This window comes from Convolutriloba macropyga, chromosome 9 (genome assembly GCF_964194025.1).
Source record: "Convolutriloba macropyga chromosome 9, txConMacr16.3, whole genome shotgun sequence".
Classification (NCBI taxonomy): Eukaryota; Metazoa; Xenacoelomorpha; order Acoela; family Convolutidae; genus Convolutriloba; species Convolutriloba macropyga.
In genome coordinates this window covers 64,335,190-64,464,081 of record NC_134476.1, presented here as the reverse complement: position 1 = coordinate 64,464,081, position 128,892 = coordinate 64,335,190, and the positions used below count along the sequence as shown (strand labels likewise).

Below are 128,892 nucleotides of genomic sequence, written 5' to 3'. Positions count from 1 at the left end.
TCACTAACTGATAAGAATAATGACTTCCTTGCTCCAATCAAGTTGAAAAAAAAAACAATATAAGGGTACAATTGATCACGGAAAAAGCAAAATGTGAAATTTTTCTTCGGTTTCATAAGTTGCGACTCCAAAAGCATAGTTAAGAATATGTTGTCTTGTACAATTTAATTGTATTCAACAATCAAATCAAGTGATGGGGAAAGATAATCAACGATACGTCTCAAAAGAGAAAAACCAAGAAAAAAACAGAAATAAAGCGCAAAATCTGAAAATACTGTAAATTTTATAAACAATTTTCTCTTAGAACTAAATAAGTTTCTACAACTGATCTCAACGCAGCTATTAAAAATAACATTTTTTGTTGAGCAGAAACTCAACGCCCAAACTCATTGGAAAATACTTAAAACAAAGGCAAGATTTAAAATTTACAAAAAATGCACTATTGATTGGTTTATATTAGGATTAAATGTGCTATCAAACCTTTACTTATTTTGACTTATTAATATTAAACCTACCACCGACACTAATTAAACAATAACAACTGGCAAATTAATCTGAAGGGCAGGAAAAAACGGAACAATTACACAAAACATTCAAAATCTTAAAAATTGAGCAAAAAAAAATTGTTTAAATTTAGCTTATTTTCTACTAAAGCAAATTTAAACTGATATTAACGAGAATTAATCTCATTATATTTTTACCCGTTTTGTTGATCGGAAATATGCTTGATCTCTGACTCATCGCTTACTAAAACTCTTGCCAAAAGGTTTGCCCAAGTTCAGCAAACTTTTCTGAGATCTTTTTTATTTCAGTTGTCATGACATTCCTCATTTTTGATGACACATTTTGATAGACGAAAAGGCACAAAAGTATACAATCTTCTTCCTCTATCAAACATTTCAAGGCTTTCTGCGCACGTACTCTTGATTGCGCTTTCAATGCTTTTAATACCAAAAACATCATGTTTGCCGCTAATTGCTAAAGACTCTCTTTGCAAAGAGTGTAAAGAGTGTACGAAAAGGTGTATTTTTTAAATTTTACTCTCACACTCTTTTCATTGCTATTTAAGATTGGAATTGGTTTTGCACCCTTATTCTTGCTTAATACTGCTGGAATACGGGTGGAGGCCAGGGTGATCAACCTTGTATGTGTCTTTTTCAGCATTCACCTTAACTCAGCAACAATTTCAATGCTCCATTGTAGCCAAATTTAACTCTTCACTGGTTGATAAATCTTGTATAGTTCTTCGAAAATGATCCAGTGGAAATACATCGCAGCTCAATATTTAATTTTGAATTTTGGCGTGTAGAAAATCTTGAACCTAATGTTCTGGCCGATTGCAACTTGAAGTGTTTCTATGAGCGTTGACATAAAATCTAAACCAAAACCAACTAAACCGAAATTACAGAAAACCTAATTGATTTTTTATTAGGCAGAAGTTTCGCATTTTACTAAATATAGATTGAAAAGTCAAATAGCTGGTTTGAACGTACGCATAATACGGTAATTAACAAAAATTGGTTTTTGAGCTTCACATTAAATCATTTTTAAGGAAAATGAGAACTATATGTAGACTAATTGAATGTAAAAAGATGTGAAAAGTAGTGAAATATAAACCGTGGACCAATGTGACAAATTATTGACACATTTGTTCATGACTTGATCAAGCTGGCCAAAAAACGGCATATTTAAGTTTTCTGGAGTGATGAAGCTCCTTTCAAAAATTTGGGTGAATTTTTTTCCTTCTACCTTGTTGTGCTCCACAGTCTGGGATTTTGGATAACTGGAACATGGGGTTGAAAAATGCAACCAATTGATATTGATTGGATTGATGGAAACAATTAAGAAACACATAAGAACAAAGAAAGAACAACTTATGAACCGTCTCGGAACCATGTATGAAACATTTTGAATAGAGTATTAACCAGAAATGAACCATGTGAATCATGTATAAACCATTTAAGAGCAACGTATTAACCATACAACATCCATTTCCGAGACTTGTGTGAACCCTGTATGAATCTTGTATGAACGATGTGTGGACCGTGAATAAACCATAAAAGTATCAATTATGAATCATATAATAACCATGAAAAACCTGTATAAATTATGCATGAGCCATGCAATAATTTCGTAAGTATCCTATAGGGACCATGTAAGAATCATGTACGAAGTTTGTAAGATCTTTGTATGAACTATGCAAAACCTTTTCAGAAGCAAGTTTGAGCCGGATATTAACCACGTATGAAAGGGATAAGAACCATGTTTAAATCACGTATAAACTATGTTTGAATGATGTAAGAGCCATGTAAAGACCATGCAAGAGCCATGTATGAACCCTCTAAGAAACATGAATGCACCACGCGAGAACCCATTATGAATTATGAATATTGTAAGAGCCATGTATTAACTATGTAGGAACACTCTATGAACCCTGTACGATCATCGTTTGAACCATATTCGATTAATTTGAGAACATTGTTTGATCCATATGAGAACCCTGTAAAAACCCTCTACGAACCATGCATAAATAATGTAATAAACCTGTGAAGACTATGTAAGAAACATGATTGAACAATTTACGAAACATGTATGAAAGAAACATGAACGAAAAACGTGAGAACCATCGATTAACTTTGTAGGAACCGTGTATGAACCATTAAGAACCAAGTAAGAGCCGTATATGAAATTTGTAAGAATCTTGTAAAACCCTGTATGAACCATGTGTGGACCGTATAAGAATAATATAAGAACATTGTATGGAGCATGTAGAAATCATGTACAAACCATGTGAGAACAATTTATGATCATAATTGATACCAAGCTGCCACAAAAGGTTTATATCGCGAAATGCTGAGACTGCTACATAAGCATTGTATGAGTGTTGAAGGGTCTCAGAAACGTACATACTGTTTTTCTTGGAAACCAGGTAAAAATCATGTATAAATATTTTGGCAACCAAAAAGCAATCGTATAGGAGTTTTTTGATGATCTGTATGGAACCATATATGGTTGTTAGATATTTCTCCCAAGAATGTCAACCCAGGTCTATTCTGAATGTCAGCTTCTGGTTTTTGCTGACATTGACAAACGGTAAAAAACAATCTAATCAGACATAGCGTGAGAGATTCTAATGGAGGAGGCTGAAAGCTTCACCTTTATCTACTGCAAAAACAAATTCTCGGAAAATATACAATTTTTTTCAACCAATTAAAATTGAATAAAATTGAGTAAAATTAGTTCAAAAGCTCTGAATGTGGCAATTTTGATTGATTTGAATTCAATTTGTATTATAGTATGTGTAGCAGTCAATTATTTTCAATTTATTGTAATTACTGGATGTGCTTTTCCTGGATTTTCTTAATTTATGGGATGCATATCACCGAATAAATAATATTTGAAATACCTGTTCAATGATTCACGGTGTAATATTCTGACAGATGATGTGACAGATTAAAGTTCAGACTTCAAATTTACGCGAGTTCGCAGTCTCTCTCAAAAACTGAAGATAGACAATGTTGATTTGATTTGAAAAGATAAAGTCTCAAGAAGCGTAATCCAGAGACGTTCCATTGAGACGTTTTATCAATAAAATTTTTATTTGAAATTTAATTATCCATGATAAAAAATATTTGCACGTAAAATACTTATTTAACCATTCATCTCACATATTTTTTGTTTATTGGACCATTTTGAAGTTGTCTGTTATTTTCTTTATTTTGGTTTTAAGATTTACTGGACTTCACTTTGATTTTTTGAGGCAAAATTTGCTGACGTTATTAGGCATTAATTTTTAATTAAGATCTTTTTGTTCAAAAAGACTTTTCAAAATCAAAGTGTAACTAATTTATAAATTTAGATCTTGGTTTTTTTCTTTCTAAGCAGGATAACTTGCATACCGGCAGGGTTGTGACATTGCCAATCAGAGCCATTATTAAAATCGTTTTAATTAACTGCAATTGTTTTTTCTTCGCATGTGCTCTGTGTCAGAAAAATTTCACAATCAATGGGACTTCTTTTTTTAAAACCAAATAACTTTAAATTAAACACTAGAACCAAAAATAATTAACTTGGTTAACAAAACGGTGATTGTCAATACAACAGATCGACAGTTTATGAACCTCATTTCGTCGGCATTTTTTTATTTTTCACATGTAAAATGTATGTTTTTATTCTCCCCACTTTGGTTAGGTAAGAATAAAAAATACTAGAACTGCACATTGAGAAGTCTCCCGTTTGTGGCAATCGTTTTGGCGACTTATCATTAAAGGACCAATCTCGACTCTTCTGATTCTGAATTTGTTAAATCTGGCCATAAAGAGCGTGTCAAAATCATTGAGGCAGACCCCTTGATCATACTGCAACAGTACTGGATCAACCGTCTCCCCTCCGAGCACTCGAGCACCCAAAAAGCAAAATAGTCTACTATGGAACCCGTGCCAGCAACATTTCCGCTGATCCCCGAATAGCGGTGATTGACAAGGATTGCATTAGTTTACAGAAAGCTACAGACAACCCCTGCGCTTGGAAGGAACGATTGTCACTTAACACAGCCAACCGCTTGAGTGTTTTCTTGAAGGTTGCCGATATCCCGCCAAGGACTTCAATTGCAAGGGGAACAAATGTGATTCCCATCTTTGCGCAGTTATCGTCGTGGAGACAATATTTTCTTTCATCTGCTGCATCAAGTGCGTATCCTGCCTTTGTAGCCGCATTAATGAGAGAGTTGGATTGCAGCGACGAAGTAACAGTTACATTAAATGCAGCAGGTTTTCCCGCTTTCCAAGTAGGGACAAAGATGTCTCCAGGGCGTGACTGGCTTTCTGGAATTAGGTTCTTTTTTTTCCACTACTCGTGAGAGATTCGCAGATGAGCAAGCAGACACTAATTTATCTCGAATACGTTCATGTCTTGCAATTGCGTCTCCTCGACCATGACACGCAATGGCATGATCCCCATAGATGTCAAGAACTACTGCTTTACAGAACGGGCACTTCCTTTCGGCGTCGTAGACAGGGACACCGAACCTGTACTTTGCACTAATTCTAAACTCATTTGGTGCCATATGAAGCCCAAGAGCTGGAAGGGGGGAGCAGACAACTAAGCTCCAGCACGTCGGACAGACAATGAGAGAAGTCGGGCGGATTCTCTCTCACAAGCTAGATTCTCTTTGAGAACATGAAATTTTTCATTATCAAGAGAATGCTGAATCGTCTTTTGTGAGAGGTTTGAAATGTCCAGTTGTGCTATACTGGAATAAAGATCCTGAAAAACTTGGCAGTTTTTTGGGCTCTCACCGGTTATTTTGGAAACAAGATCTTCAGAGGAGAGAACAGAACCAACGTATGATGCTTTATACTGGTCTTGGCATTGGCGAACACCCAAACCTGAAAGGGTTATGGGTAGGGTTGCTTGAGTCCAGGATTCTGCTGGAAGAACAGTTCCAAGGATATTCTCAAGTTTTTCGCGCTGTTGGGCATCAATTTCTTTTAGGGATTTTATAACTGGACGTGTGGGCGTTTGACAACGCAAAGAATACACCATTTTGGGGGACCCAATACAGTGGCGTAGGATACGTAGGACGCACTGAGGGTCATCAATATAGTCCAACTTTTCGAAAAGTACCCCTATTTTCCCTATCCTTTCGTTAAGTTTCATGCAGACAAACTCTGGGGTTCCTAACGCAGCTTCAAAAAACTGATTTTCTTGGTGTTTTAGTATTGATTGACATAGACTGAAGTTTATCAAAAACGATCGGTTAGGAGCCTTCCCGCACAATTTTTTCTTCCAAACCTTTTCCAATTATTGCGAATTGTAAATTCCAAATTTGAGAATATAGGAGCTAGCTTTTGTTTGAAAAACCAAATTATCATTAAGCAATGAAATTGCTTAATGATAATTCTTAATGAAGAAAGATCGTGATTTTGTTACTTCGAATCTTACTTTTTGACGTTGACTCCTTGTCCTCAGATTTTCAGACGCAGAGTGCGGTTTCAATAAAGTCAATGTATTGATCTATCTAAACAGACAATTATTTGAAACACATTTTTGATCTCAAAGACCAGCGAGGCGAGTAAAAACAGTTTACTGTTTAAAAGTTCGAAATAACGGACCTTGCTGCAATCATCGCTAAATCAAAAGTAACTTCTATAAACAGACATTATTAAGTAAGCTAGTTAGTCAGAACAAACCGGGCCAATTAATCGGAGTATTGGTATTTTGAACAAAAAGGATGAAATAACATGTGGATGAAAAAAAGGATGTTGCCATTTTTTCTATTCTTTCTTCAAGCGGAAATAACGAAATGAAACAAAAATGAGAATTATATTACAATTCTATTATAATCGACGGTAGAGTAGATTTTTTGGTTTTTGATCAAAAATCCTTTTGTTAATTGAAAAATGCGTTCAAACAAAAATCAATGATTTTCAGGACATATGATTAACCACTCTAAGAAGGTTTCTAATTCTTTTCACCCCTATTCAATAAACCGACTATCTTTTAACCCCGACTTATTCACCACGTTATCATTTAACCCCTCTATCATTTCATCCTGCCAATTAGCAGTCGACATTAACAGCATGTTTTGTCATAATTAAGTGGATAAATTAATCCCACGTTCGGTTGTGATAGTTTCATATCAAATCCCACGCGACGCTGAGGAATGGGCATGGCCAGTGAGGCTTGGCCAAACGATTGTACTGCTAATTTGATGATCTTTATTTTATAGAAAGATTAAAATCGGGGTGAAATAAAACATAGAGGGGTTAATTGATATAGGGGTGAATAAATCAGGGTCAAATGATAAGGAGTTAAATAAATAGGGGTAAAAAAGCTGGACACCGGCTCAAGTTGAGCTTGCCGAAAAAATGAGCCAAATCAGACGAAAATGGACGGTTTGGTGACCAGCACAAAGTTCGTTGATTGAAAAAAAGCCTCATTGAGCGCGGATACTTTTTGTAAATTATAATTTCAGCAATAACCATTGCCCCAAACACACTCCACATACTTGTATAGACCATTTTATTTTCCCCAGTGTTATACTTGATTACTATTGTGTTAGTCAATCGAGTCGCGAATGCTTATCAAACCACTGAGCTAGGGCAATTGCGTCGCGATTGCCAATTATCTTTAAGCTATTTCAATCCTCAACTTTGAATCGGTTATTCGCTGCGCGAATGGCTCTTCCTCAATTGAGCAGGCGTATTTGAAAGGCGATTTACTAAATTTAAATTGAAACTGAATTATAGCGATGCAAATTGGAGAATGACAAAAGAAATTAGTAAATTGAAATTGAAAAGGAATGGAAAACTTGAACCAAATACGGTGATGGGTATTCTGAGGATAATATCCATCCCGTATGACATTTCCCCCTGTTGGAGAAAAATTAGTAGATAAAATCAGAAAATTAATACTTATTCACCGGTTATATACATAAAAGAAAATTTAATAATAAATAAAACATAGAGTTCAAATGGTTTTGAGTTTTAATCTGAGTCAGATTGTGCTTGAGTTTCAGCTTCTAAGACCGTCATCTCTTTCGGTAGGTTCGGGTTATGGTCAGTAGTCCACTTCTCATTGGGATTCCTTGGTGACACTTCCCCAATAAATTTTGTGTCCAATACGGGAATATCAGCCGAATATCCGTCCGTATTTTGTATTTTCTCAACAATTGATGTTGTAGACTTTTTTGGTTTCTTTAAAGTCCTTTTGCTTCTCCGCACTGATGACGTATCCGAGTCCGATGTATTGCTCACCGTCTTTTGTATTTTTCCTGTACGTTCCCTACGAAATATCGATGTTGGCTGTTGTGGTGAAGCCAGTTGTGACGCGGATGGTCCAGCTGTATTGGGATTGTTTGTCGGGTCTGCGAGTGGCACAAGCGGGCTAAAGTGAAGGATTTGTGTTAAATCCGGTCGATTTGTAAAGGCGTCATCATGCTCTGGGTTTCGTTTTGGAATCCTAATTTTAAGTGCTCGTGCCACATTACTCGTCGTTGAAATGCAAGATCTACCCGATAAAATAACACTGACATCGTCAGCTGGTTTTTTTCGCTTAATTTTCATACTTCCTAAGTCTTTTCGGATAAGATCTCTCCTATTGTTTGTAATTTTTCGTTCGAGCTTTTTCTCAGAAATTTTCTCTGGTCTACGTTTAATATATTGGCCCAACTCCGTACCTCGCTTGTTTTTCGTTCCCGATTTCGCAATGTCGGAGTTTCTTACGCGCACTTCTTGTCGGTTTGGTTCTTTGATAACGCTTGTAATTGTATTTATCTTCCCAACTGTACTAGCAGGGGCAAGAACTTCATACAAACCATCTAGGTTCTTTTTTGGCGTTGGCTCTCATGGATTTTGCGCACAATTTTCACCTGGACACTACGTTCGCTACACAGAATTGGTCGTGCTAGCCCTTCCGACCACATGAGCCGCAATTCGTCATCCTTCATTTTTCTTGCTCTTTTTGTGCTTGACTGTTCGCTGCACAAAATACTTTTTCAATTTCAGTATCGGAACATAAGGCCGTGTCTGCCCACTGCTCTTCTGTCAGGAATCTGCCAGGAAGTGTATCATCATCTAAATAATGTTGAATTATATTATTATAATTTAAATTTTGTTTATTCGATTTAGTGGTGATGTTTGAAATGGTGGTGATATTTGAAATAGTGGTATTACTTTCTGTACAAAATGTTTCAAACTTTTTCCCCGTAAAACATCTAGCTTGATCTAATCTTAGAGTTCTGTGTACCCCGTGATTTTGTATGTAGTTATTTAGAAATTTAATTACATTTGTGCCAGAAGCATTATTTACTATTTCAGCTGTAGGGTAATTTGAATATATATCCACGCTTGTAATAAAATACTGCTTTTTACCTTTTTCGTTAAGTATTGTGCCACCAAAATCTGTTTGGATTTCGTCATTTGGTTCAATACATTTTGGTAAAGGTGTCCATTTGCAGTGCGAATCACTGATTTTAAGTTCTTATCAATTTCCGTGCAAGCTTTGCAATCACTGGCTTTTGCCAGTTTATCCCGATTGGACACCAAATATTTTGTGCTAGCGAGAGCATAGCAAAGCTCCCAGGGTGCGTTGAATGGATATCTTCTAATACCACGTCCTTGATTGCTTTCGGTATTGCAATCCGTGCGTCCAGACGAATGCACACATGTTTCACACTAAGTTCCCACCAGTAGGAAAAAATATATGGGCTAATTTCCTGCAATCTGTCCGGGTCATCTCTGAGCACACAGTTGCCGACTTCTTTCAAAATAACATTTTTCCCGGTGACTATTGCTAGTAATTTTTTTACTGAAGACTTTATTGAGGGTATCGGTGCAACGCAAGTCCTCTACTGCATCGAGTAGACTACCAGAAGGGGTTGTTTCCGTGTTGGAAGGAGTATTTGTTGCCGGCATTGAGGGTGTGGTGTCTGAGAAGGTGACTCGGGCCCTCGTCGGGGTAGCTTTATTTGTCTCTTTGATCCTGACATTTTAGTGATTGAATTGATGGAGATGTTCTGATTGGACTTTATTCTGAGTGAGTTTTGGGCAAAACGCGAGTTATGTGTCTGTGGGCTGTATTTATACTCAGGAATTTTTACATTCGCGCTTAATTCGACATAATTGTGTTAATACCAATTATGGGATCTATTGGGTTTACTTGTTCAAATTGTTCACATTCTTTATTGTCTAACTTTTGCAATGCTTTTGCAGTAAATTTGTAATGGAATGTGAATTTTGTGCTGTAGGATTCTTTAGTACAAACTGTGAGTTTGCAATTTTAGAAGGCATTTGCGACGCAAATGGTGTAGTTAAATACGGATTAACTGTTGAATTTGAGAGTGTTAATTGCGGCGCGAATGGTAATAGCTTTCTACAATGTAGTGATTGTGATGCAACTGGTTTAGTATTAAATTGCGGAATATAATTTAATGATGTAGGCATTTGCGGTGCAATTGACTGATTTGAATGATAAGAGGGTAAATGTACCTTTAATATGCCACTAAGTTTTTGTGTAGTGTTTTGTTTATTTTGAATTAGATGTTTCATTGAATCACGAATTTTAGATATTGTTGCTACTACGAAATCTTCGTCATATGTCGAAAATTTTCTAGTTTCTGCGATTGGGTTTCTGCATATGTAATCTACCAGACCCATTTTTGCTCCCGGCATGTGTTCAATTGTGAAGTTGTATGGAAGTAATCTGTCAATCCATCTGGAAAGTCGACTATTGTAAGATTTATTCGAATTGTGTTCTTTTAATATGGATAGTAGTGCACGATGATCTGTTTTGACAGTGAAGTTTTTTCCATACAGATCATATGTAAAGTAGTCAATGGACCAAACTATCCCCAATAATTAAATTCTTTAACACTGTAACGTTCTTCTGTTGGATTTAGAAATTGCGACGCGAATGTTATTGGTTTCCAACCTTCAGGTGTGTTTTGTTCAAGAGCTGCTCCCAACCCAGAACGTGATGCATCACAATTAAGTCAACGTCTAATTTCGGATTATAGTGACTATTTTCCGTGCTGGCAGCAATTCTCACCTTTATTAAGTTGAAATGTTTATTATGTTCTTCTGTCTAAATAAATTTTGTGGATTTTTTGAGAAGTGGTCAAAGTGGATGACATAGTTGTGCTAGGTGTGGTATCATTTTACCAATGTAAGGTACTGACCCGAGGAAGGATCGTAAACGTTTTGATGTTGATGGTGCTGGTATTGCTAATATTGCTGCAGTTTTATTTTCAAGTGGTGAGATGCCAGTTTGGATAAATTTGTACCCTTGCCATTCAATTTCCGTTTTGGCGAAATGACATTTTTGAAGATTAATTCTCAATTTGTCTTCATCTAAGTTTTTTAAACACTTTGTGACATATGCTAAATGGTCGGTTTCAGAACCTGTGCTAACTATTATTATATCATCTAGGAAACAATAGGTTTTTTGTAGAACTATCAGTGTATAGTCCATTGCTTTTTGCCGGCATGTCAGCAAGACCGTAAAATCCTGTTTTATATCTATAAGTGCCAGTAGATTATCCACAAATAAAACTAAAATTACAGTGTTTCGCAGTATCTTTGTGCAATTGTAATTGACTATAGTCATTTTGGAGATCTAATGTGGAGAAATTTGCTTGTTGACCGTTTTGAGTGTTTGTAAGGTGTTTTGAGATTTTGTCTACTAACAAGTCAATGTTAGGCATTTGGTATTTATTTTTGTGTATGGCTTTGTTTAATACTTTAGAGTCTAATCCTAATTTGACAGATTGGTCTTTCTTAACTGCAATCACGATTGGAGATATGAAATGTTCGTCTGAACAGCTACATAATTTTTCGAAATGGCCTTCATTCTGTAGACGTTCTAATTCTGCTGTAACCCTAGGTTTTAGATTATTGGGAACGCGTCGACCTTTTTGGAGCTTTGCTGTAAATTTTTGATGATATTCTGATTTCTCTACATGTGTCTTTGAGAGGCCAATTCTTGAAAATAAATGAGGAAATTGTGCCGCGATTGTCTCTTTAATCTTACATGTAGAATTATTAATTTTATTAACACTTTTACCATTCTCTGGTTGTTGCTGTTGGACAATTGCAAGACCAAGACTGTTGAAAAGATCTCTCCCGATGAAAATTTTGTGACCATCCTCCACAATTGTTAGGTGGGCATCATTGCATGTTCAGTTATTGTATGTCACCGTTTTCTCTAGATTTCCAAGGACTTTGATTGGCTCGTTTGAGAAACATTTTAATTTCCTCCTCTCTTTTGTAGTGATCCATTTTGCAGATGGTGTAGTTCGAAATATTCGGTTCGCTAGCGTCTTTGTGATGAGACTAACTACACTTCCAGGGTCAATCATTGCATTTGCTTGTACTTCTCCAAATGGAACTTTTGCATTTAAGGGTTCCAGTTGATGTACCATATCTTAAGAGATGGCTGCCACATAGTTATCAGAGTCGCTATCATAATTGGAGTCATAGACTTGCTCGTATAGCTGTTGATAGCTAGTTATATATTTAACGAATTCTTCATCATCACATTTTTCAGCAGTTTTATCAATTTGATTGACATTTGTTTGTGGAGGTTTAGGCGTCTGTCCTTGTCTTTTTGGTTTTCTGCATTTCCTCACGAAGTGTCCCATTATACCACAATTATTGTTCTTTATGCCATTCGCGGGGCAAATTTGTCGATGGTTGTGGCTCCATCGTTGGCCACAATTTGTACAAACACTCGTGTAATGATAGTTTTGGGGTACAGATGGGTAGCGTGTGAAGTCCTTGCGAGCTGGTTGGTAATTCACGTTGCGATTGCGAGTTTGAAAAGTGTTGACAGCATTGACTGAGTTTGTAGTTAGAGCCAAATGTTTATTTATCTTTTGTTGATTTTGTGCCCTCATTTCCATTTGAATTGCTACTTCAAGTGCTTTAGTAGGTTCAACAGTCTCCTTTAGCAATTCTTTTTGAGTCTCATTATCCATCATGTTAAGTAAGAATGCATCCCGAATAAGAGTAATGTCTTCATTTCCTAAACTACAGCTTTCTTCTTGCTCCATTAGACGACCGTAAAAACTTTCAACAGATTCGCCCTTTTGTTGTTTAGACGAAAAGAAGACAAACTGGTCATACGTGACGTTTCTAATTTTAGTGAAAGATTCCTCCATTGTTCGCCAGAGTTCTTTGAATGGTTCGTTCTCAATTTGAAAAGGGGGGTTTTTACTTTCAAAAATATGACGTCCTTCAGTTCCAAAACTTAAATATTGTAATGATACTGACTTTTGTTCGCAAATTCCTCACGGCTTATCTCCACACAAAATGCCAACTTCATTGGTCTTTTTACATCTATTTTGCCAATTTAACTTGAGTCGCTGATTGCGAACTTTGCGGTCCCTTTCCGTTGCTCTTGTATGGTTCTCCACTGGTTCTTAGTATGTCGGTTCGGGTGGGTATGTGACAGTAGCCGGTGGCTCTTTCAGCAAGAGATCGAGTTGAATCCCTTCTTTTGCCAGCAAGGCTAGCTTCCACTTTTGTGTCCACTTGTTCCACGTCAGAGGCAGAGGTGGGGTAGCAGTTGGTTTCTCCCAAAATGCGTCAACGTGAAGAGGCGTCTTTTTGAATTCAGCTGCTGACTGCGCCATGTTATACTTGATTACTATTGTGTTAGTCAATCGAGTCGCGAATGCTTATCAAACCACTGAGCTAGGGCCATTGCGTCGCGATTGCCAATTATCTTTAGGCTATTTTAATCCTCAATTTTGAATCGGTTAATCGCGGCGCGAATGGCTCAATCTCAATTGAGCAGGCGTATTTGAAAAGCGATTTACTAAAGCTAAATTGAAACTGAATTATATCGATGCAAATTGGAGAATGACAAATGAAATTTTTAAATTGAAATTGAAAAGGAAATAACTTTATTACACGAGTTAATCACGAAACAGTAAGGACTTAACAAAATGTTTACAGTGTGAACAGACAGTTTCCTGTCTAAAGTATGAACAGACATTAAAGTGCGTTGAAAACATGATGAATAGAAATCAACTAACTAGATTAAAGTAGTTGCCCTTCAAATGGAAAACATGAACTAAATACGGTGATGGGTATTCTGAGGATAATATCCATCCCGCATGACACCCCGCTTGCGTTTACTGCATAATTGTTATTTGGAACTGTCTCAGAAACATCAATACTAATTGTAAAATTTCCCTTTATTAAACTAACTTCCATTCTTTAGGCTGCATTGCGCTTACGCAGAGGGCAATCAAATAAAGTTTATCAAATAGAGTTTTGACACTTACCTATTTAATAAATTTATCACAACAATTAGGCTTTTAAATGATAAAATCAGAAGGAGGTATTTACAAATGCTAATTACACATTACAAGAGTAGCTTAACCGAATTAGTACTGCAGGTTGAATAAAAAGAAAGTTTGAATAGTTTTCAGTTTGCTCAGGAGCTTCAAGCGATGATCCGTTTAAAACACTTGCAGCAAATCGTAGAATTTCAACTCTCATGTGGACAAATATCTCACGCCAGTTTGTCAATTGTAATATATTTCTTGCTGCAGTTAATTTGTCGCAATCATAACTAAGTGCTCAGATGTTCCGAATTTGTTTTTACAGAAGCTGCAAATGAGCGAATCAGAGAAATTACTCAACCATCTTACTTGTTTGTCAACAAGACAGTTGAACGCTAGTCGATCCAACAAATTTTGCCGTTGAGGTAAGAAGTTGTTTATTTTCCAAATATCTCTGCAAAAGCCGGTTAAATCTTCCATTGAACAATTGTATCTAATGGCAGCTTTGCGTAAACAATTTTAAAAAATACTTGGGAAAAAATTTTAGTGATTACTTACCAGTGGATTTCTCTAGTTTTCATGTGATTGTGTATTCTGAGCGAGGACTTTTTGTTGTGTTTGAATAAAAGTGGAACCTTCTTGTTCTGGACAACTAAAGAATTAAAGAATTAATTAACAGGGATAGATCTTTCGAAAAGGTGATCGGGTTCTCGTCGGATGAAACAATTTCATCAGAAATTTTTGCAGAAACAGTTTTTGAAATGAAATGTGGAAGTGAGATCCCGGCTCTAGCTGATGACTGGGATAAGACATAAATTCTAATTTCCATTTTCTTACCAGCTTTCAAAACGCTGCTAATGAGATTCTGCATAATTCCCAAACTTTTCATGTTCGAGTCTGAATGTCGCGCATAGTAGAGGAATTTAGGAAGGATGAAAGTTTCTATAATCTTTTTCTTGGCTTTCAGTGTTTTTGCTCGAGAAATAAAACGACTAGAGATGGCTATTTGTGTTTTCAAGAGACCAAGAAGTTTAGGCGGATATGTGTCAGCGTGGAGTACTATACCAAGAAAAAGGAATATTGTTAGTAGATAGGATTTCGCTTTTTTTGACATTAATTTCCATTTGGGTTCGATCCAAAAAATCTTTCACAGTATCAAAGAGCACTTGACCAAATCGGTTCGCTGTGCCCAATTTTTTTAATTTATCCCAAATTATGGCTCAAGTGGAGCATGCCCACAAAAAATGAGCCAAATCGGACTAAAATTGACGATTTGGTGACCAATACAAAGTTCGGTGATCGAAAAAGTTAAGCCTCATCGAGCGCGGATACTTTTTGTAAATGACAATTTCAGCAATAAGCATTGCTCCAAACACACCCCATATAATTGTAAAGGCCATTCTAATAGTTGCCCTGCTTGCATATACTGTATTTTTGATATTTGGAACTGTCTCGGAAACATCAAAACTAATTGTATAATTTCCCTTTATTAAACTAACTTTTAAGTTAGTGCAAATCGCTCAGTTCCATTCTTTAGGCCGCACTCCGCTAACGCAGAGTGCATTCAAATAAATTTTATCAAATAGAGTTGATACTTACCTGTTTAATAAGTTTATTACAACAATTAGGCTAAAAGCAATTCGCCACTGATTTTCCCAATTACCGGCCTTAACCCACTGAAGTCATGCTTCCGGTTCAATGTCCGGTTATACAGGTTCCTTGTACCCAATTCATCTGTGCTTTGTTTTGCGGCCGTTCCACTGTATTGTGGATGGTTGGAAGCAGCGCGTTTGTCATAATACAGTGTATGGCTACGAATTGCATAAATTATAACACAACCGTGGCTAAAATTGCATGTATTAAGTGACTATTTTGCAAACCGCAAGGCGGCGAGTTAAAGTGATCCTCTTTATGAATATAAGACTACAATACAATACTGTTGTATATAAATTCGCTCCCACTTACATAAATGCCTACGACCATACCATGTTGAATGCACCGGTTCTCGTCCGATCACCGAAGTCAAGCAAGATTGGGCCTGGTTAGTACTTGGATGGGTGACCGCTTGGGAACACCAGGTGTTGTAGGCTTTTTTTGAGTATTCAAACCTCATAGAATAACTATATTTGATATCTACACATTTTAGAGCCTCCAAAAGCCTCGGTGATCGAAAAAGTTAAGCCTCATCGAGCGCGGATACTTTTTGTAAATGACAATTTCAGCAAAAACCATTGCTCCAAACACACCCCATATACTTGTAAAGGCCATTCTAATAGTTCCCCTGCGTGCGTATACTGTATATTTGTTATTTGGAACTGTCTCGGAAACATCAATACTAATTGTATAATTTCCCTTTATTAAACTAACTTTTAAGTTAGTGCAAATCGCTCAGTTCCATTCTTTAGGCTGCACTCCGCTAACGCAGAGTGCATTCAAACAAATCTTATCAAATGGAGTTGATACTTACCTATTTAATAAGTTTATCACAACAATTAGGCTAAAAGCAATTCGCCACTGATTTTCCCAATTACCCGCCTAAACCCACTGAAGTCATGCTTCCGGTTCAATGTCCGGTTATACAGGTTCCCCGTACCCAATCCATCTGTGCTTTGTTTTGATGCCGTTCCACTGTATTGTGGATGGTTGGAAGCAAAAAGTTTGCGCTGTAGGTTTTTTACCTGTAGGCTTTTTGTTTTGAGTATTCAAACCTCATAGAATAATTATATTCGATATCTACACATTTTAGAGCCTCCAAAAGCCTCGGTGATCGAAAAAGTTAAGCCTCATCGAGCGCGGATACTTTTTTGGAAATCGGTAAAAACTTGACCAAAACGGTTCGCTGTTCCCAATTTTTTTATTTTATCCCCGACTATAGCTCAAGTGGAGCATGCCCACAAAAAATGAGCCAAATCTGACTAAAATTGACGATTTGGTGACCAATACAAAGTTCGGTGATCAAAAAAGTTAAGCCTCATCGAGCGCGGATGCTTTTGTAAATGACAATTTCAGCAATAATCATTGCTCCAACCACACCATATATACTTGTAAAGGCCATTCTAATAGTTCCCCTGCTTGCGTATACTGTATAGTTGATATTTGGAACTGTCTCGGAAACATCAATACTAATTGTATAATTTCCCTTTATTAAACTAACTTTTAATAAGGGATCATCTTTTAAGTTAGTGCAAATCTTTTCAATTAGTGCAAATCGCTCAGTTCCATTCTTTAGGCTGCACTCCGCTAACGCAGAGTGCATTCAAATAAAATTTCTTAAATAGAGTTGATACTTACCTATTTAATAAGTTTATCACAACAATCAGGCTAAAAGCAATTCGCCACTGATTTTCCCAATTACCGGCCTAAACCCACTGAAGTCATGCTTCCGGTTCAATGTCCGGTTATACAGGTTCCTCGTACCCAATTCATCTGTGCTTTGTTTTGCGGCCGTTCCATTGTATTGTAGATGGTTGGAAGCAAAAAGTTTGCGCGTTTGTCATAATACACTGTATGGCAACGAATTGCATAAGTTATAACACAACCGTGGCTAAAATTGAAAAATAGTTCGCTGTGCCCAATTTTTTTATTTGATCCCAAACTATGGCTCAATTAGAGTATGCCCACTAAAAAAGAGCCAATTCGGACTAAAATTGACGATTTGGTGACCAATAAAAATACGGTGATCGAAAAAGTTAAGCCTCATCGAGCGCGGATACTTTTTGTAAATGACAATTTCAGCAATAACCATTGCTCCAAACACACCCCATATACTTGTAAAGGCCATTCTAATAGTTCCCCTGCTTGCGTATACTGTATATTTGATATTTGGAACTGTCTCGGAAACATCAATACTAATTGTATAAATTCCCTTTATTAAACTAACTTTTAAGTTAGTGCAAATCGCTCAGTTCCATTCTTTAGGCTGCACTCCGCTAACGCAGAGTGCATTCAAATAAAACTTATCAAATAGAGTTGATACTTACCTATTTAATAAGTTTATCACAACAATTAGGCTAAAAGCAATTCGTCACTGATTTTCACAATTACCGGCCTAAACCCACTGAAGTCATGCTTCCGGTTCAATGTCCGGTTATACAGGTTCCCCGTACCCAATTCATCTGTGCTTTGTTTTGCTGCCGTTCCACTGTATTGTGGATGGTTGGAAGCAAAAAGTTTGCGCGTTTGTCATAATACACTGTTTGGCTACGAATTGCATAAATTATAACACAACCGTGGCTAAAATTGCATGTATTAAGTGACTATTTTGCAAACCCCAAGGCGGCCAGTTAAAGTAATCCTATATATGAATATAAGACTACAATACAATACTGTTGTATATAAATTCGCTCCCGCTCACGCAAATGCCTACGACCATACCATGTTGAATGCACCGGTTCTCGTCCGATCACCGAAGTTAAGCAACATTGGGCCTGGTTAGTACTTGGATGGGTGACCGCTTGGGAACACCAGGTGTTGTAGGCTTTTTGTTTTGAGTATTCAAACCTCATAGAATACTTTTATTCGATATCTACAATTTTTAGAGCCTCAAAAAGCCTCGGTGATCGAAAAAGTTAAGCCTCATCGAGCGCGGATACTTTTTTGGAAATCGGTGAAAACTTGTCCAAAATGGTTCGCTGTGCCAGATTTTTTTGTTTTATCCCAAACTATGGCTCAAGTGGAGCATGCCCTTAAAAAATGAGCCAATTCCGACAGAAATTGACGATTTGGCGACCAAAACAAAGTTCGGTGATCGAAAAAGTTAAGCCTCATCGAGCGCGGATACTTTTTTGGAAATCGGTAAAAACTTGTACAAAATGGTTCGCTGTGCCAGATTTTTTTGTTTTATCCCAAACTATGGCTCAAGTGGAGCATGCCCACAACAAATGAGCCAATTCGGACTAAAATTGACGATTTGGTGACCAAAATAAAGTTCGGTGATCGAAAAAGTTGAGCCTCATCGAGCGCGGCTACTTTTTTGGAAATCGGAAAAAACTTGTCCACAAAAAATGAGCCAATTCGGACAGAAATTGACGATTTGGTGACCAATACAAAGTTCGGTGATCGAAAAAGTTAAGCCTCATCGAGCGCGGTTTTTTTAAGAAATCGGTAAAAACTTGTCTAAAATGGTTCGCGGTGCCAGATTTTTTTGTTTTATACCAAACTATGGCTCAAGTGGAGCATGCCCACAAAAATGAGCCAAATCGGACTAAAATTGACGATTTGGCGACCAAAACAAAGTTCGGTGATCGAAAAAGTTAAGCCTCATCGAGCGCGGATACTTTTTTGGAAATCGGTAAAAACTTGTACAAAATGGTTCGCTGTGCCAGATTTTTTTGTTTTATCCCAAACTATGGCTCAAGTGGAGCATGCCCACAACAAATGAGCCAATTCGGACTAAAATTGACGATTTGGTGACCAAAATAAAGTTCGGTGATCGAAAAAGTTAAGCCTCATCGAGCGCGGATACTTTTTTGGAAATCGGTAAAAACTTGTCCACAAAAAATGAGCCAATTCGGACAGAAATTGACGATTTGGTGACCAATACAAAGTTCGGTGATCGAAAAAGTTAAGCCTCATCGAGCGCGGTTTTTTTAAGAAATCGGTAAAAACTTGTCCAAAATGGTTCGCGGTGCCAGATTTTTTGTTTAATCCCAAACTATGGCTCAAGTGGAGCATGCCCACAACAAATGAGCCAATTCGAACTAAAATTGACGATTTGGTGACCAAAATAAAGTTCGGTGATCGAAAAAGTTAAGCCTCATCGAGCGCGGATACTTTTTTGGAAATCGGTAAAAACTTGTCAAAAATGGTTCGCTGTGCCAGATTTTTTTGTTTTATACCAAACTATGGCTCAAGTGGAGCATGCCCACAAAAATGAGCCAAATCGGACTAAAATTGACGATTTGGTGACCAATACAAAGTTCGGTGATCGAAAAAGTTATGCCTCATCGAGCGCGGTTTTTTTTAAGAAATCGGTGAAAACTTGACCAAAACGGTTCGCTGTGCCCAATTTTTTTATTTTATCCTAAATTATGACTTAAGTGGAGCATACCCACAAAAAATGAGCCAAATCGGACAGAAATTGACGATTTGGTGACCAATACAAAGTTCGCTGATCGAAAAAGTTAAGCCTCATCGAGCGCGGATACTTTTTGTAAATGACAATTTCAGCAATAACCATTGCTCCAACCACACCATATATACTTGTAAACGCCATTCTGATAGTTCCCCTGCTTGCGTATACTGTATATTTGATATTTGGATCTGTCTCGGAAACATCAATACTAATTGTATAATTTCCCTTTATTAAACTAACTTTCAAGTTAGTGCATCGCTCAGTTCCATTCTTTAGGCTGCACTCCGCTAACGCAGAGTGCATTCAAATAAAACTTATCCAATAGAGTTCATACTTACCTATTTAATAAGTTTATCACAACAATTAGGCTAAAAGCAATTCGCCACTGATTTTCCCAATTACCGGCCTAAACCCAATGAAGTCATGCTTTCGGTTCAATGTCCGGTTATACAGGTTCCTCGTACCCAATTCATCTGTTCTTTGTTTTGCGGCCGTTCCACTGTATTGTGGATGGTTGGAAGCAAAAAGTTTGCGCGTTTGTCATAATACACTGTATGGCTACGAATTGCATAAATTATAACACAACCGTGGCCAAAATTGCATGTATTAAGTGACTATTTTGCAAACCGCAAGGCGGCGAGTTAAAGTGATCCTCTATATGAATATAAGACTACAATACAATACTGCTGTATATAAATTCGCTCCCACTTACGCAAATGCCTACGACCATACCATGTTGAATGCACCGGTTCTCGTCCGATCACCGAAGTTAAGCAACATTGGGCCTGGTTAGTACTTGGATGGGTGACCGTTTGGGAACACCAGGTGTTGTAGGCTTTTTGTTTTGAGTATTCAAACCTCATAGAATACTTTTATTCGATATCTACAATTTTTAGAGCCTCAAAAAGCCTCGGTGATCGAAAAAGTTAAGCCTCATCGAGCGCGGATACTTTTTTGGAAATCGGTGAAAACTTGTCCAAAATGGTTCGCTGTGCCAGATTTTTTTGTTTTATCCCAAACTATGGCTCAAGTGGAGCATGCCCTTAAAAAATGAGCCAATTCCGACAGAAATTGACGATTTGGCGACCAAAACAAAGTTCGGTGATCGAAAAAGTTAAGCCTCATCGAGCGCGGATACTTTTTTGGAAATCGGTAAAAACTTGTACAAAATGGTTCGCTGTGCCAGATTTTTTTGTTTTATCCCAAACTATGGCTCAAGTGGAGCATGCCCACAACAAATGAGCCAATTCGGACTAAAATTGACGATTTGGTGACCAAAATAAAGTTCGGTGATCGAAAAAGTTGAGCCTCATCGAGCGCGGCTACTTTTTTGGAAATCGGAAAAAACTTGTCCACAAAAAATGAGCCAATTCGGACAGAAATTGACGATTTGGTGACCAATACAAAGTTCGGTGATCGAAAAAGTTAAGCCTCATCGAGCGCGGTTTTTTTAAGAAATCGGTAAAAACTTGTCTAAAATGGTTCGCGGTGCCAGATTTTTTTGTTTTATACCAAACTATGGCTCAAGTGGAGCATGCCCACAAAAATGAGCCAAATCGGACTAAAATTGACGATTTGGCGACCAAAACAAAGTTCGGTGATCGAAAAAGTTAAGCCTCATCGAGCGCGGATACTTTTTTGGAAATCGGTAAAAACTTGTACAAAATGGTTCGCTGTGCCAGATTTTTTTGTTTTATCCCAAACTATGGCTCAAGTGGAGCATGCCCACAACAAATGAGCCAATTCGGACTAAAATTGACGATTTGGTGACCAAAATAAAGTTCGGTGATCGAAAAAGTTAAGCCTCATCGAGCGCGGATACTTTTTTGGAAATCGGTAAAAACTTGTCCACAAAAAATGAGCCAATTCGGACAGAAATTGACGATTTGGTGACCAATACAAAGTTCGGTGATCGAAAAAGTTAAGCCTCATCGAGCGCGGTTTTTTTAAGAAATCGGTAAAAACTTGTCCAAAATGGTTCGCGGTGCCAGATTTTTTGTTTAATCCCAAACTATGGCTCAAGTGGAGCATGCCCACAACAAATGAGCCAATTCGAACTAAAATTGACGATTTGGTGACCAAAATAAAGTTCGGTGATCGAAAAAGTTAAGCCTCATCGAGCGCGGATACTTTTTTGGAAATCGGTAAAAACTTGTCAAAAATGGTTCGCTGTGCCAGATTTTTTTGTTTTATACCAAACTATGGCTCAAGTGGAGCATGCCCACAAAAATGAGCCAAATCGGACTAAAATTGACGATTTGGTGACCAATACAAAGTTCGGTGATCGAAAAAGTTATGCCTCATCGAGCGCGGTTTTTTTTAAGAAATCGGTGAAAACTTGACCAAAACGGTTCGCTGTGCCCAATTTTTTTATTTTATCCTAAATTATGACTTAAGTGGAGCATACCCACAAAAAATGAGCCAAATCGGACAGAAATTGACGATTTGGTGACCAATACAAAGTTCGCTGATCGAAAAAGTTAAGCCTCATCGAGCGCGGATACTTTTTGTAAATGACAATTTCAGCAATAACCATTGCTCCAACCACACCATATATACTTGTAAACGCCATTCTGATAGTTCCCCTGCTTGCGTATACTGTATATTTGATATTTGGATCTGTCTCGGAAACATCAATACTAATTGTATAATTTCCCTTTATTAAACTAACTTTCAAGTTAGTGCATCGCTCAGTTCCATTCTTTAGGCTGCACTCCGCTAACGCAGAGTGCATTCAAATAAAACTTATCCAATAGAGTTCATACTTACCTATTTAATAAGTTTATCACAACAATTAGGCTAAAAGCAATTCGCCACTGATTTTCCCAATTACCGGCCTAAACCCAATGAAGTCATGCTTTCGGTTCAATGTCCGGTTATACAGGTTCCTCGTACCCAATTCATCTGTGCTTTGTTTTGCGGCCGTTCCACTGTATTGTGGATGGTTGGAAGCAAAAAGTTTGCGCGTTTGTCATAATACACTGTATGGCTACGAATTGCATAAATTATAACACAACCGTGGCCAAAATTGCATGTATTAAGTGACTATTTTGCAAACCGCAAGGCGGCGAGTTAAAGTGATCCTCTATATGAATATAAGACTACAATACAATACTGCTGTATATAAATTCGCTCCCACTTACGCAAATGCCTACGACCATACCATGTTGAATGCACCGGTTCTCGTCCGATCACCGAAGTTAAGCAACATTGGGCCTGGTTAGTACTTGGATGGGTGACCGCTTGAGAACACCAGGTGTTGTAGGCTTTTTGTTTTGAGTATTCAAACCTCATAGAATACTTTTATTCGATATTTACACTTATTAGAGCCTCAAAAAGCCTCGGTGATCGAAAAAGTTAAGCCTCATCGAGCGCGGATACGTTTTTGGAAATCGGTAAAACTTGTCCAAAATGGTTCGCTGTGCCAGATTTTTTTGTTTTATCATAAATTATGGCTCAAGTGGAGCATGCCCACAAAAAATGAGCCAAATCGGACTAAAATTGACGATTTAGTGACCAATACAATGTTCGGTGATCGAAAAAGTTAAGCCTCATCGAGCGCGGATACTTTTTGTAAATGACAATTTCAGCAATAACCATTGCTCCAAACACACCCCATATACTTGTAAAGGACATTCTAATAGTTCCCCTGCTTGCGTATACTGTATATTTGATATTTGGAACTGTCTCGGAAACATCAAAACTAATTGTAAATTTTCCCTTTATTAAACTAACTTTTAAGTTAGTGCAAATCGCTCAGTTCCATTCTTTAGGCTGCACTCCGCTAACGCAGAGTGCATTCAAATAAATTTATCAAATAGAGTTGGTAGTTACCTTTTTAATAAGTTTATCACAAAAATTAGGCTACAAGCAATTCGCCACTGATTTTCCCAATTACCGGCCTAAACCCACTGAAGTCATGCTTCCGGTTCAATGTCCGGTTATACAGGTTCCTCGTACCCAATTCATCTTTGCTTTGTTTTGCGGCCGTTCCACTGTATTGTGGATGGTTGGAAGCAAAAAGTTTGCGCGTTTGACACAATACACTGTATGGCTACGAATTGCATAAATTATAACACAACCGTGGCTAAAATTGCATGTATTAAGTGACTATTTTGCAAACCGCAAGGCGGCGAGTTAAAGTGATCCTCTATATGAATATAAGACTACAATACAAAACTGTTGTGTATAAATTCGCTCCCACTTACGCAAATGCCTTCGACCATACCAAGTTGAATGCACCGGTTCTCGTCCGATCACCGAAGTTAGGCAACATTGGGCCTGGTTAGTACTTGGATGGGTGACCGCTTGTGAACACCAGGTGTTGTAGGCTTTTTGTTTGAGTATTCAAACCTCATAGAATAACTATATTTGATATCTACACATTTTAGAGCCTCCAAAAGCCTCGGTGATCGAAAAAGTTAAGCCTCATCGAGCGCGGATACTTTTTTGGAAATGGGTAAAACCTTGTCCAAAATGGTTCGCTGCGCCAGATTTTTTTGTTTTATCCCAAACTGTGGCTCATGTGGAGCATGCCCACAAAAAATGAGCCAATTCGGACAGAAATTGACGATTTGGTGACCAAAACAAAGTTCGGTGATCGAAAAAGTTAAGCCTCATCGAGCGCGGATACTTTTTTGGAAATGGGTAAAAACTTGTCCAAAATGGTTCACTGTGCCAGATTTTTTTGTTTTATCCCAAACTATGGCTCAAGTGGAGCATGCCCACAAAAATGAGCCAATTCGGACTAAAATTGACGATTTGGTGACCAAAACAATGTTCGGTGATCGAAAAAGTTAAGCCTCATCGAGCGCCGATACTTTTTTGGAAATCGGTAAAAACTTGACCAAAACGGTTCGCTGTGCCCAATTTTGTTTATTTTATCCCAAACTATGGCTCAAGTGGAGCATGTCCACAAAAAATGAGTCAATTGGGACTAAAATTGACGATTTGGTGACCAAAACAAAGTTCGGTGATCGAAAAAGTTAAGCCTCATCGAGCGCGGATACTTTTTTTTGGAAATTGGTAAGAACTTGACCAAAACGGTTCGCTGTGCCCAATTTTTTTTGTTTTATCCCAAAATATGGCTCAAGTGGAGCACACCCACAAAAAATGAGCCAAATTGGACTAAAATTGACGATTTGGTGACCAATACAAAGTTCGGTGATCGGAAAGGTTAAGCCTCATCGAGCGCGGATACTTTTTTGGAAAGCGGTAAGAACTTGACCAAAACGGTTCGCTGTGCCCAATTTTTTTTGTTTTATCCCAAAATATGGCTCAAGTGGAGCATGCCAACAAAAAATGAGCCAAATCGGACTAAAATTAACGATTTGGTGACCAATAAAAAGTTCGGTGATCGAAAAAGTTAAGCCTCATCGAGCGCGGATACTTTTTGTAAATGACAATTTCAGCAATAACCATTGCTCCAAACACACCCCATATACTTGTAAAGGCCATTCTAATAGTTCCCCTGCTTGCGTATACTGTATATTTGATATTTGGAACTGTCTCGGAAACATCAATACTAATTGTATAATTTCCCTTTATTAAACTAACTTTTAAGTTAGTGCATCGCTCAGTTCCATTCTTTAGGCTGCACTCCGCTAACGCAGAGTGCATTCAAATAAAACTTATCCAATAGAGTTGATACTTACCTATTTAATAAGTTTATCACAACAATTAGGCTAAAAGCAATTCGTCACTGATTTTCACAATTACCGGCCTAAACCCACTGAAGTCATGCTTCCGGTTCAATGTCCGGTTATACAGGTTCCTCGTACCCAATTCATCTGTGCTTTGTTTTACGGCCGTTCCACTGTATTGTGGATGGTTGGAAGCAAAAATTTTGCGCGTTTGTCATAATACACTGTATGGCTACGAATTGCATAAATTATAACACAACCGTGGCTAAAATTGCACGTATTAAGTGACTATTTTGCAAAATGCAAGGCGGCGAGTTAAAGTGATCCTCTATATGAATATAAGACTACAATACAATACTGTTGTATATAAATTCGCTCCCACTTACGCAAATGCCTACGACCATACCATGTTGAATGCACCGGTTCTCGTCCGATCACCGAAGTTAAGCAACATTGGGCCTGTTTAGTACTTGGATGGGTGACCGCTTGGGAACACCGGGTGTTGTAGACTTTTTCTTTTGAGTATTCCAATCTCATAGAATACTTTTATTCGATATTTACACTTCTTAGAGCCTCAAAAAGCCTCGGTGATCGAAAAAGTTAAGCCTCATCGAGCGCGGATACTTTTTTGGAAATCGGTGAAAACTTGTCCAAAATGGTTCGCTGTGCCAGATTTTTTTGTTTTATCCCAGACTATGGCTCAAGTGGAGCATGCCCACAAAAAATGAGCCAAATCGGACTAAAATTAACGATTTGGTGACCAATAAAAAGTTCGGTGATCGAAAAAGTTAAGCCTCATCGAGCGCGGATACTTTTTGTAAATGACAATTTCAGCAATAACCATTGCTCCAAACACACCCCATATACTTGTAAAGGCCATTCTAATAGTTCCCCTGCTTGCGTATACTGTATATTTGATATTTGGAACTGTCTCGGAAACATCAATACTAATTGTATAATTTCCCTTTATTAAACTAACTTTTAAGTTAGTGCATCGCTCAGTTCCATTCTTTAGGCTGCACTCCGCTAACGCAGAGTGCATTCAAATAAAACTTATCCAATAGAGTTGATACTTACCTATTTAATAAGTTTATCACAACAATTAGGCTAAAAGCAATTCGTCACTGATTTTCACAATTACCGGCCTAAACCCACTGAAGTCATGCTTCCGGTTCAATGTCCGGTTATACAGGTTCCTCGTACCCAATTCATCTGTGCTTTGTTTTACGGCCGTTCCACTGTATTGTGGATGGTTGGAAGCAAAAAATTTGCGCGTTTGTCATAATACACTGTATGGCTACGAATTGCATAAATTATAACACAACCGTGGCTAAAATTGCACGTATTAAGTGACTATTTTGCAAAATGCAAGGCGGCGAGTTAAAGTGATCCTCTATATGAATATAAGACTACAATACAATACTGTTGTATATAAATTCGCTCCCACTTACGCAAATGCCTACGACCATACCATGTTGAATGCACCGGTTCTCGTCCGATCACCGAAGTTAAGCAACATTGGGCCTGTTTAGTACTTGGATGGGTGACCGCTTGGGAACACCGGGTGTTGTAGACTTTTTCTTTTGAGTATTCCAATCTCATAGAATACTTTTATTCGATATTTACACTTCTTAGAGCCTCAAAAAGCCTCGGCGATCGAAAAAGTTAAGCCTCATCGAGCGCGGATACTTTTTTGGAAATCGGTGAAAACTTGTCCAAAATGGTTCGCTGTGCCAGATTTTTTTGTTTTATCCCAGACTATGGCTCAAGTGGAGCATGCCCACAAAAAATGAGCCAGTTCGGACTAAAATTGACGATTTGGTGACCAAAACAATGTTCGGTGATCGAAAAAGTTACGCCTCATCGAGCGCGGATACTTTTTTGGAAATCGGTAAAAACTTGACCGAAACGGTTCGCTGTGCCCATTTTTTTCTGTTTTATCCCAAAATATGGCTCAAGTGGAGCGTGCCCACAAAAATGAGCCAAATCGGACTAAAATTGACGATTTGGTGACCAATACAAAGTTCGGTGATCGAAAAAGTTAAGCCTCATCGAGCGCAGATACTTTTTGTAAATGACAATTTCAGCAATAACCATTGCTCCAAACACACCCCATATACTTGTAAAGACCATTCTAATAGTTCCCCTGCTTGCGTATACTGTATATTTGATATTTGGAACTGTCTCGGAAACATCAATAATAATTGTATAATTTCCCTTTATTAAACTAACTTTTAAGTTAGTGCAAATCGCTCAGTTCCATTCTTTAGGCTGCACTCCGCTAACGCAGAGTGCATTCAAATAAATTTATCAAATATAGTTGGTAGTTACCTTTTTAATAAGTTTATCACAACAATTAGGCTAAAAGCAATTCGCCACAGATTTTCCCAATTACCGGCCTAAACCCACTGAAGTCATGCTTCCGGTTCAGTGTCCGGTTATACAGGTTCCTCGTACCCAATTCATCTGTGCTTTGTATTGCGGCCGTTCCACTGTATTGTGAATGGTTGGAAGCAAAAAGTTTGTGCGTTTGTCGTAATACACTGTATGGCTACGAATTGCATAAATTATAACACAACCGTGGCTAAAATTGCATGTATTAAGTGACTATTTTGCAAACCGCAAGGTGGCGAGTTAAAGTGATCCTCTATATGAATATAAGACTACAATACAATACTGTTGTGTATAAATTCGCTCCCACTTACGCAAATGCCTACGACCATACCATGTTGAATGCACCGGCTCTCGTCCGATCACCGAAGTTAAGCAACATTGGGCCTGGTTAGTACTTGGATGGGTGACCGCTTGGGAACACCAGGTGTTGTAGGCTATTTCTTTTGAGTATTCAAACCTCATAGAATACTTTTATTCGATATTTACACTTTTTAGAGCCTCAAAAAGCCTCGGTGATCGAAAAAGTTAAGCCTCATCGAGCGCGGATACTTTTTTGGAAATCGGTAAAAACTTGTCCAAAATGGTTCGCTGTGCCAGATTTTTTTATTTTATCCTAAACTATGGCTCAAGTGGAGCATGCCCTTAAAAAATGAGCCAATTCCGACAGAAATTGACGATTTGGCGACCAAAACAAAGTTCGGTGATCGAAAAAGTTAAGCCTCATCGAGCGCGGATACTTTTTTGGAAATCGGTAGAAACTTGTACAAAATGGTTCGCTGTGCCAGATTTTTTTATTTTATCCTAAACTATGGCTCAAGTGGAGCATGCCCTTAAAAAATGAGCCAAATCGGACTAAAATTGACGATTTGGTGACCAATACAAAGTTCGGTGATCGAAAAAGTTAAGCCTCATCGAGCGCAGATACTTTTTGTAAATGACAATTTCAGCAATAACCATTGCTCCAAACACACCCCATATACTTGTAAAGACCATTCTAATAGTTCCCCTGCCCTGCTTGCGTATACTGTATATTTGATATTTGGAACTGTCTCGGAAACATCAATAATAATTGTATAATTTCCCTTTATTAAACTAACTTTTAAGTTAGTGCAAATCGCTCAGTTCCATTCTTTAGGCTGCACTCCGCTAACGCAGAGTGCATTCAAATAAATTTATCAAATAGAGTTGGTAGTTACCTTTTTAATAAGTTTATCACAACAATTAGGCTAAAAGCAATTCGCCACAGATTTTCCCAATTACCGGCCTAAACCCACTGAAGTCATGCTTCCGGTTCAATGTCCGGTTATACAGGTTCCTCGTACCCAATTCATCTGTGCTTTGTATTGCGGCCGTTCCACTGTATTGTGAATGGTTGGAAGCAAAAAGTTTGCGCGTTTGTCATAATACACTGTATGGCTACGAATTGCATAAATTATAACACAACCGTGGCTAAAATTGCATGTATTAAGTGACTATTTTGCAAACCGCAAGGTGGCGAGTTAAAGTGATCCTCTATATGAATATAAGACTACAAAACCATACTGTTGTATATAAATTCGCTCCCACTTACGCAAATGCCTACGACCATACCATGTTGAATGCACCGGTTCCCGTCCGATCACCGAAGTTAAGCAACATTGGGCCTGGTTAGTACTTGGATGGGTGACCGCTTGGGAACACCATGTGTTGTAGGCTTTTTCTTTTGAGTATTCAAACCTCATAGGATACTTTTATTCGATATTTACACTTTTTAGAGCCTCAAAAAGCCTCGGTGATCGAAAAAGTTAAGCCTCATCGAGCGCGGATACTTTTTTGGAAATCGGTGAAAACTTGTCCAGAATGGTTCGCTGTGCCAGATTTTTTTGTTTAATCCCACATTATGGCTCAAGTGGAGCATGCCCACAAAAAATGAGCTAATTCGGACAGAAATTGACGAATTGGTGACCAAAAGAAAGTTCGGTGATCGAAAAAGTTAAGCCTCATCGAGCGCGGATACTTTTTGTAAATGACAATTTCGGCAATAACCATTGCTCCAAACACACACCATATACTTGTAAAGGCCATTCTTATAGTTCCCCTGCTTGCGTATACTGTATATTTGATATTTGGAACTGTCTCGGAAACATCAATACTAATTGTATAATTTCCCTTTATTAAACTAACTTTTACGTTAGTGCAAATCGCTCAGTTCCATTCTTTAGGCTGCACTCCGCTAACGCAGAGTGCATTTAAATAAAACTTATCAAATAGAATTGATACTTACCTATTTAATAAGTTTATCACAACAATTAGGCTAAAAGCAATTCGCCACTGATTTTCCCAATTACCGGCCTAAACCCACTGAAGTCATGCTTCCGGTTCAATGTCCGGTTATACAGGTTCCCCATACCCAATTCATCTGTGCTTTGTTTTGCTGCCGTTCCACTGTATTGTGGATGGTTGGAAGCAAAAAGTTTGCGCGTTTGTCATAATACACTGTATGGCTACGAATTGCATAAATTATAACACAACCGTGGCTAAAATTGCATGTATTAAGTGACTATTTTGCAAACCGCAAGGCGGCGAGTTAAAGTGATCCTCTATATGAATATAAGACTACAATACAATACTGTTGTATATAAATTCGCTCCCACTTACGCAAATGCCTACGACCATACCATGTTGAATGCACCGGTTCTCGTCCGATCACCGAAGTTAAGCAACATTGGGCCTGGTTAGTACTTGGATGGGTGACCGCTTGGGAACACCATGTGTTGTAGGCTTTTTCTTTTGAGTATTCAAACGTCATAGGATACTTTTATTCGATATTTACACTTTTTAGAGCCTCAAAAAGCCTCGGTGATCGAAAAAGTTAAGCCTCATCGAGCGCGGATACTTTTTTGGAAATCGGTAAAAACTTGTCCAAAGTGGTTCGCTGTGCCAAATTTTTTTTGTTTTCTCCCACATTATGGCCCAAGTGGAGCATGCCCACAAAAAATGAGCTAATTCGGACAGAAATTGACGATTTGGTGACCAAAACAAAGTTCGGTGATCGAAAAATTTAAGCCTCATCGAGCGCGGATACTTTTTGTAAATGACAATTTCAGCAATAACCATTGCTGCAAACACACCCCCTATACCTGTAAAGGCCATTCTAATAGTTCCCCTGCTTGCGTATACTGTATATTTGATATTTGGAACTGTCTCGGAAACATCAATACTAATTGTATAATTTCCCTTTGTTTAACTAACTTTTACGTTAGTGCAAATCGCTAAGTTCCATTCTTTAGGCTGCACTCCGCTAACGCAGAGTGCATTTAAATAAAACTTATCAAATAGAGTTGATACTTACCTATTTAATAAAGTTATCACAACAATTAGGCTAAAAGCAATTCGCCCCCAATTACACAATTTATGTACAACCATTCGTTAAAAGAATTTTAATACATATTAAGAAAGAGTTTCAGTTTAAAAAGAAGTATTGAAGCAGAAAGTTCTCGTTAAAACTGATATTCTGTTCGTGTTGTATTAAAGACTGCTTTTGCATCCGGCGCACTCAGCCATTTCAAGCACCATGGAGGGCTTCTCCTGGCTGAACTTGGCATTTCAAAAAGATAATGGATCGGATTCATGGCTAGCCTCGTAGGGATGGTGTGATCGGCAACTTTCATTATCACAAGGTAAGTAACAAGTACTGTTAATTAATCAAAACAAAAAAAAATTTTCAGGATATTAAATGTTTGATGACGTTGGTGGGACTCGAACCTCATTGTGTGGATGTCAGAATTGTAACCGTTATTAGTGCATTGCACTAAGTTTTGTTCTGTTTTTGGAGGTGTTTGGCATCATAGTTTCATTGTTCTCAGTTTGGAATTGTCTGAAAAGTTGAGACGGAAGAAAGTGCATGTATTAAGTGACTTTTAGGCTAAAAGCAATTCGCCACTGATTTTCCCAATTACCGGCCTAAACCCACTGAAGTCATGCTTCCGGTTCAATGTCCGGTTATACAGGTTCCCCATACCCAATTCATCTGTGCTTTGTTTTGCTGCCGTTCCACTGTATTGTGGATGGCTGGAAGCAAAAAGTTTGCGCGTTTGTCATAATACACTGTATGGCTACGAATTGCATAAATTATAACACAACCGTGGCTAAGATTGCATGTATTAAGTGACTATTTTGCAAACCGCAAGGCGGCGAGTTAAAGTGATCCTCTATATGAATATAAGACTACAATACAATACTGTTGTATATAAATTCGCTCCCACTCACGCAAATGCCTACGACCATACCATGTTGAATGCACCGGTTCTCGTCCGATCACCGAAGTTAAGCAACATTGGGCCTGGTTAGTACTTGGATGGGTGACCGCTTGGGAACACCGGGTGTTGTAGGCTTTTTCTTTTGAGTATTCAAACCTCATAGAATACTTTTATTCAATATTTACACTCTTTAGAGCCTCAAAAAGCCTCGGTGATTGAAAAAGTTAAGCCTCATCGAGCGCGGATACTTTTTTGGAAATCGGTAAAAACTTGTCCAAAACGGTCCGCTGCGCCAGATTTTTTTGTTTTATCCCAAACTGTGGCTCATGTGGAGCATGCCCACAAAAAATGAGCTAATTCGGACAGAAATTGACGATTTGGTGACCAAAACAATGTTCGGTGATCGAAAAAGTTAAGCCTCATCGAGCGCGGATACTTTTTTGGAGATCGGTAAAAACTTGTCCAAAATGGTCCGCTGCGCCAGATTTTTTTGTTTTATCCCAAACTGTGTCTCAAGTGGAGCATGCCCACAAAAAATGAGCTAATTCGGACAGAAATTGACGATTTGGTGACCAAAACAAAGTTCGGTGATCGAAAAAGTTAAGCCTCATCGAGCGCGGATACTTTTTGTAAATGACAATTTCAGCAATAATCATTGCTCCAAACACAACCCATATAATTGTAAAGGCCATTCTAATAGTTCCCCTGCTTGCGTATACTGTATATTTGATATTTGGAACTGTCTCGGAAACATCAATACTAATTGTATAATTTCCCTTTATTAAACTAACTTTTACGTTAGTGCAAATCGCTCAGTTCCATTCTTTAGGCTGCACTCCGCTAACGCAGAGTGCATTTAAATAAAATTTATCAAATAGAGTTGATACTTACCTATTTAATAAGTTTATCACAACAATTAGGCTAAAAGCAATTCGCCACTGATTTTCCCAATTACCGGCCTAAACCCACTGAAGTCATGCTTCCGGTTCAATGTCCGGTTATACAGGTTCCCCATACCCAATTCATCTGTGCTTTGTTTTGCTGCCGTTCCACTGTATTGTGGATGGTTGGAAGCAAAAAGTTTGCGCGTTTGTCATAATACACTCTATGGCTACGAATTGCATAAATTATAACACAACCGTGGCTAAAATTGCATGTATTAAATGACTATTTTGCAAACCGCAAGGCGGCGAGTTAAAGTGATCCTCTATATGAATATAAGACTACAATACAATACTGTTGTATATAAATTCGCTCCCACTTACGCAAATGCCTACGACCATACCATGTTGAATGCACCGGTTCTCGTCCGATCACCGAAGTTAAGCAACATTGGGCCTGGTTAGTACTTGGATGGGTGACCGCTTGGGAACACCATGTGTTGTAGGCTTTTTCTTTTGAGTATTCAAACCTCGTAGAATACTTTTATTCGATATTTACACTTTTTAGAGCCTCAAAAAGCCTCGGTGGTCGAAAAAGTTAAGCCTCATCGACCGCGGATACTTTTTTGGAAATCGGTAAAAATTTGTCCAAAATGATTCGCTGTGCCAGATTTTTTTGTTTTATCCCACATTATGGCTCAAGTGGAGCATGCCCACAAAAAATGAGCTAATTCGGACAGAAATTGACGATTTGGTGACCAAAACGAAGTTCGGTGATCGAAAAATTTAATCCTCATCGAGCGCGGATACTTTTTGTAAATGACAATTTCAGCAATAACCATTGCTCCAAACACACCCCATATACTTGTAAGGCCATTCTAATTGTTCCCCTGCTTGCGTATACTGTATATTTGATATTTGGAACTGTCTCGGAAACATCAATACTAATTGTATAATTTCCCTTTGTTAAACTAACTTTTACGGTAGTGCAAATCGCTCAGTTCCATTCTTTAGGCTGCACTCCGCTAACGCAGAGTGCATTTAAATAAAACTTATCAAATAGAGTTGATACTTACCTGTTTAATAAGTTTATCACAACAATTAGGCTAAAAGCAATTCGCCCCCAATTACACAATTTATGTACAACCATTCGTTAAAAGAATTTTAATACATATTAAGAAAGAGTTTCAGTTTAAAAAGAAGTATTGAAGCAGAAAGTTCTCGTTAAAACTGAGATTCTGTTCTTGTTGTATTAAAGACTTCTTTTGCATCCGGAGCACTCAGCCATTTCAAGCACCATGGAGGGCTTTTACTGGCTGAACTTGGCATTTCAAAAAGATAATGGATCGGATTCATGGCTAGCCTCGTAGGGATGGTGTGATCGGCAACTTTCATTATCACAAGGTAAGTAACAAGTACTGTTAATTAATCAAAACAAAAAAAATAAACAGGATATTAAATGTTTGATGACGTTGGTGTGACTCGAACCTCATTGTGTGGATGTCAGAATTTTAACCGTTATTAGTGCATTGCACTAAGTTTTGTTCTGTTTTTGGAGGTGTTTGGCATCATAGTTTCATTGTTCTCAGTTTGGAATTGTCTGAAAAGTTGAGACGGATGAAAGTGCATGTATTAAGTGACTTTTAGGCTAAAAGCAATTCGCCACTGATTTTCCCAATTACCGGCCTAAACCCACTGAAGTCATGCTTCCGGTTCAATGTCCGGTTATACAGGTTCCCTATACCCAATTCATCTGTGCTTTGTTTTGCTGCCGTTCCACTGTATTGTGGATGGTTGGAAGCAAAAAGTTTGCGCGTTTGTCATAATACACTGTATGGCTACGAATTGCATAAATTATAACACAACCGTGGCTAAAATTGCATGTATTAAGTGACTATTTTGCAAACCGCAAAGCGGCGAGTTAAAGTGATCCTCTATATGAATATAAGACTACAATACAATACTGTTGTATATAAATTCGCTCCCACTCACGCAAATGCCTACGACCATACCATGTTGAATGCACCGGTTCTCGTCCGATCTTCGAAGTTAAGCAACATTGGGCCTGGTTAGTACTTGGATGGGTGACCGCTTGGGAACACCGGGTGTTGTAGGCTTTTTCTTTTGAGTATTCAAACCTCATAGAATACTTTTTTTCGATATTTACACTTTTTAGAGCCTCAAAAAGCCTCGGTGATCGAAAAAGTTAAGCCTCATCGAGCGCGGATACTTTTTTGGAAATTGGTAAAAACTTGTCCAAAATGGTTCGCTGTGCCCAACCTTTTTGTTTTATCCTAAATTATGGCTCAAGTGGAGCATGACCACAAACAATGAGCCAATTCGGACAGAAATTGACGATTTGGTGACCAAAACAAAGTTCGGTGATCGAAAGTTAAGCCTCATCGAGCGCGGTTACTTTTTTGGAAATCGGTAAAAACTTGTCCAAAATGGTTCGCTGTGCCCAATCTTTTTGTTTTATCCTAAATTATGGCTCAAGTGGAGCATGCCCACAAAAAATGAGCCAAATCGGACTAAAATTGACGATTTGGTGACCAATACAAAGTTCGGTGATGGAAAAAGTTAGGCCTCATCGAGCGCGGATACTTTTTGTAAATGACAATTTCAGCAATAACCATTGCTCCAAACACAACCCATATACTTGTAAAGGCCATTCTAACAGTTCCACTGCTTGCGTATACTGTATATTTGATATTTGGAACTGTCTCGGAAACATCAATACTAATTGTATAATTTCCCTTTATTAAACTAACTTTTAAGTTAGTGCAAATCGCTCAGTTGCATTCTTTAGGCTGCAATCCGCTAACGCAGAGTGCATTCAAATAAAACTTATCAAAAAGAGTTGATACTTACCTATTTAATAAGTTTATCACAACAATTAGGCTAAAAGCAATTCGCCACTGATTTTCCCAATTACCGGCCTAAACCCACTGAAGTCATGCTTCCGATTCAATGTCCAGTTATACAGGTTCCCCGTACCCAATTCATCTGTGCTTTGTTTTGCTGCCGTTTCACTGTATTGTGGTTGGTTGGAAGCAAAAAGTTTGCGCGTTTGTCATAATACACTGTATGGCTACGAATTGCATAAATTATAACATAACCGTGGCTAAAATTGCATGTATTAAGTGACTATTTTGCAAACCGCAAGGCGGCCAGTTAGAGTAATCCTATATATGAATATAAGACTACAATACAATACTGTTGTATATAAATTCGCTCCCGCTCACGCAAATGCCTACGACCATACCATGTTGAATGCACCGGTTCTCGTCCGATCACAGAAGTTAAGCAACATTGGGCCTGGTTAGTACTTGGATGGGTGACCGCTTGGGAACACCAGGCGTTGTAGGCTTTTTCTTTTGAGTATTCAAACCTCATAGAATACTTTTATTCGATATTTACACTTTTTAGAGCCTCAAAAAGCCTCGGTGATCGAAAAAGTTAAGCCTCATCGAGCGCGGATACTTTTTTGGAAATCGGTGAAAACTTGTCCAAAATGGTTCGCTGTGCCCAATTTTTTTATTTTATCCCAATCTATGGCTCAAGTGGAGCATGCCCACAAAAAATGAGCCAATTCGGACAGAAATTGACGATTTGGTGACCAAAACAAAGTTCGGTGATCGAAAGTTAAGCCTCATCGAGCGCGGTTACTTTTTTGGAAATCGGTAAAAACTTGTCCAAAATGGTTCGCTGTGCCCATTCTTTTTGTTTTATCCCAAATTACGGCTCAAGTGGAGCATGCCCACAAAAAATGAGCCAATTCGGACTAAAATTGACGATTTGGTGACCAAAACAAAGTGCGGTGATCGAAAAAGTTAAGCCTCATCGAGCGCGGATACTTTTTGTAAATGACAATTTCAGCAATAACCCTTGCTCCAAACACACCCTATATACTTGTAAAGGTCATTCTAATAGTTCCCCTGCTTGCGTATACTGTATATTTGATATTTAGAACTGTCTCGGAAACATCAATACTAATTGTATAATTTCCCTTTATTAAACTAAATTTTACGTTAGTGCAAATCGCTCAGTTCCATTCTTTAGGCTGCACTCCACTAACGCAGAGTGCATTTAAATAAAACTTATCAAATAGAGTTGATACTTACCTATTTAATAAGTTTATCATAACAATTAGGCTAAAAGCAATTCGCCCTATATACACACAATTTATGTACAACCATTCGGTGAAGAAAGTTTATATACATTAAGAAAGAGTTTGAGTTCTTGTTAAAATTGAGTTTTGGAAATTACTGTATAAAAACATTTCTTCAACGTCAGGTGGACTCAGCCATTTCAAGTGCCGTGAAGGACTTCTACTGGCTGATATCGACATTGTACTTGAATTGGTCGTTTGATCTCTTGGCTAGCCTCGTAGGGTATGATGGACGAGTTTCAATTGCTTCAGGTAAGTAATCTCTTATGAAAACTGATCCAAACTAAACAAACAAACAGAAAAAAAACAAAATAAAATAAATTTGCAAGTTAAAATAAGAAAAGAAAGAATCGATGTTCTTTGGTGGGGCTCGAAACACCTTCTGCGCATCTGCTGATCGGTTAGCGCACTGGACCAAACCGTCGTGCTTCACTTCACTTTAATTTTTCTCGGAGTTCATCCAAATAGAATATGTTTTCTGGTTCAAATCAAGTTGTAAAATCTCATCACTTTAAATACAAATAATTTCGTTGTTGTTATTGAAAAGAAAGAGTTCGTTTAAATTGAAGATTTAAACTTCTGCGCATCTGCTGATCGGTTAGTGCACTGGACCAAACCGTCGTGCTTCACTTCACTTTAATTTTTCTCGGAGTTCATCCAAATAGAATATGTTTTCTGGTTCAAATCAAGTTGTAAAATCTCATCACTTTAAATACAAATAATTTCGTTGTTGTTATTGAAAAGAAAGAGTTCGTTTAAATTGAAGATAATAGAATTGAGATCTAAAACAAAACAGTTTTCAACTCCAATTAAAAGAAATAATGATGTGATAAAAAGTGCTGCGCTGACCTAAACCGTAAAACCACTGAAACCAAACCGCGCGTAGCACAAAACTATAATAGTAGACTAACTTGTTGCTTAAATAAATCAGTGGAGTGTTGAGTAAAAAGAACAAAAGGGATGAAAGTTATGGGAGGAAGGCTTTGGTAATCTATTCAGCCCCGATTTTGCTAAGCGAGCGGCTGGCTGAACAGAAGGAGACAAAGGAGCGAAATGGAATAAAAGTGAGTTGTATCTGGCCCCGAATTTACTAAGCGGGCGGCTGGCCACATACTTGTAACATGTCTGATAAGTTTGAGAGACGCATTTGTCAGAAATATAAAATGTAGGATAACATTCGCAAGTTGATACTTCGCGGCTTCGAACTCCTGTCGATTTGACTTGTCAATTTCGTTTTCTCGTATTTCACCGCTGCGCCATTTTGCTCTGCTTTGACACGTAAAGTAAATCTTTTTGAGCTCGCTGTAGGTAACTGACGCTTTAACCGAGATAGAGAATAAATCAAATAGCAAGAGTTGAAGAGAGTTGGACTCGAACCGTAGTTGTTGGTACAGAGCTCTTCCAGTTCAACCCCCCTCACAACCGCGCTGCTGGCTAATGATTTGCTGTTTTTTTTGTTTGCTGGTTATCTATTTCGTATGTTTTTTTTTCTGCCCAGATTTCGAAATGTAGTTTCACCTCCTTTTTTCCCAGTTTTGTCTTCGTATTCCTTTAGATTATTTTCCCAAGTTTTCCATTCCTTTCGATTATTTAGATTATTTTCCTTTAGATTATTTTCCCAAGTTTAGTTTGGATTCCATTATTGATCGTTTGATTTCTTTTTGTAGATAATTTATCTCGGGTCTTAGAGACCTAAAATCTTCGCTGAAAGCACTTTTGAGCTGTCTTCGTTTTCTTCATTTCAGTTTTATCAATTTTCGTGTCTCAATACTGTAAGGGAATTTGTTTTTTATGACATAGGAATTTTCCAGCGATTTATGTATTAATTCAACCAGGCTACTGCTAAACTGATTTAGATCATCCTTTCCCGGATACTGCGCAGGCCAAAGGTTCGATGATCTATAAAATTTTTTTGTGTTTTCTTTAAATATTCTGAGGTCAATTTTAGATTTCAATTCAAACATTTTGCTTGTTTTGAGGTTCAACGTTGTAATTGTGGTTCTATGGTCACTGCCTAGATCCTCTGAGACTTCAAAATTGTTAAAATGCGCAAAAACTGTACTATCGCAAAAGTGCAGATCGAGCATATTCCTGCTTTTTCCGTCAACCGATTGGTATGTGTAGTGACCGTTGTTTAGCAATTTAAAATGGCCTTTTTCAATTAGATTTAAAAGCTTCTCGCCGTTTTCGGAATCATAGGAGCAGTTTCGTTCTTGGTGTGGAGAGTTGAAGTCACCACATACAAAAGCATTTGACATACTTTCTGAGAATATTTTTTCAAGTGGAAGTGGTTTTCCAGGTGAATTGTAAACAGATATTATCCAAAAGTCCCCAAAAAAAGGTAGCGTGATGCATAGTTTCAGAATTTCTACGGTTTTCCCTCGGTAATCGTTTTCTTTTTCAACTGGTTCTACTCGCTTTATGACAATGTTGTTCTTTGTTAAGATAACAGAACCATGATGACCGTTGGCATAAGTTTCTGTTGCAACAATATAATTACTGAGAGGGGTTGTCTTCTGCCATTTTTTCACTTCATTTACGCAAATTATATCTATGTCTGTTTCAGCCGAAAATAAAATCAGATCGTTTATTTTGTTATTTAGACCTCGACAGTTCCATTGCAAAATTTTTAGCTTATCCGTTTTTTTTTGTTTGCTGGTTATCTATTTCGTATGTTTTTTTTTCTGCCCAGATTTCGAAATGTAGTTTCACCTCCTTTTTTCCCAGTTTTGTCTTCGTATTCCTTTAGATTATTTTCCCAAGTTTTCCATTGACTTCAGTCCGACTACCAATCTGTGCTGGAAAACGATTAATGATCTTCAAACTAGGGATACGCTGGGGCTCGATCCTTGTTCTGTCATTCGACAGTATTTTGTTCTTCTATCTACGCCGAACATCCATAGTGCGCCAGTTAATCATCATTTTTTTGTATTGAAGGTGGTCGAGAGTACTTTTGCAAGTGTTTAGCGGGCACTGCCGTTTTTTGTGTATTAGATCTATTACAGATTGTATGTTGTGTTTTATTGCCTGACTAATATACCCATTGGTTAGTTTAATTTGAAGTTCTTTAATCATCGGCTAACGTATATAAGAAAGAGAATGGGAGCAATTACGCTGCCTTGAGGCACTCCGGCTGTCGGGCAGAAGCTGGAACTTACGGTGGAATTTACTTTACGTATACATTCCTTTGTGACAAGAATGAGTTTATCCACTTAATAATTGGGATCTGTAGCTCAATTGAATATAATTTGTGTATCAACCCTAGACGCCATACAGCATCAAACGCTTTTTCAACATCCAAGCACACTAAACCAACCATTTCGGACCACTGAAAAGCTTCACTAACATGCTGAGTGAGTTTGATAAGGTTGTCTGTGGCACAGCGATGTTTCCTGTTTGCGCTCTGAGTTTCGCCAAAAACATTTAGACTTTCGCAGTGTACTAAGACAATGTTTTTTACAACAGTTTCACACACTTTGGCGAGGCAATTTGTAAGACTAATGGGTCGATAATTTTCAGCCTTTGAGCAGTCTTTGTCTTGCTTTGGTATCATTTTTATCTGCGCTTCCTTCCAATTTACTGGAACATACGAGTTGTTAATTGAGCTAGATATTAGGATGCAGACTAGGGCTTTAACATTTCTTGGTAACTCTCTGAGTAGTTTGTAGCAGATTTTATCAGGACCTAGGCATGACTTTCTCGATTCTCTCAAAATTTCATCAAATTCCTTTGTTGTGATCACAACACAAAGCTGCTCGTTGTCTACAACTGTGCCTAGAACCACTTTAGTTTCATTTTCAATTTTCTCGCAGTGTTCAGCAATTGCTGATGAAACTGGTGTGTGATCTTTCATGGTATCCTTTAGCAATTGCTTGAACAGCTCGCTTTTTTCCTGATCGGTGACTGCCTGTGACTCCTTATAGTTTAAATCGGGATAGTCCCTAGTGTTCTGTTTTGACTCGTGATCATTTGTTATTTCTTTTATTGCTCTCCAAAAACCTTTGCTGCCCTTATCGCTTGCACGTTCCAGAATTTTTGCTCTTTTTCTTTCTTCGGATTGTCTTATTGATCGTTTGATTTCTTTTTGTAGATAATTTATCTCGGTTCTTAGAGACCTAAAATCTTCGCTGAAAGCACTTTTGAGCTGTCTTCGTTTTCTTCTTTTCAGTTTTATCAATTTTCGTGTCTCAATACTGTAAGGGAATTTGTTTTTTATGGCATAGGAATTTTCCAGCGATTTATGTATTAATTCAACCAGGCTACTGCTAAACTGATTTAGATCATCCTTTCCCGGATACTGCGCAGGCCAAAGGTTCGATGATCTATAAGATTTTTTTGTGTTTTCTTTAAATATTCTGAGGTCAATTTTAGATTTCAATTCAAACATTTTGCTTATTTTGAGGTTCAACGTTGTAATTGTGGTTCTATGGTTACTGCCTAGATCCTCTGAGACTTCAAAATTGTTAAAATGCGTAAAAACTGTACTATTGCAAAAGTGCAGATCGAACATATTCCTGCTTTTTCCGTCAACCGATTGGTATGTGTAGTGACCGTTGTTTAGCAATTTAAAATGGCCTTTTTCAATTAGATTTAAAAGCTTCTCGCCGTTTTCGGAATCATAGGAGCAGTTTCGTTCTTGGTGTGGAGAGTTGAAGTCACCACATACAAAAGCATTTGACATACTTTCTGAGAATATTTTTTCAAGTGGAAGTGGTTTTCCAGGTGAATTGTAAACAGATATTATCCAAAAGTCCCCAAAAAACGGTAGCGTGATGCATAGTTTCAGAATTTCTACGGTTTTCCCTCGGTAATCGTTTTCTTTTTCAACTGGTTCTACTCGCTTTATGACAATGTTGTTCTTTGTTAAGATAACAGAACCATGATGACTGTTGGCATAAGTTTCTGTTGCAACAATATAATTACTGAGAGGGGTTGTCTTCTGCCATTTTGTCACTTCATTTACGCAAATTATATCTATGTCTGTTTCAGCCGAAAATAAAATCAGATCGTTTATTTTGTTATTTAGACCTCGACAGTTCCATTGCAAAATTTTTAGCTTATCCATTTTGGGTAAAGTTTTGGCTATTTGCTAGGTTGTTAGGCGGCATTGTATTAACAGAGGTGATATTTGCACTTTTAATGCTCTCGTGTATTCTTTGACCATCAATTTTTTCATTGAAGATGCGTGAGGCTCTGTTTGAGACAATGTTTATTATATCACTGTAAGACATGGTATTGAGAACTGTTCGTATTTTACTCAGGACTTCAGCTGCTAAAACACTATTTTTTCGGTTTGTGGCGGGAGTTCAGTGTTATTTTGCGGTTTGAAACTTTTTGCTACGTCAGAGTATTTATTCTCATTTATCTTTCTTGAAACCTCAGTTAGCTTTTGCTGATAGGCCGGACAGCCGCGATAAACTGTCGCATGCGCACCACCACAGTTTAATAGTTTGAACACTTAGCGTTTTCTTTTTGAACAGTGCATTCTTTAACCCTGTGCTCCTGCGAGCAGCGGAGGCATCGAATGGCGTTTCTGCATTCTTTAGCAGAGTGGCCAAATTGTTGGCATTTGAAACATTGCCTTACGTGGGGTGGTTCTCGGCTTGCTTCACATCGGTATAACTGCCAACCTATTTTGACACCATGCTTTTGAGCTGCACAAACATGATTATTGGAATCAGTTATGACTCGAATTAATTTTGTTGGTTGGCCAGTTGCTCGGCTTGTTATTCGTGTAACTTTGCTGACATTCATTGCGTTGTTGTTTAGGAGCTCAGCTTTTATCTCATCTTCACTAATGCTGTGATGCACATTTACAATCACGAAGCTTGGTTTGGTTTTTGGCTAGGGAAGTGTGTTTCTGGCATTCACAGCAGCATTAGGAAAGGCTTGAGTTAGGTTTACGGTCAGCATTAGACATTCTCTAGAAGCGAGGTCCTCAGGTTGAATAAAAAAATCGGTATTGTTCTTCAGCTCTCTTATGTGCTTTATTTTGACCACTGGAAAGTTTGATCTGATTGCTCTCGCAAACTGTATTTGTGATGGCCTTGGATCAATAGAAACAACAATTGGTCTAACGTTGGTGATTGGAATTTGTGCTTGTTTTCTGAACCTTTTTCTTTTACTTCGCACTTCATTAAATTCGCTTTCATCTTGTGTTGTTTCGTCGGCTGTCATTCTGGCTTCAGATAGAAGCCTTTCATTTTGGCTCATTTTAAAACTCAGCCTCAAAGAGGCTCTGACTTTTCGAAAAGTTCTCTAGTAAGATTTTGAAGATGAGGGATAAAACTTAGGAAAAAGTAAAGACTTTTGAGCTTAAGACTTTTGAAGGTGAGAATGAAACTGGAAGATAAAGCAAAATAAAAGTCAGTAATAAGAGGAAAAGTCAGGATTTTAGATCTTAAGCAAGTTAAAAATCTCTTTTAGTGGAAAAGCAACTTTTAGTGAAAAATCTCTTTTTATAAAAGACTCACTCCCAAAGGACTTTCCTGCACAAAGTGGAGTACTTGCTTGTGGCTTTCCTATCACACTTTGAGGTACTGATCCGAAAGTGACATTAATAGCTTTTTAATCATCATGTACAACAATTAGGCTAAAAGCAATTCGCCACTGAATTTCCCAATTACCGGCCTAAACCCACTGAAGTCATGCTTCCGGTTCAATGTCCGGTTATACAGGTTCCCCGTACCCAATTCATCTGTGATTTGTTTTGCTGCCGTTCCACTGTATTGTGGATGGTTGGAAGCAAAAAGTTTGCGCGTTTGTCATAATACACTGTTTGGCTACGAATTGCATAAATTATAACACAACCGTGGCTAAAATTGCATGTATTAAGTGACTATTTTGCAAACCGCAAGGCGGCCAGTTAAAGTAATCCTATATATGAATATAAGACTACAATACAATACTGTTGTATATAAATTCGCTCCCACTTACGCAAATGCCTACGACCATACCATGTTGAATGCACCGGTTCTCGTCCGATCACCGAAGTCAAGCAAGATTGGGCCTGGTTAGTACTTGGATGGGTGACCGCTTGGGAACACCAGGTGTTGTAGGCTTTTTCTTTTGAGTATTCAAACCTCATAGGATACTTTTATTCGATATTTACACTTTTTAGAGCCTCAAAAAGCCTCGGTGATCGAAAAAGTTAAGCCTCATCGAGCGCGGATACTTTTTTGGAAATCGGTAAAAACTTGTCCAAAATGGTTCGCTGTGCCAGATTTTTTTGTTTTATCCCAAACTATGGCTCAAGTGGAGCATGCCCACAGAAAATGTGCCAATTCCGACAGAAATTGACGATTTGGTGACCAAAACAAAGTTCGGTGATCGAAAAAGTTAAGCCTCATCGAGCGCGGATACTTTTTTGGAAATGGGTAAAAACTTGTCCAAAATGGTTCGCTGCGCCAGATTTTTTTGTTTTATCCCAAACTATGGCTCAAGTGGAGCATGCCCACAAAAAATGAGCCAATTTGGACAGAAATTGGCGATTTGGTGAACAAAACAAAGTTCGGTGATCGAAAAAGTTAAGCCTCATCGAGCGCGGAAACTTTTTTGGAAATCGGTGAAAACTTAACCAAAACAGTTCGCTGTGCCCAATTTTTTTAATTTATCCCAAACTATGGCTCAAGTGGAGCATGCCCACAAAAAATGAGCCAATTCGGACTAAAATTGACGATTTGGTGATCAAAACAAAGTTCGGTGATCGAAAAAGTTAAGCCTCATCGAGCGCGGATACTTTTTGTAAATGACAATTTCAGCAATAACCATTGCTCCAAACACACCCCATATAATTGTAAAGGCCATTCTAATAGTTCCCCTGCTTGCGTATACTGTATATTTGATATTTGGAACTGTCTCGGAAACATCAATAATAATTGTATAATTTCCCTTTATTAAACTAACTTTTAAGTTAGTGCAAATCGCTCAGCTCCATTCTTTAGGCTGCACTCCGCTAACACAGAGTGCATTCAAATAAAACTTATCAAATAGAGTTGATACTTACCTATTTAATAAGTTTATCACAACAATTAGGCTACAAGCAATTCGCCACTGATTTTCGCAATTACCGGCCTAAACCCACTGTTGCCCGTACCCAATTCATCTGTGCTTTGTTTTGCTGCCGTTCCACTGTATTGTGGATGGTTGGAAGCAAAAAGTTTGCGCGTTTGTCATAATACACTGTTTGGCTACGAATTGCATAAATTATAACACAACCGTGGCTAAAATTGCATGTATTAAGTGACTATTTTGCAAACCGCAAGGCGGCCAGTTAAAGTAATCCTATATATGAATATAAGACTACAATACAATACTGTTGTATATAAATTCGCTCCCGCTCACGCAAATGCCTACGACCATACCATGTTGAATGCACCGGTTCTCGTCCGATCACCGAAGTTAAGCAACATTGGGCCTGGTTAGTACTTGGATGGGTGACCGCTTGGGAACACCAGGTGTTGTAGGCTTTTTCTTTTGAGTATTCAAACCTCATAGGATACTTTTATTCGATATTTACACTTTTTAGAGCCTCAAAAAGCCTCGGTGATCGAAAAAGTTAAGCCTCATCGAGCGCGGATACTTTTTTGGAAATCGGTAAAAACTTGTCCAAAATGGTTCGCTGTGCCAGATTTTTTTGTTTTATCCCAAACTATGGCTCAAGTGGAGCATGCCCACAGAAAATGAGCCAATTCGGACAAAAATTGACGATTTGGTGACCAAAACAAAGTTTGGTGATCGAAAAAGTTAAGCCTCATCGAGCGCGGATACTTTTTTGGAAATGGGTGAAAACTTGTCCAAATTGTTTCGCTGCGCCAGATTTTTTTGTTTTATCCCAAATTATGGCTCAAGTGGAGCATGCCCACAAAAAATGAGCCAATTCGGACTAAAATTGACGATTTGGTGACCAAAACAAAGTTCGGTGATCGAAAAAGTTAAGCCTCATCGAGCGCGGATACTTTTTTGGAAATTGATTAAAACTTAACCAAAACGGTTTGCTGTGCCCAATTTTTTTATTTTATCCCAAACTATGACTCACGTGGAGCATGCCCACAAAAAATGGGCCAATTCGGACTAAAATTGACGACTTGGTGATCAAAACAATGTTCGGTGATCGAAAAAGTTAAGCCTCATCGAGCGCGGATACTTTTTGTAAATGACAATTTCAGCAATAACCATTGCTCCAAACACACCCCATATACTTGTAAAGGCCATTCTAATAGTTCCCCTGCTTGCGTATACTGTATATTTGATATTTGGAAATGTCTCGGAAACATCAATAATAATTGTATAATTTCCCTTTATTAAACTAACGTTTAAGTTAGTGCAAATCGCTCAGTTCCATTCTTTAGGCTGCACTCCGCTAACGCAGAGTGCATTCAAATAAAACTTATCAAATAGAGTTGATACTTACTTATTTAATAAGTTTATCACAACAATTAGGCTAAAAGCAATTCGCCACTGATTTTCCCAATTACCGGCCTAAACCCACTGAAGTCATGCTTCCGGTTCAATGTCCGGTTATACAGGTTCCCCGTACCCAATTCATCTGTGCTTTGTTTTGATGCCGTTCCACTTTATTGTGGATGGTTGGAAGCAAAAAGTTTGCGCGTTTGTCATAATACACTGTTTGGCTACGAATTGCATAAATTATAACACAACCGTGGCTAAAATTGCATGTATTAGGTGACTATTTTGCAAACCGCAAGGCGGCCAGTTAAAGTAATCCTATATATGAATATAAGACTACAATACAATACTGTTGTATATAAATTCGCTCCCGCTCACGCAAATGCCTACGACCATACCATGTTGAATGCACCGGTTCTCGTCCGATCACCGAAGTTAAGCAACATTGGGCCTGGTTAGTACTTGGATGGATGACCGCTTGGGAACACCAGGTGTTGTAGGCTTTTTCCTTTGAGTATTCAAACCTCATAGAATACTTTTATTCGATATTTACACTTTTTAGAGCCTCAAAAAGCCTCGTTGATCGAAAAAGTTAAGCCTCATCGAGCGCGGATACTTTTTTGGAAATCGGTAAAAACTTGTCCAAAATGGTTCGCTGCGCCAAATTTTTTTGTTTTATCCCAAACTATGGCTCAAGTGGAGCATGCCCACAAAAAATGAGCCAATTCGGACTAAAATTGACGATTTGGTGACCAAAACAAAGTTCGGTGATCGAAAAAGTTAAGCCTCATCGAGCGCGGATACTTTTTTGGAAATTGGTAACAACTTAACCAAAACGGTTCGCTGTGCCCAATTTTTTTTTTTATCCCAAACTATGACTCACGTGGAGCATGCCCACAAAAAATGAGCCAATTCGGACTAAAATTGACGACTTGGTGATCAAAACAATGTTCGGTGATCGAAAAAGTTAAGCCTCATCGAGCGCGGATACTCTTTGTAAATGACAATTTCAGCAATAACCATTGCTCCAAACACACCCCATATACTTGTAAAGGCCATTCTAATAGTTCCCCTGCTTGCATATACTGTATATTTGATATTTGGAAATGTCTCGGAAACATCAATACTAATTGTATAATTTCCCTTTATTAAACTAACGTTTAAGTTAGTGCAAATCGCTCAGTTCCATTCTTTAGGCTGCACTCCGCTAACGCAGAGTGCATTCAAATAAAACTTATCAAATAGAGTTGATACTTACCTATTTAATAAGTTTATCACAACAATTAGGCTAAAAGCAATTCGCCACTGATTTTCCCAATTACCGGCCTAAACCCACTGAAGTCATGCTTCCGGTTCAATGTCCGGTTATACAGGTTCCCCGTACCCAATTCATCTGTGCTTTGTTTTGCTGCCGTTCCACTGTATTGTGGATGGTTGGAAGCAAAAAATTTGCGCGTTTGTCATAATACACTGTTTGGCTACGAATTGCATAAATTATAACACAACCGTGGCTAAAATTGCATGTATTAAGTGACTATTTTGCAAACCGCAAGGCGGCCAGTTAAAGTAATCCTATATATGAATATAAGACTACAATACAATACTGTTGTATATAAATTCGCTCCCGCTCACGCAAATGCCTACGACCATACCATGTTGAATGCACCGGTTCTCGTCCGATCACCGAAGTTAAGCAACATTGGGCCTGGTTAGTACTTGGATGGGTGACCGCTTGGGAACACCAGGTGTTGTAGGCTTTTTTTGAGTATTCAAACCTCATAGAATACTTTTATTCGATATTTACACTTTTTAGAGCCTCAAAAAGCCTCGGTGAGCGAAAAAGTTAAGCCTCGTCGAGCGCGGATACTTTTTTGGAAATCGGTAAAAACTTGTCCAAAATGGTTCGCTGTGCCAGATTTTTTTGTTTTATCCCCAACTATGGCTCAAGTGGAGCATGCCCACAGAAAGTGAGCCAATTCGGACAGAAATTGACGATTTGGTGACCAAAACAAAGTTCGGTGATCGAAAAAGTTAAGCCTCATCGAGCGCGGATACTTTTTTGGAAATCGGTAAAAACTTGACCAAACCGGTTCGCTGTGCCCAATCTTTTACTTTATCCCCAACTATGGCTCAAGTGGAGCATGCCCACAAAAAATGAGCTAATTCGGACTAAAATTGACGGTTTGGTGATCAAAACAAAGTTCGGTGATCGAAAAAGTTAAGCCTCATCGAGCGGGGATACTTTTTGTAAATGACAATTTCAGCAATAACCATTGCTCCAAACACACCCCATATACTTGTAAAGGCCATTCTAATAGTTCCCCTGCTTGCGTATACTGTATATTTGATATTTGGAACTGTCTCGGAAACATCAATACTAATTGTATAAATTCCCTTTATTAAACTAACTTTTAAGTTAGTGCAAATCGCTCAGTTCCATTCTTTAGGCTGCACTCCGCTAACGCAGAGTGCATTCAAATAAAACTTATCAAATAGAGTTGATACTTACCTATTTAATAAGTTTATCAAAACAATTAGGCTTTTAAATAATAAATTCAGATGCTATTTTTACATTTGGTTATTACAAAGTTACAAAGAAGGTAAGTATTGACGAAACGTTACATTTGGTATTTACAAAGAAATTAAAAGGAAATTCACTAGGTTTCATCGTTGAAGCTTTACAAATAGTTACAAAAATAGGCTAAGACACACCAATTAGGCTTTACACAGCAATTAGGCCATTAATTAAAAACTTCCGAAGTAGGTATTTACAAATGCTAATAAGAGAATTGCAAGTCGCTTGAAAGAGACAACATTAGAGATTGAGTAAAAAGTTTAAATAGTTTTTAGTTTGCTCAGGAGTTTCTTGCCATGATCCGTTTAAAACACTTGCAGTAAATCGTAGAGTTTCGACTCTCATATGGACAAATATCTGACGCCAGTTCGTCAATTGTAATATATTTCTTGCTGCAGTTAATTTGTCGCATTCAAAAACTAAGTGTTCAGATGTTTCGAATTTGTTTTCACAGAAACTGCAAAGTGGCGTGTCAGAGAAATTTTTCAGCCATCTGACTTGTTTGTCAACGAGACAGTTGAATGCTAGTCGATACAACAAATTTTGATGTTGAGGTAGGAGCTTGTTTACTTTCCAAATATCTGCACAAAAGCGGGTTAATTCTTCCGTTGAACAATGGTATTTAATGACAGCTTTGCGTAAACAATTTTCAATAAAACTGAAGGGGAAAATTTCATTGATTATGTACCAGTAGATTTCTTTTGTTTTCATGTGATTATGCAACCTGAGCGAGGATTCTCTGTTGTTTTTGATTAGAAGTAGAACATTCTCGTTCTGGACAACTTTGAGCTTTAAAGAGGTTATTAAAATGGATAGTTCTTTCGAAAAGGTGATCGAGTTCTCGTCAGATGAATTTAATTCGTCAAAAAGTTTTGCAGAAACAATTTTTGAGATAATGTGTGGAAGGGAGATCCCGCCTCTAGCTGATGACTGGTATAGGACTTCGCTTCTAATTTCCATTTTCTGACCAGCTTTCAAAAGGTTGTTAACGAGGTTCTGCATTATTCCCAAGCTTTTCATTTTCATGGTCGTGTCTGTGTGTCGAGCATAGTAAAGGAATTTTGGAAGAATGAATGTTTCAATAATATTTTTCTTGGCTTTCAGTGTTTTCGCTCGTGAAATAAAACGACTGTAGATGGCTATTTGTGTTTTCAGGAGACCAAGAAGATTCGGTTGAGATTTGTCAGCGTGGAAAACTATACCAAGGATTTTTGTTGATTGCACAGTTTTATAAAAGGGAATGTTGGTAGTAGATAGGATTTCGCTCTTTTTCACATTAATTTCTAGCTGAGTTTGATCACAAAATTCTTTTACAGTATCAAAGAGCGCTTCAATCGATGATTTATGAACTAGACATGTAATGTCATCAGCATAAGCAACAGTTTTTGCGTTTACGAAACCTTTGATGTGAGTTGAGTTGTCAACAGAACAAAGTAACGGCTCAATAGCAAGAATAAAAAGCATAGCTGATAGAGGACAACCTTGTCCTACTCCACGTTCGAGAACAATTGTCTGTGAGAGGTAGCCATTGATTTCAATAATTGCTTTGGTTTGCTTATATATTGCTTTTATTGCAGATTTCGTAAAATTATCTACACCAATTCTATCGAGAAGAGCGAATATATTATCCCTATCTACTTTGTCAAAAGCTTTCGAGAAGTCTAGATTTACGATACATTTACTGTTATTCAATTGTTTGTGAGCTTTGCGTACCTTAATCAGTGCGATATTAATTTGTCGTTTGTTTAGGTAGGCATGTTGATGTTGACCAATTACGTCTTCGAGGTTTTTGATTAGCCTGTTAGCTAAAATATGCGACAGAATTTTTAAGTCAGTGTTCAGCAGGCTTATGGGTGTGAACTCGTCTACTGTTTTGGGGTTTTCGGTTTTTGGAAGGAGTTTCAATATTGCAATTTGTTGGTTGTCTGGAAGTCTATTGGTGTTCACTACATTGTTGAAAACTTTTTTCAATATGGGAGCCATTTCTCGTTTAAATACTTTATAAAAGTTCGAAGTTTCTGTTGATCCGCTACAAATTTCTACTACAAACGTTTCTTGAATTTCTTCTCCGTCTATAGTTAGATTGCCAAAAGAGTCTTGATCGAGCATTTCTTGTTCCTGGGCGTTGTCAGGATTTGTTTCTTGTGTTTTCAGATGGGTGTTTTTCTGTTCTGTGCGTACATTTTGACGGTTTTGCCTTTCAACTTTATGCATTTCCTTTTGCCATAGAAAGCACCAGTCTTTATGGTGTCCAATATATTGGCGGCTTTTTTCTTCGCAAAAACTACAGCTATGGAGCGCGGGAACATGGAATTTGATTTCTAGGCCATTCCAGTCTTTAAAATCGGCAATTTTGCTCTCATAGGACCATTTTCTTAGCTTTTCCTCTTCGTTAGTATTGTGGACAGTAACACTTAAAATTGCATATCTGTCGAAAATAAAGTCCCCATCAATATTTACTTTCATGCGATTGATTGTCGGGTTGTGCTCTATTCCCTCTGGGAGTTCGATCAATTTAAGAGTTTCGGTATCCGAACAAACGTACGGAAGATTTACAAATTTAATGTTGTATCTTCTGTGGTAGAAATTTCTTTCTTTGTTGAGGATATGCTTGCCCATTGGAAATACAGTTTTGCGCAGCAAATTGAGGCCTCGCGATCTTATCGAGTGATATTGCGTTCTAACAGTTGGAGGGGAAGTAACGCTCAGTGTGTGCAGCGTTTTTTCTCTTATCTGCGCGAATGTTCTGCTAATGGTTATTTGAGATCGTATTTCTTGTGGGAACTCTTTCAGAATCGATTTAGCACACTGAATGTAAGCATCGTTCAAAGACCCTGTGTTTGCAAGCATCGATTTAGTAAAAGGAGGGATAATTTGCATGATTTGAAAGTCATTAGAAGCTGTTACTTTTGAAAGGCCGTTTTGGATTGCAGTGGAATACATGTTTCGATTTTCGCTCACGGTTGGGGCTATTATTGAAGGGAAAGTGTTCTCCCCCATTGGGGAAAACAGCTTAAAAACTCGTAAACGATTGAAAGGGAGCTCTCTAACTTAAACAACTTAAAAAGCTAGAGCTGATGAGGCGTGCATTTAAAAGAACTTTTAAAGAGCGAAGGCTAAGAGCAAAAAGGTAAGAGAAAAAGGTAAGAGAAAAGTCAGGATTTTAAAACTTAAGCAACTTTTAGTGAAAAATCTCTTTTTAAAAAAGACTCACTCCCAAAGGACGTTCCTACACCAAGTGGAGTACTTGCTTGTGGCTTTCCTATCACACTTTGAGGTACTGATCCGAAAGTGACATTAATAGCGTTGTAATCATCATTCACAACATTTAGGCTAAAAGCAATTCGCCACTGATTTTCCCAATTACCGGCCTAAACCCACTGAAGTCATGCTTCCGGTTCAATGTCCGGTTATACAGGTTCCCCGTACCCAATTCATCTGTGCTTTGTTTTGCTGCCGTTCCACTGTATTGTGGATGGTTGGAAGCAAAAGTTTGCGCGTTTGTCATAATACACTGTTTGGCTACGAATTGCATAAATTATAACACAACCGTGGCTAAAATTGCATGTATTAAGTGACTATTTTGCAAACCGCAAGGCGGCCAGTTAAAGTAATCCTATATATGAAAATAAGACTACAATACAATACTGTTGTATATAAATTCGCTCCCGCTCACGCAAATTCCTACGACCATACCATGTTGAATGCACCGGTTCTCGTCCGATCACCGAAGTTAAGCAACATTGGGCCTGGTTAGTACTTGGATGGGTGACCGCTTGGGAACACCAGGTGTTGTAGGCTTTTTCTTTTGAGTATTCAAACCTCATAGAATACTTTTATTCGATATTTACACTCTTTAGAGCCTCAAAAAGCCTCGGTGATCGAAAAAGTTAAGCCTCATCGAGCGCGGATACTTTTTTGGAAATCGGTAAAAACTTGTCCAAAATGGTTCGCTGTGCCAGATTTTGTTTGTTTTATCCCAAACTATGGCTCAAGTGGAGCATGCCTACAGAAAATGAGCCAATTTGGACAGAAATTGACGATTTGGTGACCAAAACAAAGTTCGGTGATCGAAAAAGTTAAGCCTCATCGAGCGCTGATACTTTTTTGGAAATCGGTAAAAACTTGTCCAAAATGGTTCTCTGTGCCAGATTTTTTTGTTTTATCCTAAACTATGGCTCAAGTGGAGCATGCCCACAGAAAATGAGCCAATTCGGACAGAAATTGACGATTTGGTGACCAAAACAATGTTCGGTGATCGAAAAATTAAGCCTCATCGAGCGCGGACACTTTTTTTTGGAAATGGGTAAAAACTTGTCCAAAATGGTTTGCTGTGCCAGATTTTTTTGTTTTATCCAAAACTATGGCTCAAGTGGAGCATGCCGACAAAAAATGAGCCAATTCGGACTAAAATTGACGATTTGGTGACCAAAACAAAGTTCGGTGATCGAAAAAGTTAAGCCTCATCGAGCGCGGATACTTTTTGTAAATGACAATTTCAGCAATAACCCTTGCTCCAAACACACCCTATATACTTGTAAAGGCCATTCTAATAGTTCCCCTGCTTGCGTATACTGTATATTTGATATTTGGAACTGTCTCGGAAACATCAATACTAATTGTATAATTTCCCTTTATTAAACTAACTTTTAAGTTCGTGCAAATCGCTCAGTTCCATTCTTTAGGCTGCACTCCGCTAACGCAGAGTGCATTCGAATAAAACTTATCAAATAGAGTTGATACTTACCTATTTAATAAGTTTATCACAACAATTAGGATAAAAGCAATTCGCCACTGATTTTCCCAATTACCGGCCTAAACCCACTGAAGTCATGCTTCCGGTTCAATGTCCGGTTATACAGGTTCCCCGTACCCAATTCAACTGTGCTTTGTTTTGCTGCCGTTCCACTGTATTGTGGATGATTGGAAGCAAAAAGTTTGCGCGTTTGTCATAATACACTGTTTGGCTACGAATTGCATAAATTATAACACAACCGTGGCTAAAATTGCATGTATTAAGTGACTATTTTGCAAACCGCAAGGCGGCCAGTTAAAGTAATCCTATATATGAATATAAGACTACAATACAATACTGTTGTATATAATTTCGCTCCCGCTCACGCAAATGCCTACGACCATACCATGTTGAATGCACCGGTTCTCGTCCGATCACCGAAGTTAAGCAACATTGGGCCTGGTTAGTACTTGGATGGGTGACCGCTTGGGAACACCAGGTGTTGTAGGCTTTTTCTTTTGAGTATTCAAACCTCATAGAATACTTTTATTCGATATTTACACTCTTTAGAGCCTCAAAAAGCCTCGGTGATCGAAAAAGTTAAGCCTCATCGAGCGCGGATACTTTTTTGGAAATCGGTAAAAACTTGTCCAAAATGGTTCGCTGTGCCAGATTTTGTTTGTTTTATCCCAAACTATGGCTCATGTGGAGCATGCCTACAGAAAATGAGCCAATTTGGACAGAAATTGACGATTTGGTGACCAAAACAAAGTTCGGTGATCGAAAAAGTTAAGCCTCATCGAGCGCTGATACTTTTTTGGAAATCGGTAAAAACTTGTCCAAAATGGTTCTCTGTGCCAGATTTTTTTGTTTTATCCTAAACTATGGCTCAAGTGGAGCATGCCCACAGAAAATGAGCCAATTCGGACAGAAATTGACGATTTGGTGACCAAAACAATGTTCGGTGATCGAAAAATTAAGCCTCATCGAGCGCGGACACTTTTTTTTTGGAAATGGGTAAAAACTTGTCCAAAATGGTTCGCTGTGCCAGATTTTTTTGTTTTATCCAAAACTATGGCTCAAGTGGAGCATGCCGACAAAAAATGAGCCAATTCGGACTAAAATTGACGATTTGGTGACCAAAACAAAGTTCGGTGATCGAAAAAGTTAAGCCTCATCGAGCGCGGATACTTTTTGTAAATGACAATTTCAGCAATAACCCTTGCTCCAAACACACCCTATATACTTGTAAAGGCCATTCTAATAGTTCCCCTGCTTGCGTATACTGTATATTTGATATTTGGAACTGTCTCGGAAACATCAATACTAATTGTATAATTTCCCTTTATTAAACTAACTTTTAAGTTCGTGCAAATCGCTCAGTTCCATTCTTTAGGCTGCACTCCGCTAACGCAGAGTGCATTCGAATAAAACTTATCAAATAGAGTTGATACTTACCTATTTAATAAGTTTATCACAACAATTAGGATAAAAGCAATTCGCCACTGATTTTCCCAATTACCGGCCTAAACCCACTGAAGTCATGCTTCCGGTTCAATGTCCGGTTATACAGGTTCCCCGTACCCAATTCAACTGTGCTTTGTTTTGCTGCCGTTCCACTGTATTGTGGATGGTTGGAAGCAAAAAGTTTGCGCGTTTGTCATAATACACTGTTTGGCTACGAATTGCATAAATTATAACACAACCGTGGCTAAAATTGCATGTATTAAGTGACTATTTTGCAAACCGCAAGGCGGCCAGTTAAAGTAATCCTATATATGAATATAAGACTACAATACAATACTGTTGTATATAATTTCGCTCCCGCTCACGCAAATGCCTACGACCATACCATGTTGAATGCACCGGTTCTCGTCCGATCACCGAAGTTAAGCAACATTGGGCCTGGTTAGTACTTGGATGGGTGACCGCTTGGGAACACCAGGTGTTGTAGGCTTTTTCTTTTGAGTATTCAAACCTCATAGAATACTTTTATTCGATATTTACACTTTTTAGAGCCTCAAAAAGCCTCGGTGATCGAAAAAGTTAAGCCTCATCGAGCGCGGATACTTTTTTGGAAATCGGTAAAAACTTGTCCAAAATGGTTCGCTGTGCCAAATTTTTTTGTTTTATCCCAAACTATGGCTCAAGTGGAGCATGCCGACAAAAAAATGAGCCAATTCGGACTAAAATTGACGATTTGGTGACCAAAACAAAGTTCGGTGATCGAAAAAGTTAAGCCTCATCGAGCGCGGATACTTTTTGTAAATGACAATTTCAGCAATAACCCTTGCTCCAAACACACCTTATATACTTGTAAAGAACATTCTAATAGTTCCCCTGCTTGTGTATACTGTATATTTGATATTTGGAACTGTCTCGGAAACATCAATACTAATTGTATAATTTCCCTTTATTAAACTAACTTTTAAGTTCGTGCAAATCGCTCAGTTCCATTCTTTAGGCTGCACTCCGCTAACGCAGAGTGCATTCGAATAAAACTTATCAAGTAGAGTTGATACTTACCTATTTAATAAGTTTATCACAACAATTAGGATAAAAGCAATTCGCCACTGATTTTCCCAATTACCGGCCTAAACCCACTGAAGTCATGCTTCCGGTTCAATGTCCGGTTATACAGGTTCCCCGTACCCAATTCAACTGTGCTTTGTTTTGCTGCCGTTCCACTGTATTGTGGATGGTTGGAAGCAAAAAGTTTGCGCGTTTGTCATAATACACTGTTTGGCTACGAATTGCATAAATTATAACACAACCGTGGCTAAAATTGCATGTATTAAGTGACTATTTTGCAAACCGCAAGGCGGCCAGTTAAAGTAATCCTATATATGAATATAAGACTACAATACAATACTGTTGTACATAATTTCGCTCCCGCTCACGCAAATGCCTACGACCATACCATGTTGAATGCACCGGTTCTCGTCCGATCACCGAAGTTAAGCAACATTGGGCCTGGTTAGTACTTGGATGGGTGACCGCTTGGGAACACCAGGTGTTGTAGGCTTTTTCTTTTGAGTATTCAAACCTCATAGAATACTTTTATTCGATATTTACACTTTTTAGAGCCTCAAAAAGCCTCGGTGATCGAAAAAGTTAAGCCTCATCGAGCGCGGATACTTTTTTGGAAATCGGTAAAAACTTGTCCAAAATGGTTCGCTGTGCCAAATTTTTTTGTTTTATCCCAAACTATGGCTCAAGTGGAGCATGCCCACAAAAAATGAGCCAATTCGGACAGAAATTGACGATTTGGTGACCAAAACAAAGTTCGGTGATCGAAAAAGTTAAGCCTCATCGAGCGCGGATACTTTTTTGGAAATGGGTAAAAACTTGTCCAAATTGGTTCGCTGCGCCAGATTTTTTTGTTTTATCCCAGACTATGGCTCAAGTGGAGCATGCCCAAAAAAAATGAGCCAATTCGGACAGAAATTGACGATTTGGTGACCAAAACAAAGTTCGGTGATCGAAAAGGTTAAGCCTCATCGAGCGCGGATACTTTTTTGGAAATGGGTAAAAACTTGTCCAAAATGGTTCGCTGCGCCAGATTTTTTTATTTTATCCCAAACTGTGGCTCATGTGGAGCATGCCCACAAAAAATGAGCCAATTCGGACTAAAATTGACGATTTGGTGACCAAAGCAAAGTTCGGTGATCGAAAAAGTTAAGCCTCATCGAGCGCGGATACTTTTTTGGAAATCGGTAAAAACTTGACCAAAACGGTTCGCTGTGCCCAATTTTTTTATTGTATCCCAAACTATGGCTCAAGTGGAGCATGCCCACAAAAAATGAGCCAATTCGGACTAAAATTGACGATTTGGTGATCAAAACAAAGTTCGGTGATCGAAAAAGTTAAGCCTCATCGAGCGCGGATACTTTTTGTAAATGACAATTTTAGCAATAACCATTGCTCCAAACACACCCCATATACTTGTTAAGGCCATTCTAATAGTTTCCCTGCTTGCGTATACTGTATATTTGATATTTGGAACTGTCTCGGAAACATCAATACTAATTGTATAATTTCCCTTTATTAAACTAACTTTTAACTTAGTCAAATCGCTCAGTTCCATTCTTTAGGCTGCACTCCGCTAACGCAGAGTGCATTCAAATAAAACTTATCAAATAGAGTTGATACTTACCTATTTAATAAGTTTATCACAACAATTAGGCTAAAAGCAATTCGGCACTGATTTTCCCAATTACCGGCCTAAACCCACTGAAGTCATGCTTCGGGTTCAATGTCCGGTTATACAGGTTCCCCGTACCCAATTCATCTGTGCTTTGTTTTGCTGCCGTTCCACTGTATTGTGGATGGTTAGAAGCAAAAAGTTTGCGGGTTTGTCATAATACACTGTTTGGCTACGAATTGCATAAATTATAACACAACCGTGGCTAAAATTGCATGTATTAAGTGACTATTTTGCAAACCGCAAGGCGGCCAGTTAAAGTAATCCTATATATGAATATAAGACTACAATACAATACTGTTGTATATAAATTCGCTCCCGCTCACGCAAATGCCTACGACCATACCATGTTGAATGCACCGGTTCTCGTCCGATCACCGAAGTTAAGCAACATTGGGCCTGGTTAGTACTTGGATGGGTGACCGCTTGGGAACACCAGGTGTTGTAGGCTTTTTCTTTTGAGTGTTCAAACCTCATAGAATACTTTTATTCGATATTTACACTTTTTAGAGCCTCAAAAAGCCTCGGTGATCGAAAAAGTTAAGCCTCATCGAGCGCGGATACTTTTTTGGAAATCGGTAAAAACTTGTCCAAAATGGTTCGCTGTGCCAGATTTTTTTGTTTTATCCCAAACTATGGCTCAAGTGGAGCATGCCCACAGAAAATGAGCCAATTCGGACAGAAATTGACGATTTGGTGACCAAAACAAAGTTCGGTGATCGAAAAAGTTAAGCCTCATCGAGCGCGGATGCTTTTTTGGAAATCGGTAAAAACTTGACCAAAACGGTTCGCTGTGCCCAATTTTTTTATTGTATCCCAAACTATGGCTCAAGTGGAGCATGCCCAGAAAAAATGAGCCAATTCGGACTAAAATTGACGATTTGGTGATCAAAACAAAGTTCGGTGATCGAAAAAGTTAAGCCTCATCGAGCGCGGATACTTTTTGTAAATGACAATTTTAGCAATAACCATTGCTCCAAACACACCCCATATACTTGTTAAGGCCATTCTAATAGTTTCCCTGCTTGCGTATACTGTATATTTGATATTTGGAACTGTCTCGGAAACATCAATACTAATTGTATAATTTCCCTTTATTAAACTAACTTTTAACTTAGTCAAATCGCTCAGTTCCATTCTTTAGGCTGCACTCCGCTAACGCAGAGTGCATTCAAATAAAACTTATCAAATAGAGTTGATACTTACCTATTTAATAAGTTTATCACAACAATTAGGCTAAAAGCAATTCGGCACTGATTTTCCCAATTACCGGCCTAAACCCACTGAAGTCATGCTTCGGGTTCAATGTCCGGTTATACAGGTTCCCCGTACCCAATTCATCTGTGCTTTGTTTTGCTGCCGTTCCACTGTATTGTGGATGGTTAGAAGCAAAAAGTTTGCGGGTTTGTCATAATACACTGTTTGGCTACGAATTGCATAAATTATAACACAACCGTGGCTAAAATTGCATGTATTAAGTGACTATTTTGCAAACCGCAAGGCGGCCAGTTAAAGTAATCCTATATATGAATATAAGACTACAATACAATACTGTTGTATATAAATTCGCTCCCGCTCACGCAAATGCCTACGACCATACCATGTTGAATGCACCGGTTCTCGTCCGATCACCGAAGTTAAGCAACATTGGGCCTGGTTAGTACTTGGATGGGTGACCGCTTGGGAACACCAGGTGTTGTAGGCTTTTTCTTTTGAGTGTTCAAACCTCATAGAATACTTTTATTCGATATTTACACTTTTTAGAGCCTCAAAAAGCCTCGGTGATCGAAAAAGTTAAGCCTCATCGAGCGCGGATACTTTTTTGGAAATCGGTAAAAACTTGTCCAAAATGGTTCGCTGTGCCAGATTTTTTTGTTTTATCCCAAACTATGGCTCAAGTGGAGCATGCCCACAGAAAATGAGCCAATTCGGACAGAAATTGACGATTTGGTGACCAAAACAAAGTTCGGTGATCGAAAAAGTTAAGCCTCATCGAGCGCGGATGCTTTTTTGGAAATGGGTAAAAACTTGTCCAAATTGGTTCGCTGCGCCACATTTTTTTGTTTTATCCCAAACTATGGCTCAAGTGGAGCATGCCCACAAAAAATGAGCCAATTTGGACAGAAATTGACGATTTGGTGACCAAAACAAATTTCGGTGATCAAAAAAGTTAAGCCTCATCGAGCGCCGATACTTTTTTGGAAATGGGTAAAAACTTGTCCAAAATGGTTCGCTGCGCCAGATTTTTTTGTTTTATCCCAAACTATGGCTCAAGTGGAGCATGCCCACAAAAAATGAGCCAATTCGGACTAAAATTGACGATTTGGTGACCAAAACAAAGTTCGGTGATCGAAAAAGTTAAGCCTCATCGAGCGCGGATACTTTTTTGGAAATTGGTAAAAACTTGACCAAAACGGTTCGCTGTGCCCAATTTTTTTTATTTTACCCCAAACTATGGCTCAAGTGGAGCATGCCCACAAAAAATGAGCCAATTCGGACAGAAATTGACGATTTCGTGACCAAAACAAAGTTCGGTGATCGAAAAAGTTAAGCCTCATCGAGCGCGGATACTTTTTTGGAAATGGGTAAAAATTTGTCCAAAATGGTTCGCTGCGCCAGATTTTTTTGTTTTATCCCAAACTATGGCTCAAGTGGAGCATGCCCACAAAAAATGAGCCAATTCGGACTAAAATTGACGAATTGGTGACCAAAACAAAGTTCGGTGATCGAAAAAGTTAAGCCTCATCGAGCGCGGATACTTTTTGGAAATCGGTAAAAAATTGACCAAAACGGTTCGCTGTGCCCAATTTTTTTATTTTATCCCAAACTATGGCTCAAGTGAAACATGCCCACAAAAAATGAGCCAATTTGGACTAAAATTGACGATTTGGTGATCAAAACAAAGTTCGGTGATCGAAAAAGTTAAGCCTCATCGAGCGCGGATACTTTTTGTAAATGACAATTTCAGCAAAAACCATTGCTCCAAACACACCCCTTATACTTGTAAAGGCCATTCTAATAGTTCCCCTGCGTGCGTATACTGTATATTTGTTATTTGGAACTGTCTCGGAAACATCAATACTAATTGTATAATTTCCCTTTATTAAACTAACTTTTAACTTAGTGCAAATCGCTCAGTTCCATTCTTTAGGCTGCACTCCGCTAACGCAGAGCGCATTCAAATAAAACTTATCAGATAGAGTTGATACTTACCTATTTAATAAGTTTATCACAACAATTAGGCTAAAAGCAATTCGCCACTGATTTTCCCAATTACCGGCCTAAACCCACTGAAGTCATGCTTCCGGTTCAATATCCGGTTATACAGGTTCCCCGTACCCAATTCATCTGTGCTTCGTTTTGCTGCCGTTCCACTGTATTGTGGATGGTTGGAAGCAAAAAGTTTGCGCGTTTGTCATAATACACTGTTTGGCTACGAATTGCATAAATTATAACACAACCGTGGCTAAAATTGCATGTATTAAGGGACTATTTTGCAAACCGCAAGGCGGCCAGTTAAAGTAATCCTATATATGAATATAAGACTACAATACAATACTGTTGTATATAAATTCGCTCCCGCTCACGCAAATGCCTACGACCATACTATGTTGAATGCACCGGTTCTCGTCCGATCACCGAAGTTAAGCAACATTGGGCCTGGTTAGTACTTGGATGGGTGACCGCTTGGGAACACCAGGTGTTGTAGGCTTTTTCTTTTGAGTATTCAAACCTCATAGAATACTTTTATTTGATATTTACACTTTTTAGAGCCTCAAAAAGCCTCGGTGATCGAAATAGTTAAGCCTCATCGAGCGCGGATACTTTTTTGGAAATCGGTAAAAACTTGTCCAAAATGGTTCGCTGTGCCAGATTTTTTTGTTTTATCCCAAACTATGGCTCAAGTGGAGCATGCCCACAGAAAATGAGCCAATTCGGACAGAAATTGACGATTTGGTGACCAAAACAAAGTTCGATGATCGAAAAAGTTAAGCCTCATCGAGCGCGGATACTTTTTTGGAAATGGGTAAAAACTTGTCCAAAATGGTTCGCTGCGCCAAATTTTTTTGTTTCTATCCCAAACTGTGGCTCAAGTGGAGCATGCCCACAAAAAATGAGCCAATTCGGACTAAAATTGACGATTTGGTGACCAAAACAAAGTTCGGTGATCGAAAAAGTTAAGCCTCATCGAGCGCGGATACTTTTTTGGAAATCGGTAAAAACTTGACCAAAACGGTTCGCTGTGCCCCATTTTTTTATTTTATCCCAAACTATGGCTCAAGTGGAGCATGCCCACAAAAAATGAGCCAATTCGGACTAAAATTGACGATTTGGTGATCAAAACAAAGTTCGGTGATCGAAAAAGTTAAGCCTCATCGAGCGCGGATACTTTTTGTAAATGACAATTTCAGCAATAACCATTGCTCCAAACACACCCCATATACTTGTAAAGGTCATTCTAATAGTTCCCCTGCTTGCGTATACTGTATATTTGATATTTGGAACTGTCTCGGAAACATCAATACTAATTGTATAATTTCCCTTTATTAAACTAACTTTTAAGTTAGTGCCAATCGCTCAGTTCCATTCTTTAGGCTGCACTCCGCTAACGCAGAGTGCATTCAAATAAAACTTATCAAATAGAGTTGATGCTTACCTATTTAATAAGTTCATCACAACAATTAGGCTTTTAAATAATAAATTCAGATGCTATTTTTACATTTGGTTATTACAAAGTTACAAAGAAGGTAAGTATTGAGGAAAATTTCCATTTGGTATTTACAAAGAAGTTAAAAGGAAATTCACTAGGTTTCCTCGTTGAAGCTTTACAAATAGTTACAAAAATAGGCTAAGACACACCAATTAGGCTTTACACAGCAATTAGGCCATTATTTAAAAACTTCCGAAGTAGGTATTTACAAATGCTAATAAGAGAATTGCAAGTCGCTTGAAAGAGACAACATTAGAGATTGAGTAAAAAGTTTAAATAGTTTTTAGTTTGCTCAGGAGTTTCTTGCCATGATCCGTTTAAAACACTTGCAGTAAATCGTAGAGTTTCGACTCTCATATGGACAAATATCTGACGCCAGTTCGTCAATTGTAATATATTTCTTGCAGCAGTTAATTTGTCGCATTCAAAAACTAAGTGTTCAGATGTTTCGAATTTGTTTTCACAGAAACTGCAAAGTGGCGAATCAGAGAAATTTTTCAGCCATCTGACTTGTTTGTCAACGAGACAGTTGAAAGCTAGTCGATACAACAAATTTTGCTGTTGAGGTACGAGCTTGTTTACTTTCCAAATATCTGTACGAAAGCGGGTTAATTCTTCCGGTGAACAATGGTATTTAATGACAGCTTTGCGTAAACGATTTTCAATAAAACTGAAGGGGAAAATTTCATTGATTATGTACCAGTAGATTTCTTTTGTTTTCATGTGATTATGCAACCTGAGCGAGGATTCTCTGTTGTTTTTGATTAGAAGTAGAACATTCTCGTTCTGGACAACTTTGAGCTTTAAAGAGGTTATTAAAATGGATAGTTCTTTCAAAAAGGTGATCGAGTTCTCGTCAGATGAATTTAATTCGTCAAAAAATTTTGCAGAAACAATTTTTGAGATAATGTGTGGAAGGGAGATCCCGCCTCTAGCTGATGACTGGTATAGGACTTCGCTTCTAATTTCCATTTTCTGACCAGCTTTCAAAAGGTTGTTAACGAGGTTCTGCATTATTCCCAAGCTTTTCATGGTCGTGTCTGTGTGTCGAGCATAGTAAAGGAATTTTGGAAGAGTAAATGTTTCAATAATATTTTTCTTGGCTTTCAGTGTTTTCGCTCGTGAAATAAAACGACTGTAGATGGCTATTTGTGTTTTCAGGAGACCAAGAAGATTCGGTTGAGATTTGTCAGCGTGGAAAACTATACCAAGGATTTTTGTTGATTGCACAGTTTTATAAAAGGGAATGTTGGTAGTAGATAGGATTTCGCTCTTTTTCACTTTAATTTCTAGCTGAGTTTGATCACAAAATTCTTTTACAGTATCAAAGAGCGCTTCAATCGATGATTTATGAACTAGACATGTAATGTCATCAGCATAAGCAACAGTTTTTGCGTTTACGAAACCTTTGATGAGAGTTGAGTTGTCAACAGAACAAAGTAACGGCTCAATAGCAAGAATAAAAAGCATAGCTGATAGAGGACAACCTTGTCTTACTCCACGTTCGAGAACAATTGTCTGTGAGAGGTAGCCATTGATTTCAATAATTGCTTTGGTTTGCTTATATATTGCTTTTATTGCAGATTTCGTAAAATTATCTACACCAATTCTATCGAGAAGAGCGAATATATAATCCCTATCTACTTTGTCAAAAGCTTTCGAGAAGTCTAGATTTACGATACATTTACTGTTATTCAATTGTTTGTGAGCTTTGCGTACCTTAATCAGTGCGATATTAATTTGTCGTTTGTTTAGGTAGGCATGTTGATGTTGACCAATTACGTCTTCGAGGTTTTTGATTAGCCTGTTAGCTAAAATATGCGACAGAATTTTTAAGTCAGTGTTCAGCAGGCTTATGGGTCTGAACTCGTCTACTGTTTTGGGGTTTTCGGTTTTTGGAAGGAGTTTCAATATTGCAATTTGTTGGGTGTCTGGAAGTCTATTGGTGTTCACTACATTGTTGAAAACGTTTTTCAATATGGGAGCCATTTCTCGTTTAAATACTTTATAAAAGTTCGAAGTTATACCGTCTGATCCTGGTGAACTATCTGCGTTTAGTTTGTCGATTGCTTTCTTCACTTCGTCTAAGGTGAATTCGTTTTCTGTTGTCATATCAGTTTCTTGCTCCTGCAGTTGATCAAGCAAGCTTTCAAAGGACGATTTCTTTTTACTTTTATACAGTTTTGAGAAATGATTTTCAAATATTTTAATGATCTCTTCTTGATTACTTGTTACACTGTCACCAACTTTCAATGATGTAATACTATTTGTGTTATTTTTAGTTCTCGACCATGATTTGAGATCTCTGGCATTACCAATTTCACAGGATTGCATCAATTTTCTAAAGTGTTTAAAGCTCAATCGTTGTTTGTTGTTCTCGTGCTCGTTGATTTGGGATAGTGTTGCATTGTATCGATTTAAAATGGTTTGGTCTGATTTACCTGGCTGAATTTTTTCTCTTAGTTCCTTTTCTTCACGTAAGCTGCCTTTCATCTTTGAGCTTATCACTCGAGATTTGTTTATCGCTAAAGCTTGGCACACATCTCGTATATGGCACATCAACTCTTCATATTTGTCCTCAATCGGACAAAGATTACCAAATTGTTTCAGTGCTTCTCTGATATAGTTTTTATTTTCTACTAAAACAGTGTCATTCATTTTCCAAAAGCTCTGACCACGTTCTTTTTCTTCAACTTTGTTGCTTAGCTCCAAAAGCATGTGATCCGAGAGGTTATTTCTATGTATTTTCATGATACTGTAATTGAGATCATTAGTAAAAAAGTAATCTATGCGCGAGAAAGATGATGTTCTCTTATCATAATGTGTGAAGTCTTGGACGTCTAGCTCGACTGCTATATCAAGAAGGAGCGCTTTCTCGATGACCGGCTTTAGTTTAGCGAATCGCTTTGTCCTGTCATCTTCACTTCTCAGAGCATTTGAGGTGTTTCTTGGATCATGGCTAAATGCATTGAAATCTCCTGTTAAAACTACGAATCGTCCAGGTTCAATTTTAGTGAGACTTGAGCTTAATTGTTTGAGCTTTGATGTGTAATTGTTTGGATTTAAATAAGTATTGATTAAGACAAGGTTTAAATTTGGAAACGTTATTGCTGAATGATCTCTTGATTGCAATCTTTGTTCGTTGGTATCGATTTCTTCGCTCCAAACTGTTATTAAACCACCACTACAGTTTATTGCCGGCACTAAATGGTAGCTCAATTTAAATTGTTCAAGAATTGCTTCATGTGAGCGAGGTAGAGTGAGAATTTTCGTTTCTTGAACACATAGGAAAAAGAAGGTTCCTCGAGCTAGTTGGTAACACTTTTCAATTATTGAGAAGAATTTTTTCGGGCTCTTAATGCCACAGGAATTCAAGCTGAAAATTTTATGCTCAATCATTTGCTATTGTTATTCAACTCGTTTTTCTTTTTACGCCATTCAGTGTTCAGAAAGCGTCTTGGTATTTCAGTGTTCTGTTGCTTTCGTTGATGGTTTTGAGTTTGTTTGTTGACTGTCCTGTATTGTTTCAAAACAACTCCTTTGAGAGGCTCGACGTTTGATGAATTTAGTCTTTTTGGAGAGTTTGATTTCATAATGTTGTTGCTTTGTTTAATGTTGTTGCTTTGTTCACAACAATTAGGCTAAAAGCAATTCGCCACTGATTTTCCCAATTACCGGCCTAAACCCACTGAAGTCATGCTTCCGGTTCAATGTCCGGTTATACAGGTTCCCCGTACCCAATTCATCTGTGCTTTGTTTTGCTGCCGTTCCACTGTATTGTGGATGGTTGGAAGCAAAAAGTTTGCGCGTTTGTCATAATACACTGTTTGGCTACGAATTGCATAAATTATAACACAACCGTGGCTAAAATTGCATGTATTAAGTGACTATTTTGCAAACCGCAAGGCGGCCAGTTAAAGTAATCCTATATATGAATATAAGACTACAATACAATACTGTTGTATATAAATTCGCTCCCGCTCACGCAAATGCCTACGACCATACCATGTTGAATGCACCGGTTCTCGTCCGATCACCGAAGTTAAGCAACATTGGGCCTGGTTAGTACTTGGATGGGTGACCGCTTGGGAACACCAGGTGTTGTAGGCTTTTTCTTTTGAGTATTCAAACCTCATAGAATACTTTTATTCGATATTTACACTTTTTAGAGCCTCAAAAAGCCTCGGTGATCGAAAAAGTTAAGCCTCATCGAGCGCGGATACTTTTTTGGAAATGGGTAAAAACTTGTCCAAAATGGTTCGCTGTGCCAGATTTTTTTGTTTTATCCCAAATTGTGACTCAAGTGGAGCATGCCCACAAAAAATGAGCCAATTCGGACTAAAATTGACGATTTGGTGACGAAAACAAAATTCGGTGATCGAAAAAGTTAAGCCTCATCGAGCGCGGATACTTTTTTGGAAATCGGTAAAAACTTGACCAAAACGGTTCGCTGTGCCCAATTCTTTTATTTTATCCCAAACTATGGCTCAAGTGGAGCATGCCCACAAAAAATGAGCCAATTCGGACTAAAATTGACGATTTGGTGATCGAAACAAAGTTCGGTGATCGAAAAAGTTAAGCCTCATCGAGCGCGGATACTTTTTGTAAATGACAATTTCAGCAACAACCATTGCTCCAAACACACCCCATATACTTGTAAAGGCCATTCTAATAGTTTCCCTGCTTGCGTATACTGTATATTTGATATTTGGAACTGTCTCGGAAACATCAATACTAAATGTATAATTTCCCTTTATTAAACTAACTTTTAAGTTAGTGCAAATCGCTCAGTTCCACTCTTTAGGCTGCACTCCGCTAACGCAGAGTGCATTCAAATAAAACCTATCAAATAGAGTTGATACTTACCTATTTAATAAGTTTATCACAACAATTAGGCTAAAAGCAATTCGCCACTGATTTTCCCAATTACCGGCCTAAACCCACTGAAGTCATGCTTCCGGTTCAATGTCCGGTTATACAGGTTCCCCGTACCCAATCCATCTGTGCTTTGTTTTGCTGCCGTTCCACTTCCACTGTATTGTGGATGGTTGGAAGCAAAAAGTTTGCGCGTTTGTCATAATACACTGTTTGGCTACGAATTGCATAAATTATAACACAACCGTGGCTAAAATTGCATGTATTAAGTGACTATTTTGCAAACCGCAAGGCGGCCAGTTAAAGTAATCCTATATATGAATATAAGACTACAATACAATACTGTTGTATATAAATTCGCTCCCGCTCACGCAAATGCCTACGAGCATATCATGTTGAATGCACCGGTTCTCGTCCGATCACCGAAGTTAAGCAACATTGGGCCTGGTTAGTACTTGGATGGGTGACCGCTTGGGAACACCAGGTGTTGTAGGCTTTTTCTTTTGAGTATTCAAACCTCATAGAATACTTTTATTCGATATTTACACTTTTTAGAGCCTCAAAAAGCCTCGGTGATCGAAAAAGTTAAGCCTCATCGAGCGCGGATACTTTTTTGGAAATGGGTAAAAACTTGTCCAAAATGGTCCGCTGTGCCAGATTTTTTTTGTTTTATCCCAATCTATGGCTCAAGTGGAGCATGCCCACAAAAAATGAGCCAATTCAGACTAAAATTGACGATTTGGTGACCAAAACAAAGTTCGGTGATCGAAAAAGTTAAGCCTCATCGAGCGCGGATACTTTTTTGGAAATCGGTAAAAACTTGACCAAAACGGTTCGCTGTGCCCAATTTTTTTATTGTATCCCAAATTATGGCTCAAGTGGAGCGTGCCCACAAAAAATGAGCCAATTCAGACTAAAATTGACGATTTGGTGACCAAAACAAAGTTCGGTGATCGAAAAAGTTAAGCCTCATCGAGCGCGGATACTTTTTTGGAAATGGGTAAAAACTTGTCCAAAATGGTTCGCTGTGCCAGATTTTTTTGTTTTATCCCAGTTTATGACTCAAGTGGAGCATGCCCACAAAAAATGAGCCAATTCGGACAAAAATTGACGATTTGGTGACCAAAACAAAGTTCGGTGATCGAAAAAGTTAAGCCTCATCGAGCGCGGATACTTTTTTGGAAATCGGTAAAAACTTGACCAAAACGGTTCGCTGTGCCCAATTCTTTTATTTTATCCCAAACTATTGCTCAAGTGGAGCATGCCCACAAAAAATGAGCCAATTCGGACTAAAATTGACGATTTGGTGATCGAAACAAAGTTCGGTGATCGAAAAAGTTAAGCCTCATCGAGCGCGGATACTTTTTGTAAATGACAATTTCAGCAATAACCATTGCTCCAAACACATCCCATATACTTGTAAAGGCCATTCTAATAGTTCCCCTGCTTGCGTATACTGTATATTTGATATTTGGAACTGTCTCGGAAACATCAATACTAATTGTATAATTTCCCTTTATTAAACTAACTTTTAAGTTAGTGCAAATCGCTCAGTTCCACTCTTTAGGCTGCACTCCGCTAACGCAGAGTGCATTCAAATAAAACTTATCAAATAGAATTGATACTTACCTATTTAATAAGTTTATCACAACAATTAGGCTAAAAGCAATAGCCACTGATTTTCCCAATTACCGGCCTAAACCCACTGAAGTCATGCTTCCGGTTCAATGTCCGGTTATACAGGTTCCCCGTACCCAATCCATCTGTGCTTTGTTTTGCTGCCGTTCCACTGTATTGTGGATGGTTGGAAGCAAAAAGTTTGCGCGTTTGTCATAATACACTGTTTGGCTACGAATTGCATAAATTATAACACAACCGTGGCTAAAATTGCATGTATTAAGTGACTATTTTGCAAACCGCAAGGCGGCCAGTTAAAGTAATCCTATATATGAATATAAGACTACAATACATTACTGTTGTATATAAATTCGCTCCCGCTCACGCAAATGCCTACGACCATACCATGTTGAATGCACCGGTTCTCGTCCGATCACCGAAGTTAAGCAACATTGGGCCTGGTTAGTACTTGGATGGGTGACCGCTTGGGAACACCAGGTGCTGTAGGCTTTTTCTTTTGAGTATTCAAACCTCATAGAATACTTTTATTCGATATTTACACTTTTTAGAGCCTCAAAAAGCCTCGGCGATCGAAAAAGTTAAGCCTCATCGAGCGCGGATACTTTTTTGGAAATGGGTAAAAACTTGTCCAAAATGGTTCGCTGTGCCAGATGTTTTTGTTTTATCCCAAGTTATGACTCAAGTGGAGCATGCCCACAAAAGATGAGCCAATTCGGACTAAAATTGACGATTTGGTGACCAAAACAAAGTTCGGTGATCGAAAAAGTTAAGCCTCATCGAGCGCGGATACTTTTTTGGAAATCGGTAAAAACTTGACCAAAACGGTTCGCTGTGCCCAATTTTTTTATTTTATCCCAAACTATGGCTCAAGTGGAGCGTGCCCACAAAAAATGAGCCAATTCGGACTAAAATTGACGATTTGGTGACCAAAACAAAGTTCGGTGATCGAAAAAAATTAGCCTCATCGAGCGCGGATACTTTTTTGGAAATCGGTGAAAACTTGACCAAAACGGTTCGCTGTGCCCAATTTTTTTATTTTATACCAAACTATGGCTCAAGTGGAGCGTGCCCACAAAAAATGAGCCAATTCGGACTAAAATTGACGATTTGGTGATCAAAACAAAGTTCGGTGATCGAAAAAGTTAAGCCTCATCGAGCGCGGATACTTTTTTGGAAATCGGTAAAAACTTGACCAAAACGGTTCGCTGTGCCCAATTTTTTTATTTTATCCCAAACTATGGCTCAAGTGGAGCGTGCCCACAAAAAATGAGCCAATTCGGACTAAAATTGACGATTTGGTGACCAAAACAAAGTTCGGTGATCGAAAAAGTTAAGCCTCATCGAGCGCGGATACTTTTTTGGAAATCGGTGAAAACTTGACCAAAACGGTTCGCTGTGCCCAATCAAAACAAAGTTCGGTGATCGAAAAAGTTAAGCCTCATCGAGCGCGGATACTTTTTGTAAATGACAATTTCAGCAATAACCATTGCTCCAAACACATCCCATATACTTGTAAAGGCCATTCTAATAGTTCCGCTGCTTGCGTATACTGTATATTTGATATTTGGAACTGTCTCGGAAACATCAATACTAATTGTATAATTTCCCTTTATTAAACTAACTTTTAAGTTAGTGCAAATCGCTCAGTTCCATTCTTTAGGCTGCACTCCGCTAACGCAGAGTGCATTCAAATAAAACTTATCAAATAGAGTTGATACTTACCTATTTAATAAGTTTATCACAACAATTAGGCTAAAAGCAATTCGCCACTGATTTTCCCAATTACCGGCCTAAACCCACTGAAGTCATGCTTCCGGTTCAATGTCCGGTTATACAGGTTCCCCGTACCCAATCCATCTGTGCTTTGTTTTGCTGCCGTTCCACTTCCACTGTATTGTGGATGGTTGGAAGCAAAAAGTTTGCGCGTTTGTCATAATACACTGTTTGGCTACGAATTGCATAAATTATAACACAACCGTGGCTAAAATTGCATGTATTAAGTGACTATTTTGCAAACCGCAAGGCGGCCAGTTAAAGTAATCCTATATATGAATATAAGACTACAATACAATACTGTTGTATATAAATTCGCTCCCGCTCACGCAAATGCCTACGACCATACCATGTTGAATGCACCGGTTCTCGTCCGATCACCGAAGTTAAGCAACATTGGGCCTGGTTAGTACTTGGATGGGTGACCGCTTGGGAACACCAGGTGTTGTAGGCTTTTTCTTTTGAGTATTCAAACCTCATAGAATACTTTTATTCGATATTTACACTTTTTAGAGCCTCAAAAAGCCTCGGTGATCGAAAAAGTTAAGCCTCATCGAGCGCGGATACTTTTTTGGAAATGGGTAAAAACTTGTCCAAAATGGTTCGCTGTGCCAGATTTTTTTGTTTTATCCCAAGTTATGACTCAAGTGGAGCATGCCCACAAAAAATGAGCCAATTCGGACTAAAATTGACGATTTGGTGACCAAAACAAAGTTCGGTGATCGAAAAAGTTAAGCCTCATCGAGCGCGGATACTTTTTTGGAAATCGGTAAAAACTTGACCAAAACGGTTCGCTGTGCCCAATTTTTTTATTTTATCCCAAACTATGGCTCAAGTGGAGCGTGCCCACAAAAAATGAGCCAATTCGGACTAAAATTGACGATTTGGTGACCAAAACAAAGTTCGGTGATCGAAAAAGTTAAGCCTCATCGAGCGCGGATACTTTTTTGGAAATCGGTGAAAACTTGACCAAAACGGTTCGCTGTGCCCAATTTTTTTATTTTATACCAAACTATGGCTCAAGTGGAGCGTGCCCACAAAAAATGAGCCAATTCGGACTAAAATTGACGATTTGGTGATCAAAACAAAGTTCGGTGATCGAAAAAGTTAAGCCTCATCGAGCGCGGATACTTTTTTGGAAATCGGTAAAAACTTGACCAAAACGGTTCGCTGTGCCCAATTTTTTTATTTTATCCCAAACTATGGCTCAAGTGGAGCGTGCCCACAAAAAATGAGCCAATTCGGACTAAAATTGACGATTTGGTGACCAAAACAAAGTTCGGTGATCGAAAAAGTTAAGCCTCATCGAGCGCGGATACTTTTTTGGAAATCGGTGAAAACTTGACCAAAACGGTTCGCTGTGCCCAATCAAAACAAAGTTCGGTGACCGAAAAAGTTAAGCCTCATCGAGCGCGGATACTTTTTGTAAATGACAATTTCAGCAATAACCATTGCTCCAAACACATCCCATATACTTGTAAAGGCCATTCTAATAGTTCCGCTGCTTGCGTATACTGTATATTTGATATTTGGAACTGTCTCGGAAACATCAATACTAATTGTATAATTTCCCTTTATTAAACTAACTTTTAAGTTAGTGCAAATCGCTCAGTTCCATTCTTTAGGCTGCACTCCGCTAACGCAGAGTGCATTCAAATAAAACTTATCAAATAGAATTGATACTTACCTATTTAATAAGTTTATCACAACAATTAGGCTAAAAGCAATTCGCCACTGATTTTCCCAATTACCGGCCTAAACCCACTGAAGTCATGCTTCCGGTTCAATGTCCGGTTATACAGGTTCCCCGTACCCAATCCATCTGTGCTTTGTTTTGCTGCCGTTCCACTGTATTGTGGATGGTTGGAAGCAAAAAGTTTGCGCGTTTGTCATAATACACTGTTTGGCTACGAATTGCATAAATTATAACACAACCGTGGCTAAAATTGCATGTATTAAGTGACTATTTTGCAAACCGCAAGGCGGCCAGTTAAAGTAATCCTATATATGAATATAAGACTACAATACAATACTGTTGTATATAAATTCGCTCCCGCTCACGCAAATGCCTACGACCATACCATGTTGAATGCACCGGTTCTCGTCCGATCACCGAAGTTAAGCAACATTGGGCCTGGTTAGTACTTGGATGGGTGACCGCTTGGGAACACCAGGTGTTGTAGGCTTTTTCTTTTGAGTATTCAAACCTCATAGAATACTTTCATTCGATATTTACACTTTTTAGAGCCTCAAAAAGCCTCGGTGATCGAAAAAGTTAAGCCTCATCGAGCGCGGATACTTTTTTGGAAATCGGTAAAAACTTGACCAAAACGGTTCGCTGTGCCCAATTTTTTTGTTTTATCCCAAACTATGGCTCAAGTGGAGCGTGCCCACAAAAAATGAGCCAATTCGGACTAAAATTGACGATTTGGTGACCAAAACAAAGTTCGGTGATCGAAAAAGTTAAGCCTCATCGAGCGCGGATACTTTTTTGGAAATCGGTGAAAACTTGACCAAAATGGTTCGCTGTGCCCAATTTTTTTATTGTATCCCAAACTATGGCTCAAGTGGAGCGTGCCCACAAAAAATGAGCCAATTCGGACTAAAATTGACGATTTGGTGATCAAAACAAAGTTCGGTGATCGAAAAAGTTAAGCCTCATCGAGCGCGGATACTTTTTGTAAATGACAATTTCAGCAATAACCATTGCTCCAAACACATCCCATATACTTGTAAAGGCCATTCTAATAGTTCCGCTGCTTGCGTATACTGTATATTTGATATTTGGAACTGTCTCGGAAACATCAATACTAATTGTATAATTTCCCTTTATTAAACTAACTTTTAAGTTAGTGCAAATTGCTCAGTTCCATTCTTTAGGCTGCACTCCGCTAACGCAGAGTGCATTCAAATAAAACTTATCAAATAGAGTTGATACTTACCTATTTAATAAGTTTATCACAACAATTAGGCTAAAAGCAATTCGCCACTGATTTTCCCAATTACCGGCCTAAACCCACTGAAGTCATGCTTCCGGTTCAATGTCCGGTTATACAGGTTCCCCGTACCCAATCCATCTGTGCTTTGTTTTGCTGCCGTTCCACTGTATTGTGGATGGTTGGAAGCAAAAAGTTTGCGCGTTTGTCATAATACACTGTTTGGCTACGAATTGCATAAATTATAACACAACCGTGGCTAAAATTGCATGTATTAAGTGACTATTTTGCAAACCGCAAGGCGGCCAGTTAAAGTAATCCTATATATGAATATAAGACTACAATACAATACTGTTGTATATAAATTCGCTCCCGCTCACGCAAATGCCTACGACCATACCATGTTGAATGCACCGGTTCTCGTCCGATCACCGAAGTTAAGCAACATTGGGCCTGGTTAGTACTTGGATGGGTGACCGCTTGGGAACACCAGGTGTTGTAGGCTTTTTCTTTTGAGTATTCAAACCTCATAGAATACTTTTATTTGATATTTACACTTTTTAGAGCCTCAAAAAGCCTCGGTGATCGAAAAAGTTAAGCCTCATCGAGCGCGGTTACTTTTTTGGAAATCGGTAAAAACTTGACCAAAACGGTTCGCTGTGCCCAATTTTTTTATTTTATCCCAAACTATGGCTCAAGTGGAGCGTGCCCACAAAAAATGAGCCAATTCGGATTAAAATTGACGATTTGATGACCAAAACAAAGTTCGGTGATCGAAAAAGTTAAGCCTCATCGAGCGCGGATACTTTTCTGGAAATTGGTGAAAACTTGACCAAAACGGTTCGCTGTGCCCAATTTTTTTATTTTATCCCAAACTATGGATCAAGTGGAGCGTGCCCACAAAAAATGAGCCAATTTGGACTAAAATTGACGATTTGGTGATCAAAACAAAGTTCGGTGATTGAAAAAGTTAAGCCTCATCGAGCGCGGATACTTTTTGTAAATGACAATTTCAGCAATAACCATTGCTCCAAACACATCCCATATACTTGTAAAGGCCATTCTAATAGTTCCGCTGCTTGCGTATACTGTATATTTGATATTTGGAACTGTCTCGGAAACATCAATACTAATTGTATAATTTCCCTTTATTAAACTAACTTTTAAGTTAGTGCAAATTGCTCAGTTCCATTCTTTAGGCTGCACTCCGCTAACGCAGAGTGCATTCAAATAAAACTTATCAAATAGAGTTGATACTTACCTATTTAATAAGTTTATCACAACAATTAGGCTAAAAGCAATTCGCCACTGATTTTCCCAATTACCGGCCTAAACCCACTGAAGTCATGCTTCCGGTTCAATGTCCGGTTATACAGGTTCCCCGTACCCAATTCATCTGTGCTTTGTTTTGCTGCCGTTCCACTGTATTGTGGATGGTTGGAAGCAAAAAGTTTGCGCGTTTGTCATAATACACTGTTTGGCTACGAATTGCATAAATTATAACACAACCGTGGCTAAAATTGCATGTATTAAGTGACTATTTTGCAAACCGCAAGGCGGCCAGTTAAAGTAATCCTATATATGAATATAAGACTACAATACAATACTGTTGTATATAAATTCGCTCCCGCTCACGCAAATGCCTACGACCATACCATGTTGAATGCACCGGTTCTCGTCCGATCACCGAAGTTAAGCAACATTGGGCCTGGTTAGTACTTGGATGGGTGACCGCTTGGGAACACCAGGTGTTGTAGGCTTTTTCTTTTGAGTATTCAAACCTCATAGAATACTTTTATTCGATATTTACACTTTTTAGAGCCTCAAAAAGCCTCGGTGATCGAAAAAGTTAAGCCTCATCGAGCGCGGATACTTTTTTGGAAATCGGTAAAAACTTGACCAAAACGGTTCGCTGTGCCCAATTCTTTTATTTTATCCCAAATTATGGCTCAAGTGGAGCATGCCCACAAAAAATGAGCCAATTCGGACTAAAATTGACGATTTGGTGATCGAAACAAAGTTCGGTGATCGAAAAAGTTAATCCTCATCGAGCGCGGATACTTTTTGTAAATGACAATTTCAGCAATAACCATTGCTCCAAACACACCCCATATACTTGTAAAGGCCATTCTAATAGTTCCCCTGCTTGCGTATACTGTATATTTGATATTTGGAACTGTCTCGGAAACATCAATACTAATTGTATAATTTCCCTTTATTAAACTAACTTTTAACTTAATGCAAATCGCTCAGTTCCATTCTTTAGGCTGCACTCCGCTAACGCAGAGTGCATTCAAATAAAACTTATCAAATAGAGTTGATACTTACCTATTTAATAAGTTTATCACAACAATTAGGCTAAAAGCAATTCGCCACTGATTTTCCCAATTACCGGCCTAAACCCACTGAAGTCATGCTTCCGGTTCAATGTCCGGTTATACAGGTTCCCCGTACCCAATCCATCTGTGCTTTGTTTTGCTGCCGTTCCACTGCATTGTGGATGGTTGGAAGCAAAAAGTTTGCGCGTTTGTCATAATACACTGTTTGGCTACGAATTGCATAAATTATAACACAACCGTGGCTAAAATTGCATGTATTAAGTGACTATTTTGCAAACCGCAAGGCGGCCAGTTAAAGTAATCCTATATATGAATATAAGACTATAATACAATACTGTTGTATATAAATTCGCTCCCGCTCACGCAAATGCCTACGACCATACCATGTTGAATGCACCGGTTCTCGTCCGATCACCGAAGTTAAGCAACATTGGGCCTGGTTAGTACTTGGATGGGTGACCGCTTGGGAACACCAGGTGTTGTAGGCTTTTTCTTTTGAGTATTCAAACCTCATAGAATACTTTTATTCGATATTTACACTTTTTAGAGCCTCAAAAAGCCTCGGTGATCGAAAAAGTTAAGCCTCATCGAGCGCGGATACTTTTTTGGAAATGGGTAAAAACTTGTCCAAAATGGTTCGCTGTGCCAGATTTTTTTGTTTTATCCCAAGTTATGGCTCAAGTGGAGCATGCCCACAAAAAATGAGCCAATTCGGACAGAAATTGACGATTTGGTGACCAAAACAAAGTTCGGTGATCGAAAAAGTTAAGCCTCATCGAGCGCGGATACTTTTTTGGAAATCGGTAAAAACTTGTCCAAAATGGTTCGCTGCGCCAGATTTTTTTGTTTTATCCCAAACTGTGGCTCAAGTGGAGCATGCCCACAAAAAATGAGCCAATTCGGACTAAAATTGACGATTTGGTGACCAAAACAAAGTTCGGTGATCGAAAAAGTTAAGACTCATCGAGCGCGGATACTTTTTTGGAAATCGGTAAAAACTTGTCCAAAATGGTTCGCTGGGCCAGATTTTTTTGTTTTATCCCAAACTGTGGCTCAAGTGGAGCATGCCCACAAAAAATGAGCCAATTCGGACTAAAATTGACGATTTGGTGACCAAAACAAAGTTCGGTGATCGAAAAAGTTAAGCCTCATCGAGCGCGGATACTTTTTTGGAAATGGGTGAAAACTTGTCCAAAATGGTTCGCTGCGCCAGATTTTTTTAATTTATCTCAAACTGTGGCTCAAGTGGAGCATGCCCTCAAAAAATGAGCCAATTCGGACTAAAATTGACGATTTGGTGACCAAAACAAAGTTCGGTGATCGAAAAAGTTAAGCCTCATCGAGCGCGGATACTTTTTTGGAAATGGGTAAAAACTTGTCCAAAATGGTTCGCTGTGCCAGATTTTTTTGTTTTATCCCAAACTATGGCTCAAGTGGAGCATGCCCACAAAATATGAGCCAATTCGGACAGAAATTGACGATTTGGTGACCAAAACAAAGTTCGGTGATCGAAAAAGTTAAGCCTCATCGAGCGCGGATACTTTTTTGGAAATTGGTAAAAACTTGTCCAAAATGGTTCGCTGCGCCAGATTTTTTTGTTGTATCCCAAACTGTGGCTCAAGTGGAGCATGCCCACAAAAAATGAGCCAATTCGGACTAAAATTGACGATTTGGTGACCAAAACAAAGTTCGGTGATCGAAAAAGTTAAGCCTCATCGAGCGCGGATACTTTTTTGGAAATGGGTGAAAACTTGTCCAAAATGGTTCGCTGTGCCAGATTTTTTTGATTTATCCCAAACTATGGCTCAAGTGGAGCATGCCCACAAAAAATGAGCCAATTCGGACAGAAATTGACGATTTGGTGACCAAAACAAAGTTCGGTGATCGAAAAAGTTAAGCCTCATCGAGCGCGGATACTTTTTTTGGAAATTGGTAAAAACTTGTCCAAAATGGTTCGCTGTGCCAGATTTTTTTAATTTATCCCAAACTATGGCTCAAGTGGAGCATGCCCACAAAAAATGAGCCAATTCGGACAGAAATTGACGATTTGGTGACCAAAACAAAGTTCGGTGATCGAAAAAGTTAAGCCTCATCGAGCGCCGATACTTTTTTGGAAATCGGTAAAAACTTGTCCAAAATGGTTCGCTGCGCCAGATTTTTTTGTTTTATCCCAAACTGTGGCTCAAGTGGAGCATGCCCACAAAAAATGAGCCAATTCGGACTAAAATTGACGATTTGGTGACCAAAACAAAGTTCGGTGATCGAAAAAGTTAAGCCTCATCGAGCGCGGATACTTTTTGGAAATGGGTAAAAAACTTGTCCAAAATGGTTCGCTGTGCCAGATTTTTTTGTTTTATCCCAAACTATGGCTCAAGTGGAGCATGCCCACAAAAAATGAGCCAATTCGGACAGAAATTGACGATTTGGTGACCAAAAGAAAGTTCGGTGATCGAAAAAGATAAGCCTCATCGAGCGCGGATACTTTTTTGGAAATCGGTAAAAACTTGTCCAAAATGGTTCGCTGCGCCAGATTTTTTTGTTTTATCCCAAATTGTGGCTCAAGTGGAGCATGCCCACAAAAAATGAGCCAATTCGGACTAAAATTGACGATTTGGTGACCAAAACAAAGTTCGGTGATCGAAAAAGTTAAGCCTCATCGAGCGCGGATACTTTTTTGGAAATCGGTAAAAACTTGACCAAAATGGTTCGCTGCGCCAGATTTTTTTGTTTTATCCCAAACTGTGGCTCAAGTGGAGCATGCCCACAAAAAATGAGCCAATTCGGACTAAAATTGACGATTTGGTGACCAAAAGAAAGTTCGGTGATCGAAAAAGATAAGCCTCATCGAGCGCGGATACTTTTTTGGAAATCGGTAAAAACTTGTCCAAAATGGTTCGCTGCGCCAGATTTTTTTGTTTTATCCCAAATTGTGGCTCAAGTGGAGCATGCCCACAAAAAATGAGCCAATTCGGACTAAAATTGACGATTTGGTGACCAAAACAAAGTTCGGTGATCGAAAAAGTTAAGCCTCATCGAGCGCGGATACTTTTTTGGAAATCGGTAAAAACTTGACCAAAATGGTTCGCTGCGCCAGATTTTTTTGTTTTATCCCAAACTGTGGCTCAAGTGGAGCATGCCCACAAAAAATGAGCCAATTCGGACTAAAATTGACGATTTGGTGACCAAAACAAAGTTCGGTGATCGAAAAAGTTAAGCCTCATCGAGCGCGGATACTTTTTGGAAATGGGTAAAAAACTTGTCCAAAATGGTTCGCTGTGCCAGATTTTTTTGTTTTATCCCAAACTATGGCTCAAGTGGAGCATGCCCACAAAAAATGAGCCAATTCGGACAGAAATTGACGATTTGGTGACCAAAAGAAAGTTCGGTGATCGAAAAAGATAAGCCTCATCGAGCGCGGATACTTTTTTGGAAATCGGTAAAAACTTGTCCAAAATGGTTCGCTGCGCCAGATTTTTTTGTTTTATCCCAAATTGTGGCTCAAGTGGAGCATGCCCACAAAAAATGAGCCAATTCGGACTAAAATTGACGATTTGGTGACCAAAACAAAGTTCGGTGATCGAAAAAGTTAAGCCTCATCGAGCGCGGATACTTTTTTGGAAATCGGTAAAAACTTGACCAAAATGGTTCGCTGCGCCAGATTTTTTTGTTTTATCCCAAACTGTGGCTCAAGTGGAGCATGCCCACAAAAAATGAGCCAATTCGGACTAAAATTGACGATTTGGTGACCAAAAGAAAGTTCGGTGATCGAAAAAGATAAGCCTCATCGAGCGCGGATACTTTTTTGGAAATCGGTAAAAACTTGTCCAAAATGGTTCGCTGCGCCAGATTTTTTTGTTTTATCCCAAATTGTGGCTCAAGTGGAGCATGCCCACAAAAAATGAGCCAATTCGGACTAAAATTGACGATTTGGTGACCAAAACAAAGTTCGGTGATCGAAAAAGTTAAGCCTCATCGAGCGCGGATACTTTTTTGGAAATCGGTAAAAACTTGACCAAAATGGTTCGCTGCGCCAGATTTTTTTGTTTTATCCCAAACTGTGGCTCAAGTGGAGCATGCCCACAAAAAATGAGCCAATTCGGACTAAAATTGACGATTTGGTGACCAAAACAAAGTTCGGTGATCGAAAAAGTTAAGCCTCATCGAGCGCGGATACTTTTTGGAAATGGGTAAAAAACTTGTCCAAAATGGTTCGCTGTGCCAGATTTTTTTGTTTTATCCCAAACTATGGCTCAAGTGGAGCATGCCCACAAAAAATGAGCCAATTCGGACAGAAATTGACGATTTGGTGACCAAAAGAAAGTTCGGTGATCGAAAAAGATAAGCCTCATCGAGCGCGGATACTTTTTTGGAAATCGGTAAAAACTTGTCCAAAATGGTTCGCTGCGCCAGATTTTTTTGTTTTATCCCAAATTGTGGCTCAAGTGGAGCATGCCCACAAAAAATGAGCCAATTCGGACTAAAATTGACGATTTGGTGACCAAAACAAAGTTCGGTGATCGAAAAAGTTAAGCCTCATCGAGCGCGGATACTTTTTGGAAATGGGTAAAAAACTTGTCCAAAATGGTTCGCTGTGCCAGATTTTTTTGTTTTATCCCAAACTATGGCTCAAGTGGAGCATGCCCACAAAAAATGAGCCAATTCGGACAGAAATTGACGATTTGGTGACCAAAAGAAAGTTCGGTGATCGAAAAAGATAAGCCTCATCGAGCGCGGATACTTTTTTGGAAATCGGTAAAAACTTGTCCAAAATGGTTCGCTGCGCCAGATTTTTTTGTTTTATCCCAAATTGTGGCTCAAGTGGAGCATGCCCACAAAAAATGAGCCAATTCGGACTAAAATTGACGATTTGGTGACCAAAACAAAGTTCGGTGATCGAAAAAGTTAAGCCTCATCGAGCGCGGATACTTTTTTGGAAATCGGTAAAAACTTGACCAAAACGGTTCGCTGTGCCCAATTTTTTTATTTTATCCCAAACTATGGCTCAAGTGGAGCGTGCCCACAAAAAATGAGCGAATTCGGACTAAAATTGACGATTTGGTGACCAAAACAAAGTTCGGTGATCGAAAAAGTTAAGCCTCATCGAGCGCGGATACTTTTTTGGAAATCGGTAAAAACTTGTCCAAAATGGTTCGCTGCGCTAGATTTTTTTGTTTTATCCCAAACTGTGGCTCAAGTGGAGCATGCCCACAAAAAATGAGCCAATTCGGACTAAAATTGACGATTTGGTGACCAAAACAAAGTTCGGTGATCGAAAAAGTTAAGCCTCATCGAGCGCGGATACTTTTTTGGAAATGGGTAAAAACTTGTCCAAAATGGTTCGCTGTGCCAGATTTTTTTGTCTTATCCCAAACTACGGCTCAAGTGGAGCATGCCCACAAAAAATGAGCCAATTCGGACAAAAATTGACGATTTGGTGACCAAAACAAAGTTCGGTGATCGAAAAAGTTAAGCCTCATCGAGCGCGGATACTTTTTTGGAAATCGGTAAAAACTTGTCCAAAATGGTTCGCTGCGCCAGATTTTTTTGTTTTATCCCAAACTGTGGCTCAAGTGGAGCATGCCCACAAAAAATGAGCCAATTCGGACTAAAATTGACGGTGATCGAAAAAGTTAAGCCTCATCGAGCGCGGATACTTTTTTGCAAATGGGTAAAAACTTGTCCAAAATGGTTCGCTGTGCCAGATTTTTTTGTTTTATCCCAAACTGTGGCTCAAGTGGAGCATGCCCACAAAAAATGAGCCAATTCGGACTAAAATTGACGATTTGGTGACCAAAACAAAGTTCGGTGATCGAAAAAGTTAAGCCTCATCGAGCGCGGATACTTTTTTGGAAATCGGTAAAAACTTGTCCAAAATGGTTCGCTGCGCCAGATTTTTTTGTTTTATCCCAAACTGTGGCTCAAGTGGAGCATGCCCACAAAAAATGAGCCAATTCGGACTAAAATTGACGGTGATCGAAAAAGTTAAGCCTCATCGAGCGCGGAGACTTTTTTGGAAATGGGTAAAAACTTGTCCAAAATGGTTCGCTGCGCCAGATTTTTTTGTTTTATCCCAAACTGTGGCTCAAGTGGAGCATGCCCACAAAAAATGAGCCAATTCGGACTAAAATTGACGGTGATCGAAAAAGTTAAGCCTCATCGAGCGCGGATACTTTTTCGCAAATGGGTAAAAACTTGTCCAAAATGGTTCGCTGTGCCAGATTTTTTTGTTTTATCCCAAACTGTGGCTCAAGTGGAGCATGCCCACAAAAAATGAGCCAATTCGGACTAAAATTGACGATTTGGTGACCAAAACAAAGTTCGGTGATCGAAAAAGTTAAGCCTCATCGAGCGCGGATACTTTTTTGGAAATCGGTAAAAACTTGTCCAAAATGGTTCGCTGCGCTAGATTTTTTTGTTTTATCCCAAACTGTGGCTCAAGTGGAGCATGCCCACAAAAAATGAGCCAATTCAGACTAAAATTGACGATTTGGTGACCAAAACAAAGTTCGGTGATCGAAAAAGTTAAGCCTCATCGAGCGCGGATACTTTTTTGGAAATGGGTAAAAACTTGTCCAAAATGGTTCGCTGTGCCAGATTTTTTTGTCTTATCCCAAACTACGGCTCAAGTGGAGCATGCCCACAAAAAATGAGCCAATTCGGACAAAAATTGACGATTTGGTGACCAAAACAAAGTTCGGTGATCGAAAAAGTTAAGCCTCATCGAGCGCGGATACTTTTTTGGAAATCGGTAAAAACTTGTCCAAAATGGTTCGCTGCGCCAGATTTTTTTGTTTTATCCCAAACTGTGGCTCAAGTGGAGCATGCCCACAAAAAATGAGCCAATTCGGACTAAAATTGACGGTGATCGAAAAAGTTAAGCCTCATCGAGCGCGGATACTTTTTTGCAAATGGGTAAAAACTTGTCCAAAATGGTTCGCTGTGCCAGATTTTTTTGTTTTATCCCAAACTGTGGCTCAAGTGGAGCATGCCCACAAAAAATGAGCCAATTCGGACTAAAATTGACGATTTGGTGACCAAAACAAAGTTCGGTGATCGAAAAAGTTAAGCCTCATCGAGCGCGGATACTTTTTTGGAAATCGGTAAAAACTTGTCCAAAATGGTTCGCTGCGCCAGATTTTTTTGTTTTATCCCAAACTGTGGCTCAAGTGGAGCATGCCCACAAAAAATGAGCCAATTCGGACTAAAATTGACGGTGATCGAAAAAGTTAAGCCTCATCGAGCGCGGAGACTTTTTTGGAAATGGGTAAAAACTTGTCCAAAATGGTTCGCTGCGCCAGATTTTTTTGTTTTATCCCAAACTGTGGCTCAAGTGGAGCATGCCCACAAAAAATGAGCCAATTCGGACTAAAATTGACGGTGATCGAAAAAGTTAAGCCTCATCGAGCGCGGATACTTTTTCGCAAATGGGTAAAAACTTGTCCAAAATGGTTCGCTGTGCCAGATTTTTTTGTTTTATCCCAAACTGTGGCTCAAGTGGAGCATGCCCACAAAAAATGAGCCAATTCGGACTAAAATTGACGATTTGGTGACCAAAACAAAGTTCGGTGATCGAAAAAGTTAAGCCTCATCGAGCGCGGATACTTTTTTGGAAATCGGTAAAAACTTGTCCAAAATGGTTCGCTGCGCCAGATTTTTTTGTTTTATCCCAAACTGTGGCTCAAGTGGAGCATGCCCACAAAAAATGAGCCAATTCGGACTAAAATTGACGGTGATCGAAAAAGTTAAGCCTCATCGAGCGCGGATACTTTTTTGGAAATGGGTAAAAACTTGTCCAAAATGGTTCGCTCTGCCAGATTTTTTTGTTTTATCCCAAACTGTGGCTCAAGTGGAGCATGCCCACAAAAAATGAGCCAATTCGGACTAAAATTGACGATTTGGTGACCAAAACAAAGTTCGGTGATCGAAAAAGTTAAGCCTCATCGAGCGCGGATACTTTTTTGGAAATCGGTAAAAACTTGTCCAAAATGGTTCGCTGCGCCAGATTTTTTTGTTTTATCCCAAACTGTGGCTCAAGTGGAGCATGCCCACAAAAAATGAGCCAATTCGGACTAAAATTGACGGTGATCGAAAAAGTTAAGCCTCATCGAGCGCGGATACTTTTTTGGAAATGGGTGAAAACTTGTCCAAAATGGTTCGCTGCGCCAGATTTTTTTGTTTTATCCCAAACTGTGGCTCAAGTGGAGCATGCCCACAAAAAATGAGCCAATTCGGACTAAAATTGACGGTGATCGAAAAAGTTAAGCCTCATCGAGCGCGGATACTTTTTTGGAAATGGGTAAAAACTTGTCCAAAATGGTTCGCTGTGCCAGATTTTTTTGTTTTATCCCAAACTGTGGCTCAAGTGGAGCATGCCCACAAAAAATGAGCCAATTCGGACTAAAATTGACGATTTGGTGACCAAAACAAAGTTCGGTGATCGAAAAAGTTAAGCCTCATCGAGCGCGGATACTTTTTTGGAAATCGGTAAAAACTTGACCAAAACGGTTCGCTGCGCCAGATTTTTTTATTTTATCCCAAACTGTGGCTCAAGTGGAGCATGCCCACAAAAAATGAGCCAATTCGGACTAAAATTGACGATTTGGTGACCAAAACAAAGTTCGGTGATCGAAAAAGTTAAGCCTCATCGAGCGCGGATACTTTTTTGGAAATGGGTAAAAACTTGTCCAAAATGGTTCGCTGTGCCAGATTTTTTTGTTTTATCACAAACTGTGGCTCAAGTGGAGCATGCCCACAAAAAATGAGCCAATTCGGACTAAAATTGACGATTTGGTGACCAAAACAAAGTTCGGTGATCGAAAAAGTTAAGCCTCATCGAGCGCGGATACTTTTTTGGAAATCGGTAAAAACTTGACCAAAACGGTTCGCTGTGCCCAATTTTTTTTATTTTATCCCAAACTATGGCTCAAGTGGAGCGTGCCCACAAAAAATGAGCCAATTCGGACTAAAATTGACGATTTGGTGATCAAAACAAAGTTCGGTGATCGAAAAAGTTAAGCCTCATCGAGCGCGGATACTTTTTTGGAAATGGTTAAAAACTTGTCCAAAATGGTTTGCTGTGCCAGATTTTTTTGTTTTATCCCAAACTATGGCTCAAGTGGAGCGTGCCCACAAAAAATGAGCCAATTCGGACTAAAATTGACGATTTGGTGATCAAAACAAAGTTCGGTGATCGAAAAAGTTAAGCCTCATCGAGCGCGGATACTTTTTTGGAAATGGTTAAAAACTTGTCCAAAATGGTTCGCTGTGCCAAATTTTTTTGTTTTATCCCACACTATGGCTCAAGTTGAGCATGCCCACAAAAAATGAGCCAATTCGGACAGAAATTGACGATTTGGTGACCAAAACAAAGTTCGGTGATCGAAAAAGTTAAGCCTCATCGAGCGCGGATACTTTTTTGGAAATCGGTAAAAACTTGTCCAAAATGGTTCGCTGCGCCAGATTTTTTTGTTTTATCCCAAACTGTAAAATTGACGATTTGGTGACCAAAACAAAGTTCGGTGATCGAAAAAGTTAAGCCTCATCGAGCTCGGATACTTTTTTGGAAATAGGTAAAAACTTGTCCAAAATGGTTCGCTGTGCCAGATTTTTTTGTTTTATCCCAAACTGTGGCTCAAGTGGAGCATGCCCACAAAAAATGAGCCAATTCGGACAAAAATTGACGATTTGGTGACCAAAACAAGGTTCGGTGATCGAAAAAGTTAAGCCTCATCGAGCGCGGATACTTTTTTGGAAATCGGTAAAAACTTGTCCAAAATGGTCCGCTGCGCCAGATTTTTTTGTTTTATCCCAAACTGTGGCTCAAGTGGAGCATGCCCACAAAAAATGAGCCAATTCGGACTAAAATTGACGATTTGGTGACCAAAACAAAGTTCGGTGATCGAAAAAGTTAAGCCTCACCGAGCGCGGATACTTTTTTGGAAATGGGTAAAAACTTGTCCAAAATGGTTCGCTGTGCCAGATTTTTTTGTTTTATCCCAAATTGTGGCTCAAGTGGAGCATGCCCACAAAAAATGAGCCAATTCGGACTAAAATTGACGATTTGGTGACCAAAACAAAGTTCGGTGATCGAAAAAGTTAAGCCTCATCGAGCGCGGATACTTTTTTGGAAATGGGTAAAAACTTGTCCAAAATGGTTCGCTGTGCCAGATTTTTTTGTCTTATCCCAAACTGTGGCTCAATTGGAGCATGCCCACAAAAAATGAGCCAATTCGGACTAAAATTGACGATCTGGTGACCAAAACAAAGTTCGGTGATCGAAAAAGTTAAGCCTCATCGAGCGCGGATACTTTTTTGGAAATGGGTAAAAACTTGTCCAAAATGGTTCGCTGTGCCAGATTTTTTTGTTTTATCCCAAACTATGGCTCAAGTGGAGCATGCCCACAAAAAATGAGCCAATTCGGACAGAAATTGACGATTTGGTGACCAAAACAAAGTTCAGTGATCGAAAAAGTTAAGCCTCATCGAGCGCGGATACTTTTTTGGAAATGGGTAAAAACTTGTCCAAAATGGTTCGCTGTGCCAGATTTTTTTGTTTTATCCCAAACTGTGGCTCAAGTGGAGCATGCCCACAAAAAAAATGAGCCAATTCGGACTAAAATTGACGATTTGGTGACCAAAACAAAGTTCGGTGATCGAAAAAGTTAAGCCTCATCGAGCGCGGATACTTTTTTGGAAATTGGTAAAAACTTGTCCAAAATGTTTCGCTGCGCCAGATTTTTTTGTTTTATCCCAAACTGTGGCTCAAGTGGAGCATGCCCACAAAAAATGAGCCAATTCGGACTAAAATTGACGATTTGGTGACCAAAACAAAGTTCGGTGATCGAAAAAGTTAAGCCTCATGGAGCGCGGATACTTTTTTGGAAATGGGTAAAAACTTGTCCAAAATGTTTCGCTGTGCCAGATTTTTTTGTTTGATCCCAAACTGTGGCTCAAGTGGAGCATGCCCACAAAAAATGAGCCAATTCGGACTAAAATTGACGATTTGGTGACCAAAACAAAGTTCGGTGATCGAAAAAGTTAAGCCTCATCGAGCGCGGATACTTTTTTGGAAATGGGTAAAAACTTGTCCAAAATGGTTCGCTGTGCCAGATTTTTTTGTTTTATCCCAAACTGTGGCTCAAGTGGAGCATGCCCACAAAAAATGAGCCAATTCGGACTAAAATTGACGATTTGGTGATCAAAACAAAGTTCGGTGATCGAAAAAGTTAAGCCTCATCGAGCGCGGATACTTTTTTGGAAATGGGTAAAAACTTGTCCAAAATGGTTCGGTGTGCCAGATTTTTTTGTTTTATCCCAAACTATGGCTCAAGTGGAGCATGCCCACAAAAAATGAGCCAATTCGGACAGAAATTGACGATTTGGTGACCAAAACAAAGTTCGGTGATCGAAAAAGTTAAGCCTCATCGAGCGCGGATACTTTTTTGGAAATGGGTAAAAACTTGTCCAAAATGGTTCGCTGTGCCAGATTTTTTTGTTTTATCCCAAACTGTGGCTCAAGTGGAGCATGCCCACAAAAAATGAGCCAATTCGGACTAAAATTGACGATTTGGTGACCAAAACAAAGTTCGGTGATCGAAAAATTAAGCATCATCGAGCGCGGATACTTTTTTGGAAATGGGTAAAAACTTGTCCAAAATGGTTCGCTGTGCCAGATTTTTTTGTTTTATCCCAAACTGCGGCTCAAGTGGAGCATGCCCACAAAAAATGAGCCAATTCGGACTAAAATTGACGATTTAGTGACCAAAACAAAGTTCAGTGATCGAAAAAGTTAAGCCTCATCGAGCGCGGATACTTTTTTGGAAATCGGTAAAAACTTGACCAAAACGGTTCGCTGTGCCCAATTTTTTTATTTTATCCCAAACTATGGCTCAAGTGGAGCATGCCCACAAAAAATGAGCCAATTCGGACTAAAATTGACGATTTGGTGATCAAAACAAAGATCGGTGATCGAAAAAGTTAAGCCTCATCGAGCGCGGATACTTTTTTGGAAATGGGTTAAAACTTGTTCAAAATGGTTCGCTGTGCCAGATTTTTTCGTTTTATCCCAAACTATGGCTCAAGTGGAGCATGCCCACAAAAAATGAGCCAATTCGGACAGAAATTGACGATTTGGTGACCAAAACAAAGTTCGGTGATCGAAAAAGTTAAGCCTCATCGAGCGCGGATTTTTTTTTGGAAATCTGTAAAAACTTGTCCAAAATGGTTCGCTGCGCCAGATTTTTTTGTTTTATCCCAAACTGTGGCTCAAGTGAAGCATGCCCACAAAAAATGAGCCAATTCGGACTAAAATTGACGATTTGGTGACCAAAACAAAGTTCGGTGATCGAAAAAGTTAAGCCTCATCGAGCGCGGATACTTTTTTGGAAATAGGTAAAAACTTGTCCAAAATGGTTCGCTGTGCCAGATTTTTTTGTTTTATCCCAAACTGTGGCTCAAGTGGAGCATGCCCACAAAAAATGAGCCAATTCGGACTAAAATTGACGATTTGGTGACCAAAACAAAGTTCGGTGATCGAAAAATTAAGCATCATCGAGCGCGGATACTTTTTTGGAAATGGGTAAAAACTTGTCCAAAATGGTTCGCTGTGCCAGATTTTTTTGTTTTATCCCAAACTGTGGCTCAAGTGGAGCATGCCCACAAAAAATGAGCCAATTCGGACTAAAATTGACGATTTAGTGACCAAAACAAAGTTCGGTGATCGAAAAAGTTAAGCCTCATCGAGCGCGGATACTTTTTTGGAAATCGGTAAAAACTTGACCAAAACGGTTCGCTGTGCCCAATTTTTTTATTTTATCCCAAACTATGGCTCAAGTGGAGCATGCCCACAAAAAATGAGCCAATTCGGACTAAAATTGACGATTTGGTGATCAAAACAAAGTTCGGTGATCGAAAAAGTTGAGCCTCATCGAGCGCGGATACTTTTTTGGAAATCGGTAAAAACTTGACCAAAACGGTTCGCTGTGCCCAATTTTTTTATTTTATCCCAAATTATGGCTCAAGTGGAGCATGCCCACAAAAAATGAGCCAATTCGGACTAAAATTGACGATTTGGTGATCAAAACAAAGTTCGGTGATCGAAAAAGTTAAGCCTCATCGAGCGCGGATACTTTTTTGGAAATCGGTAAAAACTTGACCAAAACGGTTCGCTGTGCCAGATTTTTTTGTTTTATCCCAAACTGTGGCTCAAGTGGAGCATGCCCACAAAAAATGAGCCAATTCGGACTAAAATTGACGATTTGGTGATCAAAACAAAGTTCGGTGATCGAAAAAGTTAAGCCTCATCGAGCGCGGATACTTTTTTGGAAATGGGTTAAAACTTGTTCAAAATGGTTCGCTGTGCCAGATTTTTTTGTTTTATCCCAAACTATGGCTCAAGTGGAGCATGCCCACAAAAAATGAGCCAATTCGGACAGAAATTGACGATTTGGTGACCAAAACAATGTTCGGTGATCGAAAAGGTTAAGCCTCATCGATCGCGGATTTTTTTTTGGAAATCTGTAAAAACTTGTCCAAAATGGTTCGCTGCGCCAGATTTTTTTGTTTTATCCCAAACTTTGGCTCAAGTGGAGCATGCCCACAAAAAATGAGCCAATTCGGACTAAAATTGACGATTTGGTGACCAAAACAAAGTTCGGTGATCGAAAAAGTTAAGCCTCATCGAGCGCGGATACTTTTTTGGAAATGGGTAAAAACTTGTCCAAAATGGTTCGCTGTGCCAGATTTTTTTGTTTTATCCCAAATTGTGGCTCAAGTGGAGCATGCCCACAAAAAATGAGCCAATTCGGACTAAAATTGACGATTTGGTGACCAAAACAAAGTTCGGTGATCGAAAAATTAAGCATCATCGAGCGCGGATACTTTTTTGGAAATGGGTAAAAACTTGTCCAAAATGGCTCGCTGTGCCAGATTTTTTTGTTTTATCCCAAACTGTGGCTCAAGTGGAGCATGCCCACAAAAAATGAGCCAATTCGGACTAAAATTGACGATTTAGTGACCAAAACAAAGTTCGGTGATCGAAAAAGTTAAGCCTCATCGAGCGCGGATACTTTTTTGGAAATCGGTAAAAACTTGACCAAAACGGTTCGCTGTGCCCAATTTTTTTATTTTATCCCAAACTATGGCTCAAGTGGAGCATGCCCACAAAAATTGAGCCAATTCGGACTAAAATTGACGATTTGGTGATCAAAACAAAGTTCGGTGATCGAAAAAGTTAAGCCTCATCGAGCGCGGATACTTTTTTGGAAATGGGTTAAAACTTGTTCAAAATGGTTCGCTGTGCCAGATTTTTGTGTTTTATCCCAAACTTTGGCTCAAGTGGAGCATGCCCACAAAAAATGAGCCAATTCGGACTAAAATTGACGATTTGGTGACCAAAACAAAGTTCGGTGATCGAAAAAGTTAAGCCTCATCGAGCGCGGATACTTTTTTGGAAATGGGTAAAAACTTGTCCAAAATGGTTCGCTGTGCCAGATGTTTTTGTTTTATCCCAAACTGTGGCTCAAGTGGAGCATGCCCACAAAAAATGAGCCAATTCGGACTAAAATTGACGATTTGGTGACCAAAACAAAGTTCGGTGATCGAAAAAGTTAAGCCTCATCGAGCGCGGATACTTTTTTGGAAATGGGTGAAAAAACTTGTCCAAAATGGTTCGCTGTGCCAGATTTTTTATTTTATCCCAAACTATGGCTCAAGTGGAGCGTGCTCACAAAAACTGAGCCAATTCGGACTAAAATTGACGATTTGGTGATCAAAACAAAGTTCGGTGATCGAAAAAGTTAAGCCTCATCGAGCGCGGATACTTTTTGTAAATGACAATTTCAGCAAAAACCATTGCTCCAAACACACCCCATATACTTGTAAAGGCCATTCTAATAGTTCCCCTGCTTGCGTATACTGTATATTTGATATTTGGAACTGTCTCGGAAACATCAATGCTAATTGTATAATTTCCCTTTATTAAACTAACTTTTAACTTAATGCAAATCGCTCAGTTCCATTCTTTAGGCTGCACTCCGCTAACGCAGAGCGCATTCAAATAAAACTTATCAAATAGAGTTGATACTTACCTATTTAATAAGTTTATCACAACAATTAGGCTGAAAGCAATTCGCCACTGATTTTCCCAATTACCGGCCTAAACCCACTGAAGTCATGCTTCCGGTTCAATGTCCGGTTATACAGGTTCCCCGTACCCAATCTATCTGTGCTTTGTTTTGCTGCCGTTCCACTGTATTGTGGATGGTTGGAAGCAAAAAGTTTGCGCTTTTGTCATAATACACTGTTTGGCTACGAATTGCATAAATTATAACACAACCGTGGCTAAAATTGCATGTATTAAGTGACTATTTTGCAAACCGCAAGGCGGCCAGTTAAAGTAATCCTATATATGAATATAAGACTACAATACAATACTGTTGTATATAAATTCGCTCCCGCTCACGCAAATGCCTACGACCATACCATGTTGAATGCACCGGTTCTCGTCCGATCACCGAAGTTAAGCAACATTGGGCCTGGTTAGTACTTGGATGGGTGACCGCTTGGGAACACCAGGTGTTGTAGGCTTTTTCTTTTGAGTATTCAAACCTCATAGAGTACTTTTATTCGATATTTACACTTTTTAGAGCCTCAAAAAGCCTCGGTGATCGAAAAAGTTAAGCCTCATCGAGCGCGGATACTTTTTTGGAAATGGGTAAAAACTTGTCCAAAATGGTTCGCTGTGCCAGATTTTTTTTTATCCCAAACTATGGCTCAAGTGAAGCATGCCCACAAAAAATGAGCCAATTCGGACTAAAATTGACGATTTGGTGACAAAAACAAAGTTCGGTGATCGAAAAAGTCAAGCCTCATCGAGCGCGGATACTTTTTTGGAAATGGGTAAAAACTTGTCCAAAATGGTTCGCTGTGCCAGATTTTTTTGTTTTATCCCAAACTATGGCTCAAGTGGAGCATGCCCACAAAAAATGAGCCAATTCGGACTAAAATTGACGATTTGGTGATCAAAACAAAGTTCGGTGATCGAAAAAGTTAAGCCGCATCGAGCGCGGATACTTTTTTGGAAATGGGTAAAAACTTGTCCAAAATGGTTCGCTGTGCTAGATTTTTTTGTTTTATCCCAAACTATGGCTCAAGTGGAGCATGCCCACAAAAAAATGAGCCAATTCGGACTAAAATTGACGATTTGGTGACCAAAACAAAGTTCGGTGATCGAAAAAGTTAAGCCTCATCGAGCGCGGATACTTTTTTGGAAATCGGTAAAAACTTGACCAAAACGGTTCGCTGTGCCCAATTTTTTTTATTTTATCCCAAACTATGGCTCAAGTGGAGCATGCCCACAAAAAATGAGCCAATTCGGACTAAAATTGACGATTTGGTGATCAAAACAAAGTTCGGTGATCGAAAAAGTTAAGCCTCATCGAGCGCGGATACTTTTTTGGAAATGGGTAAAAACTTGTTCAAAATGGTTCGCTGTGCCAGATTTTTTCGTTTTATCCCAAACTATGGCTCAAGTGGAGCATGCCCACAAAAAAATGAGCCAATTCGGACTAAAATTGACGATTTGGTGATCAAAACAAAGTTCGGTGATCGAAAAAGTTAAGCCTCATCGAGCGCGGATACTTTTTTGGAAATGGGTAAAAACTTGTCCAAAATGGTTCGCTGTGCCAGATTTTTTTGTTTTATCCCAAACTATGGCTCAAGTGGAGCATGCCCACAAAAAATGAGCCAATTCGGACTAAAATTGACGATTTGGTGACCAAAACAAAGTTCGGTGATCGAAAAAGTTAAGCATCATCGAGCGCGGATACTTTTTTGGAAATGGGTAAAAACTTGTCCAAAATGGTTCGCTGTGCCAGATTTTTTTGTTTTATCCCAAACTGTGGCTCAAGTGGAGCATGCCCACAAAAAATGAGCCAATTCGGACTAAAATTGACGATTTAGTGACCAAAACAAAGTTCGGTGATCGAAAAAGTTAAGCCTCATCGAGCGCGGATACTTTTTTGGAAATCGGTAAAAACTTGACCAAAACGGTTCGCTGTGCCCAATTTTTTTTATTTTATCCCAAACTATGGCTCAAGTGGAGCATGCCCACAAAAAATGAGCCAATTCGGACTAAAATTGACGATTTGGTGATCAAAACAAAGTTCGGTGATCGAAAAAGTTAAGCCTCATCGAGCGCGGATACTTTTTTGGAAATGGGTAAAAACTTGTTCAAAATGGTTCGCTGTGCCAGATTTTTTCGCTGTATCCCAAACTATGGCTCAAGTGGAGCATGCCCACAAAAAATGAGCCAATTCGGACTAAAATTGACGATTTGGTGACCAAAACAAAGTTCGGTGATCGAAAAAGTTAAGCCTCATCGAGCGCGGATACTTTTTTGGAAATGGGTAAAAACTTGTCCAAAATGGTTCGCTGTGCCAGATTTTTTTGTTTTATCCCAAACTGTGGCTCAAGTGGAGCATGCCCACAAAAAATGAGCCAATTCGGACTAAAATTGACGATTTGGTGATCAAAACAAAGTTCGGTGATCGAAAAAGTTAAGCCTCATCGAGCGCGGATACTTTTTTGGAAATGGGTAAAAACTTGTTCAAAATGGTTCGCTGTGCCAGATTTTTTCGTTTTATCCCAAACTATGGCTCAAGTGGAGCATGCCCACAAAAAAATGAGCCAATTCGGACTAAAATTGACGATTTGGTGATCAAAACAAAGTTCGGTGATCGAAAAAGTTAAGCCTCATCGAGCGCGGATACTTTTTTGGAAATGGTAAAAACTTGTCCAAAATGGTTCGCTGTGCCAGATTTTTTTGTTTTATCCCAAACTATGGCTCAAGTGGAGCATGCCCACAAAAAATGAGCCAATTCGGACTAAAATTGACGATTTGGTGACCAAAACAAAGTTCGGTGATCGAAAAAGTTAAGCATCATCGAGCGCGGATACTTTTTTGGAAATGGGTAAAAACTTGTCCAAAATGGTTCGCTGTGCCAGATTTTTTTGTTTTATCCCAAACTGTGGCTCAAGTGGAGCATGCCCACAAAAAATGAGCCAATTCGGACTAAAATTGACGATTTAGTGACCAAAACAAAGTTCGGTGATCGAAAAAGTTAAGCCTCATCGAGCGCGGATACTTTTTTGGAAATCGGTAAAAACTTGACCAAAACGGTTCGCTGTGCCCAATTTTTTTTATTTTATCCCAAACTATGGCTCAAGTGGAGCATGCCCACAAAAAATGAGCCAATTCGGACTAAAATTGACGATTTGGTGATCAAAACAAAGTTCGGTGATCGAAAAAGTTAAGCCTCATCGAGCGCGGATACTTTTTTGGAAATGGGTAAAAACTTGTTCAAAATGGTTCGCTGTGCCAGATTTTTTCGCTGTATCCCAAACTATGGCTCAAGTGGAGCATGCCCACAAAAAATGAGCCAATTCGGACTAAAATTGACGATTTGGTGACCAAAACAATGTTCGGTGATCGAAAAAGTTAAGCCTCATCGAGCGCGGATACTTTTTTGGAAATGGGTAAAAACTTGTCCAAAATGGTTCGCTGTGCCAGATTTTTTTGTTTTATCCCAAACTGTGGCTCAAGTGGAGCATGCCCACAAAAAATGAGCCAATTCGGACTAAAATTGACGATTTGGTGACCAAAACAAAGTTCGGTGATCGAAAAAGTTAAGCCTCATCGAGCGCGGATACTTTTTTGGAAATGGGTAAAAACTTGTCCAAAATGGTTCGCTGTGCCAGATTTTTTTGTTTTATCCCAAACTGTGGCTCAAGTGGAGCATGCCCACAAAAAATGAGCCAATTCGGACTAAAATTGACGATTTGGTGACCAAAACAAAGTTCGGTGATCGAAAAAGTTAAGCCTCATCGAGCGCGGATACTTTTTTGGAAATGGGTGAAAAAACTTGTCCAAAATGGTTCGCTGTGCCAGATTTTTTTATTTTATCCCAAACTATGGCTCAAGTGGAGCGTGCTCACAAAAAATGAGCCAATTCGGACTAAAATTGACGATTTGGTGATCAAAACAAAGTTCGGTGATCGAAAAAGTTAAGCCTCATCGAGCGCGGATACTTTTTGTAAATGACAATTTCAGCAAAAACCATTGCTCCAAACACACCCCATATACTTGTAAAGGCCATTCTAATAGTTCCCCTGCTTGCGTATACTGTATATTTGATATTTGGAACTGTCTCGGAAACATCAATACTAATTGTATAATTTCCCTTTATTAAACTAACTTTTAACTTAATGCAAATCGCTCAGTTCCATTCTTTAGGCTGCACTCCGCTAACGCAGAGCGCATTCGAATAAAACTTATCAAATAGAGTTGATACTTACCTATTTAATAAGTTTATCACAACAATTAGGCTAAAAGCAATTCGCCACTGATTTTCCCAATTACCGGCCTAAACCCACTGAAGTCATGCTTCCGGTTCAATGTCCGGTTATACAGGTTCCCCGTACCCAATCTATCTGTGCTTTGTTTTGCTGCCGTTCCACTGTATTGTGGATGGTTGGAAGCAAAAAGTTTGCGCTTTTGTCATAATACACTGTTTGGCTACGAATTGCATAAATTATAACACAACCGTGGCTAAAATTGCATGTATTAAGTGACTATTTTGCAAACCGCAAGGCGGCCAGTTAAAGTAATCCTATATATGAATATAAGACTACAATACAATACTGTTGTATATAAATTCGCTCCCGCTCACGCAAATGCCTACGACCATACCATGTTGAATGCACCGGTTCTCGTCCGATCACCGAAGTTAAGCAACATTGGGCCTGGTTAGTACTTGGATGGGTGACCGCTTGGGAACACCAGGTGTTGTAGGCTTTTTCTTTTGAGTATTCAAACCTCATAGAGTACTTTTATTCGATATTTACACTTTTTAGAGCCTCAAAAAGCCTCGGTGATCGAAAAAGTTAAGCCTCATCGAGCGCGGATACTTTTTTGGAAATGGGTAAAAACTTGTCCAAAATGGTTCGCTGTGCCAGATTTTTTTTTTATCCCAAACTATGGCTCAAGTGGAGCATGCCCACAAAAAATGAGCCAATTTGGACAGAAATTGACGATTTGGTGACCAAAACAAAGTTCGGTGATCGAAAAAGTTAAGCCTCATCGAGCGCGGATACTTTTTTGGAAATCGGTAAAAACTTGTCCAAAATGGTTCGATGCGCCAGATTTTTTTGTTTTATCCCAAACTGTGGCTCAAGTGGAGCATGCCCACAAAAAAATGAGCCAATTCGGACTAAAATTGACGATTTGGTGACAAAAACAAAGTTCGGTGATCGAAAAAGTTAAGCCTCATCGAGCGCGGATACTTTTTTGGAAATGGGTAAAAACTTGTCCAAAATGGTTCGCTGTGCCAGATTTTTTTGTTTTATACCAAACTATGGCTCAAGTGGAGCATGCCCACAAAAAATGAGCCAATTCGGACTAAAATTGACGATTTGGTGATCAAAACAAAGTTCGGTGATCGAAAAAGTTAAGCCTCATCGAGCGCGGATACTTTTTTGGAAATCGATAAAAACTTGTCCAAAATGGTTCGCTGCGCCAGATTTTTTTGTTTTATCCCAAACTGTGGCTCAAGTGGAGCATGCCCACAAAAAATGAGCCAATTCGGACTAAAATTGACGATTTGGTGACCAAAACAAAGTTCGGTGATCGAAAAAGTTAAGCCTCATCGAGCGCGGACACTTTTTTGGAAATCGGTAAAAACTTGTCCAAAATGGTTCGCTGCGCCAGATTTTTTTGTTTTATCCCAAACTGTGGCTCAGGTGGAGCATGCCCACAAAAAATGAGCCAATTCGGACTAAAATTGACGATTTGGTGACCAAAACAATGTTCGGTGATCAAAAAAGTTAAGCCTCATCGAGCGCGGATACTTTTTTGGAAATGGGTAAAAACTTGTACAAAATGGTTCGTTGTGCCAGATTTTTTTGTTTTATCCCAAACTGTGGCTCAAGTGGAGCATGCCCACAAAAAATGAGCCAATTCGGACTAAAATTGACGATTTGGTGACCAAAACAAAGTTCGGTGATCGAAAAAGTTAAGCCTCATCGAGCGCGGATACTTTTTTGGAAATGGGTAAAAACTTGTCCAAAATGGTTCGCTGTGCCAGATTTTTTTGTTTTATCCCAAACTGTGGCTCAGGTGGAGCATGCCCACAAAAAATGAGCCAATTCGGACTAAAATTGACGATTTGGTGACCAAAACAAAGTTCGGTGATCGAAAAAAAAAGTTAAGCCTCATCGAGCGCGGATACTTTTTTGGAAATCGGTAAAAACTTGTCCAAAATGGTTCGCTGCGCCAGATTTTTTTGTTTTATCCCAAAATGTGGCTCAAGTGGAGCATGCCCACAAAAAAATGAGCCAATTCGGACTAAAATTGACGATTTGGTGACAAAAACAAAGTTCGGTGATCGAAAAAGTTAAGCCTCATCGAGCGCGGATACTTTTTTGGAAATGGGTAAAAACTTGTCCAAAATGGTTCGCTGTGCCAGATTTTTTTGTTTTATCCCAAACTATGGCTCAAGTGGAGCATGCCCACAAAAAATGAGCCAATTCGGACTAAAATTGACGATTTGGTGATCAAAACAAAGTTCGGTGATCGAAAAAGTTAAGCCTCATCGAGCGCGGATACTTTTTTGGAAATCGGTAAAAACTTGTCCAAAATGGTTCGCTGCGCCAGATTTTTTTGTTTTATCCCAAACTGTGGCTCAAGTGGAGCATGCCCACAAAAAATGAGCCAATTCGGACTAAAATTGACGATTTGGTGACCAAAACAAAGTTCGGTGATCGATAAAGTTAAGCCTCATCGAGCGCGGATACTTTTTTGGAAATCGGTAAAAACTTGTCCAAAATGGTTCGCTGCGCCAGATTTTTTTGTTTTATCCCAAACTGTGGCTCAGGTGGAGCATGCCCACAAAAAATGAGCCAATTCGGACTAAAATTGACGATTTGGTGACCAAAACAATGTTCGGTGATCGAAAAAGTTAAGCCTCATCGAGCGCGGATACTTTTTTGGAAATCGGTAAAAACTTGTCCAAAATGGTTCGCTGCGCCAGATTTTTTTGTTTTATCCCAAACTGTGGCTCAGGTGGAGCATGCCCACAAAAAATGAGCCAATTCGGACTAAAATTGACGATTTGGTGACCAAAACAATGTTCGGTGATCAAAAAAGTTAAGCCTCATCGAGCGCGGATACTTTTTTGGAAATGGGTAAAAACTTGTCCAAAATGGTTCGCTGTGCCAGATTTTTTTGTTTTATCCCAAACTGTGGCTCAAGTGGAGCATGCCCACAAAAAATGAGCCAATTCGGACTAAAATTGACGATTTGGTGACCAAAAAAAGTTCGGTGATCGAAAAAGTTAAGCCTCATCGAGCGCGGATACTTTTTTGGAAATCGGTAAAAACTTGTCCAAAATGGTTCGCTGCGCCAGATTTTTTTGTTTTATACCAAACTGTGGCTCAAGTGGAGCATGGAGCATGCCCACAAAAAATGAGCCAATTCGGACTAAAATTGACGATTTGGTGACCAAAACAAAGTTCGGTGATCGAAAAAGTTAAGCCTGATCGAGCGCGGATACTTTTTTGGAAATCGGTAAAAACTTGTCCAAAATGGTTCGCTGCGCCAGATTTTTTTGTTTTATCCCAAACTGTGGCTCAGGTGGAGCATGCCTACAAAAAATGAGCCAATTTGGACTAAAATTGACGATTTGGTGACCAAAACAATGTTCGGTGATCGAAAAAGTTAAGCCTCATCGAGCGCGGATACTTTTTTGGAAATCGGTAAAAACTTGTCCAAAATGGTTCGCTGCGCCAGATTTTTTGTTTTATCCCAAACTGTGGCTCAAGTGGAGCATGCCCACAAAAAATGAGCCAATTCGGACTAAAATTGACGATTTGGTGACCAAAACAAAGTTCGGTGATCGAAAAAGTTAAGACTGATCGAGCGCGGATACTTTTTTGGAAATCGGTAAAAACTTGTCCAAAATGGTTCGCTGCGCCAGATTTTTTTGTTTTATCCCAAACTGTGGCTCAGGTGGAGCATGCCTACAAAAAATGAGCCAATTTGGACTAAAATTGACGATTTGGTGACCAAAACAATGTTCGGTGATCGAAAAAGTTAAGCCTCATCGAGCGCGGATACTTTTTTGGAAATGGGTAAAAACTTGACCAAAATGGTTCGCTGTGCCAGATTTTTTTGTTTTATCCCAAACTGTGGCTCAAGTGGAGCATGCCCACAAAAAATGAGCCAATTCGGACTAAAATTGACGATTTGGTGACCAAAACAAAGTTCGGTGATCGAAAAAGTTAAGCCTGATCGAGCGCGGATACTTTTTTGGAAATGGGTAAAAACTTGTCGAAAATGGTTCGCTGTGCCAGATTTTTTTGTTTTATCCCAAACTGTGGCTCAAGTGGAGCATGCCCACAAAAAATGAGCCAATTCGGACTAAAATTGACAATTTGGTGACCAAAACAAGGTTCGGTGATCGAAAAAGTTAAGCCTCATCGAGCGCGGATACTTTTTTGGAAATTGGTAAAAACTTGTCCAAAATGGTTCGCTGCGCCAGATTTTTTTGTTTTATCCCAAACTGTGGCTCAAGTGGAGCATGCCCACAAAAATTGAGCCAATTCGGACTAAAATTGACGATTTGGTGACCAAAACAAAGTTCAGTGATCGAAAAAGTTAAGCCTCATCGAGCGCGGATACTTTTTTGGAAATGGGTAAAAACTTGTCCAAAATGGTTCGCTGTGCCAGATTTTTTTGGTTTATCCCAAACTATGGCTCAAGTGGAGCATGCCCACAAAAAATGAGCCAATTCGGACAGAAATTGACGATTTGGTGACCAAAACAAAGTTCGGTGATCGAAAAAGTTAAGCCTCATCGAGCGCGGATACTTTTTTGGAAATCGGTAAAAACTTGTCCAAAATGGTTCGCTGCGCCAGATTTTTTTGTTTTATCCCAAACTGTGGCTCAAGTGGAGCATGCCCACAAAAAATGAGCCAATTCGGACTAAAATTGACGATTTGGTGACCAAAACAAAGTTCGGTGATCGAAAAAGTTAAGCCTCATCGAGCGCGGATACTTTTTTGGAAATGGGTAAAAACTTGTCCAAAACGGTTCGCTGTGCCAGATTTTTTTGTTTTATCCCAAACTGTGGCTCAAGTGGAGCATGCCCACAAAAAATGAGCCAATTCGGACTAAAATTGACGATTTGGTGACCAAAACAAAGTTCGGTGATCGAAAAAGTTAAGCCTGATCGAGCGCGGATACTTTTTTGGAAATGGGTAAAAACTTGTCCAAAATGGTTCGCTGTGCCAGATTTTTTTGTTTTATCCCAAACTGTGGCTCAAGTGGAGCATGCCCACAAAAAATGAGCCAATTCGGACTAAAATTGACAATTTGGTGACCAAAACAAGGTTCGGTGATCGAAAAAGTTAAGCCTCATCGAGCGCGGATACTTTTTTGGAAATTGGTAAAACTTGTCCAAAATGGTTCGCTGCGCCAGATTTTTTTGTTTTATCCCAAACTGTGGCTCAAGTGGAGCATGCCCACAAAAATTGAGCCAATTCGGACTAAAATTGACGATTTGGTGACCAAAACAAAGTTCAGTGATCGAAAAAGTTAAGCCTCATCGAGCGCGGATACTTTTTTGGAAATGGGTAAAAACTTGTCCAAAATGGTTCGCTGTGCCAGATTTTTTTGTTTTATCCAAACTATGGCTCAAGTGGAGCATGCCCACAAAAAATGAGCCAATTCGGACAGAAATTGACGATTTGGTGACCAAAACAAAGTTCGGTGATCGAAAAAGTTAAGCCTCATCGAGCGCGGATACTTTTTTGGAAATCGGAAAAAACTTGTCCAAAATGGTTCGCTGCGCCAGATTTTTTTGTTTTATCCCAAACTGTGGCTCAAGTGGAGCATGCCCACAAAAAATGAGCCAATTCGGACTAAAATTGACGATTTGGTGACCAAAACAAAGTTCGGTGATCGAAAAAGTTAAGCCTCATCGAGCGCGGATACTTTTTTGGAAATGGGTGAAAACTTGTCCAAAATGGTTCGCTGTGCCAGATTTTTTTGTTTTATCCCAAACTATGGCTCAAGTGGAGCATGCCCACAAAAAATGAGCCAATTCGGACAGAAATTGACGATTTGGTGACCAAAACAAAGTTCGGTGATCGAAAAAGTTAAGCCTCATCGAGCGCGGATACTTTTTTGGAAATCGGTAAAAACTTGTCCAAAATGGTTCGCTGCGCCAGATTTTTTTGTTTTATCCCAAACTGTGGCTCAAGTGGAGCATGCCCACAAAAAATGAGCCAATTCGGACTAAAATTGACGATTTGGTGACCAAAACAAAGTTCGGTGATCGAAAAAGTTAAGCCTCATCGAGCGCGGATACTTTTTTGGAAATGGGTAAAAACTTGTCCAAAATGGTTCGCTGTGCCAGATTTTTTTGTTTTATCCCAAATGGTGGCTTAAGTGGAGCATGCCCACAACAAATGAGCCAATTCGGACAGAAATTGACGATTTGGTGACCAAAACAAAGTTCGGTGATCGAAAAAGTTAAGCCTCATCGAGCGCGGATACTTTTTTGGAAATCGGTAAAAAATTGTCCAAAATGGTTCGCTGCGCCAGGTTTTTTTGTTTTATCCCAAACTGTGGCTCAAGTGGAGCATGCCCACAAAAAATGAGCCGATTCGAACTAAAATTGCCGATTTGGTGACCAAAACAAAGTTCGGTGATCGAAAAAGTTAAGCCTCATCGAGCGCGGATACTTTTTTGGAAATGGGTAAAAACTTGTCCAAAATGGTTCGCTGTGCCAGATTTTTTTGTTTTATCCAAAACTATGGCTCAAGTGGAGCATGCCCACAAAAAATGTGCCAATTCGGACAAAAATTGACGATTTGGTGACCAAAACAAAGTTCGGTGATCGAAAAAGTTAAGCCTCATCGAGCGCGGATACTTTTTTGGAAATCGGTAAAAACTTGTCCAAAATGGTTCGCTGCGCCAGATTTTTTTGTTTTATCCCAAACTGTGGCTCAAGTGGAGCATGCCCACAAAAAATGAGCCAATTCGGACTAAAATTGACGATTTGGTGACCAAAACAAAGTTCGGTGATCGAAAAAGTTAAGCCTCATCGAGCGCGGATACTTTTTTGGAAATCGGTAAAAACTTGACCAAAACGGTTCGCTGTGCCCAATTTTTTATTTTATCCCAAACTATGGCTCAAGTGGAGCGTGCCCACAAAAAATGAGCCAATTCGGACTAAAATTGACGATTTGGTGATTAAAACAAAGTTCGGTGATCGAAAAAGTTAAGCCTCATCGAGCGCGGATACTTTTTTGGAAATGGGTAAAAACTTGTCCAAAATGGTTCGCTGTGCCAGATTTTTTTGTTTTATCCCAAACTGTGGCTCAAGTGGAGCATGCCCACAAAAAAATGAGCCAATTCGGACTAAAATTGACGATTTGGTGACCAAAACAAGGTTCGGTGATCGAAAAAGTTAAGCCTCATCGAGCGCGGATACTTTTTTGGAAATGGGTAAAAACTTGTCCAAAATGGTTCGCTGCGCCAGATTTTTTTTGTTTTATCCCAAACTGTGGCTCAAGTGGAGCATGCCCACAAAAAATGAGCCAATTCGGACTAATATTGACGATTTGGTGACCAAAACAAAGTTCGGTGATCGAAAAAGTTAAGCCTCATCGAGCGCGGATACTTTTTTGGAAATGGGTAAAAACTTGTCCAAAATGGTTCGCTGTGCCAGATTTTTTTGTTTTATCCCAAACTATGGCTCAAGTGGAGCATGCCCACAAAAAATGAGCCAATTCGGACAGAAATTGACGATTTGGTGACCAAAACAAAGTTCGGTGATCGAAAAAGTTAAGCCTCATCGAGCGCGGATACTTTTTTGGAAATCGGTAAAAACTTGTCCAAAATGGTTCGCTGTGCCAGATTTTTTTGTTTTATCCCAAACTGTGGCTCAAGTGGAGCATGCCCACAAAAAATGAGCCAATTCGGACTAAAATTGACGATTTGGTGACCAAAACAAAGTTCGGTGATCGAAAAAGTTAAGCCTCATCGAGCGCGGATACTTTTTTGGAAATCGGTAAAAACTTGTCCAAAATGGTTCGCTGTGCCAGATTTTTTTGTTTTATCCCAAACTGTGGCTCAAGTGGAGCATGCCCACAAAAAATGAGCCAATTCGGACTAAAATTGACGATTTGGTGATCAAAACAAAGTTCGGTGATCGAAAAAGTTAAGCCTCATCGAGCGCGGATACTTTTTTGGAAATGGGTAAAAACTTGTCCAAAATGGTTCGCTGTGCCAGATTTTTTTGTTTTATCCCAAACTGTGGCTCAAGTGGAGCATGCCCACAAAAAATGAGCCAATTCGGACTAATATTGACAATTTGGTGACCAAAACAAAGTTCGGTGATCGAAAAAGTTAAGCCTCATCGAGCGCGGATACTTTTTTGGAAATGGGTAAAAACTTGTCCAAAATGGTTCGCTGTGCCAGATTTTTTTGTTTTATCCCAAACTATGGCTCAAGTGGAGCATGCCCACAAAAAATGAGCCAATTCGGACAGAAATTGACGGTTTGGTGACCAAAACAAAGTTCGGTGATCGAAAAAGTTAAGCCTCATCGAGCGCGGATACTTTTTTGGAAATCGGTAAAAACTTGTCCAAAATGGTTCGCTGTGCCAGATTTTTTTGTTTTATCCCAAACTGTGGCTCAAGTGGAGCATGCCCACAAAAAATGAGCCAATTCGGACTAAAATTGACGATTTGGTGACCAAAACAAAGTTCGGTGATCGAAAAAGTTAAGCCTCATCGAGCGCGGATACTTTTTTGGAAATCGGTAAAAACTTGTCCAAAATGGTTCGCTGTGCCAGATTTTTTTGTTTTATCCCAAACTGTGGCTCAAGTGGAGCATGCCCACAAAAAATGAGCCAATTCGGACTAAAATTGACGATTTAGTGATCAAAACAAAGTTCGGTGATCAAAAAAGTTAAGCCTCATCGAGCGCGGATACTTTTTTGGAAATCGGTAAAAACTTGACCAAAACGGTTCGCTGTGCCAAATTTTTTTTATTTTATCCCAAACTATGGCTCAAGTGGAGCGTGCCCACAAAAAATGAGCCAATTCGGACTAAAATTGACGATTTGGTGATCAAAACAAAGTTCGGTGATCGAAAAAATTAAGCCTCATCGAGCGCGGATACTTTTTTGGAAATCGGTAAAAACTTGTCCAAAATGGTTCGCTGTGCCAGATTTTTTTGTTTTATCCCAAACTGTGGCTCAAGTGGAGCATGCCCACAAAAAATGAGCCAATTCGGACTAAAATTGACGATTTGGTGACCAAAACAAAGTTCGGTGATCGAAAAAGTTAAGCCTCATCGAGCGCGGATACTTTTTTGGAAATCGGTAAAAACTTGACCAAAACGGTTCGCTGTGCCCAATTTTTTTTATTTTATCCCAAACTACGGCTCAAGTGGAGCGTGCCCACAAAAAATGAGCCAATTCGGACTAAAATTGACGATTTGGTGATCAAAACAAAGTTCGGTGATCGAAAAAGTTAAGCCTCATCGAGCGCGGATACTTTTTTGGAAATCGGTAAAAACTTGTCCAAAATGGTTCGCTGCGCCAGATTTTTTTGTTTTATCCCAAATTGTGGCTCAAGTGGAGCATGCCCACAAAAAATGAGCCAATTCGGACTAAAATTGACGATTTGGTGACCAAAACAAAGTTCGGTGATCGAAAAAGTTAAGCCTCATCGAGCGCGGATACTTTTTTGGAAATGGGTAAAAAATTGTCCAAAATGGTTCGCTGTGCCAGATTTTTTTGTTTTATCCCAAACTATGGCTCAAGTGGAGCATGCCCACAAAAAATGAGCCAATTCGGACAGAAATTGACGATTTGGTGACCAAAACAAAGTTCGGTGATCGAAAAAGTTAAGCCTCATCGAGCGCGGATACTTTTTTGGAAATCGGTAAAAACTTGTCCAAAATGGTTCGCTGTGCCCAATTTTTTTATTTTATCCCAAACTATGGCTCAAGTGGAGCGTGCCCACAAAAAATAAGCCAATTCGGACTAAAATTGACGATTTGGTGATCAGAACAAAGTTCGGTGATCGAAAAAGTTAAGCCTCATCGAGCGCGGATACTTTTTTGGAAATCGGTAAAAACTTGTCCAAAATGGTTCGCTGCGCCAGATTTTTTTGTTTTATCCCAAACTGTGGCTCAAGTGGAGCATGCCCACAAAAAATGAGCCAATTCGGACTAAAATTGACGATTTGGTGACCAAAACAATGTTCGGTGATCGAAAAAGTTAAGCCTCATCGAGCGCGGATACTTTTTTGGAAATGGGTAAAAACTTGTCCAAAATGGTTCGCTGTGCCAGATTTTTTTGTTTTATCCCAAACTGTGGCTCAAGTGGAGCATGCCCACAAAAAATGAGCCAATTCGGACAGAAATTGACGATTTGGTGACCAAAACAAAGTTCGGTGATCGAAAAATTTAAGCCTCATCGAGCGCGGATACTTTTTTGGAAATCGGTAAAAACTTGTCCAAAATGGTTCGCTGCGCCAGATTTTTTTGTTTTATCCCAAACTGTGGCTCAAGTGGAGCATGCCCACAAAAAATGAGCCAATTCGGACTAAAATTGACGATTTGGTGACCAAAACAAAGTTCGGTGATCGAAAAAGTTAAGCCTCATCGAGCGCGGATACTTTTTTGGAAATCGGTAAAAACTTGACCAAAACGGTTCGCTGTGCCCAATTTTTTTATCTTATCCCAAACTATGGCTCAAGTGGAGCGTGCCCACAAAAAATGAGCCAATTCGGACTAAAATTGACGATTTGGTGATCAAAACAAAGTTCGGTGATCGAAAAAGTTAAGCCTCATCGAGCGCGGATACTTTTTGTAAATGACAATTTCAGCAATAACCATTGCTCCAAACACACCCCATATACTTGTAAAGGCCATTCTAATAGTTCCCCTGCTTGCGTATACTGTATATTTGATATTTGGAACTGTCTCGGAAACATCAATACTAATTGTATAATTTCCCTTTATTAAACTAACTTTTAACTTAGTGCAAATCGCTCAGTTCCATTCTTTAGGCTGCACTCCGCTAACGCAGAGTGCATTCAAATAAAAGTTATCAAATAGAGTTGATACTTACCTATTTAATAAGTTTATCACAACAATTAGGCTAATAGCAATTCGCCACTGATTTTCCCAATTACCGGCCTAAACCCACTGAAGTCATGCTTCCGGTTCAATGTCCGGTTATACAGGTTCCCCGTACCCAATCCATCTGTGCTTTGTTTTGCTGCCGTTCCACTGTATTGTGGATGGTTGGAAGCAAAAAGTTTGCGCTTTTGTCATAATAAACTGTTTGGCTACGAATTGCATAAATTATAACACAACCGTGGCTAAAATTGCATGTATTAAGTGACTATTTTGCAAACCGCAAGGCGGCCAGTTAAAGTAATCCTATATATGAATATAAGACTACAATACAATACTGCTGTATATAAATTCGCTCCCGCTCACGCAAATGCCTACGACCATACCATGTTGAATGCACCGGTTCTCGTCCGATCACCGAAGTTAAGCAACATTGGGCCTGGTTAGTACTTGGATGGGTGGCCGCTTGGGAACACCAGGTGTTGTAGGCTTTTTCTTTTGAGTATTTAAACCTCATAGAATACTTTTATTCGATATTTACACTTTTTAGAGCCTCAAAAAGCCTCGGTGATCGAAAAAGTTAAGCCTCATCGAGCGCGGATACTTTTTTGGAAATGGGTAAAAACTTGTCCAAAATGGTTCGCTGTGCCAGATTTTTTTTGTTTTATCCCAAACTATGGCTCAAGTGGAGCATGCCCACAAAAAATGAGCCAATTCGGACAGAAATTGACGATTTGGTGACCAAAACAAAGTTCGGTGATCGAAAAAGTTAAGCCTCATCGAGCGCGGATACTTTTTTGGAAATCGGTAAAAACTTGTCCAAAATGGTTCGCTGCGCCAGATTTTTTTGTTTTATCCCAAACTGTGGCTCAAGTGGAGCATGCCCACAAAAAATGAGCCAATTCGGACTAATATTGACGATTTGGTGACCAAAACAAAGTTCGGTGATCGAAAAAGTTAAGCCTCATCGAGCGCGGATACTTTTTTGGAAATCGGTAAAAACTTGTCCAAAATGGTTCGCTGTGCCAGATTTTTTTGTTTTATCCCAAACTGTGGCTCAAGTGGAGCATGCCCACAATAAATGAGCCATTTCGGACTAAAATTGACGATTTGGTGACCAAAACAAAGTTCGGTGATCGAAAAAGTTAAGCCTCATCGAGCGCGGATACTTTTTTGGAAATCGGTAAAAACTTGACCAAAACGGTTCGCTGTGCCCAATTTTTTTTATTTTATCCCAAACTATGGCTCAAGTGGAGCATGCCCACAAAAAATGAGCCAATTCGGACTAAAATTGACGATTTGGTGACCAAAACAAAGTTCGGTGATCGAAAAAGTTAAGCCTCATCGAGCGCGGATACTTTTTTGGAAATCGGTAAAAACTTGACCAAAACGGTTCGCTGTGCCCAATTTTTTTTATTTTATCCCAAACTATGGCTCAAGTGGAGCGTGCCCACAAAAAATGAGCCAATTCGGACTAAAATTGACGATTTGGTGATCAAAACAAAGTTCGGTGATCGAAAAAGTTAAGCCTCATCGAGCGCGGATACTTTTTTGGAAATCGGTAAAAACTTGTCCAAAATGGTTCGCTGCGCCAGAGTTTTTTGTTTTATCCCAAATTGTGGCTCAAGTGGAGCATGCCCACAAAAAATGAGCCAATTCGGACTAAAATTGACGATTTGGTGACCAAAACAAAAGTTCGGTGATCGAAAAAGTTAAGCCTCATCGAGCGCGGATACTTTTTTGGAAATGGGTAAAAACTTGTCCAAAATGGTTCGCTGTGCCAGATTTTTTTGTTTTATCCCAAACTATGGCTCAAGTGGAGCATGCCCACAAAAAATGAGCCAATTCGGACAGAAATTGACGATTTGGTGACCAAAACAAAGTTCGGTGATCGAAAAAGTTAAGCCTCATCGAGCGCGGATACTTTTTTGGAAATCGGTAAAAACTTGTCCAAAATGGTTCGCTGTGCCCAATTTTTTTATTTTATCCCAAACTATGGCTCAAGTGGAGCGTGCCCACAAAAAATAAGCCAATTCGGACTAAGATTGACGATTTGGTGATCAGAACAAAGTTCGGTGATCGAAAAAGTTAAGCCTCATCGAGCGCGGATACTTTTTTGGAAATCGGTAAAAACTTGTCCAAAATGGTTCGCTGCGCCAGATTTTTTTGTTTTATCCCAAACTGTGGTTCAAGTGGAGCATGCCCACAAAAAATGAGCCAATTCGGACTAAAATTGACGATTTGGTGACCAAAACAAAGTTCGGTGATCGAAAAAGTTAAGCCTAATCGAGCGCGGATACTTTTTTGGAAATGGGTAAAAACTTGTCCAAAATGGTTCGCTGTGCCAGATTTTTTTGTTTTATCCCAAACTATGGCTCAAGTGGAGCATGCCCACAAAAAATGAGCCAATTCGGACAGAAATTGACGATTTGGTGACCAAAACAAAGTTCGGTGATCGAAAAAGTTAAGCCTCATCGAGCGCGGATACTTTTTTGGAAATCGGTAAAAACTTGTCCAAAATGGTTCGCTGCGCCAGATTTTTTTGTTTTATCCCAAACCGTGGCTCAAGTGGAGCATGCCCACAAAAAATGAGCCAATTCGGACTAAAATTGACGATTTGGTGACCAAAACAAAGTTCGGTGATCGAAAAAGTTAAGCCTCATCGAGCGCGGATACTTTTTTGGAAATCGGTAAAAACTTGACCAAAACGGTTCGCTGTGCCCAATTTTTTTATCTTATCCCAAACTATGGCTCAAGTGGAGCGTGCCCACAAAAAATGAGCCAATTCGGACTAAAATTGACGATTTGGTGATCAAAACAAAGTTCGGTGATCGAAAAAGTTAAGCCTCATCGAGCGCGGATACTTTTTGTAAATGACAATTTCAGCAATAACCATTGCTCCAAACACACCCCATATACTTGTAAAGGCCATTCTAATAGTTCCCCTGCTTGCGTATACTGTATATTTGATATTTGGAACTGTCTCGGAAACATCAATACTAATTGTATAATTTCCCTTTATTAAACTAACTTTTAACTTAGTGCAAATCGCTCAGTTCCATTCTTTAGGCTGCACTCCGCTAACGCAGAGTGCATTCAAATAAAACTTATCAAATAGAGTTGATACTTACCTATTTAATAAGTTTATCACAACAATTAGGCTAATAGCAATTCGCCACTGATTTTCCCAATTACCGGCCTAAACCCACTGAAGTCATGCTTCCGGTTCAATGTCCGGTTATACAGGTTCCCCGTACCCAATCCATCTGTGCTTTGTTTTGCTGCCGTTCCACTGTATTGTGGATGGTTGGAAGCAAAAAGTTTGCGCTTTTGTCATAATAAACTGTTTGGCTACGAATTGCATAAATTATAACACAACCGTGGCTAAAATTGCATGTATTAAGTGACTATTTTGCAAACCGCAAAGCGGCCAGTTAAAGTAATCCTATATATGAATATAAGACTACAATACAATACTGCTGTATATAAATTCGCTCCCGCTCACGCAAATGCCTACGACCATACCATGTTGAATGCACCGGTTCTCGTCCGATCACCGAAGTTAAGCAACATTGGGCCTGGTTAGTACTTGGATGGGTGGCCGCTTGGGAACACCAGGTGTTGTAGGCTTTTTCTTTTGAGTATTTAAACCTCATAGAATACTTTTATTTGATATTTACACTTTTTAGAGCCTCAAAAAGCCTCGGTGATCGAAAAAGTTAAGCCTCATCGAGCGCGGATACTTTTTTGGAAATGGGTAAAAACTTGTCCAAAATGGTTCGCTGTGCCAGATTTTTTTTGTTTTATCCCAAACTATGGCTCAAGTGGAGCATGCCCACAAAAAATGAGCCAATTCGGACAGAAATTGACGATTTGGTGACCAAAACAAAGTTCGGTGATCGAAAAAGTTAAGCCTCATCGAGCGCGGATACTTTTTTGGAAATCGGTAAAAACTTGTCCAAAATGGTTCGCTGCGCCAGATTTTTTTGTTTTATCCCAAACTGTGGCTCAAGTTGAGCATGCCCACAAAAAATGAGCCAATTCGGACTAAAATTGACGATTTGGTGACCAAAACAAAGTTCGGTGATCGAAAAAGTTAAGCCTCATCGAGCGCGGATACTTTTTGTAAATGACAATTTCAGCAATAACCAATGCTCCAAACACACCCCATATACTTGTAAAGGCCATTCTGATAGTTCCCCTGCTTGCGTATACTGTATATTTGATATTTGGAGCTGTCTCGGAAACATCAATACTAATTGTAAAATTTCCCTTTATTAAACTAACTTTTAACTTAGTGCAAATCGCTCAGTTCCATTCTTTAGGCTGCACTCCGCTAACGCAGAGTGCATTCAAATAAAACTTATCAAATAGAGTTGATACTTACCTATTTATTAAGTTTATCACAACAATTAGGCTAAAAGCAATTCGCCACTGATTTTCCCAATTACCGGCCTAAACCCACTGAAGTCATGCTTCCGGTTCAATGTCCGGTTATACAGGTTCCCCGTACCCAATCCATCTGTGCTTTGTTTTGCTGCCGTTCCACTGTATTGTGGATGGTTGGAAGCAAAAAGTTTGCGCTTTTGTCATAATACACTGTTTGGCTACGAATTGCATAAATTATAACACAACCGTGGCTAAAATTGCATGTATTAAGTGACTATTTTGCAAACCGCAAGGCGGCCAGTTAAAGTAATCCTATATATGAATATAAGACTACAATACAATACTGTTGTATATAAATTCGCTCCCGCTCACGCAAATGCCTACGACCATACCATGTTGAATGCACCGGTTCTCGTCCGATCACCGAAGTTAAGCAACATTGGGCCTGGTTAGTACTTGGATGGGTGACCGCTTGGGAACACCAGGTGTTGTAGGCTTTTTGTTTTGAGTATTCAAACCTCATAGAATACTTTTATTCGATATTTAAACTTTTTAGAGCCTCAAAAAGCCTCGGTGATCGAAAAAGTTAAGCCTCATCGAGCGCGGATACTTTTTTGGAAATGCGTAAAAACTTGTCAAAAATGGTTCGCTGTGCCAGACTTTTTTGTTTTATCCCAAACTATGGCTCAAGTGAAGCATGCCCACAAAAAATGAGCCAATTCGGACAGAAATTGACGATTTAGTGACCAAAACAAAATTCGGTGATCGAAAAAGTTAAGCCTCATCGAGCGCGGATACTTTTTTGGAAATCGGTAAAAACTTGTCCAAAATGGTTCGCTGCGCCAGATTTTTTTGTTTTATCCCAAACTGTGGCTCAAGTGGAGCATGCCCACAAAAAATGAGCCAATTCGGACTAAAATTGACGATTTGGTGACCAAAACAAAGTTCGGTGATCGAAAAAGTTAAGCCTCTTCGAGCGCGGATACTTTTTTGGAAATCGGTAAAAACTTGACCAAAACGGTTCGCTGTGCCCAATTTTTTTATTTTATCCCAAACTATGGCTCAAGTGGAGCGTGCCCACAAAAAATGAGCCAATTCGGACTAAAATTGACGATTTGGTGATCAAAACAAAGTTCGGTGATCGAAAAAGTTAAGCCTCATCGAGCGCGGTTACTTTTTGTAAATGACAATTTCAGCAATAACCATTGCTCCAAACACACCCCATATACTTGTAAAGGCCATTCTAATAGTTCCCCTGCTTGCGTATACTGTATATTTGATATTTGGAACTGTCTCGGAAACATCAATACTAATTGTATAATTTCCCTTTATTAAACTAACTTTTAACTTAATGCAAATCGCTCAGTTCCATTCTTTAGGCTGCACTCCGCTAACGCAGAGTGCATTCAAATAAAACTTATCAAATAGAGTTGATACTTACCTATTCAATAAGTTTATCACAACAATTAGGCTAAAAGCAATTCGCCACTGATTTTCCCAATTACCGGCCTAAACCCACTGAAGTCATGCTTCAGTGGGTCATGCTTCCAAAAAGATATTTACACTTTTTAGAGCCTCAAAAAGCCTCGGTGATCGAAAAAGTTAAGCCTCATCGAGCGCGGATACTTTTTTGGAAATGGGTAAAAACTTGTCCAAAATGGTTCGCTGTGCCAGATTTTTTTGTTTTATCCCAAACTATTGCTCAAGTGGAGCATGCCCACAAAAAATGAGCCAATTCGGACAGAAATTGACGATTTGGTGACCAAAACAAAGTTCGGTGATCGAAAAAGTTAAGCCTCATCGAGCGCGGATACTTTTTTGGAAATCGGTAAAAACTTGTCCAAAATGGTTCGCTGCGCCAGATTTTTTTGTTTTATCCTAAACTGTGGCTCAAGTGGAGCATGCCCACAAAAAATGAGCCAATTCGGACTAAAATTGACGATTTGGTGACCAAAACAAAGTTCGGTAATCGAAAAAGTTAAGCCTCATCGAGCGCGGATACTTTTTTGGAAATCGGTAAAAACTTGACCAAAACGGTTCGCTGTGCCCAATTTTTTTATTTTATCCCAAACTATGGCTCAAGTGGAGCGTGCCCACAAAAAATGAGCCAATTCGGACTAAAATTGACGATTTGGTGATCAAAACAAAGTTCGGTGATCGAAAAAGTTAAGCCTCATCGAGCGCGGATACTTTTTTGGAAATCGGTAAAAACTTGTCCAAAATGGTTCGCTGCGCCAGATTTTTTTGTTTTATCCTAAACTGTGGCTCAAGTGGAGCATGCCCACAAAAAATGAGCCAATTCGGACTAAAATTGACGATTTGGTGACCAAAACAAAGTTCGGTAATCGAAAAAGTTAAGCCTCATCGAGCGCGGATACTTTTTTGGAAATCGGTAAAAACTTGACCAAAACGGTTCGCTGTGCCCAATTTTTTTATTTTATCCCAAACTATGGCTCAAGTGGAGCGTGCCCACAAAAAATGAGCCAATTCGGACTAAAATTGACGATTTGGTGATCAAAACAAAGTTCGGTGATCGAAAAAGTTAAGCCTCATCGAGCGCGGATACTTTTTGTAAATGACAATTTCAGCAATAACCATTGCTCCAAACACACCCCATATACTTGTAAAGGCCATTCTAATAGTTCCCCTGCTTTCGTATACTGTATATTTGATATTTGGAACTGTCTCGGAAACATCAATACTAATTGTATAATTTCCCTTTATTAAACTAACTTTTAACTTAATGCAAATCGCTCAGTTCCATTCTTTAGGCTGCACTCCGCTAACGCAGAGTGCATTCAAATAAAACTTATCAAATAGAGTTGATACTTACCTATTTAATAAGTTTATCACAACAATTAGGCTAAAAGCAATTCGCCACTGATTTTCCCAATTACCGGCCTAAACCCACTGAAGTCATGCTTCAGTGGGTCATGCTTCCAAAAAGATATTTACACTTTTTAGAGCCTCAAAAAGCCTCGGTGATCGAAAAAGTTAAGCCTCATCGAGCGCGGATACTTTTTTGGAAATGGGTAAAAACTTGTCCAAAATGGTTCGCTGTGCCAGATTTTTTTGTTTTATCCCAAACTATGGCTCAAGTGGAGCATGCCCACAAAAAATGAGCCAATTCGGACAGAAATTGACGATTTGGTGACCAAAACAAAGTTCGGTGATCGAAAAAGTTAAGCCTCATCGAGCGCGGATACTTTTTTGGAAATCGGTAAAAACTTGTCCAAAATGGTTCGCTGCGCCAGATTTTTTTGTTTTATCCTAAACTGTGGCTCAAGTGGAGCATGCCCACAAAAAATGAGCCAATTCGGACTAAAATTGACGATTTGGTGACCAAAACAAAGTTCGGTGATCGAAAAAGTTAAGCCTCATCGAGCGCGGATACTTTTTTGGAAATCGGTAAAAACTTGACCAAACCGGTTCGCTGTGCCCAATTTTTTTATTTTATCCCAAACTATGGCTCAAGTGGAGCGTGCCCACAAAAAATGAGCCAATTCGGACTAAAATTGACGATTTGGTGATCAAAACAAAGTTCGGTGATCGAAAAAGTTAAGCCTCATCGAGCGCGGAAACTTTTTGTAAATGACAATTTCAGCAATAACCATTGCTCCAAACACACCCCATATACTTGTAAAGGCCATTCTAATATTTCCCCTGCTTGCGTATACTGTATATTTGATATTTGGAACTGTCTCGGAAACATCAATACTAATTGTATAATTTCCCTTTATTAAACTAACTTTTAACTTAGTGCAAATCACTCAGTTCCATTCTTTAGGCTGCACTCCGCTAACGCAGAGTGCATTCAAATAAAACTTATCAAATAGAGTTGATACTTACCTATTTAATAAGTTTATCACAACAATTAGGCTAAAAGCAATTCGCCACTGATTTTCCCAATTACCGGCCTAAACCCACTGAAGTCATGCTTCAGTGGGTCATGCTTCCAAAAAGATATTTACACTTTTTAGAGCCTCAAAAAGCCTCGGTGATCGAAAAAGTTAAGCCTCATCGAGCGCGGATACTTTTTTGGAAATGGGTAAAAACTTGTCCAAAATGGTTCGCTGTGCCAGATTTTTTTGTTTTATCCCAAACTATGGCTCAAGTGGAGCATGCCCACAAAAAATGAGCCAATTCGGACAGAAATTGACGATTTGGTGACCAAAACAAAGTTCGGTGATCGAAGAAGTTAAGCCTCATCGAGCGCGGATACTTTTTTGGAAATCGGTAAAAACTTGTCCAAAATGGTTCGCTGCGCCAGATTTTTTTGTTTTATCCCAAACTGTGGCTCAAGTGGAGCATGCCCACAAAAAATGAGCCAATTCGGACTAAAATTGACGATTTGGTGACCAAAACAAAGTTCGGTGATCGAAAAAGTTAAGCCTCATCGAGCGCGGATACTTTTTTGGAAATCGGTAAAAACTTGACCAAAACGGTTCGCTGTGCCCAATTTTTTTATTTTATCCCAAACTATGGCTCAAGTGGAGCGTGCCCACAAAAAATGAGCCAATTCGGACTAAAATTGACGATTTGGTGATCAAAACAAAGTTCGGTGATCGAAAAAGTTAAGCCTCATCGAGCGCGGATACTTTTTGTAAATGACAATTTCAGCAATAACCATTGCTCCAAACACACCCCATATACTTGTAAAGGCCATTCTAATAGTTCCCCTGTTTGCGTATACTGTATATTTGATATTTGGAACTGTCTCGGAAACATCAATACTAATTGTATAATTTCCCTTTATTAAACTAACTTTTAACTTAGTGCAAATCGCTCAGTTCCATTCTTTAGGCTGCACTCCGCTAACGCAGAGTGCATTCAAATAAAACTTATCAAATAGAGTTGATACTTACCTATTTAATAAGTTTATCACAACAATTAGGCTAAAAGCAATTCGCCACTGATTTTCCCAATTACCGGCCTACACCCACTGAAGTCATGCTTCAGTGGGTCATGCTTCCAAAAAGATATTTACACTTTTTAGAGCCTCAAAAAGCCTCGGTGATCGAAAAAGTTAAGCCTCATCGAGCGCGGACACTTTTTTGGAAATGGGTAAAAACTTGTCCAAAATGGTTCGCTGTGCCAGATTTTTTTGTTTTATCCCAAACTCTGGCTCAAGTGGAGCATGCCCACAAAAAATGAGCCAATTCGGACAGAAATTGACGATTTGGTGACCAAAACAAAGTTCGGTGATCGAAAAAGTTAAGCCTCATCGAGCGCGGATACTTTTTTGGAAATCGGTAAAAACTTGTCCAAAATGGTTCGCTGCGCCAGATTTTTTTGTTTTATCCCAAACTGTGGCTCAAGTGGAGCATGCCCACAAAAAATGAGCCAATTCGGACTAAAATTGACGATTTGGTGACCAAAACAAAGTTCGGTGATCGAAAAAGTTAAGCCTCATCGAGCGCGGATACTTTTTTGGAAATCGGTAAAAACTTGACCAAAACGGTTCGCTGTGCCCAATTTTTTTATTTTATCCCAAATTATGGCTCAAGTGGAGAGTGCCCACAAAAAATGAGCCAATTCGGACTAAAATTGACGATTTGGTGATCAAAACAAAGTTCGGTGATCGAAAAAGTTAAGCCTCATCGAGCGCGGATACTTTTTGTAAATGACAATTTCAGCAATAACCATTGCTCCAAACACACCCCATATACTTGTAAAGGCCATTCTAATAGTTCCCCTGCTTGCGTATACTGTATATTTGATATTTGGAACTGTCTCGGAAACATCAATACTAATTGTATAATTTCCCTTTATTAAACTAACTTTTAACTTAGTGCAAATCGCTCAGTTCCATTCTTTAGGCTGCACTCCGCTAACGTAGAGTGCATTCAAATAAAACTTATCAAATAGAGTTGATACTTACCTATTTAATAAGTTTATCACAACAATTAGGCTAAAAGAAATTCGCCACTGATTTTCCCAATTACCGGCCTACACCCACTGAAGTCATGCTTCAGTGGGTCATGCTTCCAAAAAGATATTTACACTTTTTAGAGCCTCAAAAAGCCTCGGTGATCGAAAAAGTTAAGCCTCATCGAGCGCGGACACTTTTTTGGAAATGGGTAAAAACTTGTCCAAAATGGTTCGCTGCGCCAGATTTTTTTGTTTTATCCCAAACTGTGGCTCAAGTGAAGCATGCCCACAAAAAATGAGCCAATTCGGACTAAAATTGACGATTTGGTGACCAAAACAAAGTTCGGTGATCGAAAAAGTTAAGCCTCATCGAGCGCGGATACTTTTTTGGAAATCGGTAAAAACTTGTCCAAAAGGGTTCGCTGCGCCAGATTTTTTTGTTTTATCCCAAACTGTGGCTCAAGTGGAGCATGCCCACAAAAAATGAGCCAATTCGGACTAAAATTGACGATTTGGTGACTAAAACAAAGTTCGGTGATCGAAAAAGTTAAGCCTCATCGAGCGCGGATACTTTTTTGGAAATCGGTAAAAACTTGACCAAAACGGTTCGATGTGCCCAATTTTTTTATTTTATCCCAAATTATGGCTCAAGTGGAGCGTGCGCACAAAAAATGAGCCAATTGGGACTGAAATTGACGATTTGGTGACCAAAACAAAGTTCGGTGATCGAAAAAGTTAAGCCTCATCGAGCGCGGATACTTTTTTGGAAGTCGGTAAAAACTTGTCCAAAATGGTTCGCTGCGCCAGATTTTTTTGTTTTATCCCAAACTGTGGCTCAAGTGGAGCATGCCCACAAAAATGAGCCAATTCGGACTAAAATTGACGATTTGGTGACCAAAACAAAGTTCGGTGATCGAAAAAGTTAAGCCTCATCGAGCGCGGATACTTTTTTGGAAATCGGTAAAAACTTGTCCAAAATGGTTCGCTGCGCCAGATTTTTTTGTTTTATCCCAAACTGTGGCTCAAGTGGAGCATGCCCACAAAAAATGAGCCAATTCGGACTAAAATTGACGATTTGGTGACCAAAACAAAGTTCGGTGATCGAAAAAGTTAAGCCTCATCGAGCGCGGATACTTTTTTGGAAATCGGTAAAAACTTGTCCAAAATGGTTCGATGTGCCCAATTTTTTTATTTTATCCCAAATTATGGCTCAAGTGGAGCGTGCCCACAAAAAATGAGCCAATTCGGACTAAAATTGACGATTTGGTGATCAAAACAAAGTTCGGTGATCGAAAAAGTTAAGCCTCATCGAGCGCGGATACTTTTTGTAAATGACAATTTCAGCAATAACCATTGCTCCAAACACACCCCATATACTTGTAAAGGCCATTCTAATAGTTCCCCTGCTTGCGTATACTGTATATTTGATATTTGGAACTGTCTCGGAAACATCAAAACTAATTGTATAATTTCCCCTTATTAAGCTAACTTTTAAGTTAGTGCAAATCGCTCAGTTCCATTCTTTAGGCTGCACTCCGCTAACGTAGAGTGCATTCAAATAAAACTTATCAAATAGAGTTGATACTTACCTATTTAATAAGTTTATCACAACAATTAGGCTAAAAGAAATTCGCCACTGATTTTCCCAATTACCGGCCTACACCCACTGAAGTCATGCTTCAGTGGGTCATGCTTCCAAAAAGATATTTACACTTTTTAGAGCCTCAAAAAGCCTCGGTGATCGAAAAAGTTAAGCCTCATCGAGCGCGGACACTTTTTTGGAAATGGGTAAAAACTTGTCCAAAATGGTTCGCTGTGCCAGATTTTTTTGTTTTATCCCAAACTATGGCTCAAGTGGAGCATGCCCACAAAAAATGAGCCAATTCGGACAGAAATTGACGATTTGGTGACCAAAACAAAGTTCGGTGATCGAAAAAGTTAAGCCTCATCGAGCGCGGATACTTTTTTGGAAATCGGTAAAAACTTGTCCAAAAGGGTTCGCTGCGCCAGATTTTTTTGTTTTATCCCAAACTGTGGCTCAAGTGGAGCATGCCCACAAAAAATGAGCCAATTCGGACTAAAATTGACGATTTGGTGACTAAAACAAAGTTCGGTGATCGAAAAAGTTAAGCCTCATCGAGCGCGGATACTTTTTTGGAAATCGGTAAAAACTTGACCAAAACAGTTCGATGTGCCCAATTTTTTTATTTTATCCCAAATTATGGCTCAAGTGGAGCGTGCCCACAAAAAATGAGCCAATTCGGACTAAAATTGACGATTTGGTGATCAAAACAAAGTTCGGTGATCGAAAAAGTTAAGCCTCATCGAGCGCGGATACTTTTTGTAAATGACAATTTCAGCAATAACCATTGCTCCAAACACACCCCATATACTTGTAAAGGCCATTCTAATAGTTCCCCTGCTTGCGTATACTGTATATTTGATATTTGGAACTGTCTCGGAAACATCAAAACTAATTGTATAATTTCCCCTTATTAAGCTAACTTTTAAGTTAGTGCAAATCGCTCAGTTCCATTCTTTAGGCTGCACTCCGCTAACGTAGAGTGCATTCAAATAAAACTTATCAAATAGAGTTGATACTTACCTATTTAATAAGTTTATCACAACAATTAGGCTAAAAGAAATTCGCCACTGATTTTCCCAATTACCGGCCTACACCCACTGAAGTCATGCTTCAGTGGGTCATGCTTCCAAAAAGATATTTACACTTTTTAGAGCCTCAAAAAGCCTCGGTGATCGAAAAAGTTAAGCCTCATCGAGCGCGGACACTTTTTTGGAAATGGGTAAAAACTTGTCCAAAATGGTTCGCTGTGCCAGATTTTTTTGTTTTATCCCAAACTATGGCTCAAGTGGAGCATGCCCACAAAAAATGAGCCAATTCGGACAGAAATTGACGATTTGGTGACCAAAACAAAGTTCGGTGATCGAAAAAGTTAAGCCTCATCGAGCGCGGATACTTTTTTGGAAATCGGTAAAAACTTGTCCAAAATGGTTCGCTGCGCCAGATTTTTTTGTTTTATCCCAAACTGTCGCTCAAGTGGAGCATGCCCACAAAAAATGAGCCAATTCGGACTAAAATTGACGATTTGGTGATCAAAACAAAGTTCGGTGATCGAAAAAGTTAAGCCTCATCGAGCGCGGATACTTTTTGTAAATGACAATTTCAGCAATAACCATTGCTCCAAACACACCCCATATACTTGTAAAGGCCATTCTAATAGTTCCCCTGCTTGCGTATACTGTATATTTGATATTTGGAACTGTCTCGGAAACATCAAAACTAATTGTATAATTTCCCCTTATTAAGCTAACTTTTAAGTTAGTGCAAATCGCTCAGTTCCATTCTTTAGGCTGCACTCCGCTAACGTAGAGTGCATTCAAATAAAACTTATCAAATAGAGTTGATACTTACCTATTTAATAAGTTTATCACAACAATTAGGCTAAAAGAAATTCGCCACTGATTTTCCCAATTACCGGCCTACACCCACTGAAGTCATGCTTCAGTGGGTCATGCTTCCAAAAAGATATTTACACTTTTTAGAGCCTCAAAAAGCCTCGGTGATCGAAAAAGTTAAGCCTCATCGAGCGCGGACACTTTTTTGGAAATGGGTAAAAACTTGTCCAAAATGGTTCGCTGTGCCAGATTTTTTTGTTTTATCCCAAACTATGGCTCAAGTGGAGCATGCCCACAAAAAATGAGCCAATTCGGACAGAAATTGACGATTTGGTGACCAAAACAAAGTTCGGTGATCGAAAAAGTTAAGCCTCATCGAGCGCGGATACTTTTTTGGAAATCGGTAAAAACTTGTCCAAAATGGTTCGCTGCGCCAGATTTTTTTGTTTTATCCCAAACTGTCGCTCAAGTGGAGCATGCCCACAAAAAATGAGCCAATTCGGACTAAAATTGACGATTTGGTGATCAAAACAAAGTTCGGTGATCGAAAAAGTTAAGCCTCATCGAGCGCGGATACTTTTTGTAAATGACAATTTCAGCAATAACCATTGCTCCAAACACACCCCATATACTTGTAAAGGCCATTCTAATAGTTCCCCTGCTTGCGTATACTGTATATTTGATATTTGGAACTGTCTCGGAAACATCAAAACTAATTGTATAATTTCCCCTTATTAAGCTAACTTTTAAGTTAGTGCAAATCGCTCAGTTCCATTCTTTAGGCTGCACTCCGCTAACGTAGAGTGCATTCAAATAAAACTTATCAAATAGAGTTGATACTTACCTATTTAATAAGTTTATCACAACAATTAGGCTAAAAGAAATTCGCCACTGATTTTCCCAATTACCGGCCTACACCCACTGAAGTCATGCTTCAGTGGGTCATGCTTCCAAAAAGATATTTACACTTTTTAGAGCCTCAAAAAGCCTCGGTGATCGAAAAAGTTAAGCCTCATCGAGCGCGGACACTTTTTTGGAAATGGGTAAAAACTTGTCCAAAATGGTTCGCTGTGCCAGATTTTTTTGTTTTATCCCAAACTATGGCTCAAGTGGAGCATGCCCACAAAAAATGAGCCAATTCGGACAGAAATTGACGATTTGGTGACCAAAACAAAGTTCGGTGATCGAAAAAGTTAAGCCTCATCGAGCGCGGATACTTTTTTGGAAATCGGTAAAAACTTGTCCAAAATGGTTCGCTGCGCCAGATTTTTTTGTTTTATCCCAAACTGTCGCTCAAGTGGAGCATGCCCACAAAAAATGAGCCAATTCGGACTAAAATTGACGATTTGGTGATCAAAACAAAGTTCGGTGATCGAAAAAGTTAAGCCTCATCGAGCGCGGATACTTTTTGTAAATGACAATTTCAGCAATAACCATTGCTCCAAACACACCCCATATACTTGTAAAGGCCATTCTAATAGTTCCCCTGCTTGCGTATACTGTATATTTGATATTTGGAACTGTCTCGGAAACATCAAAACTAATTGTATAATTTCCCCTTATTAAGCTAACTTTTAAGTTAGTGCAAATCGCTCAGTTCCATTCTTTAGGCTGCACTCCGCTAACGTAGAGTGCATTCAAATAAAACTTATCAAATAGAGTTGATACTTACCTATTTAATAAGTTTATCACAACAATTAGGCTAAAAGAAATTCGCCACTGATTTTCCCAATTACCGGCCTACACCCACTGAAGTCATGCTTCAGTGGGTCATGCTTCCAAAAAGATATTTACACTTTTTAGAGCCTCAAAAAGCCTCGGTGATCGAAAAAGTTAAGCCTCATCGAGCGCGGACACTTTTTTGGAAATGGGTAAAAACTTGTCCAAAATGGTTCGCTGTGCCAGATTTTTTTGTTTTATCCCAAACTATGGCTCAAGTGGAGCATGCCCACAAAAAATGAGCCAATTCGGACAGAAATTGACGATTTGGTGACCAAAACAAAGTTCGGTGATCGAAAAAGTTAAGCCTCATCGAGCGCGGATACTTTTTTGGAAATCGGTAAAAACTTGTCCAAAATGGTTCGCTGCGCCAGATTTTTTTGTTTTATCCCAAACTGTCGCTCAAGTGGAGCATGCCCACAAAAAATGAGCCAATTCGGACTAAAATTGACGATTTGGTGATCAAAACAAAGTTCGGTGATCGAAAAAGTTAAGCCTCATCGAGCGCGGATACTTTTTGTAAATGACAATTTCAGCAATAACCATTGCTCCAAACACACCCCATATACTTGTAAAGGCCATTCTAATAGTTCCCCTGCTTGCGTATACTGTATATTTGATATTTGGAACTGTCTCGGAAACATCAAAACTAATTGTATAATTTCCCCTTATTAAGCTAACTTTTAAGTTAGTGCAAATCGCTCAGTTCCATTCTTTAGGCTGCACTCCGCTAACGTAGAGTGCATTCAAATAAAACTTATCAAATAGAGTTGATACTTACCTATTTAATAAGTTTATCACAACAATTAGGCTAAAAGAAATTCGCCACTGATTTTCCCAATTACCGGCCTACACCCACTGAAGTCATGCTTCAGTGGGTCATGCTTCCAAAAAGATATTTACACTTTTTAGAGCCTCAAAAAGCCTCGGTGATCGAAAAAGTTAAGCCTCATCGAGCGCGGACACTTTTTTGGAAATGGGTAAAAACTTGTCCAAAATGGTTCGCTGTGCCAGATTTTTTTGTTTTATCCCAAACTATGGCTCAAGTGGAGCATGCCCACAAAAAATGAGCCAATTCGGACAGAAATTGACGATTTGGTGACCAAAACAAAGTTCGGTGATCGAAAAAGTTAAGCCTCATCGAGCGCGGATACTTTTTTGGAAATCGGTAAAAACTTGTCCAAAATGGTTCGCTGCGCCAGATTTTTTTGTTTTATCCCAAACTGTCGCTCAAGTGGAGCATGCCCACAAAAAATGAGCCAATTCGGACTAAAATTGACGATTTGGTGACTAAAACAATGTTCGGTGATCGAAAAAGTTAAGCCTCATCGAGCGCGGATACTTTTTTGGAAATCGGTAAAACTTGACCAAAACGGTTCGATGTGCCCAATTTTTTTATTTTATCCCAAATTATGGCTCAAGTGGAGCGTGCCCACAAAAAATGAGCCAATTCGGACTAAAATTGACGATTTGGTGATCAAAACAAAGTTCGGTGATCGAAAAAGTTAAGCCTCATCGAGCGCGGATACTTTTTGTAAATGACAATTTCAGCAATAACCATTGCTCCAAACACACCCCATATACTTGTAAAGGCCATTCTAATAGTTCCCCTGCTTGCGCATACTGTATATTTGATATTTGGAGCTGTCTCGGAAACATCAAAACTAATTGTATAATTTCCCCTTATTAAGCTAACTTTTAAGTTAGTGCAAATCGCTCAGTTCCATTCTTTAGGCTGCACTCCGCTAACGCAGAGTGCATTCAAATAAAACTTATCAAATAGAGTTGATACTTACCTATTTAATAAGTTTATCACAACAATTAGGCTAAAAGCAATTCGCCACTGATTTTCCCAATTACCGGCCTAAACCCACTGAAGTCATGCTTCCGGTTCAATGTCCGGTTATACAGGTTCCCCGTACCCAATCCATCTGTGCTTTGTTTTGCTGCCGTTCCACTGTATTGTGGATGGTTGGAAGCAAAAAGTTTGCGCTTTTGTCATAATACACTGTTTGGCTACGAATTGCATAAATTATAACACAACCGTGGCTAAAATTGCATGTATTAAGTGACTATTTTGCAAACCGCAAGGCGGCCAGTTAAAGTAATCCTATATATGAATATAAGACTACAATACAATACTGTTGTATATAAATTCGCAACCGCTCACGCAAATGCCTACGACCATACCATGTTGAATGCACCGGTTCTCGTCCGATCACCGAAGTTAAGCAACATTGGGCCTGGTTAGTACTTGGATGGGTGACCGCTTGGGAACACCAGGTGTTGTAGGCTTTTTCTTTTGAGTATTCAAACCTCATAGAATACTTTTATTCGATATTTACACTTTTTAGAGCCTCAAAAAGCCTCGGTGATCGAAAAAGTTAAGCCTCATCGAGCGCGGATACTTTTTTGGAAATGGGTAAAAACTTGTCCAAAATGGTTCGCTGTGCCAGATTTTTTTGTTTTATCCCAAACTATGGCTCAAGTGAAGCATGCCCACAAAAAATGAGCCAATTCGGACAGAAATTGACGATTTGGTGACCAAAACAAAGTTCGGTGATCGAAAAAGTTAAGCCTCATCGAGCGCGGATACTTTTTTGGAAATCGGTAAAAACTTGTCCAAAATGGTTCGCTGCGCCAGATTTTTTTGTTTTATCCCAAACTGTCGCTCAAGTGGAGCATGCCCACAAAAAATGAGCCAATTCGGACTAAAATTGACGATTTGGTGACTAAAACAATGTTCGGTGATCGAAAAAGTTAAGCCTCATCGAGCGCGGATACTTTTTTGGAAATCGGTAAAACTTGACCAAAACGGTTCGATGTGCCCAATTTTTTTATTTTATCCCAAATTGTGGCTCAAGTGGAGCGTGCCCACAAAAAATGAGCCAATTCGGACTAAAATTGACGATTTGGTGATCAAAACAAAGTTCGGTGATCGAAAAAGTTAAGCCTCATCGAGCGCGGATACTTTTTGTAAATGACAATTTCAGCAATAACCATTGCTCCAAACACACCCCATATACTTGTAAAGGCCATTCTAATAGTTCCCCTGCTTGCGCATACTGTATATTTGATATTTGGAGCTGTCTCGGAAACATCAAAACTAATTGTATAATTTCCCCTTATTAAGCTAACTTTTAAGTTAGTGCAAATCGCTCAGTTCCATTCTTTAGGCTGCACTCCGCTAACGCAGAGTGCATTCAAATAAAACTTATCAAATAGAGTTGATACTTACCTATTTAATAAGTTTATCACAACAATTAGGCTAAAAGCAATTCGCCACTGATTTTCCCAATTACCGGCCTAAACCCACTGAAGTCATGCTTCCGGTTCAATGTCCGGTTATACAGGTTCCCCGTACCCAATCCATCTGTGCTTTGTTTTGCTGCCGTTCCACTGTATTGTGGATGGTTGGAAGCAAAAAGTTTGCGCTTTTGTCATAATACACTGTTTGGCTACGAATTGCATAAATTATAACACAACCGTGGCTAAAATTGCATGTATTAAGTGACTATTTTGCAAACCGCAAGGCGGCCAGTTAAAGTAATCCTATATATGAATATAAGACTACAATACAATACTGTTGTATATAAATTCGCAACCGCTCACGCAAATGCCTACGACCATACCATGTTGAATGCACCGGTTCTCGTCCGATCACCGAAGTTAAGCAACATTGGGCCTGGTTAGTACTTGGATGGGTGACCGCTTGGGAACACCAGGTGTTGTAGGCTTTTTCTTTTGAGTATTCAAACCTCATAGAATACTTTTATTCGATATTTACACTTTTTAGAGCCTCAAAAAGCCTCGGTGATCGAAAAAGTTAAGCCTCATCGAGCGCGGATACTTTTTTGGAAATGGGTAAAAACTTGTCCAAAATGGTTCGCTGTGCCAGATTTTTTTGTTTTATCCCAATCTATGGCTCAAGTGGAGCATGCCCACAAAAAATGAGCCAATTCGGACAGAAATTGACGATTTGGTGACCAAAACAAAGTTCGGTGATCGAAAAAGTTAAGCCTCATCGAGCGCGGATACTTTTTTGGAAATCGGTAAAAACTTGTCCAAAATGGTTCGCTGCGCCAGATTTTTTTGTTTTATCCCAAACTGTGGCTCAAGTGGAGCATGCCCACAAAAAATGAGCCAATTCGGACTAAAATTGACGATTTGGTGACCAAAACAAAGTTCGGTGATCGAAAAAGTTAAGCCTCATCGAGCGCGGATACTTTTTTGGAAATGGGTGAAAACTTGTCCAAAATGGTTCGCTGTGCCAGATTTTTTTGTTTTATCCCAAACTATGGCTCAAGTGGAGCATGCCCACAAAAAATGAGCCAATTCGGACTAAAATTGACGATTTGGTGACCAAAACAATGTTCGGTGATCGAAAAAGTTAAGCCTCATCGAGCGCGGATACTTTTTTGGAAATGGGTGAAAACTTGTCCAAAATGGTTCGCTGCGCCAGATTTTTTTAATTTACCTCAAACTGTGGCTCAAGTGGAGCATGCCCACAAAAAATGAGCCAATTCGGACTAAAATTGACGATTTGGTGCCCAAAACAAAGTTCGGTGATCGAAAAAGTTAAGCCTCATCGAGTGCGGATACTTTTTTGGAAATGGGTAAAAACTTGTCCAAAATGGTTCGCTGTGCCAGATTTTTTTGTTTTATCCCAAACTATGGCTCAGGTGGAGCATGCCCATAAAATATGAGCCAATTCGGACAGAAATTGACGATTTGGTGATCAAAACAAAGTTCGGTGATCGAAAAAGTTAAGCCTCATCGAGCGCGGATACTTTTTTGGAAATTGGTAAAAACTTGTCCAAAATGGTTCGCTGCGCCAGATTTTTTTGTTTTATCCCAAACTGTGGCTCAAGTGGAGCATGCCCACAAAAAATGAGCCAATTCGGACTAAAATTGACGATTTGGTGACCAAAACAAAGTTCGGTGATCGAAAAAGTTAAGCCTCATCGAGCGCGGATACTTTTTTGGAAATGGGTGAAAACTTGTCCAAAATGGTTCGCTGTGCCAGATTTTTTTAATTTATCCCAAACTATGGCTCAAGTGGAGCATGCCCACAAAAAATGAGCCAATTCGGACTAAAATTGACGATTTGGTGACCAAAACAAAGTTCGGTGATCGAAAAAGTTAAGCCTCATCGAGCGCGGATACTTTTTTGGAAATGGGTGAAAACTTGTCCAAAATGGTTCGCTGTGCCAGATTTTTTTAATTTATCCCAAACTATGGCTCAAGTGGAGCATGCCCACAAAAAATGAGCCAATTCGGACAGAAATTGACGATTTGGTGACCAAAACAAAGTTCGGTGATCGAAAAAGTTAAGCCTCATCGAGCGCGGATACTTTTTTTGGAAATTGGTAAAAACTTGTCCAAAATGGTTCGCTGCGCCAGATTTTTTTGTTTTATCCCAAACTGTGGCTCAAGTGGAGCATGCCCACAAAAAATGAGCCAATTCGGACTAAAATTGACGATTTGGTGACCAAAACAAAGTTCGGTGATCGAAAAAGTTAAGCCTCATCGAGCGCGGATACTTTTTGGAAATGGGTAAAAACTTGTCCAAAATGGTTCGCTGTGCCAGATTTTTTTGTTTTATCCCAAACTATGGCTCAAGTGGAGCATGCCCACAAAAAATGAGCCAATTCGGACAGAAATTGACGATTTGGTGACCAAAACAAAGTTCGGTGATCGAAAAAGTTAAGCCTCATCGAGCGCGGATACTTTTTTGGAAATCGGTAAAAACTTGTCCAAAATGGTTCGCTGCGCCAGATTTTTTTGTTTTATCCCAAACTGTGGCTCAAGTGGAGCATGCCCACAAAAAATGAGCCAATTCGGACTAAAATTGACGATTTGGTGACCAAAACAAAGTTCGGTGATCGAAAAAGTTAAGCCTCATCGAGCGCGGATACTTTTTGGAAATGGGTAAAAAACTTGTCCAAAATGGTTCGCTGTGCCAGACTTTTTTGTTTTATCCCAAACTATGGCTCAAGTGGAGCATGCCCACAAAAAATGAGCCAATTCGGACAGAAATTGACGATTTGGTGACCAAAACAAAGTTCGGTGATCGAAAAAGTTAAGCCTCATCGAGCGCGGATACTTTTTTGGAAATCGGTAAAAACTTGTCCAAAATCGTTCGCTCCGCCAGATTTTTTTGTTTTATCCCAAACTGTGGCTCAAGTGGAGCATGCCCACAAAAAATGAGCCAATTCGGACTAAAATTGACGATTTGGTGACCAAAACAAAGTTCGGTGATCGAAAAAGTTAAGCCTCATCGAGCGCGGATACTTTTTTGGAAATCGGTAAAAACTTGTCCAAAATCGTTCGCTCCGCCAGATTTTTTTGTTTTATCCCAAACTGTGGCTCAAGTGGAGCATGCCCACAAAAAATGAGCCAATTCGGACTAAAATTGACGATTTGGTGACCAAAACAAAGTTCGGTGATCGAAAAAGTTAAGCCTCATCGAGCGCGGATACTTTTTTGGAAATCGGTAAAAACTTGACCAAAACGGTTCGCTGTGCCCAATTGTTTTATCTTATCTCAAACTATGGCTCAAGTAGAGCGTGCCCACAAAAAATGAGCCAATTCGGACTAAAATTGACGATTTGGTGATCAAAACAAAGTTCGGTGATCGAAAAAGTTAAGCCTCATCGAGCGCGGATACTTTTTTGGAAATCGGTAAAAACTTGACCAAAACGGTTCGCTGTGCCCAATTTTTTTATTTTATCCCAAACTATGGCTCAAGTGGAGCGTGCCCACAAAAAATGAGCCAATTCGGACTAAAATTGACGATTTGGTGACCAAAACAAAGTTCGGTGATCGAAAAAGTTAAGCCTCATCGAGCGCGGATACTTTTTTGGAAATCGGTAAAAACTTGTCCAAAATGGTTCGCTG

The 128,892-nt window shown here is 39.1% G+C and overlaps 1 protein-coding gene and 40 non-coding genes across 41 annotated transcripts in view; 40 read left to right on the top strand and 1 right to left on the bottom strand.

Moving 5' to 3' along the window:
• Nucleotides 1-3,515, bottom strand: part of LOC142345514 (uncharacterized) — a 14,414-nt gene extending 10,899 nt beyond the window's left edge. Inside the window, exon 1 of the mRNA XM_075397587.1 lies at nucleotides 3,407-3,515. The gene's annotated coding sequence lies outside the window, so the exon portion shown is untranslated. The remainder of the gene's footprint in view (nucleotides 1-3,406) is intronic.
• A 12,245-nt stretch (nucleotides 3,516-15,760) lies between these two features.
• On the top strand, nucleotides 15,761-15,879 carry LOC142347135 (5S ribosomal RNA). Its single transcript, XR_012760156.1, has one exon. It is a non-coding gene; the product is annotated as a 5S ribosomal RNA (ribosomal RNA).
• Nucleotides 15,880-18,149: 2,270 nt separating this feature from the next.
• LOC142346882 (5S ribosomal RNA) lies at nucleotides 18,150-18,268 on the top strand. The gene has a single exon (XR_012759919.1). It is a non-coding gene; the product is annotated as a 5S ribosomal RNA (ribosomal RNA).
• A 2,312-nt stretch (nucleotides 18,269-20,580) lies between these two features.
• LOC142346911 (5S ribosomal RNA) lies at nucleotides 20,581-20,699 on the top strand. The gene has a single exon (XR_012759946.1). It is a non-coding gene; the product is annotated as a 5S ribosomal RNA (ribosomal RNA).
• Nucleotides 20,700-23,011: 2,312 nt separating this feature from the next.
• LOC142346895 (5S ribosomal RNA) lies at nucleotides 23,012-23,130 on the top strand. The gene has a single exon (XR_012759931.1). It is a non-coding gene; the product is annotated as a 5S ribosomal RNA (ribosomal RNA).
• A 946-nt stretch (nucleotides 23,131-24,076) lies between these two features.
• Nucleotides 24,077-24,195, top strand: LOC142347275 (5S ribosomal RNA). Its single transcript, XR_012760286.1, has one exon. It is a non-coding gene; the product is annotated as a 5S ribosomal RNA (ribosomal RNA).
• A 1,701-nt stretch (nucleotides 24,196-25,896) lies between these two features.
• Nucleotides 25,897-26,015, top strand: LOC142347163 (5S ribosomal RNA). Its single transcript, XR_012760181.1, has one exon. It is a non-coding gene; the product is annotated as a 5S ribosomal RNA (ribosomal RNA).
• Nucleotides 26,016-26,961: 946 nt separating this feature from the next.
• LOC142347162 (5S ribosomal RNA) lies at nucleotides 26,962-27,080 on the top strand. The gene has a single exon (XR_012760180.1). It is a non-coding gene; the product is annotated as a 5S ribosomal RNA (ribosomal RNA).
• A 1,135-nt stretch (nucleotides 27,081-28,215) lies between these two features.
• LOC142347091 (5S ribosomal RNA) lies at nucleotides 28,216-28,334 on the top strand. The gene has a single exon (XR_012760114.1). It is a non-coding gene; the product is annotated as a 5S ribosomal RNA (ribosomal RNA).
• Nucleotides 28,335-29,474: 1,140 nt separating this feature from the next.
• Nucleotides 29,475-29,593, top strand: LOC142347014 (5S ribosomal RNA). Its single transcript, XR_012760042.1, has one exon. It is a non-coding gene; the product is annotated as a 5S ribosomal RNA (ribosomal RNA).
• Nucleotides 29,594-30,541: 948 nt separating this feature from the next.
• On the top strand, nucleotides 30,542-30,660 carry LOC142347108 (5S ribosomal RNA). Its single transcript, XR_012760130.1, has one exon. It is a non-coding gene; the product is annotated as a 5S ribosomal RNA (ribosomal RNA).
• Nucleotides 30,661-32,152: 1,492 nt separating this feature from the next.
• On the top strand, nucleotides 32,153-32,271 carry LOC142346905 (5S ribosomal RNA). Its single transcript, XR_012759940.1, has one exon. It is a non-coding gene; the product is annotated as a 5S ribosomal RNA (ribosomal RNA).
• Nucleotides 32,272-33,407: 1,136 nt separating this feature from the next.
• On the top strand, nucleotides 33,408-33,526 carry LOC142347107 (5S ribosomal RNA). The gene has a single exon (XR_012760129.1). It is a non-coding gene; the product is annotated as a 5S ribosomal RNA (ribosomal RNA).
• A 1,489-nt stretch (nucleotides 33,527-35,015) lies between these two features.
• On the top strand, nucleotides 35,016-35,134 carry LOC142347204 (5S ribosomal RNA). The gene has a single exon (XR_012760219.1). It is a non-coding gene; the product is annotated as a 5S ribosomal RNA (ribosomal RNA).
• A 1,134-nt stretch (nucleotides 35,135-36,268) lies between these two features.
• On the top strand, nucleotides 36,269-36,387 carry LOC142347193 (5S ribosomal RNA). Its single transcript, XR_012760209.1, has one exon. It is a non-coding gene; the product is annotated as a 5S ribosomal RNA (ribosomal RNA).
• Nucleotides 36,388-44,130: 7,743 nt separating this feature from the next.
• On the top strand, nucleotides 44,131-44,249 carry LOC142347134 (5S ribosomal RNA). Its single transcript, XR_012760155.1, has one exon. It is a non-coding gene; the product is annotated as a 5S ribosomal RNA (ribosomal RNA).
• A 1,288-nt stretch (nucleotides 44,250-45,537) lies between these two features.
• LOC142346881 (5S ribosomal RNA) lies at nucleotides 45,538-45,656 on the top strand. The gene has a single exon (XR_012759918.1). It is a non-coding gene; the product is annotated as a 5S ribosomal RNA (ribosomal RNA).
• Nucleotides 45,657-46,980: 1,324 nt separating this feature from the next.
• LOC142347004 (5S ribosomal RNA) lies at nucleotides 46,981-47,099 on the top strand. The gene has a single exon (XR_012760033.1). It is a non-coding gene; the product is annotated as a 5S ribosomal RNA (ribosomal RNA).
• Nucleotides 47,100-48,234: 1,135 nt separating this feature from the next.
• LOC142346880 (5S ribosomal RNA) lies at nucleotides 48,235-48,353 on the top strand. Its single transcript, XR_012759917.1, has one exon. It is a non-coding gene; the product is annotated as a 5S ribosomal RNA (ribosomal RNA).
• A 4,500-nt stretch (nucleotides 48,354-52,853) lies between these two features.
• LOC142346982 (5S ribosomal RNA) lies at nucleotides 52,854-52,972 on the top strand. The gene has a single exon (XR_012760013.1). It is a non-coding gene; the product is annotated as a 5S ribosomal RNA (ribosomal RNA).
• Nucleotides 52,973-54,298: 1,326 nt separating this feature from the next.
• LOC142346878 (5S ribosomal RNA) lies at nucleotides 54,299-54,417 on the top strand. Its single transcript, XR_012759915.1, has one exon. It is a non-coding gene; the product is annotated as a 5S ribosomal RNA (ribosomal RNA).
• A 1,327-nt stretch (nucleotides 54,418-55,744) lies between these two features.
• LOC142346877 (5S ribosomal RNA) lies at nucleotides 55,745-55,863 on the top strand. Its single transcript, XR_012759914.1, has one exon. It is a non-coding gene; the product is annotated as a 5S ribosomal RNA (ribosomal RNA).
• Nucleotides 55,864-56,812: 949 nt separating this feature from the next.
• LOC142346876 (5S ribosomal RNA) lies at nucleotides 56,813-56,931 on the top strand. The gene has a single exon (XR_012759913.1). It is a non-coding gene; the product is annotated as a 5S ribosomal RNA (ribosomal RNA).
• A 1,511-nt stretch (nucleotides 56,932-58,442) lies between these two features.
• Nucleotides 58,443-58,561, top strand: LOC142346875 (5S ribosomal RNA). The gene has a single exon (XR_012759912.1). It is a non-coding gene; the product is annotated as a 5S ribosomal RNA (ribosomal RNA).
• Nucleotides 58,562-59,696: 1,135 nt separating this feature from the next.
• On the top strand, nucleotides 59,697-59,815 carry LOC142346874 (5S ribosomal RNA). The gene has a single exon (XR_012759911.1). It is a non-coding gene; the product is annotated as a 5S ribosomal RNA (ribosomal RNA).
• A 1,888-nt stretch (nucleotides 59,816-61,703) lies between these two features.
• LOC142346986 (5S ribosomal RNA) lies at nucleotides 61,704-61,822 on the top strand. The gene has a single exon (XR_012760017.1). It is a non-coding gene; the product is annotated as a 5S ribosomal RNA (ribosomal RNA).
• Nucleotides 61,823-66,812: 4,990 nt separating this feature from the next.
• LOC142346873 (5S ribosomal RNA) lies at nucleotides 66,813-66,931 on the top strand. The gene has a single exon (XR_012759910.1). It is a non-coding gene; the product is annotated as a 5S ribosomal RNA (ribosomal RNA).
• A 1,142-nt stretch (nucleotides 66,932-68,073) lies between these two features.
• On the top strand, nucleotides 68,074-68,192 carry LOC142347194 (5S ribosomal RNA). Its single transcript, XR_012760210.1, has one exon. It is a non-coding gene; the product is annotated as a 5S ribosomal RNA (ribosomal RNA).
• A 1,512-nt stretch (nucleotides 68,193-69,704) lies between these two features.
• On the top strand, nucleotides 69,705-69,823 carry LOC142347012 (5S ribosomal RNA). Its single transcript, XR_012760040.1, has one exon. It is a non-coding gene; the product is annotated as a 5S ribosomal RNA (ribosomal RNA).
• Nucleotides 69,824-71,442: 1,619 nt separating this feature from the next.
• On the top strand, nucleotides 71,443-71,561 carry LOC142346872 (5S ribosomal RNA). The gene has a single exon (XR_012759909.1). It is a non-coding gene; the product is annotated as a 5S ribosomal RNA (ribosomal RNA).
• A 1,613-nt stretch (nucleotides 71,562-73,174) lies between these two features.
• On the top strand, nucleotides 73,175-73,293 carry LOC142346871 (5S ribosomal RNA). The gene has a single exon (XR_012759908.1). It is a non-coding gene; the product is annotated as a 5S ribosomal RNA (ribosomal RNA).
• A 1,136-nt stretch (nucleotides 73,294-74,429) lies between these two features.
• On the top strand, nucleotides 74,430-74,548 carry LOC142346870 (5S ribosomal RNA). Its single transcript, XR_012759907.1, has one exon. It is a non-coding gene; the product is annotated as a 5S ribosomal RNA (ribosomal RNA).
• A 1,136-nt stretch (nucleotides 74,549-75,684) lies between these two features.
• On the top strand, nucleotides 75,685-75,803 carry LOC142346868 (5S ribosomal RNA). The gene has a single exon (XR_012759906.1). It is a non-coding gene; the product is annotated as a 5S ribosomal RNA (ribosomal RNA).
• Nucleotides 75,804-76,751: 948 nt separating this feature from the next.
• LOC142346866 (5S ribosomal RNA) lies at nucleotides 76,752-76,870 on the top strand. Its single transcript, XR_012759904.1, has one exon. It is a non-coding gene; the product is annotated as a 5S ribosomal RNA (ribosomal RNA).
• A 14,978-nt stretch (nucleotides 76,871-91,848) lies between these two features.
• Nucleotides 91,849-91,967, top strand: LOC142346865 (5S ribosomal RNA). The gene has a single exon (XR_012759903.1). It is a non-coding gene; the product is annotated as a 5S ribosomal RNA (ribosomal RNA).
• Nucleotides 91,968-96,115: 4,148 nt separating this feature from the next.
• Nucleotides 96,116-96,234, top strand: LOC142346864 (5S ribosomal RNA). Its single transcript, XR_012759902.1, has one exon. It is a non-coding gene; the product is annotated as a 5S ribosomal RNA (ribosomal RNA).
• A 10,734-nt stretch (nucleotides 96,235-106,968) lies between these two features.
• Nucleotides 106,969-107,087, top strand: LOC142346988 (5S ribosomal RNA). Its single transcript, XR_012760019.1, has one exon. It is a non-coding gene; the product is annotated as a 5S ribosomal RNA (ribosomal RNA).
• Nucleotides 107,088-110,107: 3,020 nt separating this feature from the next.
• LOC142346987 (5S ribosomal RNA) lies at nucleotides 110,108-110,226 on the top strand. The gene has a single exon (XR_012760018.1). It is a non-coding gene; the product is annotated as a 5S ribosomal RNA (ribosomal RNA).
• A 1,137-nt stretch (nucleotides 110,227-111,363) lies between these two features.
• On the top strand, nucleotides 111,364-111,482 carry LOC142346863 (5S ribosomal RNA). The gene has a single exon (XR_012759901.1). It is a non-coding gene; the product is annotated as a 5S ribosomal RNA (ribosomal RNA).
• A 12,686-nt stretch (nucleotides 111,483-124,168) lies between these two features.
• On the top strand, nucleotides 124,169-124,287 carry LOC142346862 (5S ribosomal RNA). The gene has a single exon (XR_012759900.1). It is a non-coding gene; the product is annotated as a 5S ribosomal RNA (ribosomal RNA).
• Nucleotides 124,288-125,610: 1,323 nt separating this feature from the next.
• Nucleotides 125,611-125,729, top strand: LOC142346861 (5S ribosomal RNA). Its single transcript, XR_012759899.1, has one exon. It is a non-coding gene; the product is annotated as a 5S ribosomal RNA (ribosomal RNA).
• Nucleotides 125,730-128,892: the final 3,163 nt, after the last annotated feature.